Raw genomic sequence first — 144,179 nt, 5'->3', positions numbered from 1 at the left:
TCAGATTGCTGACCTGTGTTATTTGCGGTCATTGTCTTAGCTGTTGTTGTTACTTTTTAGTCCATTCTCTTAGGATGGTGGTGCTCCGTGTTGTGAATTATGATTTATAATCTCTTGTCTTCTATTTATGACCTTCTGCTTCTTTCCAACATGATTTATTGCTGACCTTGTTTTTGACATTTGGGCATGATGCTTTTGTATTTCAAAGCTGACCTCTGATCTTCGTGTGTTATATTCTGTTAATCTTGAGCAATGGATCTGGGGAATCACAGCTGAGCGGAGCTGAAAAAGGTCCCAGGAATGTAGGGGTAGCTGCTATGATTCACCAGCAGGGCCATGAGAGCTGATGTACAGCGCTGCTCAAATCCGGAACTTGTTTGGACCATAAATCTGAGTCACTCTCTGACCTAGTAATGCTCCAGCAGGGCCTCTGAGTCAAGGACAAGGATCACCGTTGACTTTGTAGTGAAAAACAATGTCTATTTTTCTGAAAGAATGAACAAACTTGTAAGGCCCTCTTATTTCCTTTTAATCATACGTGTTTCCCAGCAATATGCTAACTTCACAAACAAGTATCTGTGTATATCTCAGTGTCTCAGTAATGTTATTCATGTTCACGTTAGTGTGTTTAAATGTTGATAACTGTGTCGTTCTAGCCGTTTGGGTCTGCAAACAGATGTGTCCCCATGAGGACATACTCAGATGGTCTTCTCAAAGCTTTCAATTGGACTACATTTAAATTAATACTAAAGGAAGTAATTACATTATAAAATTATAGTTGCCCCGCAGGCTTTTGAGTCAAATCCCTGTTGTCCTTGAATCTGGCCATCATTGATCTTAGGTACACCTTAGACATGATAATTTTCATTAAGGTTAATTCTATTAATTGCTGGGTGGCCCATTCCTACATCTAATAACCCATTTTCTGAGATACCTTCTTTAAAAGTAACAGAACTTTCTACCAAAGCAATGTAAGACCAGTATTTTAAAAATTGTTATTGTTTTTGAGCAGTCCTCAGTAGAAGCAGAAAAAGGGACCATTTGTCTTCCTTCCTCCCTCCCTTTCGTCCTTCTCTTCTTACTTCCTCATTTGCCCTCTTTTTTAGAAAAATATTTATTTATTTTTGAGAGAGAAAGGGAATGAGCAGGGGAGGGGCAGAGAGAGGGGGACATAGAATCTGAAGCAGGCTCCAGGCTCCAAGCCGTCAGCCCAGAGCCTGACGTGGGGCTCGAACCCACAAACTGTGAGATCATGACCTGAGCCAAAGTCAGACATTTAACCGACTGAGCCACCCAGCCGCCCCAATTTTACACTCTTATAAAAAGGAAATATATCCCAGACATAAGCCATGTGGCTAGCAAGTCAGTATTCTATTACCAAAGCTTATCTCTTATATTTACCCGGTTGTAGACCCACCAAACTCTACAAGACAAGGACCACTGAAGAATAGTTTTTGGAAGAAGTATTAGCTTTGTATTTTGATACGTCTGCATCCAAATAGATCTTTTCCAACTAACCTGTTGTGTGACTTTGTAGGAGCTAACCTCAGTCTCAACATTTGTAAAAGTGAGAAAACAACAGCGAACCTGTAGAAAGGTGACAAGGATCAAATTGGATAAGAAACGTAAGAACCTAGGGGCGCCTGGGTGGCACAGACGGTTAAGCGTCCGACTTCAGCCAGGTCACGATCTCGCGGTCCGTGAGTTCGAGCCCCGCGTCGGGCTCTGGGCTGATGGCTCGGAGCCTGGAGCCTGTTTCCGATTCTGTGTCTCCCTCTCTCTCTGCCCCTCCCCCGTTCATGCTCTGTCTCTCTCTGTCCCAAAAATAAATAAACGTTGAAAAAAAAATTAAAAAAAAAAAAAGAGGCACTGAAAATTAAAAAAAAAAAAAAAGTGATTAATGCCGTTAAAGGAAATAGGAGTGGGGGCCAAAATAATGAGACTTCCCCGTTTTCCAAACGCTGCTTGTGTGTGTCATCTATTTCTCAGAGCAGCCCGGAAGGAGGGGAATCTCGCTTATTACCATTCTTTTATAGATGGAGAACCGAAGCTCAGTCACAGTTAAGTGACCTGCCCACAGTCACACAGCTAGTAAAGGACGGGGGCAGAACTCGAACACAGATCTCCAATCCTAGGCTCATTATAACCCTTCTCGAAAGGAACAGCAAATGTGGTGGTTTCCCTGAAAACTAATGACTCTGATTGGCTTTATTTATGATAGAAGACAAGTTATCTTTCTGAATATGTCTACCTGAATCGTTTGGGGAAAGGTTTAGAAGCCTTATCGTAGTCATCGTCTTTCAGGTTATCCTCAGTCTCTAAATGTCTCTTATGTTGACATACGATCTGAGGGATATATTACGTCCCAGAAGAGACTTCAGGCAAATACACCCATATTAATACCAATTAGGACTTGACCCCCCAATTCATATTGGGTTTCCTACCATCAGGGCCTCAGCCAGGCTACGTCTTCACCTCTGAGTAAATACACTTAGTAGAAAGGCAAATTGAAGATCACAGGGTTGACTATCACACTAAGGAACACACAGACGTGTATTGGTCATCTTGCAGGATATTAAAAAGATAAAAATTAACTGAAGTGTGATAACACTTATACGAAAATACACACACCTGACGTGTACAGCTTGATGAATTTTTGCATATGTGTACAACCATATAACCACTGCCATCGAGATACGGAACATTCTTGGCCCCTGCAGACCACTTCGGAGTATCTACAAAAATGAACTTCCCCACTCTAAACTGTCAATGGTAGGAAGATGACCTTTGTCTACAGACTTAATTGGGCAGGCACATTTAGGCAATTGTGGGTTGTTGTTTTTTAATGTTTATTTATTTATTTTGAGAGAGAGAGAGAGAGAGAGACAGGATGAGTGGGGGAGGGGCAGAGAGCGAGAGAGAGACAGAGCATTCCAAGCAGGCTCCGCGCTGGCGCCGTCAGGGCTCCATCTCCTTAACCGTGAGGTCAGGACCAGAGTCAAAATCGAGAGTCGGATGCTTAAGCAACTGAGCCACACTGGCCTTCCTCAAGCAATCCTTTTAAGACTTTAGGGAGTCTCGGCCACCTGGGTGGCTCTGTAAATTAAGCGTTGGATTCCTGATTTCGGCTCAGGTCAGGATCTCACGGTTAGGGAGATTGAGCCCCACACAGGACTCTGCGCTGACATCACGGAGTCTGCTTGGAATCTTCTGTCTCCCTCTCTCTCTTGCCCCTCCCCTGCTCACTTTCTGTCTCTCCTCAAAATAAAACAACAACAACAAAGACTTCAGGCGGTCCTTAAATACTCAGAGGGAGGTCCTAAGGTTAAGTATGAGGCTGGGTTAAGCCTGTTCCAGATACTGCTGGTTTGGGCTACTGCTCTGTGACCCCTCACCCCTGTTCAGCATTCCTAACTAGTTTCCCTCTGAGGAGCCGCTCACGCCTTCCCACCCCCACCCCCCACCCCCCGTTTGAGTCAGACTAATCCCGCCCCCAGCAGCTCCAGGGTTGGATGATGGGAATTAGGCCTAAGCCAATGAGCACGCTGCATTCCTTTGCCCACAACGATAGGCTGAGGGACAGGCATGTGACTCACTGGCAGCCAATGCAGTGCAGTCTGACTGCGGAGCCTGGGAGAGGCCGGCCCCCTCTTTCAGCTGGTGTGAAGCACTGGAAGAGGTGTGAAGGATCGTTTTACGACACTGAGCAAAAGGCGTCTGAGGGGGAGCCAGTAGCAGAGAGCCAACAGACTGAGAGAAGGAAAGCTGATCTGCTGACACAGCAGAGTCCCTTAGCCACCCATGCCTGAAATAAAGACCTAGCCCTCGATTTTTAAGTTATAAGACCCATAGAATGTCTTGCATAAACCAGTCTGAGTTAGGTTTTCTTTTGCATGCAGTCAAGATGACTTGACTCATAAGCATCTGAAACGGCTAAAGTATTTTCTTAAAGAGAATGAGGGGAATTTTTTCTTCTCTTAAAAAACAAAAATGGGCACCTAAGGGAGGAAGGAAGAAAGAGGGAGAGGCCATCAGATTGTTGCAGATAAGGAAGAAAGACTTGTTTTTTTGAGGACAAAGATGATAAATGTTGTAATCATGGTTTTGCATTCTGTGTTACATAACTTTCACCTTCCCAAAACTCTAGTAAGTTTGGCTACATGTAAGAATGCCTTGTGGGGGACTCTGTTAAGTGTCTGACTTAGGCTCAGGTCACGATCTCATGGTTTGTGAGTTCGAGCCCCACCTAGGCTCTGTGTGGACAGCTGGGAGCCCGGAGCCTGCTTCAATTCTGTGTCTCCCTCTCTCTCTGCCCCTCCCCAACTCTCTCTCTCTCTCTCTCAAAAATAAACATTAAAAAAAAAAGAATGCCTTGTGTGAATGGTGTGTGTGTGTGTGTCCATGTGTCTGTGTACCAAGAGAGAGGGAGGGTGGGTGAAAGACTGGGTTCTACATTGTATTCACATGGTACAGAATAAAGAAAGCAATAGTTTATGAAAAGACCATACCTAAACTCAACAACTTTAGCAGAATAGGAACTTGAGATCAAAGCTGACCAGGAGAATGTAAGCCCTCCAGAAATTCATAGAATCATTGAGGAATGCCTTAGACTTTCCACAAATCAGGGGCAGGAGGATTGAGGCTATCTCCTGTAGGTCTTAAGGGGGTACAGTGACCTCAACTATGACTCACATTATTTTTTTAATTTTTTTAAATCTTGATTTATTTTTGAAAGAGAGACAGAGTGTGAGCAGGGGAGGAAAAGAGAGAGAGGGAGACACAGAATCCGAAGCAGCTCAGAGCCTGACGCAGGGCTCAAACTCCCAAACTGCAAGTTCATGACCTGAGCTGAATTTGGACACTCAGCCGACTGAGCCACCCAGGCACCCCTCACATTATTTCTAAGTCTATTTGTTTAGGGGCGCATAGGTGACTCAGTCAGTTGAACATCTGACTCCTGATTTCAGCTCAGGTCATGATCAGGTGCATGAGATAGAGCCCAGCGCCCCTCCCCCACCCCCTTCTCTCAAAATAAATAAATAAATAAATAAGCCCAAATAATAATAATAATATAATGTACTTGTTTGACATTACTTGCTAGTGAGTTTTCTCAACCAATTCAAAATTTGGATCTGTTAAAGAAACAAAAAGGTCAACAAATAAAAATCCACAAGCAGAATTAAAAGAAAAACAACACAGTAATGGCAAGACATTTTCCAAAAATGTCTTCAAATAAGGAAGCTGACAATTAACCAACTATTTCACTTGACCGCTTTGCAAAAAGTCAGTTTTCCCATCCTCAAATATATCCAGAGGAAAACGAAATGCAGGCACTTTCCACTGTTCAACGTAGCTGCCTGTGCATAATGGTAGCCCAAGTGAACTTAACTCACTTGCTGTCTTCTGAAGTTACTAATTAGCCCCAGATAAAATATTTAGCATTTGTGAATAATAACACACACCACCCAGCCCCGCCGTGCAGCTTCTTCTGTTCAGTATTTATTATATCCTAACTGTACTAGATGTTCTGTGGGTATAGACTAGAAAGCAGGCACAGTCTATACTATCAGAAATTTCATGTGGAAACAGAATGCATATTCACTATATTCTCCAAAGGCTAGTTCCATTTGCAAGAACGCAATAGTATTTATTTTGAAAGTTTATTTATTTTGAGAGAGAGACAGCGCAAGCACAGGAGGGGCAGAGAGAGTGGGAGAGAGGATCCCAAGCAGGCTCCACACTCGAAGCGCAGAGCCTGACAGGGGGCTCAAACCCACCAAGTGCAAGACCGTGACCTGAGCTGAAACCAAGAGTCAGACGTTTAACAGGCTGAACCACCCGGGTGCCCCAGAACACAATAGCATTTAAAAGAGAAGAAAAAGGGGAAGCCAGAGATTGTACATTTGGATTCTCCGGGAAACTGACCCTGAGACGGAACTCGGCATGCACATAGTTTATAGGGAGTGCCCTTGGGATCAAAACCTATGATGGGAAGGGAAGGAGAGCAAGAAAGCAGGATGGGGAGAGGGGAGAAGAAGGGGTGTAAACCAAGGCCTGAGGTGACCCCACGAGGAGCGCTAAAGCTGGGGTGGGCCTTCTGCGTTGCTCTCAGTTGTGAAAGGGAAGCCTGGACCAATAATTGGAAGCTGGCTGCCCCAGGAAGTGCTGTGACATTGAGTAGAATAGCTCTGTGGACTGTCAGCTGAAGTTCTGCCCAGAAACAGCTGGGCGAATAGATCCTTCGGTCCCGAAAGAGGGACCTTCGCAGAATGGCAAACAGCAGCCACACCCCCGGAAATTATTTAAGGTTTTGGAATTTAATCTAGTGATGCTGTGGACATATTAAACCTCCCCATCCCCGGTCTTTGGGGAGTTCGGAGTGACTTTTCTGGACAGATTCTCCTTAAGCAGGGAACTTTGTTACACTTAGCCACCTTATGAGCCCATCTGACAAGACAGGTTTCCCGGACTGGGAAACGTGTTAGTCAGAAGATAACTACCATCACTTTACTTGGGATAGTAATGAAATTATTGATATTGGAACGAAGTGGTTCCAAATCGGTTCTGGAGTCAGACAGAATGCTAGTTCTTTCACTGGAGTGGTCTAGGTGCTTTGTAAACAGATTCACTTAGACCTTCGTGTGTATGGGGAGCACAGATCATTGACAGTGTCTGTCACGGGAAGGCAGCTGAGATGCTGTTCAATTCCTACTATTTGTAACTTAAACCTCTGCCATCAATAAAGAGAGCAAGTAGCCATGCTGGTGGAGATGCCTTGAGTTCAGAGCTATTAGCTACCCACTGCGACTTCACATTATTGTTAAGCACTTTACTAGGGCTCGGGGAGGGACACAGGACAATCAAATGAGGTCCTTCTTTGCTCTCAACAAAAAAGAAATAATAAAATTATCTTCCAAGAAATTGAGGATCCCGTCCTACCAAGAATGTTCCAAGAGAATCCCAAAGGTAAATTTCTTCTGTACTAAGCACTGTCCTATAATATGGAAGGAAAAGAAATCCAAAATCTTTCTTTCATTTTCCTGATAGGACTATGTGCACACACTCAAGCGACATGGGAATAACACTGCATCTACTTATCTCACGGATGTGGCTGGAACTTGCCCCACTTCAGGGTAACGGGAATGAGTTCAATGCATTATTGTTCAATTAATTAACATAATGGTCCCGACCAGATTGTAAAGCCCAGCACCTTGCAGATGATTGGCTTTGTGTAGCAGAAGCAGGTGAAAATAAGACTAGAGACAGTCTGGCCAGGCCCTGTGCTAATTTGATTCATAATCTCCTAAAAAGTAAGACACATAAGATGCTCTTAATTGGAAATTTTCTCTTCATTAGAGAAATATGTCTTGACATGTTTTCATCTGAGAACCACTATGGAGTTTGTACAGAGTTTGGGGATGGCTCCGTGCGAAGTTAATCATAGCCTGCTCAGTTGATTATAGGATGCATTCTGTTGGCTTGTCACGTGAGTAGAGGGAGTGTTAACTGCGTGACATAAAAGGACTGGACGTGCCAGAGAATTATGTATTGTGTTATTGGTTTAACTTTAGAAATGAGCCCAGCGCTTAAGGCTGAAGACCGCTAATCAGCACTGGATTGTTCAGACTCAAGAGTCCTGTTTACAACAATGGCAGATAGTAGGCTGCAGGTATCTTTCATTTGCAAGTAAAATGGGAATGTTGTCATTGAAAGCCCGTTAAAATTGCTACAGATAGAAGTTAGAAATTAATAACTTGATGAGGTTATTGAAAAAAATGGAAAAATATTTGTTAAAATTATCCAGCTGTTAGAACGTTCCCTGTCCCCGAGGAAACACTGGGATACTGATGCAAAGTGACTCGCCTTAATTTATTATATTCTTCAAAGTAACTGCTACGTAGCACCTGAGAAAAGAAGGTATTATAGCTGCCACACTCCTAACTGTAATAAGCCAAGGTAGAGTGAGAAAACACTCGCTTTTTCCCTGCAGTGCTTCATCCAATGTGGACAGAGTGCTCAGGAATTTTTGCATTTTGTTGTGGTAACAGGAACTACAGTTAAGTGTCGGTTTGAGAATAGTGCTTGAAAACTTTAAGGGCATCTCGCTTTGTTTTGTCTTGTTCATAACTGGGGTAGCCACTTTTCTTAATGGGGAGGGAGGTCTTATTATTACTTTTTCGGTAGATAATTTTTTTGTAGGCTTCATTTCTTAAAGCATTTTTAGGTTCACAGCAACATTGAGCAGAAAGTACAGAGATTTCCCATATAGCCTCAGCCCCCACACATACATATCCTCCCCCATTCCACCATCTCCCACCAGACTAGTACATTTGTAACAGTTGATGAACCTCCACTGATGCATCATTATCACCTAAAGTTCGTCATCTACGTGAAGGTTCGCCCTTGGTGTTGTCCATTCTGTGGGTTCAGACAAATGTGTAATGACATGTACCCACCCTCGTAGTATCACACAGAACAGTCTCACTGCCCTAGAAATCCTCTGTGCTCTGCCTTTAGATAATTATTTTTAGCATAATTAAAAAAACAGACAAGCACGGAAGACAGTTCTTAAAAACCAGCAGCCAAAAAGAAGTCTATTTGGCTCACAAGATTTGGATTTCCGCCTGTATTTACCATTGTTGTTGTATTTCGTCTCCTGAGCTATTGGCGTCTCTGACCGCAGCTCACCATATGTAGACCAAGGGTATCTTCCTGAAACAAATACATTCCCGGCTCACCGGAGGCAGTGGACGGACTTGATTTCCATGATGACGGTAAAGGGTGACGGGATGATACATTTTCATTAATCCTTTTCAAATATTCAGGCAAGAACCCCTGCTTGCTCTGCTTTGGTCTGCGGCTCAATTCTTCAGTTCAGTCTTTACTTCCCCTGGAGTTCCATCTCATTTGTTTAAATGAAACAGAAAGTAAATTAGGCAAAGCCCAAAATACTTTGACAAATTTAGGTCAATGAAAAAGCCTAAGGACTTTTTCTCTTCTCATTAGAAGATTGAATTCATTCATTTGTTCAGTTGGCCAATAACCAAGTATACGTCGCCAGCCCACAGATCCCAACCCGGTAAGCCCCCCAGGGAACGTAACAATGCTGAGGACATATCTTCTGACTTTGGGAACTGTAGAGAAGTCCCTGTCTCCTCTCTCCTCCTGTCCCCTCACCCTTTCTTCCCTTGCTTGTCCAATACACGTTTACTCAGGAACAGACCCATCTATCTATCTATTTACTGCCTAAGGCCCCGCTGTACATCATCTTAATAAGATCATTTTAAGGCCTCGAGTAGTAATGGCTTGGAAATATTTCTTAAATGTTTTTACGAAATCGAATTTTCCTCTGCCGGCACCTATTTCTGGATTTTATGTTACCTCACAGGCGACTGTAGTCAATTCATAAATAAAGAACCCGCTTTCTTTGGATCCGCGTCGCAATATGATATGTGCCCGTCCTATTAATCACTTAGTGATGGCGCGGGAGAAAATGAGCGGTGAAACGTGGAATATGAACCGGGGCATCACAAAGACCTGCGCTTATGTCTGGGCTCCATTACTCAGTTGCTCTGTGATCTTGGGCAAGCTATTTACCTCGCCTGACCGTGGTTTCCTATGCTGTAGAAGGAGCGCTACGACCTGCCTTGAACACGTCCAGTAAGAGTTAAAGGGGAGTCTACCCCAAGCTGCCCCAGGCCGCACCAGCCCAGAGACGTGAAATGGATCTTCTCTAGGAACAGTGTTCTGCTTTGCTAGGAATGCCGTAACAAAATACCGCAGGTTGGGTGGCTTAAACAATAAACATTTATTTTCTTACGGTTCTAAGGGCTGGGAGTCCAAGGTCAAGGTGCTGGCAGAGGCCTCTCTCCTCGCCTTGCAGATGGCTGCCCCGTGTGCGTGTGGGCGCCTGGTGTCTCTTCCTCTTCTGGTGAGGCCACCAGTCATGTGGGGTGCACTGTCTTACATTCATTTGCATGGTGCACAGCTCTGTAGGAATCCCAGAAGCTGCCTTGTGGGTGCCGGGGGCTTTCAGGTGCTTCTCCTCTCGCTCTGCCCAGGGAGCCGCCTCGGGGTCCTCCCGTGCCACCGCTCCTGCGTGGGCCCTCGGTGAGAACATGGACGTCTGCCCCCAGGGTGCTCTGCCCACCGCTGAGGCTGCCGTGGCACTGCGGCCCTCTTCAGCCTGCACCGCAACACAGGCAGGCCCGGCCAGTGGGGAGAACACCGCTCGCCCCGCTCTGTGTCACAGCCTGTCACTGGGCCCCCGGCAGGCGGCCTAGACCTCTGTGTCTCAGCATCCCTCATGAAAACAGCCGCCTCGTCATCTGTCTGCAGCCCCTGGCCCCAGAGGCCTCAGACGGTATAGAACCAAATGGCACGCTGTTTCCTACCCTCCCTTCTCTACATCAGGCACCAGGGCATGCCACCCCTCCCACTCAAGATTCAGCCAAACTCACTGACATTGACTTCCGGTGACCTTGCTACCAGGTCGTGCCCAGGCTCAGACACATCAGAATCCCCTTCCATTCGGGCCACGACTCCTTTACACATAAACCCTTGCACCTACCCAGCATGCTTCTTCAACAGGTGCCTTGAAGGGGACAGTGCCATTAGCTTCGGATACAGCTCTCTTCGCCACTTGACGTCTTGCAGTTGTTCAAAGGGTAGGCTGTGCAGCCAGCTTGCCTGGGCTCCAATCTTGTTCTGTGACCTTGGGCCCGATCTTTCTCTTCCTTAAGCTTCAGTTTACCTATCTGCAAAGTAGGTGTAAGAATAGTTCACACTTTGTGGAACTAATAATAAGAGAATAAGAGTTAGTGGTAATACATATAAAGAACTTATCCCCTTGCCAAGGACATCGTGGTTTTTGTCATTACCACCCAACCCGCTCCAAACGGGACCTCTTCTGGGTGTTTGTTTCAGGGATTAGCTCCTTTAATTCTCGAAGAATCCCATGAGGGAGGTGCCATCCTGATCTTGATTTTACAGACGAGGAAACGGTTAAGTCAGCGGCCCGAGAGGGCACTGTTAACAGGCCATACTGTCAGGATTCAGTCCAGTTCAGCGAGACTCTGCACAGACTGTGCTCTAAGCACTGTGCCCAGCAAAGGATGTTTATGATTATTATAGTCACGATCAATTAGTCAAGAGATTTTATATAGATGTGAAGTGCACCTGAGTCAGTGGAGTGAGAAACGCAGGGCCTTATAAGAAGCAGGGTTTTCTTTCAAGAACGTATAACCTCATTGGGATCTATAACATCACTGACCTATGTGTGTAAAAACAGAACTGAAACAACAAGGTGCTGTGTGCACATAGAAGTGGGGATAAAATACACTATGAGTTCTAAAAAGGGACAGGGAGCCCATGGCCAACCAGTGTGGTCAAGGAGGGCTTCAGGGAGAAGGTGGGCATGATGCCTGGAACAAAGGAGCTTTGAACCTGTTTGATGATTGAATAAATTCGGCAGGCACTGGAGGATAAGCAGAACTGGGAGAAATTAGGAGGAGGAGGGAAAGGCATTTCAGAAGATTGAGGTGACCAAATACATTGCTACATTAGAAGAAATACCAATATTGTTTAGATTAGTAACTTAGGGTGGTCCTAAATGCATGTATCTCCAGATGCATTCAAAGCAAAATCACTTTTGCCAAGCTCCCCAACCTCTTTAACTCCAGGGCACGTCGGCATAAAGGAATGAAGCTTCTAGAAAGTAGCAGCCAGTAGCCACAGAGCAGAGGCGACCCGGGCTCACCAGCTGCCCAAGAACTGAAAGAAATGAGAATCTTAGTTCCAAGAACTGTTCTAAACAGCTTTAAAAAATACTTGGGGAGCATAGAAGCGTACCAGTGTTTCTCAGTGTGGCTTTATGTAATTATAACGCCAAAGTGTCTAAAAGTGATAAGCTACATGTTACCAAAGCAAACAGAAATCGTGCAATTAATTTTGCATAAACCCAGTGATGAAGCTAGTCTGAAGGCTCAAAAATGAGATGCATGATGAATGAAAACAGATTAAGACTTAGTGGTTCTTGAGTTTAAACATTTGACCAGCAAAAGTCAAGCAATAATAATGACAATGAAAAGCAGCGTCGTGAGGTGATGTCTGGCCACACAGACAGGGGGACTGAGTTTTACTTATGAAATGCTTTATTAGCACAGTCTACCTGAAACAGCAGGACAGCACACGCATGGTCGCACATTTTGGGTGGCAGCACATCAGCTCCTGCCTCCCAGGCTATTTGAAAGAGAACATTCCATGCATTGTGCGTGATAAGAAAATTGGAGTGGGCATCAGGACACAGCGGTCTTACTTTTAGATCCAGGCAGGAGGGGTCCTGTCCCCGGATACATAATTTTGGGGGGTTCTGCTCTGGCCTTCCACAAACAACATCCCTCCTTATGGAGCAAGGAATACATGGGGTCAAAGGGATGCGGAACCCAGCAGTCCCTTCCCCACCTTGACCCAATGTCTCCATTTCTGAGGGCATCTGTAGACCTTGCCCTCAGGTCTGTCCTTTGAAGAGTAGACTGTACCACTGCCGTGATAACCTCCAGCCAGAAAGTGACCAAGGACCTGCTGCCCATGAGGTGTGGACAGAGTTCAACGGGGGCAGTCTGGGGTGTCCATACCCCTTGCATCAAAGCTCCTCATGATTGAGGACAGAGCTGGGGTGGGGAGGGTTGAGCAAATGGCGGCACCCAGCTCTCCCTATGCCACTGTGTTCCAACGTGGTACTTTTGGAGATTCTAATTTCAAAAACCTCTAGGTCGTTATCATGCATAAGTCGAGGTGTACCACTTATCAGATTGTCCACTTGGTTTATAACCTTTAAATAGTTAGACATAAGGTAGGTGGATCCCCTTGACATTGTTGCCCTCGGTCCCACAAATGTTTGTGGTGGGACCAGAACACAAAGAGTCTGAAAGAATGCAAAAAAGGACAAGGACATAGAAATCCCGAGTCTCCTCTTTTCTGAACCCTGGACAAGGGAGTCTGTGGCACAAACAGGGGTCTGTGAGTATTGTGTCCACCACCAACCCCATGTCTTTCTGTTCTCTTTCTTCTTTCTCTTCTTTTGCTTCCTTCTTCATGGCCTTATTTCTCCCTTGCAAATATTGGAAGGGCCAGCCAATGTCCACCTTGGGCATTGCTTAGGCGGTCACCCACAGGTACCTGAAGGTAAAACAAAGTTGTTCAGAATTACAAAAACATAAACTACCTACCCAACAGCACAGCCCCCCAAGGTCACAAGTGCCAAGCCCCACCTCACATTCTAAACCAACTCAGGTGTTCTCCTGGTTCGCTATTCCTAAAGCTGGCCATTTTTAGCCTTTTGGAGTAGAGTTGACTCAATTTCTTTACTTTAGTGGATGACCCGTGCTCTTCCTTGTATTCAGAACATATCTGCTACCTCAGTTAGTATTAACATCTCTGACTTTATTAGTCTTTTTACTTTGAGAGAGAGAGGGAGAGCACAAGCAGGGGAGGGACAGAGAGAGAGGGAGAGAGAGAATCCCAACAAGGCTCCGCACTGCCAGTGCACAGCCCAACACAGGGCTCGAACCCACGAACCATGAGATCATGACCTGAGCCGAATTCAAGAGTTGGATGCTCAACCAACTGAGCCACCCAGATGCTCCAATATTTCTTACTTTAAATAGATATGAAGCCAGAATCAGTGTTAAAAGTTCTTACACCTAAACATAGCTTTCTTTGTAGAGTGTCTGGAAGCAATTCCCATTCCTACCCTTCTTACGCTGATGCGTTTTGTAGCTTAGGCTAGAAAGGAAGGTGACTCAGGAAGTAGACTTTGGGTGCAATTTGTACCAGTGAGGTCAGTTACTGGTTTCACGAACCACTAAAAAGGATTCAGGAATTTACACAAATTTAAAGAAGAAAATATTCTACTTTCTAATATTCTAACTTCTATTTAGAAAATATTCTAAAGAAGAAAATAAGCCTACCTCTGCTTAATAACTATAATAAATTTCTTGACAGGCTGACTTTGGTCATGCTTTAGAAGGAACTAAAAAACCAAAGGTAGGTGATATTTTTCTTTTCTCAAGCCAAGTGAAAGAGGTGGCCTTTAGGAAAGGTCTTGAGATCTGAATACAGAAAATGTGACTTTGAATCCCAGCAGGGCCTTTCACCAGCTGTGCAACTTTGCATAGGTTCCTTACAGTCTCTGAATCTTAGCTTCCTCAATAAAACGGAAATAACATCTATGGATTGGATTGCCGATGGTCTCAAAAGACATTATGTCTTATAAAATGTTTTGTGAACTAAAAAGCGCTATAATTATGTTATTATTAAATGCTCATTACAAGGCCATTTGCTCTCAAGTGTCTGTAAGAAGAGGACAGAGAAGAATTTTCAGGAAAATGGCGAAAAATAAATGGGAAAAATGATAAAGATATACACTAAACCAGAAACCACATATTTAATATCACCCATTAGACCCTCTGTCCACAGTGGGTGCTGAATAAATATTACTGACAATGGACAAAACTGAATTCTTAATGAAACCTCCCCTAAGAGTCAGATGGAATTTTAAGTCAATATTTTTATTTCAGGACCCAGAGATTTGCTCATCATGTCTTGGTAAATATGTTAGCCTAGAAAATGCACACTTCCCTGAAGTATTTCTATATCCTATTAAATGAGCAAACAAAAAAGCCTAGTAACTATCGCCTCACACAAAAATGGAAGGTCCAACAGGACAGAGAATTTTGTCTGTTTTATTCACCGAAATATCCCCTGTGTGTAAACCCAGTGTCTGGTTGACAGAGCATATATATTTGTTGAGCAAAAGGAATTGATATGTATATCTAGATTACCACTGTAATTTGGGGGGCTAGTTTCCACAATCATTTACATTTAGGAGAATCACAAATGAGGCCCAGTGTTTCTGTTCCAAGAAGTCCTTTGTTAGTATAAGACTCTATGCATTAATGGCAAAGGTTTCTTACATTTAAATTTTGAGTGAATCTGGCCTCCCTCCATGGAAGGTAAGGCTGTGTAACTCACAGAGACTTTGCCCGTTGAGCACATGGTCTCCTACCAGCTGGAGGAGAGGTGCAAGACCGAGTGTTTCCCATGCTAAAAATAACTTACGTGTATGCAACTTAATTATTTTATAAAGGTTCTTTTATATATGATATCTCACTTGATTAGCTCAACCACACGGGGAAGTAGGTAAGTGATATCGCCTCTCCATCTTGTTAGAAGTTGGGTCCTTGAGTCCTTGTCTGCTGACCTACTTACCACCCCATAATGTAGGCATGTGGTCATAATTAGGAGATTGCTAATTTTGGGGGCTCCTGGGTGGCTCAATCGGTTAAGCGTCTGACTTTGGCTCAGGTCATGATCTCGCGGTCGGTGGGTTCAAGCCCCAGGTCGGGCTCTGTGCTGACAGCTCAGAGCCTGGAGACTGTTTCAGATTCTGTGTCTCCCTCTCTCTCTGACCCTCCCCCATTCATGCTCTGTCTCTCTCTGTCTTAAAAATAAATAAACGTTAAAAAAAAAGAGATTGCTAATTTTTTTATCAATGGAAAGATGCTTAAATGCAAAAAAAAAAAAGCCAATTTAAACAGCTGTTTGGAGTAAGTTAAATCACCTTCAATTGAACATAAATATCCCCAAGATGCTTTCAAACTGCGTTATTTTTGTCTCGGTTTTCTGGGTGGTTCCTCATCTTTACTTTACCTTGTAAGCTTGAACCCAGTTGGTTGTCTAACTTCCTTAAAGTACAGTGCTCTTTACCATTTACTTTCATTCTGTTGAGGAGAATGTTCTCTGACTTCTTGTTGTTTATGATCTAAAATTAAGTTTATTTTAAATCTTTCCTATTTCCTGCACCCTAAGCAAACTACGGAAGAGATAAATGTACAAAAAATAAAATCCATGGACCAAAAGCAAAAAGGATGTGGACTCTTAGCGGTGAAGGAACTTAATTTAAAAAGCATGACCCCCCCTGCTGGGGAAGTGGTGATATGACGTCTGGAAGTGAAAAAAATTAGAAAGGACGGTGCAATCATGTTGAAGGTCAAATCTGACACCCATAAGCCTTTATTATCATGTAAGGACCCCTAAAATTATAAGCCTTGCTGCCTGTTCAGATTAACTTCAATCACATACTCAGTCCAGAAAATTCAGAGTTCAAGAATAAGATAGCACACTATTGAGTTCTCTGAAGATATAAAATTCCATCTTAGACCAAGGGATTTTCTTTCACAAATTATTTATGAGGACACTTCAGAAGAAAATAGAAAATTTACTTCTTGAAAATTTTTAAATATAAATTTAGAAACAAAGCATACTAGTTGAGATATTGAAAAATATCATCTTCCTATATCTTTCCCCACAAAGCAACTCCAGAGACATTAAACAAAAGCTATAAAAATATATAAACGTTCTTCTTAAAACTGAATTTCACACCATATTTTAGAAAATTAAGTATTATTAGAACTAGAAAGTATCTGAGAGTTGATTAATTCAATTATATACCCTCCCCAAGATTTCCCTCCCACCTCCATTATATAGATGAAGAAACACAGTCTATCGAAATAGGATAACCACGCAAGTTCTCATGCCCAGGAATTAGCAAAATAAGGTTATTATCCGTGTCTTTTGATTCCAATCAGTGTTCTTACTGCTTCAACATAACCACTTCCTTTCTAATGATCCCACAATAGCACGTCCTGCCAAACTCTTCAGGGGTACCCAATTTCACGTCCTTGAACCTCCTCAAATTATATGCAAAATGTGTATGCATGTATTTTAATGTCTGCCTATATAAAAGAAGCCCTCACTCTGTAAACATTCATGCATGCATAATTCATGCATTCATTCAACAAATATTTATCAAAGACATTATGTGGAATCCTCAACAAAACACAGGCAAACTGAAACCAGCAGCATGTAAAAAGGATTATACATGATGGCTAAGTGTGATTTTTCCTAGGAATGCAAGATTGATTTGATATCTGAAAGTCCATCTTGTAACATACCATATTGATAAAATAAAGGGCAGAAAATAACATGATCCTCTTCTTGTCAACATTGATAAACCGATCTCAAAATTCATATGGATATTCAGGGGAGCCAGTAATCAAAACAATCTTGCAATAGAAGGACAAAGTTGAAGAACTCGGACTTTGTGGTTTCAAAACCTACCATGAAACTACAGTTATGAAGGCAGTATGGACCTCGCATAAGGGTTGACAGAAGGATAAATGGAGTGGGATTGAGAATCCAGAAATAAATGATCACATTTACTGTCAACTGATTTTTGACAAGGGGGCCAAGACAGTTCATTGGAGAGAGAATAATCTCTTCAACAAACAGTACTAGGACTATTGGATAACCACATGCAAAAGAATAAATTTGGACCACTTACTTTACACTGTATACAAAAATTAACTCAAAATGGATCCAAGACTGACATGAAGATGGTAAAACTATAAAACTTAGGGAAGAAGACACAGAAGTAAATCTCTGTGACCTTGGATTAGGCAATGGTTTCTTAGGTACAACACCAAAATCACAAGTAATAAAAGAAAAATAAGTAAACTGGACTTGATATAAATAAAAATTTGTGTGTGTTTCAAAGGACACCGTCAAAAACAATCCATAGAATAGGAGAGAATATTTGCAAATCATAAGGGACTTGTATCTAGAATATATCATAAAGGATTTGGATTTAGACTATATAAATACTTACAATTAAACAATAAGAACATGAATAACCAGACTTAAATGGGCAAGAGGTTTGAATAGGGATTTCTCCCAAAAAGGTATGCAAATGACCAATAAGAACATAAAAAGATATTCAACATCATTAGTTATTAAGGAAATACATATCAAAACCACAATGAGATACCACCTCACACCCCTAGGGTGTCTATACTAATAATAAAAGACAATATCAAGGGTTGGTGAAGATATGAAGAAATAAAGACTCTTGTACATTGCTGGTGGAAATGTAAAATGGTGCAGTTAGTTTGAAAATTAGTGTGGAAGTCAGGCAGGGGTTGAAAGAACTTTTTTCATGGCTCCTCGAGTAAATGGTTTAAACTTACAACTAGTTTGAGGGCTGTGCTAATGGATTGTGAGCTCTTTGAGGTAGGGTCTATGCTTTGGCAGCCTCCAGACTCGGACACAATGCCTGGTACTTAGTGAGTACTCGTTCAGTATTTGGGGAGTTGAATGCTAAGATACTCATTGAATGCGACTTAGCTAGAGCAAAGCTGAATCTCAGAAAAGACAGAGCTACCCCATTCCCCCATCTCTCCCAAGATGTTATGTGTACCTTGGGTTGATAAAGCCTTCTTTAACTCTCAGGGAGTTTGGGGGCACTCCTTAAAATACAGTCCTGCTTTGGGGCACCTGGTTGGCTCAGTTGGTCGGGCATCTGACTTCGGCTCAGGTCATGATCTCGCAGGTCGTGTGTTGGAGCCCCGCGTCAGGCTCTGTGCTGAGAGCTCAGAGCCTGAAGCCTGCTTCAGATTCTGTGTCTCCCTCTCTTTCTGCCCCTTCCCCGCTGGTGCTCTGTGTCTCTCTCTAAAAATAAATAAACATTAAAAAAATTTTTTTTTTAAATACAGCCCTACTTCAAGTAAGACCTGTCCTGTTCATTACTCTTCTAATCCTCCTTGCCCATCCAGCCCTCGAGGAGCCTACTTAAATATCCCTATTGGCTGAGGTCCAACTGTCCCATGGGAAGAAAGTGGATTTTCCCACAACTGAAGTTCAGACATGCATATGTAGCGGGAGGTTAAAATTCAAATTCTGATAGACTTCAAGATGTAATAGCAGTGAACATCCAATGTGAGGTGCCAAATCACCAAGCACAGAATTTTAAATGAAATGAATGAGAACTTCTTCAAAGATCCTTACAATCTCATGCCATTTTGAGAATACAAAGGGTATACAAAAGCCTCCAGGATAGTGGGGAAGGGATTAGGTGAAGAGGCTATCTTTGGAGGATGCTGGGCTATGAGCCCCATCTCCTTACAAATCTAGATTGGCAATGGATTCTTTAGAGGGAAATCTCAGAAGGTCTGAGATGCTTCTCCCGGGAGTTGAGGGGAGCTCTGGAATTGGGTCTGACGCCTGCCTGGGTCATTCAATGGGTGAGAGAAAAGTTGCATAACTGCTTTGATGGCCATGCTGGGAGAAGTCTGAAGCACTGGTTGGGAATGGCAAAAATTTTCAGTTTCTTGGACCAGTGGATAAATGGGTGCCTCCTGCAGACCAGAGGTGGACCACCCAGCACTCGGAGCTGGCAAAGGGTCATCTTGGGCTTCTCTGATTGGATGACCAGGGAGGCTAGAGGGTCCACAGCATCAGGAAGCTGGAGCAAATGCTGGGGGCAGAAGAAGTCATGAGTCATTTATGGAATAAAGCTGCATCTGCCCAGGCTCAGGGAACTCAGGAGAGGGACCCAGCAAAGACCTGGAAACAGCCTACAAACTACCCCCTCAAAGAAAAAGTTATCTGTAGCGTTGCCAGGTCTAGAAAACAGTGAGCCAGGTATCTACAGTGCTATAACTTTCCATTTCCTTTCCTTTTCTGATGTTCTTATCTTCCCAACCCTGAAAGCAACTGAAACTGGCTAGCAAGTTGCTGTGGTGGAACGGGAGAAGGGAGAGAAACTTGTTTTGCCATTTACCATTAGCATCACTCCTGCCCTTTTTCCCTCACTGAGACCCACAGATCTTCTTGCTAGGAGGCCCTGATTTGGGTTCTGCTGAGAGAGGCACAGGCATGGGGACTGGAAGGAGGGAGGGAGCTAATTTTTTCTTCTGCTGGCAGCTCCTTCTGGCAGTGAGTAACTGCAGCCTACAGCATTAAGTGTGAACTCGAGCACATTGGTGGTGACTTCAGCAGCTCCCAGGAGCACAGCTGCCCGGATTTCTACCTAACAGATCCGGTGAAGTGCCAACAGCAAGAACACTTCACACGTCTCTAGTGGCTGAGCTGTGTGTTTGGCTCTGGGCTCCAACAGACACCTTCTTCACTCCTTTCCCTCTTCTGCTCCTCAAGCTCTTCCCCTTTGAGAACAAGCTAAATCCCTCTCTGCTTGACATGTCTCGAGCAGTGCCCAATTCTCTGACCAGACGCTAACTGATACACTCTCTTGTCTAAGTTCCAGCCTGAAGCAGGTCCAGACCACATCTGGGGAGAAAACTCAAAGCTAAATCAAGTTCAATGCTTGAATTTCTACTTTGGGCTGGATATTCTAATTTCCGAATTAAGAGTAGGTTTGGTTTCTAAAGGAACCGTAGGCCTTAAAGTGAGCTGTGAAGTCATGAGCCTGTCAAGGTCTGAGGAATAATTTTACAGGGATGTAGGAGACTAAACTAATGTTGTGTTTTGATTGTGTCATGAGCTAGGCTTGTTCAGCATGTTTGCACATGTAGACCTGTATTGAAGAAGTCTGTCTTAATGACCAAAGGGAAACAGCAGAGTTTAAGGGTGTATGCTTACCAGCCTCCAAGATGGTCCCCAAATGGTCCCACCTCTTTGTATTCATGCCCTTGTGTCGTCCCCTCCCACATCAAATAGGACTGGCTTGGGTAACCAGTAGGATATTGTAGAAATGCCAGAGTATGATTTCTGAAACTAAGTCATGAAATATATTGTGGCTTCTGCCTTGCCTCCTCTTGGATCCCTGGCTCTGAGGAAAACCAGCGACCATGTCATGAAGACACTCAGCCTTATGGAGATGTCCATGTGGTGAGGAACTGAGGTCTCCTGCCAACAGTCATGAGTGTGAGCATCTTGAAAGTGGATCCCCCAGCCCCAGTCAGGACCATGACAGCCCCAGCACACATTCTGAAGATACCTTGAACTCAAATCACTCAGCTAGGCTGCTCTTGGATTTCCAGTTCACAGAAAGTATGTGAGATAACAAATGTTTCTTATTGTTTTAGGTCACTAAATTTTGAGCTAATTTGTTATGCAGAAGTAGCTAACAAGGGTAAGAAAGGACAGCAGTTCTGGGTACAGGAGAGATACCAGACAGCAGAGGGACCAAGTTCTCTCCCTGCCACATGGTGGCTGTTGATCGAGCCCACATCCAGAATGACTTATAAAGCGACCTTACCTGGGGGCGCCCCTGGGCAATGAGCTGTAAGCAGTAATGTTGAGTGGGGACCCTGATGAGCTCAAAGCAAAATAGAGAAGTACGTCGAGTTTGTTTCCAAAACTATGTTGAGAGTCTTCCTACTGCTTTATAATTCCTGTAAGACCTGCCTCCTGACATCTCAGCCTACCCTCCTGCTGCACTGCTGCTTCCCCCTCTTTCTTTATCCAGATTTATAAACCACTTCAAATCAACATATACTGAGAGCTGGCTCTCTGCAAAGCCCTCAAAAATGAACAATCTGCCAGCCCTTTCCTAATAGATACTTCCCTGTATAGACTCTCTTGTGTTAGAAACATATTTGACTGCCTCTAACTTCAATGGCAGATGTTAAATTGTGGTCTGATTCATCAGGTCTGAGATGGGGCCCCAGACTCTGCATTTCCAGAAAGCTCCCAGGTAATGTCATTGCTGCTGGTCCAGGAACCACGCTCGGAGTCCAAGGCTCTAAAAGATTCTTCAGGTGTAGAGACGGAAGAGGGTGCAGAATGCCCAACAAATGCGTGAACTCTCAGGGGGGCACCCACCGCCTGCAAATCAAACCACATGTACAACTCTGGTACCTTATGAAATGTGCAAGTTGGTCTGGTTTTGTGAATTTCTCCTGTGGTGACAGGAGCCAAAGGGTTCTATTCGTTCAGTTCGTCAGTCAAGACTTCTAGGACGGAAAGTCCTCTCCAGTCACTCAGCCTGTTGTTGAATCCCCTCCGTGTCATCCCTACCAAATTATGGCCTGAGCTATGTTTAGATACTTCCAGTGATAGCAAACTCACCACTCCCAAGGCAGTCTACTTCACCTTTAGGCAACTCTAATTTTAGAAAATTCTTTAGAAGGAACCAAAATATTTTGTCTCCAAGTTTCCAACCAGTCGCTAATCTTACTTACAAAGTCATTTAAAACAAATCTGCGTACATTCAGAGACGTCTCCCTGATCTGTGTCAAATTTTCACTTCTCCACATTAAACACGTTCAGTTTTTTCACTTAGTGCTTTTGGGCCATGCTGCTTGGTTTTAACTGATTCTTGGATGTTCCCTGAACACGCTCCAGTGTGTTTCCACTGGAAACAATGACAGAGTCCAGTTAAAATAATGAAAGAAGAGATTCTGGAAGAGGGAAGAAAAGCAAGAGTTGAAGACAATTTTCTAGCCATGATGAGTGATATGCTGTTGAACTCCGGATACTGAGTTGCAGAGGGCTGTGGTGACACTGTGTGAAAGCCGTTAGCAGAAACGCGATCACGCACAGAATAAAATGAGCACAGCAATCAGCTGGGGTCTGCACCCTAAACTCTCATGAAAGAAGTTTAGCCTGAGATCTTATTGCTTGGAATACTCAGGCCCAGGTTGCCTCTTCTGTCAGTGACAGAGCAGTGTTCTTATAACACCTGGATTAGAGCGACCTAAGGTACCTCTTTAAATGCTGATTCATGAGCCTTATCAAAAATGAAATCAACACTTTTGTGGCAGGAAGCTGTATTTTATTTTATTTTATTTTATTTTAAGTTTATTTATTTAAGTAAACTCTAAACCCAACATGGGGCTCAAACTCACAATCAAGAGTCACATGCCCTACCAACTGAGACAGCCAGGCGCCCTGGAAGCTGCATTTTAAACAAACTGTCCAGGTGATTCGGAGGAGGATGAAGTTTGAAAACCATTGTTCTAGGTCCTATCTTGATTGCTCTTTGTTGCACCCACTGACTAGAAGGAAAAAAGGGCAGCTCTACCAAGAGAAAGGTCAAACACGGCAGGACTTCTAAGAGAGAGAGAGAGACTGGGAGAGTCTGTGACAGAAGTCAAAACTTTAATTCCTTTTCTTCTTAGAGCCCAAGATCTCCTTGCCCTCAACTTACTGCTTAAACTTGACCCAGTACCAGCGCACCCTGTTGGTGTTGGCGTAAAAGGCCGTGGGCTCCCTCTAGAGGCCAACTATAATAAGGGCAGGGAGAACAGAGGTCATTGAAGGTGAGGAGGAAAGAGGGTGAAATGCTGGAGGGCTTCATAACTAACCCAGCTGGCACTCACCTACTCTATAGCCCCCTGGCACAGCAGTGGGGTCCAGGGACCCCAAGTGGGTCTACAAAGTCAAAACTCTTTTCATAATAGTACAAAAATGTTCCTCTTTTGTTCTCATTCTTGGGTGAGCGTACAGAGGGTTTCAGATGGCACATGACATGCTGGAATCACAACAGATTGCACGTAGATGCAGATATAAGAATCCTACTGTCTTTATTAAGCCAGACGTTAAAAATATTGGTAAATATATGTAAAGCGACTCCACTTTTCTTTCTTTTTTTAAAAAAAATTTGTTTTAATGGTTTATTTATTTTTGAGAGATAGAGAGAGTGCAAGTGGGGGAGGAGCGGAGAGAGAGAGAGACACAGAATCCGAAGCAGGCTCCAGGCTCCGAGCTGTCAGCACAGAGCCCGATGCGGGGCTTGAACTCATGAACCTCGAGATCATGACCTGAGCCAAAGTCGGATGCTTAATGACTGAACCACCCAGGCGCCTCCAATTCCACATTTCTAAGTTTTTTTTTTTTGAAAATATAGCTATTTTTCATAAAATTACTTATGTTAATATACAGTGAGCTTATTACCACTATTTTTAAGTGAATTAATAATTGTTTTGTTTTAATATCTAACATACTAAATATCTATAGATATAATCCATGTGAACAGAAACTCTTTGGGGTCCTCAACAATTTCAAAGAATGATAAGATTCTAAGGTTAAAACACTTGAGAACCATTGCTCTCAACCTTGGCTGCCCACTGGAATCAACCTAGGAAGCTTGAAACAAATATTGATGCCTGGGTTCTGTGCCTGGAGATTTTTATGCAATTAGTCTGGTGTGTAGCCAAGATATTGGGATTTTAAAAGCTCTCAGGCAATTCTAATGAACAGCCAAGGTTAAGACCCGCTGCTCTAGGCTGAAGGCTTTTATTGGAAGTCAAAACAAGCACAGCCATGGCCGGGTAGCAGGAAAGCAAATACAATCCTCAAATGCAAGTTGGGGGAGAAAAGCAGCAAACAGTAGAGCTACTGAGTTTTTCCCCCAAAAGTGCAACAGGAGGAGGGAGATATTGTAAGCCTCTACCAGTCGAAGAGTTTTTCTTTGGCCGAGGATGTTGGGTTTATTCATACATCACCACGTCACTGGATGGGACAAAGAATAGAGTAAAACATGACCCAGGTGAGGGTTAATATTTTTTTCATTAATATCTTTATTTCGAGCGAGACAGAGACAGCATGAGAGGGGGAGAGGCAGAGAGAGAGAGGGAGAGAGAGAGAATCCCAAGTAGGCTCCAGGTTCCCAGCACAGAGCCCAACCCAGGGCTCCAGCTCACAAAACTGCGAGATCATGACCCGAGCTGAAACCAAGAGTTGGACGCTCAACCGATGCCCCAGGTGAGGACTAGAGCAGGTTTTAGGGACATAAGGTAATCAAATCTATCCACAGAGCTGTCCCCAGAAAAAGGAATCAAGCCAAATCAAAGCAAACCAAACCGAATCAACAGGATGCTATTCCAATTCCAAAAAAGTCAGGTTACACCTGGGGGTGTGGGCGTGGGGAAGGGGGTTTAGGCCCATAAGGAAATGCATTCCCCACTGTGATGGACACAGGCAAGTTTTCACAAGCTCCAGCAGGTGATCATTACTTAGCATGACCAGGGCGATGCCAGGAGAAGAAGAAGGTATAGCTAAGCCTTCCGGGGCAGGGAGGGTTTAAACTACATGCAGAACTATGAATGCAGTGATAATCATACTTTACGGCTCTCAAGCTGACAGGGCTCTCAAGCTTTCAGGTAACCTGCTCCTTTTCAAAAACTTGCGTTTTGCAATCGGTTATTCAATTCAGACAGCAGCCTCAAGCTCTTTTGCTTGAGCTCTGTATGGCCAGTAATAATTATAAATTCATGTACAGCTGCTATGAAGATGGCCTACCACTGAGTAGAAGGAAGAAAAAGGAAGAAAGAAATTCATAATAGTGGTAATAACTAGCATTTATTGAGCATTTACTATATCAGGCAAAATATTAAGAACTTCATATGCATTATCTGGTTTAATATTCTCAACGACCCTATGAGATAGTCCTATACTTATTCCCATTGATAAAGAAAATAAGACTAAGTGGAAGTCAGCCCCCACATGATCCCCAAAAACCCTCTCTTCCTGGAACTCACCTCCTCATGTAGACCTTCCCACTTTGAACCAGGACTGGTCTGTGTACCAACAGCATAAAAAGAAAGAAACTGTGTGGGACATTCAAGGCTACACTACGAAGCATAGTACACATTTAATGTTGGCCTTATGGATCACTTGCTTCGGGGAAGCCAGCTGCCATGCTGTGAGGACATTCAAGCTGCCCTGTGGAGGGGTACATGAAGGGAGCCGAGGCCTAATGCCAAGACCCAGCACTAACTTGCCGCCTGGGACTAAGTCACCTTCGAGAAGGATCCTCCAGCCCTAGACTAGCCTTTGGATGACCACACTTCTACGTGACATCTGCTGGCAACCTTACGAAAGACCCCAAGCCAGAACCGCCCGGCCAAGCTCTTCCCAAATTCCTGAGCCACGGAAACTGTGTACTTTTCAGTATTCCCAGCAGGAATGAGCTCTTGGTCATAACCTTGATAGTCCACCCTTATATTGGCTTTTCTTCTTTCCCTGCCTCCCACTCCCACTCCTGGTTCCCTCACTCCTGCCTCCAGGGGTCACTTCCAATAAACTACCTGCACCCAAGTTCTTTTCTCAGGCTATATTTTTAGCGAGAACCCAAACTAACACAAACATCATGATGATTGGGCTTAGATTCAAATGATGTTCTATTAAAAACATACAAAGAAAGGAGTTTAAATTTAAAGAACAGTTTCATCCCACACCCCAAAAGTTCTTTGCTTGTTTGTTTGCTTTTCTGGTTCCCTCCCCCAAAAAAATAGATTTAGGAATTTCACCCAAATTGATGTGCAGGACTCGAACAGGGCTTTGAGTTTGGTTTCATTAGTGTTAGCAATTTTCAACCAAGAGTCTTTCCCACCTGCAGAGCTGCCCTTGAAATTTCATTGGTGACAAAACGTCCCCCAGGATTTCAAGGCCAGTTACCCATACAACCAGACTCTTGGCCAGTATGGTCTCACCAACCTGTGTGGAGTGCATTTGTACCTGTAACCAAAAATAATCAAATCTTTAATGAAAATTTTCTAAACAAAGACTCTAGCCATGTCTTGGCTCTTTCCTTGGGCCAGTATAAAATATTTCTTTGACTCAGCCAAGACACGAATATTCTCTTGATATCCTTGGTATCCCAGGTTTAGTCTCTACAGAATACTCCTGAACATTAAGACTTCTGGTGGAAGCTGTCAGAAAATCATATTAGCATACCTATGTCAGCCCTACTTAGAAGCCGATCGCATTGACTAGGTGAGTCAAATGCTTTCCAGCATGCTGTCTCCAAAGATTGTATTCACTAAGCTGACTAGAAATCAATTGTTTGGAGTGAAGAATATATTTTCCCACAAAGACAGTCATTCCTAAGGTAACCAACTCACCGTGGTTAGTAGGGACTTTTCCAGTTTTAGAACTGATAGTCCAACATCCCAAGAACACCCTCGGGCCTGGTAAACCAACAGTTCTGGCAAACCGGGACACCAGGTCACTCCACTTATCTCAGACGGTTATGTTTCCAGATTAGTTCATAGAAACCTGTTTAACCCTTATGGCTGAAATGGAGTCCCGATCATGAATAGGTTCTGAATGATGGACAAGAGAAGGCAAGGTCCTGTGGTGTGTGGGAGAATCTCAGGGCTTATATAGGAGAAGACAGGACCAGAAGATGGCAGTATTGTACAACATGCTCCCTGGGCAGTGCTGGGACGGGGTTGCTTGAGAGGGGACATCCCTCCCTGCTGGCGATCTTCCAGATACAGAGGTGAAGACCCACCACCTACAAGGGGAAGAGGGCCAGGGAACTCTGGCGGGGGGGGGGGGGAGGGGACTTGAAGAGGGGGCTGTGTGTCTAGGCAATGTCGCTCAGCAACAAGGAGGGGAGTCTCTGATTCACAGCAGCACGTTGGGGTCTTTTACGACGTGGAGTCTATCTTATGCACGGCTAGCTGTTGCTGGGTGAACTTTCACAAGGCTCTGGATTGCTAGAAATAGGCTTATTGGGGCTACATTTAAAGCAATTGGATGTGTAAGGATTCAAGGTTGTTGTTGGCGGGCTTTGGGCTAACGGTCCGATATACAGAGCTCATCTTTGCATACAGACTTCTAACCACGGGGATCAGAACACATGTCACTCACTCCCGGTGCAGCCTTGACCATGAGAACAAAAAGTTCCCCTGCAGATGGCCTTCTGCTTCCCCCTCTTCCCACTCTTACACTTCCTACTTCAAACACCAGTGATGAGTGGCTGTCGTGTCCTGGAGAGAAAGGTCCAACAGGAAAGGGAAGGAGAGGGTAGCGGTGGGGGGGGCAGGGGGGGCGCGAGGTAGAGTTACTGGTGGATTGGGGGTACTGAGCCAAAATAATAGGACAGGTGCGGACAGGATGTGAGGAGCACAAATGTTGTTCTGGGACATGAGAGTAACTAATGGGACCTAGAAGTCACATCTGCCTATACTGTAGGGATGAATCTTATAAACCATTTTGATCTTTATCCAGATTGTCCCGCCATCCAGCCCTTTTTTTAATTTGCAGAAACCCCCCACTCTGTGCGTCCGTGGGAAGTGGTACCCCCTCCTTCACTGAGGTCACTCGGGGCGAAGTCTCCCTACTTCATGTCCCTGACAAATATAGGGGCACGGGACGCAGGCTGGCCCAGCAGGTGGCCAGGCACCAAGAGCGGAAGTGCAGCTAGAACCGTTCGCCACGGTGGTGTTCTCCCATAGCACCGGCAGTGTCCACCAAAAGTGGAGTCAGCAGGGCCTAGAGCACCCTGTTCCTGTAGCCTGATTTTCACGGTGGTTCCAGCCAGTCAGCCTCACGGTGGATCCTGCCTGACTTCTAAGGCTGATTCTCCAGCCTCCGTGGTGACTCTGTAACCAGCTCTCCTTAGATTAACTGGGGTCATTTCCATTGTGTACCACAAAGAAACCTGATCAGTACAAACGCCACGGCCCCTTTTTGATCCAAAAGTTGTAAATTTCTATGTCCACCTCTGACCTCAGAGTCTTAAAACAGATCAAGTATGCTTTCCCCCACCCCCCCACTGAAAGACAAATTCTTCCCAAGATTATCAGTCCTCTAAACCTAATGAACAATTTCCATTACAGTAAGTAAATACTACCCGTATCAGACTCATCTCTGAACGGATAGAAAAAAAAATCATGAATTAGCAAATGTGAAAACATTTTTATTGACCTGAAGATACAGTAATTTTAGAAAAGCAGAAGAGTCGACATTGTTTTCAATTATTGTCACAGCAAGATGCCTGTAAAATTCATGTAATTGGATTGAGTGGCACTGTTAACGACTCTGGATATGTACAAATCTAGTCATACACTTCAAAATTTGCGGAGGCGAATCAATTTAATATGCTTTATTCACTTTCTGGGGTGGGCATTGGGTCATATCCCATTTGAACAAAACATCAGATGAGCTCTAATTTGCATTTTTGCCCACAACATACTTTCCAATTCTGCCTCATTCGCAATATTATTTAGTATTGTGATTGTGCCAGTCATTTGTTAGACGGGACATTAATCGCATTCATTATCAGCTGAATGATTCACTTCAAAGGGCAATAATAAATCACACTCAACTTAGTCGAATACCAAACTCTTCTGTGATCTACTTAGGTTGGCCAAAGGAAGGTTGGTCACAGCTACCCTAACGGCTCCTCCTTTCCAGGGAACACAATAGCAGAAGTGCTGTGAAGTGTGGCTCCACACTCTGTCTACTGTTCAATTAGTACATATCCAGGATTACATATGTATCTGATTTGGTAATAGCATATGGATGCTTTGTTCTCCCGGTGAACAGTTTGTATATGATCATAAAAACAAAAATCTACAGAAATGTGTCCCAGTGGCAAAAGCAAAGAGAGGCCTTGAAATTTAGGGTCAATTTAAAGCCCAAATCATAGGGTATTCACTGCTACCCACCAGGAGTTCAAACAATACAGAAGCATATAAAGTATGATACAGTGACCAACCCATCTTCCCTGCAACCCTCCTTCCTCGAAGTAAGAAAAGGTTTATATGTATATAACCACCTGGGACTCCTAGCCACACTGGCATTGCCTGAGATGAGAACTGGAGAAAATGTATGGTACCCAAATGTGGAGAAAGCTGTGTCCCACAGGCCTCTAGCAATCATCCAAGCAGTGGAAAGAAGTTGTTTTCCCCAACCTAGTCAAGAGCCCCCAGGAACCTTTCCTATTGGAAGGTCTTTCTAGGGCCCTCTACTGATGAAGCTTAGCATTGTGCCAGACAAAGGTAGAAGATTTGAAGGGTCTGGTTACATTTTCATAAGTAAGGCAATGAAGCATGAATTTGAAGTTAAGAGGCAATAAATTGATAACTGCCATAACACTGTGCATACTGCTCTGAGCATTTAAGTCTAACTCTTGGACTTGAAAAAAAAAAACTAAAATAGAGTAGCTTAAAATAACCACTGCATTATTTTCTCTCATGAGTCTGTGGTTAATGGGGCCAGCTGGGCAGTTCTCTTATTCCGTGTGATGACATTTGGGGCTGTGGTCATCGGGAGGCTCAACTGGGCTAGAATAGCTGAGGTTGTTTGCTTACATATATTGCATCATGCAGAAATGACTGGAAGGTTGGGCTCAGCTGAGGTGCTGGAAAAGCTGAGTCTCTCTCTCCATGCAATCTTAGGACTTCTTCATCTTTATGTGCCTTCTCTACGTGGTCATTCCACATGGTCTCTTTAATAGGTCTTTTTAGCTAGACTTCTTAAATTGTGGTCCAAGAATGGAAAGAGCTTTGGGACACAGCCTTGACCTCCCTATCACTCCCAGGGCTCAAACAAGCTTAAATATTCCTTGCTGGAGACATTAACGAAGAGATTCAAGCGTCAGCCAGCTGGCCAGACTAGATGATCTTTAAAATGTTCTTCCAAATCTGAAATTCAAGATTTCTAAGATTTGATTCGTAAGATCCTTCATGGGACTATGACACACCATCTTCCAAATTCCCCTACTCATGATTTCATTTGGCTGTCTAATACTGGCAAGGGGATAATGCCTGTTAATTGGTAATTGGTTTGGCATAAGCTAGAGCAAGGCTTATCATTTGGATCATGCATGTATGTGTAGTAATTGAAAATAATTGACCAACCTACAAGCAGTGTGGTTGAATTTTATATTTGGTGAATACGTAAAACAATTTGTCTTACATTCTTACTTTAAAAAAAACTGTTTATTTATTTTGAGAGAGAGAGAGAGCACTGAGAGGAGGGGAGGGGCAGAGAGAGGGGGACAGAGAGAGAATCCCAAGCAGGCTCTGCACTGTCAGTGCAAAGCCTGATACAGGGCCCAAATCCATGAAACACGAGATCATGACCTGAGCTGAAATCAAGAGTTGCATTTAACCAACTGAGCCACCCAGGCACCCCACATTCTTACTTCTTAAGACAAATTTAACACACCCATGGAAATTCATCATTTTGCAGTATGTCCACATGCAAGATTCCTTTCCAGTGGACACATCTTTGCCTTTTATCTTCAAGGAACTGAGACAACTTGAGCAAGCCATTCGAGATTTCACAATTTTGTTTCATTTTTTTTCCTTGTGAAATTGTCTTCACTAAGGACAGTGAGTAAATTATATTTGTTTGCATTGAGAATATAGTTGTTTTGTTTTGTTTTTATGTTTTGTCTGTTATAGAGTCTGGGTTCAACCTAAGAAATTATTTGATAATTTCTTTGTATAGGAAAAGAATATGTCCAGCTTCCTGCTAGAAAACTACTCTTCCAAATTTTCTTGTATTGTTTTAGTCTTTTATGAAAATTGTAAGCTTCCGCTCTGCTGGGTGTCAATATAAAATTAATTTGGCTCTGGGGCGCCTGGGTGGCGCAGTCGGTTAAGCGTCCGACTCCGGCCAGGTCACGATCTCGCGGTCCGTGAGTTCGAGCCCCGCGTCAGGCTCTGGGCTGATGGCTCAGAGCCTGGAGCCTGTTTCCGATTCTGTGTCTCCCTCTCTCTCTGCCCCTCCCCCATTCATGCTCTGTCTCTCTCTGTCCCAAAAATAAATAAACGTTGAAAAAAAATTTTTTTAAAAAAATAAAATTAATTTGGCTCTTTTCTCCCTCTGCAACTTGGCCGTTTTAGTTGTTCAACGTTGGTTGTTGCACAGAGCAGTCTGTTCAAGCTTTGGCCACTAGGTGGTGCACTCATGAAACATTATCTCCACCTCCCTGGATGCAAGCAATCTTGCTTTGTACTCCCAAAATGCCCATTTTAGATCTTGTACTAAAGAGCCAGTTTCATTTACTTTGAAATAATTATATTTATCTTAGGATTTAGCCCACTTTGAATTATATTTTCTTTCAATCTGATACATCATTTTCTTTTTTTAAGTTTATTTGTTTTGAAAGAGAGAGTGAGTGTGAGATGGGGAGGAGCAGAGAGAGCAAGGGGGAGAGAGAATCTCAAGCAGCCTCTGTGCTAACAGTGCGTGGGACTCAATCTCACAAACCATGACATCATGACCTGAGTCAAAATCGACAGTGGGATATTAACCAACTGTACCACCCAGATGCCCCTACATAATTTTCTAATTCATCTATGTTGTCATAGAATAAAATGAGCTGGTTAAAATGAGTTTCTCGTCAGTGGAGGTATGCAAGCAGAGGCTGGATAGCCGTTTGGTGGAGAGAGGATGGAAACAGGTTGATACTTTATCTCTAAATACTTTCAGGTGTGGCCACTGTCTGTGGCTGCTCTTGTGCTACAAAGACAGAGTTGAGTAGTCATGACAGAGACTTCTGAGGTACGCTCACTGCTGATCCGCAGAGCCCCAAATATATACTCTTTACATAGACAGTTTGCAGACCCCTGATGGAATCTGCAAATGTTATTCAAATCCTGCCAATGATCACACCAGTGTCCTTTACTGGGCTTTGAATCTAACCCTGTTCCTTAATTTCCACATGCCTCAGTCTCCCTCTTTGTGAAATTAAGATGATGGTGGCCCCTTCCTCTTAGTTTCTGTGAAGACTGAGTGGATTCAGTAAATGTCTTGGAACAATGTTTGGCATAAAGTAAGTACATACTAAGTATCAACTACTGTTTGTTATTACATCAATCTCAGTTTGGTTTTCATCTTTTATTTTTTTTAATCTTTTCTTAATGTTTTTATTTATTTTTGAGACAGAGAGAGAGAGAGACAGGGCATGAGCAGGGGAGGTGCAGAGAGAGAGGGAGACACAGAGTCCAAAGCAGGCTCCAGGCTCTGAGCTGTCAGCACAGAGCCTGACACAGGGCTTGAACTCACGGACTGTGAGATCATGACCTGAGCTGAAGTTGGATGTTTAACCGACTGAGCCACCCAGGCGCCCCCTAGTTTTCATCTTTTAAAGAAAAGTAAGAGAGGAAGTCAGGAAGTTCTGCTACTCTCCAGAATGGGGGGAGGGTACACCAGGTTGGGGTATCATCCCTCTGGGGAACAGGTGCCACCCTACTGAGGACTTCAGAGTCCTGCGTAACTCACGCATCTCCTCCTCTTATAAACTAAGTGCCGTTCAGCTTCTCTCCAGGTGCATCTGAGAAGCCCCCAAGCGGTGGCAGCTATTTTTTTTAATGTTTATTTATTTTTGATAGAGAGAGAGAGAAAGAATGCGAGCAGGGGAGGGTCAGAGAGAGAGAGGGAGACAGAGAATCTGGAGGAGGCTCCAGGCTCTGAGCTGTCAGCTCAAGCTAACAGGGCTCCACCGGAGGACAGTAAGATCATGACCTGAGATGAACGCTTAACCGGCTGAGCCACCCAGATGCCCCTAAGTGGAAGCTATTTAACTGCAGAGGATTGTTTCATGGGTATTAAGTGGGAGCCGAAAGAATTTCAATAGGGTGTCAGACCAACTGACTGCGGAAACAGGGGCTTATGTCACTTCACCAACGATGAATCATAACTCTAACCTGTGTTGTCAAAATGGCAGAAGATACCTCCCCTCCCCCCACTCACACACACACTCGTCCCTCCCCACCTCTGCCTCATGAAATCAGCTGCTTGCTTGCCGGGATAATAGCTGCCCCGGAAGGGATAACAGTGCTCCATTTCAATGGCAAGTAGGTAGGTCTTTATTTAAGAGTTGTAGGATTACAACAACAACAACAACAAAAAGAGGCTATAGAAGATTTAATACAATAATTCTTGCGGGACTTGCAACAAGGCAGAACACAGACCTTTTAGGAGTCTTGACTAAAGGAGGCAAAAACAAAAAACAAAGTTACCAAATGTTCAGCATAGCTTCTCGCCTTCCCTGGGACCACGTGGTCTCTTCTCTGCCTCTCAGCACAGGCCAACCGTGAGATCAAGACCTGAGTGGAAGTCCGATGCTCAACTGACTAAGCCACCCAGGTGTCCATGTTGTATTCTTTTTGTCTAATCTCAAGTTGCCATCATGTAACATTTTCTGGAAATCCCAGGCAAACTTACCATCTTTAGTGCAGTTTCAGAAATTTACCCCTTGTTTCATTCTCAAACATATGTTTCTGTTCCTTCAATTCCTGCACAGTCCCTTCTCGGAACTTTCCTAGTAGCTTCTTGGGAAAGCAGTTTCTGGCTTTCCCGGAAATGAGTGTTTCAGCCGGAGTATCCATAATTTCCCTTGGAAGTTGTTCTACATTCTTCTGAGATGCTTGTGAGACGTTTTTGGCATCGGTCACCAGGAGTGATGGGATTTTGATGCATTTCCTAGTGGTTTTGTCTGCCCTTGAAGTCCAGAGGTCAGCTTTCCATGAAATGAAAGTTTAGGGGCTTGCTGTTCTGTCCTTTTGGGACAAGGTCTACCCTGTCCTCACGTGAAGATGTGAGCCTGTTTGGTTATTTACTAACTGCTGCTTAAAGAGTGTTGGCTCTTTTCTAGAACAATGATCAGGGCTGCTTATACCAGAATCTCTCAGAGAGACCCAGGGAGACTTAGGCCTGGCTCAAGCATTCCTAGGCCACCACCAGAGCACTGAGCAGCGCCCCAGGACTGGCTGGGGAGATGTCATCCCAACTTTCAGACTCCAAAGCAACTGCTGCTTTGTCTCTGGCTGCCAGCATCTGTTTTCTTTTTTTAAAGGTTTATTTATGATTAGAGAGAGAGAGGGAGGGAGAGAGAAAATGAGTGGGGGAGGGGCAGAGCGAGATGGGAACAGAGGATCTGAAGCAGGCTCTGTGCAGAGACAGCAGAGACGGGGCTTGAACTCACCGACCGTGAGATCACGACCCGAGCCAAAGTCGGACTCTTAACCAACTGAGACGCCCAGGTGCCCCTGGCTGCCAGGATCCTGGGGCCACAACTGATCACAAGGAACCCCCTGCTAACCCAGACAGGTGCCTGGCAAACAGGAGGGGCCGTCAGTGGGCCGGGGGTCAGGTTCCATTAAACAACGTTCTCTAACTTGGGTCTGCTCATTGCACAAACAGGAAGCGATATTCTTTGTCCAGTCCATTTGCACGAGTGGAAAATGCTGACCGCAGCCAGAGGAGAGCAGCCATGAGCTCTGGCCGCTCTGGACCTGACCTGGCCCTGTACCCACAGCCCTGGGAGAAGAACATTCTCCTGAGTTCAAGTTTCCTTTGGCAGCAGGGAAGCCTGATGCTGCCTGCAGAGGTCACAGGGGTCTCCCCACCTGGCTTTTGTTTTGGTCTATCCAGGTGGGCGGGGACAGAGCCCCGGAAGGCCTCAGCAGAGGGCTGAATGAACAGTCCTGGATTTCAATATCAGAATGGCAGTGTTTTAGCCGGTCGTGAATTTGCAGTAGGGCCAGCCGGTCCCCTTTTAATCCATGTATTTCTGGATCAGGGAGACTCTGATGGTGACTTGGTGACCCAGGCTAATTGCATCATGTGACCCTACCATCTTCAGCTCACGGCTCCCAAGCTTGTCCTGCAATTTTGCAAGTTTTCTCCACTCCATGAAGTCACAGAAGTGTGGCTGCCTCTGCAGAGGGAACAGGTGCTTCTTTTAGCTAAACTTGCCACCATTTACTTCCTTAAATAGCGTCGGACTCTCCTCGTATCCTACCTGGAATTCTGCCATGGTGATGTGTCGCTAGTACCTTTATTGGATAGAAACTAGGGACCTGTTGGGGCGCCTGGGTGGCGCAGTCGGTTAAGCGTCCGACTTCAGCCAGGTCACGATCTCACGGTCCGTGAGTTCGAGCCCCGCGTCGGGCTCTGGGCTGATGGCTCAGAGCCTGGAGCCTGTTTCCGATTCTGTGTCTCCCTCTCTCTCTGCCCCTCCCCCGTTCATGCTCTGTCTCTCTCTGTCCCAAAAATAAATAAACGCTGAAAAAAAAATTAAAAAAAAAAAAAAAGAAACTAGGGACCTGTGAGTGGAGGCTGGCCTGGGGTCATGGAGGATGCCAGGTTCAGCTGCAGGTGCCGCTGTGGATGTGGAGAATAGAGCCTCTGGGCGTGCTTGGGGTGGGGGAGGCAGCCAGATGCCTGTGGTTTCTTTATCGTTCATTCATTTATTTACGAAGAAAATGGCTGTTTCACAATTTATAACCTGTTACTGAAGAATTTAGCCCTAGTGGGGCAGGGGAGAGATTAGAGGGATTTTAGGTGGGGATCTTTGATTTGCCAGAAACAAAGCTGGCAGGGGCTTAAGTCACCAGAGGATATTGAGGTAGCTCACGAAGTGGCAGGGCAGTAGGGAGCCACAGTGGCCCCGGGTCTCCAGTTGGATCAGGGCCTCACCTGTGCCGGAGCCCCTGCGTCTCCAGTTCCAGACTCAGGAAAATTCGACCTCTGGGTGTTTACGAGCAGGATTCATCTCTCCGGTTTCTCGTGGTGGCCGGGGCATACGTGGCTGGCAGCTTGTCTTTCCCCAGTAGCCGTGCACACGGTGTGCTAACAACACATTTGCCCCATGAACAGGTAAAGGACCCTGGTTGCACACGAGGCTCACAGTCCTGCACTCAGTGAATGACACACCTTCTCTCTTCACTATTCATGCCTCCTACCACACCTGGTCCTTGTCTTCACCAGGATGGTCCTCTTCGAAACATAGCGACCTGACCTCACCGAGGTCACAATACAGTTCATAAGCCCCAGTCCAGACCTGCTGAACCAGAGTCTCTAGGAAGAAGGGCCTGGAAGCCCTCATTTTGAATCAACACCCCTGGTGACCATTATGGTCACTGGGTTAGTCCATCTCAATCTTGGCTTACTTTTTTCAGAGGTCATGTTCTTTATGAGGACTGCTGTTGCTCATGCTGAATGCTCCTTTTGGAAGATTCTTTTGAGAACCTTCACATGGAAAAGAAATTCCTATTCTTCTTTACGGCTCAAGAATTGTGACACTTCTGTGTCACCTTCTTTTCTTCTGTGACACTGTCACCACTAGCCCTTGCCTCTGTTTTCCCTGCCCACCATGTACCCAACACACCCCAGCCTTCCCCTGTAAACACTCTATACATGTGTCATGAACTTCATATATTGACTTCTCTGCCTAGTTCTCTCACCAACCATCCTAGATCGAGTTCCTCAAAGAGATGAACATCGCTTTTATTTTTATTTTTTGTTTCTTGAAAGAGAGAGAGTGCACAAGCAAAAGAGGGAAAGAGGGAAAGATAAAGGTGGGGGGAGAGACAGAGAGAGAGAGAGAGAGAGAGAGAGAGAGAGAGAGAATCCTACGCAGGTTCCATGCTCAGCATGGAGCTTGATGTGGGGCTCAATCCCATAGCCCTTGGATCATGACCTGAGCCAAAATCGAGAATCGGACGCTCAACCAAGTGAGCCACCCAGGCACCTTGAACGTTATTTTTAACCCTTGAAACTGGGCCATGCCTGGTATCTCATGTGCATTTAATAAAATAACACTTAAATGAATATGGTTTAAAACTTACCAACTTTCACAATGAGTAAATAAAACATTACTTACCAGGCTGTAACTTATGCTTCCTGCAGGGATGGGTTTCTATCTACCTTTTTTAAAAGAAGCAATTCATTAATCTTAAGTACTCACTGCTACCAATGAGAAGCATGAGAACAGCCATGTGCATTTCAGTGCAATTTGATCGATTAACTGCGATTTCCTTTGGAAGCAATTGCGCCATGTTAAATGGTCTACAGTGTCACAAACCATGTGTAATGAAGACTTTTTATGCATTGATGTTGACTTCTTTCTTATTTTATCTGGGCAGTAATTTTATAAGGAACATGAGGAATTTGTACAAGTCTCTACAGACTGGGTTTTCTCTGCCCATGTGTTACAATAAATAGCCCACTTGCAAGAGATAGCACAGTTGTCCTGGACATCAAAAAAATCTGTCACCGAGCTTCACACGACAACAACCACAAACACCCTAAAGTCCACAATTTCTCTTTTACACCCGCACGACGGAGCCATTGCCATGGGGTTTTACTGGATGCGTTGCCTGCCCCTGCATCGTGCCAGGACATGTTTATGATGCCGAAGGGGTCCGTGGCACTTGCATAAATTAATCCAGAAGATGTAATTGGCTAAGTCTGATGCATCTTTCATAGTTCTGCCAGGAGAAAAATGTTCATGGATTAAAAGAAGCGTACACACTGCTTTCTCCTGAGGCTCTTAACTTCTCCTTTGAAATAACAAAAGCCTCTCATTTCCTCATCGGTTTAGAGGCTTCAGTGGAGATTTTCAAAGTGCTTGCCGAGCGCAAAGCAATCCTTGCACTGGTTGCCAAGTTCAGGTGACAGTGGACTCAACTTTTGCAGGAAGACAAAAAACAAAACAAAAACAAACAAACAAAAAAACCCACCAAAGCTGCTTAAAGTCTCTCCAGTGCTCCAGGAAGCAAATTTAGAAATTAAAAAACAAGAGTAAAACTCTTCCTAAGATTATTCAATTCAGATTTGTGGCTTTGTTTGAGAGAAGTAAAAACAAAAGTCTGATTTGGAGACCGTCCAAGATTGGGACAGAAATTAACTTCACAGTGGGACACCTGAGTGGTTCAGTCGGTTAAGTGACTGACTCTCGATTTCAGCTCAAGTCATGATCTCACAGTTTGTGAGATCGAGCCCCACATAAGGCTTTTCACCGACAGCATGGAGCCTGCTTAGGATTCTCTCTCTCCCTTTCTCTCTGCCCCTCCACTGCTGGCTTGCACGTGCACTCTCTCTCTCTCAAAATAAATCAACAAACATGTAAAAAAATTAATTTCCCAGTGAAGCTTCAAGGCACTTGAAGCTTCAAGTTTTCAAGCATGTTATGAGAACCTTTTGTTATCAGACTGAATGATAATATTTCTAGGGACTTTATTTCTTGTATGTTGCATTTTACGGCTATGACTTTGAGCTCTCTACAGATGCGGAATGAAGTTTGCTTAATTCCCTATAGGGGTGGGCACAGTCCAGGCGACTGAGGAGGGCTCAAGTGGCCTGTGAAACTCCATTTCATCTGTTCATATTTTCTTTGATCACTTTTTATGTATAGGCAAAAGAATGGTTTATTTGGGGGGCACCCGGCCAACTCAGTAGAGCATGTGATTCTTGATCTCGGGGTTGTAAGTTCGCGCTCCACATCGGGTGTAGAGGTCACTTAAAAATAAAATCTTTTTTTTTTTTCAACGTTTATTTATTTTTGGGACAGAGAGAGACAGAGCATGAACGGGGGAGGGGCAGAGAGAGAGGGAGACACAGAATCGGAAACAGGCTCCAGGCTCTGAGCCATCAGCCCAGAGCCCGACGTGGGGCTCGAACTCATGGACCGCGAGATCGTGACCTGGCTGAAGTCGGACGCTTAACCGACTGCGCCACCCAGGCGCCCCAAAAATAAAATCTTTTTTAAAAAACGTTTTATTTTTTTCTGAGTTACCACTGAAAGATTTCCCACTAAAGTCTTTCCCATGGAGAATACTTTTTTTAGCGATCTTTCTCTCTTGCCACCTCAAAATATAGACTCAACTCATACAGAAGCACGAAAAACCCAAGAAGTATAGCAAATTTAATGTCATTTTACAATGATGGTGTAGGCGGGCTTGATGGTAAAAGCAGATGAGTCTGAATTCTTAAAAAAAAATAATTACACTTTAAAATAATGTTCTATCACTTTAAAGAACAGAGACTAACTCCCTTTTTCCATTTCATTTTAATTTTTTCCTCTTATCCCATTTTAAAACAAGATTAAAAAACCCCAAAACTCCAAACCTGTTCCCGTTGGTTAATACTTAGGGGTCCTGTTCCTTTAACTGAGTGACCTCCCCGTGGAGTTTTCAAACACCCTACCACAGGTTCGATTTTGCTACTAGCAAGTATTTTTATACCTAAACCTTATTTTATTGAAATCCCTAATTTAGTACCATGCAATAATTTGCACGTCTGTTAATTAACTATTACAGAACTCTGTGCCCACGGTTGCAAATTAGGCACACGTTATCGCTAGCTTACGTGCCTGAGAATTCTCTTCTGGGTATTTTCACTAAGTTGTTCTTCAGGAGGAAGAAAAGATGCTTCGTGGCTTGCTCAGAAAATTGAGGGTGAATTTAAAGACCAAATCTTCTACCACTTTCTTATGCTTCGTGTTATAAAGAAAAAATGAACATCATAGCGCCGGGGGGGAGAAATCAGATTTAATCCTTACAGAATATTTTTATGCGCAGAGAGATCCTTAACATCACTTGATTTAGATTCTAAAAAATAAACTGATAAAAATACAGTTCAAATTATTTTTATTTCTGTTCAGTCTGTATTCATTTTAAAAATAATAACTACCACATGGTGAGCCCTCACTTGGTCTCAGATGCTCTCCAGGGAGCTGGCCATGTATTATTCTATTTAATCCTCACTACTCTGAGGCAGGTACTTAGGTCAGGCCCCAATCACAGAATGGGGTCATGGAGACTTAAACAGCTCAAAAGACACTAGAAATTCCACTTCCACACTGCAGCTGCCAGCCCACCAGGACCAAGAAACCAACCTGCGAAATCACTATCAGCATAAAAAAAACTTAGAAGAAAATATCATAGAACAGAACACAAAAGGATGGAACAGAGTAATAGTGCCGAAAGTAGCCCGGGGCATCACAGTTACGGAGAGTATTATTTTGTGAGAGTTTTGTTTTAAATCCACATGCACATATGTTAGGTATGAACTAATTCTTGATACTCAAGTGCATTTCTGACTCTGGGTTGTGACTTTGGAAAATAGGAAATTTAACTGTGCAGAAATCAAAAGCGATCGCAATCTGATTCTGAAGGGCTGACATTATAGCTTAATTTTTTAAAGTTATGTATATTATCTGTCATAAAATGTCATGATACATGTTGGTCCACAGCTAAATAGTCTGTTTTTAAAACTTCACGTTAAAAGGAGGAAAGCATTGTAAGATTAATCTCCCTTCTGTCAGAATGATAGAACTCACAACAACAAAAAAATGTAAACACAAAATCTCATTTATTTTTGTCTGAAGCACAAAGGAGTTCACTCAGCACATGAACAGTAAGCAAATCACACAAATACTGAGTAAAAATGTCCCCATGAATACACACATATATATTCTTAAAAGCAGCAATCAGGAGCTTAACAACCATGGAAGGTGGTTTTCGATAGAGAATGCTTTCTGACAGGCTCTTGAGTAGGAAGTGGACAGGTAAGTCAATGCCATGTAATATCTGTGACTCAAGTCACTTGAACCCCGTGGACTCTGAAAGCCATCTTGGAATTTATACTGACGTCCATCACTGGCCTGTTCAACTTCTGCATTTCAGTAAATTCGGATCAGATTTACAAACTAACCCCTCAGCCCTCAATCTCTCACCTTTGGGGCTGTGGGAGGGAAAGGACGGGTGTGAAAACATGCATGGGGACCAATGCTAGGGCTTGCCAACAGTGTCCCTTCCTTCATCTTTGCACTTGTTTCCACACTTTTCCTTTAGAGACACTGAAAAGGGTTGGGGTCCAAAATCATACCTAAAGGGGCTAGGTAGACCTGAAGTTGCAAATATCTCTTCTAAAATTCATAACAATCCATGTAATCTGAAAATTATTTCAAGACGTTGCCATGACACAATTCTTCGTCTAACTTATAAAATTCCGAACACTCCTTTCAGACATGTGAATGTGTCCAGAAGCATCATCAACTTTAAAAAAATGGACAAAAATGAAAAGATGTCCCGGAGGCTACTTACTACACAAGCCTCCACTTCTGGAGATCTTTTAGGTATAGCACAAGGTAGAACTGATCCAACGTGCCTTCCAGCTTGCCTTGAAAGCCTTCCATATGTCTAGTTCTGAGGTGAAAAGATTAAAAATAGGAAGAGTCTGGAAGGGAGTGAAGATTCAAAATACATTGCTGGATCTCACATCCATTATGTTTCCTCTCTGACATCTCAGCTTTAGTTGCCAACAGGGATTTCAAGGGCACAGTTCAAAATCAGCTGAGCGTAACAGGAGTGTTTCCAACTACTTTCCTCCCTTCACCATGCAGACTTCTCACGGAAGTGAAAAAGAGATTCAGTGGGCTTCAATTTTCACAATAATAACTCAGAAAGATCTCCTCCTGCCATGAAGGGAGCTAGTTCAAGATACTCTCTTGGATTCTAGAGCCCTTGACAATTAAATCAGAGAAGGAGCTTATGAAGGGAGCAGGGTCTCAGTCTCAGGTTATGATTATGAGGACAACCTCTCGGGCCCTAGTCCCATGTTTCATTCCCTTTTGGAAATTCAGTGCACCTTAGCTGCTCGGCCTGCTTTTGTGTTCTGTTGTAAAAAGTACCTTTGAAATGTGTGCTAGTCACCACTATTGAATCAGTTTTTACCTGCTAATGTGTATGCCACTAAAAGTACCATAAAACCTGAGGCAAACGGTGCCGGGTGAGGTGAGGGGGCTGATAAGAAGTCTCAACTAATTCTTTCTTTCCTGTCAGAGAGCAAAATATTCAAACATAAAGTGACAAACCGTGTTGGGTTGAAATACCGCCTGTCCACAATTCAGAAAGTTAAGCCGCATGAGGCAAAGCCAAGGTTTCAAAGTGTAGAGCATTTGGCCACATGTATGGCCAATGCCTGTAGCGCTGCGAAAAGCATATGCGACGCTCGGAACACGGCACTTGGAGAAACCAAACACGTAAGTTGTAAGTGATGCAGGGAGATCAAACTACATGTAAACATGTCAACACATTCTATTTTTACTAGAAAAGATAGTAGGGTCTTAACATCCTACTGGGCTACATTTAATGTTCGACAAATCGGTGGTATAGATCCATTCTACTTGTCGCTGATGCTGCGCTTACTTATATACACCGTGTATGAATCCTTAGTCTAAATGAAAACTGATGGTCAACGTCAAAATGTACATCTTTAAGGAAGGTACAAGCGTAGGATCTTGCAAACGCTGGGGATAGCCGCTGCCTATTAGTGGATTTTGCGTGTCTCATCCAAATTCTTAAGCCCGCCCCTGTGGGTTAGACACCAGGTAATCATGTTCCTTTGGCAGAGACTAGGAGGCAGAGCAGGAAACACTCAGTCAACACTACAGAGAAACGGGGAGAAAACTGGCGGGGCCTTGTTGACATAGCTCGGGAATTAGGAATTCTGGAAATACAGAGGTTGACACCGGAAACTGAATTTACTGAGTTACTTTATATCCCACAACACAAACTCTGTCATTGTTGTTGTTTTAAAATAAGATCAAATTGTGAGTCGACGGTACTCAAATAGGAAAAGTTGTTAAAAAGAATAAAAATAAGATCAGTAGGTGTTGTGTACACAAAATCAATTATAAAAGTGTTTCCACCGGGAAAACAAAAACAAAAAACAAAAAGGAGGCAAATCAAATTACTGCTGATCTAGCATAACTATGTGAGAACAAAGTATAGTACAAGAGGAATTTGGTCTTAGTTCGGTAAATATGGAGTTAGCTATATGATATCACATAAAGTTCTCTCTCTAAAGTAAATAATAAAGAGTCACACTTAAGCTCTAGGCATGAGTGTTACGATATATTAAGAAAATCTATTCCTTTTCCACATTGGTTTATAGTATTTGGAATTAAACGAGAAAAATGTAGTATTTAAGTGACATTCACATCAATACTTCTTAAGCGTTTATCATAAAGTCAATTTGTTTTTAATTATAGGGTATGGGAAACCACACTGTAAGAGTTGGGAGGCATAACAATACTTTTTGCTTTGTTTCATGTTCCTAGATGTCTAGTACAGATTAAGTCCTATTAATATAACTATCACGTGGGACATCTACATAGTTTTCATTATCCTAAAATTCTGATGTCCTGAAAATTATTTGAAGTAAAAAGTCAATAGGACAAAATTGAAACACAGAGTACTTTCGATAAGCAGGATTTAAAGATTTGTAACAATATTTTTAGTTGAATTTGTCCTTCATTTCAAAGTTCTAACAGATTGATATCCGAGTATGAAATTTTCAGCAACTGTGGCATTACTCTTGGAGAGAATACGTCATTGCAGTGGAACCCTTCCTTTTAGTACTGACGGATCCTTGACATCCAGCACTTACCCCAGTTTAGGAAGACCAGTGTACACAACAGTGTGGAGTATGGAATGCGTTTCTCTTCTAATCACACGGAAGCAATAATAGCATCACATAGTTATACTTTAACGTGATTCTGAAGTACACAAAAATATCACTATTTATGCCATATAGTTATATGAATAATATTCCTAAGAGACTTTAAATCTTTAATACCCAACCTCTGTCGAACACTTTGAAGCACAGAACTGTATTAAGAAAGCATGTGGCATCCAGTTTCTGACATTTCATGCCCAAAGAAGGCAAAGCACAACAATAACATCTCTGAAATGCAAATTCCATTAAGTGCAAATTTCCAGAACACAAGGTCAATCTAGAAACACATTTTAAAATTCAACAAGTTCTCTTCTGAAATTAATATGCTCAGCATTTAATTTTCAAACATAATCTGAATTGATTTTCCAATGTTTGCTCATAGTCTAACTTTTTCTCCCTCATAAAAATATATCCACTGTTTCATTCTCCATTTCTGATTTTCACATTTATTAGCTCAAAGTATCTAACCTTATAGGAGTATCTTTTCTCTCCACATTTCCAAATATGGAGTGATTCCACTTAAATCTCATAGTAAGAACACCATCAGGAAGAACATTCCCTTATGTTTGAGCTTAAAGTAAATCCGAACAGCTCAAAAGGGAGAAATTTTGAATCCTCCCAAACAGAGTTGAGAACGCAACTTCCTTCAAATGATTTGTCAAGTGAATACTGTAACTAGACACAGAAAGAGATAGTCATCCCAAGAACAAGATACTATTTTTTGACTTTCTAACTCCGCCCGGGCACAAGGGAGACGCAGAACCATGTGATCCCAGAGCTGGTAGAGGCCAAGGGTCTTACACTGAGCTTGAAAAGGGTACCACCTGCTTTCCACCCACGTAAACTTCTTCAATATTTCGGTCGTCTCCTGAAAGAAAAATGAGAGAATCACTCATCAAGGGCTTTTATGTCTGGAGTATTCTAATTGCCACCAGGCGGGTTTTAGAAACAAATACCACTTCTATGAGAGAAAACGCACAAAGGTGCCTTTTTTCTCTCAGATTGTTTCTTATCTGGACAAGGGGACATGGCCAAGGGAAGGTGTTGCCTCGAATTTGAGGATTAGGGTTGGAATTCTGCATCTAAGGCAGAAATCACAGAAAGTTGGGTCCGCTCCCTTTCAGCTGGAGTGGTTTGCATTTCCAGCACCAACTGTAAAGGAAATACTATCTTTACACCTCAGAATCATGCTCTGGGTGGTGAGGTGGAAGGCCTGCAGGAAGTGAGCTCAAGAAATAGCACCTGCGTCTCTCCCATCTCAGGTTTATGCAGGACTCAGAGCTCAGTGGACCAAGTGGAGGCAGGGTAGAGCCTTCGGTACTCTTTATTTCTCTCTCTCAGTGAACGGAATGGAATGTGAGTACATTAAAACAAAACAAAACAAAACACAAAAAACCACACGCAGTGAGACTCCACCACAAACATCACAAATACGACATGGTAGGGTAGCCTTGGCGGGGGGGGGGGGGGGGGCGGGGGGGCGGACAGAGCAAACGTAGGAGGAAGAGACAGGATGGCCCCTCCCCTGGGCCTGCCTGCCATTCCTCAGCTTTGGGTTTATCTCGCAAAGAGGCATGTGCATTTCAAATAGTGCCTTTAAATAGTGTGCCCTAAATGGGCTTGATGCTGAGAAATGTTAAAATAAAATAATAAACCAAATAAAATGGTCACGCATAGGGTTTAGCCTGTGGTGCCACAAATATAGGGAGCCATACCCAAGAAAGAGACAAGCAAAGATTTTATTTCCCACAGAGACATATATCCACCTACCTACATAGAGGAACTTCTGGATAACAGCCTAAAATACAAAATAGAATAATAATAAGAAAAAAAATTCTGTGCATTTAGGAAAGTAAATTCATAGCCAATAGCGGTTGGCAAAGCACAGACATAGAAATGTATTTCTCAATGGCAAAATCTACTCTATTAGTGAAAAAGAAATGGTCTTTTGCTTACAAAATAATCCTGGCTATTAACAAATGTTTATCCATTATGTAAAAGTTCTTGGCATGTGATATTGAAATCTTCAGAGAAAAGTGTTACATAAATTAAAGAAATTAATTTAATAAAATAATTCAAATATTTTAAGAGACGTATAAGAAAAGTGGGTGAATGGGACTCAGCCCTATTCCCACAAATTTACTTTAATGAAGGAGTAAAAGAATAAATAAGTAATATAAAAATAACAAATGGTACCACCTTCAAGCAATCTGGCATCTTTCTTCTAAAAACCTTGACAAGTTATATATAATGTCCTGTTTACTCTCACCAGTGTATCGATTTATAAGTAGTAGTGATGAGGAGAACAAATGCAAAAGAAATGTAGACAAAGTTAAATTTCCCTAGAACTTGCAGCCCATTGACAAATACTTGAGACAGGCAGAGTAGGACATTCCCCAAGGAACTCAAAACTGCTTTGATGTTAACACTTTGCTAGAGGTAAAATGCAACCTTCCTTGACAATAGCCACGACTTCCAGGATCCTATGAGTCTTCTTTAACATGTGAAAATACCTTCTAGAAACACCCTTGCCCACCACCACCACTTAAAAGTATATAATCAATTGTTCCTCACAATTCCAGAGCAGCTCTTCCTGCCCAAGGGTCCTGTCTCCGTGCTTAAATAAAAACATCTTTTTGCACCAAAAACATCTCAAGAATTCTTTCCTGATCATTCGCTCCCAGCCCTCATCACATCAGTAATGGTTAATTACTTTCTAGAAAAACTCAGTTTTATAAAGAGTTGTTAGGAAGAACCAGTTTAGACATAGAAAAAATATTTTAAAATAAGAGGAACAAGGTAATAAAACTCATTTTCTTATAAAGTTAAGAAAATCAAGGTAGCATTGTGGTCAAGAGGCCAGACTCTGGAAGTCAGAAAGTCCTGGGCTGGAATCCAAACTGTATCTACTAACTACTAATTACCAGCCAGGAGTCCTTAGGTAAATCACTTAACTTCCATTAGGCCTCACTGCCCATGTGAGCAACGAGAGATATTAATAGCATTTGCGTGTCATTAAGAGTCATTCTAATGGTTAATCAAAAAGGATGCATGGAAGTACTTAATCCCATACTACCTAGCACATAGCAAGTGATCAATAAGGAATGGTATATTGTGGCTCCTTGTAGTCAAATACATTCAAATATACAAATATCTTCAAGATACCAATTTCTGTCAGTACCATTATTCACATTGCATTGGCAAATGATAAACAGTTGAAAAGGATCTAGCGTCCCTTTTAAGATCCTCCTGCATTCCATGAAAAGTTTCAGTTTCTATCCTTTTTTCTATAGGGAAGATATTGTGACTACTTCATGAAATCTATGCCTTCTGATGAAATTTATTTTACTTACTTCCGACGGATCACCAAAAAAATCCCCAGAAAACAAGTCAATGGGAGAGTCAGACGCTTTGGGGTTGATCAGGAGGGCATCAAATTCCTTGCCCACTTCAAAGTTTCCAATCTCTTTTTCCAGCCCCAGGGCTACAGGTTGGAATAAATTAATAAACAGTCAGTCTTTGGAGCCATCAGGTGGTGAAAATGTCCCAGTTTGCAAGGACAGAATCTGCCAACATATCACTAGAAAAAGTTAGTATCTTAGTGTGAAGCAGAAAAGCTCTCTCATTCCAAGCGGTCCTAAAACTTTGACATACAGAAAGCAGAATAAGGACAGAGAAAGCAAAATCTAAGAATCAAGACAGTTCCCCTCATCACCACGATCTATGATTCGGATGGTGTCGGTCTATCTCAGCTCTGTCAGTGCATTTCACAGTCCAGCTGGTCTATGATTTCCATTCATCCCTCAAACAAACATGACAATTGACATAATATCTTTCTTCTTCTTCCCTCTCCTTCTCCCCTCACATTCCAGCTCTTTTCCTTGCCCTTTTTGTTCCATGAAACAGCTGACTGGATCTATTTTCATGGCAGTGAAATGAACCTCGAGTCAATAAAAAAATAAGTATCCTTTTACATATTTGCGAATGCAGGCATATCCATCATAAGTTCCTCGGTTTACATCCTGTGACTGGAGAAAATTCGCTTCTGAAAGTAAATAGATCCCCATAACTCAAGAGTCCCAACACTTTTGAAAGCAGACTGATTTCTCTGTACCCTCAAGGGCTTTCTGGTTGCCAGGGAAGAATGGTTTTCTAAAATAGGCATGGGTCAATAACATCTATTGACTTGATCCATCGCAAAGCTAGAATTCACGTTCCATGAATACTGGATGTCAAGGAAGAACATCTGTCACTTATGATTTAGTTTCAGAAGATGGGAGTGGTTGGCTTTCCTAGTCAATAAAGGTATTAAGTCTAAAGCTCCTTAAAGGCTGTAATTTAAGTGTGCACTGAGGTGCCAAATGGAAGCATGCGTAAAAGGAAGGCCAACTGGAGGGCAGCGTTATTTACTTGAATGTTTACATGTGTTGGTTGTATTCTGTCACAGGCAGGACAGAGTCCAATGTGAAAATACTGGATTACGTATCTCTGTCAGACAATATCTGGTACATTATATTTCTACATATGGATATCCAGTAGTCTTTTGGCAATTGTCTAAGTACCGATGTAGAAATCCTACTTGTTCTTAAAAGATTATTTAAAGGGCAATTCCTTTATTCTCAGAAAAGAAAAAGAGTGTGTAGCTAAAGAATTCTCTTAGGAAGACAGGGGTGTAAAAAGAATTAGAAAAGGTTAAAGGCAGTTAGGTGACTTCTACTAATTACGTGGGGAAGGACCAAATGTAATAGAAAATCAGCGGAAATTCTCTCCTCCTTTACCAATGACAGTCTACTTCTTTTTGCCTTTGACAAAGAAGTATAACAAATATGAGTTTTTAATGACCGTATTCAACATAAAATGGTTGTGTGTTTAATAGGCCAGAGAACCGGCTTCATTTGCCAGTGTAATGGTATATATAAACTAACTGAGCTAATCATTAGAAGCTGGAAAGTCAGGCACGAACTAACCAAAAAAGACACGATTGCTTTCGTAAATTTGTAAATTGGTCTAAATTCAGATTATTGCAGAGAGGCCCAGCAGGGCTGGTAAGCAATTCAGATACGTTTCAGGAAATGCAGTTTTGCAGCCTTGGAGCAAACGTCTCTGCGAGGGTGATGTATGCACATCCTGATCTTGAGAGTGAATGTAAAGGCTGTGGCAAGCTGGGAAGACGCCACAGTTTAAACAGGGAACTGTTCATCTCATTTCCCTCATAGTGTCATAGAGGCACAAGCTAAGGAGAAGAAATTTCATCACAGGAAGATCAGTGGCCCAGAAAATAGATTTAAACGCTATAGAGCCAAGACAGAAAAGGATTTGGTAAGCACCCCATACCAGCTTGATCACATACAGGATCCTGATGAAGCACCTCACAGAGAGTCTAGGATAAAAAAAGCACCATTTAAGTACAATCCATTCGCACCCCGAAAATAAGATGGTAGGCCAGCTACTCAAACTCAGATGCACAAACGGACTGGGGGTCGGGGTGGGGAGCGTCACACCTGTTTTTAAAAATGGGCGATTTAAAACCTGGAACCTTAGAAAACGAAATCATCAGGAAAATGCCAAGAGCATGACCTCTACTTGTGTTTTGTTTTTTTCAGTGTTCTTTATGGCGTTCATCATAGCCCCAAACATTCAAAGAAGAGCCAGGAAGTTCTCTTCCCAGGACACTCTCAGCTACTATCATCCTGCATTTCTAAGACTTGTAGAGGAAGGTATCACAGTGCGAGGGTAAGAACCTGCGCTCTGGCATCAGACGATCTGGATTCAAACCATGGCGCTCTGTACCTTGATGGTTGTGTGTGCCTCATTCGGGTATCTCACTGGTAAGGTGGAATTCGTCGCAGTGGTTATAAGGATTGAGGAACGACATAGTAAAGCATGCTGCATACTGCCTGTCATCTGTGAGAGTTCAGTAGCTCTTGGCTATTATTTTTACTATTATTGTTATCATCACTCAGGCCAACAGAGAGCATGTTACTTGACTCTGGAAAAAAAACTGCTTATTTTAAAGAACTCACATGTGACCATTGCAAATATCCAGCAAAGCAAAATTAATATAATTGTGTGCCGAGCATGTCTTCTGTCAGAGACAGGGGGCTTGCTGAAGAAATGACATCTCCGCCACATATCTGAACCTTAAGTCGCTAAATTTGGGATATGTAATATGAGATACGACAGTCATGAGTATGGGATGCCTGCTGATGCGACCCTCCTGTGCCTTCACGTTGCTTGCAAGGGCACACATCGGCATGGTTGTATACTGTTCAAGAAAGAAAGAAAATGGTCATTACCTTGACTGCCTCCAAGAGTAGCTAGTCTGAAGGCCTCTTTGAGGCTGAGGCTTTTCTCATTTATCTTATTAATTAAAAGTATATTGGAAACCATCACTGCTCTTCTGATTGCATCAAGCATGGAAGATGAATAACCACCGGCCACATCTACGGTAGACAAAATAAAGCCAAAGCAGTCACTTCATGAGATAAATGGAATATGAGGTATATGGAGTACGAGGTATATGAGGTTGGGTTTTTGGTTTTAGTGACTGATATTCAGTCTGCAATATACTTCAAAGAAAAGATCTTACCTAAACACAGAATAGGTATACAGTAACATTTAAAATCATTGAAAACCTGCAATTAGCATCAAACGGATACCTGTATTCCTTTCTTAGGGTTGCCACAACAAATTACCACAAATGTGGTGGCTTGAAGTAGCAGACGTGTATTCTCTCAGAGTTTTGGAGGGCAGAAGTCTTCAATCAAACTGTCGGCGGGGCCACGATCCCTACAGAGGTTCTAGGGGAGAATCTCTCTTTGCTGCTTCAGTTTCTGGTGTCTCCTGCCGTTCCATGGCTTGTGGCAATATAGCTACAATATGTGCCTCTGCCTTCAAATGGCCTACTTCCCTCTGTCTTTACATGTTGCTCGTTTTCTCTTATAAGAACATTCATCATTGGATTTGGGGCCCACCTTAACTCAGAATGACTTCATCTTGGGATCCTTACCTTAATTACATCTGCAAAGACCTTTTTCCAAACAAGGTCACATTTACATGTTCCAGTAGACATCTTTTTCGGGGGGGGGGGGCGGGCAGGAACGCACAATTCAACCCAGTACAATGCTCAAATGGTTAATAAAGTTAAGGGAAGAAACTCTTATCTCTGAATATTCCCTGAAGCCTCACAGAAGTATGCCTGCATAGTTACGAAGGTAATTTGGGTAACATGAGATTTAAAACAAACTCATGCTCTTATGCCCTAAAAATCTCATCCTAAGTCTATTCTAATCCAGATGAGAACTTTGGGCATTAAAAAGCTACCTCTTTATGATAATTTTTCAGGGATAGCTTTTAAAATGAACTTAGACATTCTGGAAAATTAGTGTAATAAACGAACAGTGCTGATGTAAACAGCTTTATATGTTGGTTGGCATCATCATCAGGTGAGGAATGTGATTTTTAGTGATTTAAATAAAGTCTCTAACCATAATTAAGTTGAAATACTACGTTTGACAAGAACAAATGCAGAAGTTATTAAATGCATTTGCATAAATAAATGCCAAGTAAATAAATTAGCATGTTTTATTAAAGGAAAAGTACATCTATAACTAATAAAATACCTTTTATATTTTAAGGGTTCCTTCTGCATTTCCAGGGAGACAAACTTAATTCTCAGTGCCTTCATATACTTCAAAAGTGGAAAGTAATAGCCTATTAAGTAATAATCTCTAGTCTGCAGTTCATTTCTATGTGCAACTGTCTTCTATGTCCTTAGATAACATGTATAGAATTGTTTTCAGAAATTTTTTTCTTTTAGCAGATGAATACTACCAGAAGATCATCCACTTCTTTGGCAAGTTTTATTACATCTACCTAAGTTATTAGTTCATTTTAATGAAGAAGATATGATATATATGTGTGTATATATATATGTGTGTGTGTGTGTGTGTGTGTGTATATACATATACATTTATGTATATACATATACATTTATGTAAATACATATATGTATTTATGTATATATTATATATATATAATATGTATATATGTAATATATATGTGTGTGTGTGTATATATATACATATACATTTATATATATATATACACACACACACACACATATATACATTACACAGGCATATTACACAGGAATATTATTCAGCCATAAAAAATAATGAAATCTTGCCGCTTGCAACAACATGGATGGAGCTAAACAGTATTATGCTAAGCGAAATAAGTCAGTCAGAGAAAGACAAATACCATATGATTTCACTCACATGTAGAATTTAAGAAACAAAACAAGCAAAGTGAAAAAAATAAGAAAAAGAGAGACAAACCAAGAAACAGACTCTTAATTATACAGGACAAACAGATGGCTGTTAGAGGGGAGAGGGGTGAAGGCATGGGTTAAATAGGTGATGGGGATTAAGGAGTATACTTGTCATGATGAGCACGGGGTGATGTATGGGAGTGTTGAATTATTCTACTGCACACCTGAAACGAATATAACACTGTTAACTAACTGGAATTAAAATAAAAACTTAAATTTAAGAAAAGTTATTTGTCCATTTTAGTAACAATCCATTAAATCTTCATTTTACCATAGCTTCAAACTGAAAAATTTCAGATAAGATTCAGAAATAACGTACTTTTAACTTTGAAAAACATTGTCTGCTTACTTTTTATTGCTAGAACCAAGCAAACGTTAAGTGTAAATGCAGAATAAAAATGCTATCACCATAAGGTATGGAAACATGTAAAGACTGAATATATATTTCAAAATGCAGCTGACCTTTGAACAACACGTGATATGTTGATTTTTTAAATAGAGTACAGTATCGTAAATACATTTTCTCTTCCTTACGATTTTCTTAGTAACATTTTCTATTCTCTAGCTTACTTTAGTATAAGAATACAGTATACAATGCATATAACATACAAAATATGTGCCAACTGACTGTTTATGTTTTGGGCAAGGCTTCCAGTCAACAGTAGGCTATTAACAGTTAAGTTTTGGGAGAGTCAAACTATACACGGATTTATGCATGGGGTCAGCATCCCCAACCCCCACATTGTTTAAGGGTCAACTGTATGTGGACAAAGACTGAAAGGAACAAAAACAAAAACAACGCCATTAGGATGGTATTAACAGGGAAGATTTGACTAATGCAGTTAAAAAAAAACAGGTTTTATGAAATATGACAAAGTAGTATTTTCTTCAATATCTAATAAAAGCTAACAATATAGAAAGAATAAGGGCAGATTAGAAAACAGTGCTATGCAATTCACTGAGAAAATTTTGAGAGCTGTCTTATTATGTTGCTGAGGATCCTATATTCTTCAGTTGTTATGTTAGTAAAGTACCAATAGGAACCATACTGTGCCGAAGAAAGAATGAATGGACCCTGGTATTTAGTCTGGACTATTGGTGTAAGAGTCAAGCTTTTCTTCTGGGAATTTCTGTCCAGAGTAACTAACTTCCTGATCCCTAAGATACCCAGTGAGCTCAATGGTTTCCCCCTGCCCCCCAACACCTCCCCGCAACACATTTAATGAAGGTAAAATCCCTATTTTATCATATCACAAGAGGCAGCGTGACGGGGTGGAGAGAGAAAGAATGAGCTTTACATTTTACTGACCTGGTTTTAAACCGTAGATCTGGGGCTTCATTGTTTTATAGACCTTTGGTCGGTACCTTATGAACCTCAGTTTTCTCAGAAAATTAAAATAACATAACCTACCTTAACAGGTGCTGAGAAAATCCAATTAAATAGCATAAGTGCAAAGAAATAAGGACTAAAGGATGGAAACTACATGGGGGAACTGGAGGGGGCAAAAAGAATGCATTTTTGCAGAAAATGGATTCCCAAACCCCCAAGTCCCTCTACCATCACAATAAGGAACAACGCTATCATTTGCCAGTCAACACAAAGGACATTATTTACAAGAAGACACTGAAGAAACCATACAAGAGTAAAAACTTGAGCCAAAGGGCAATGGGAAGGTAAAAGCACATGATTAGATATGTGCGTGTGCATTTTGTTTCATTCATTCATTTATTGACCGTCACTTACTGAGCACCTTCTATGTGCTTGATCTATTTAAGCACTCATAAGTAAAAGTTATGGGCTCCACATGAGCCAACTACCTGGTGAAGGAGAAGGAAAAGAGACACATGAACAAACAAATATTAAGTATAGATAACATTCAGCTAATAATAAAGAAAATGGACAGGGAAAACCCATTTAGCCAGGACGGTCAAGAAAAGACCTCTTTAAGGCAATGATATTTAGACTAGGACAGGAGTGAGAACTCAGCCATATAAAGAGTGACATAAAGGGCATTCCAGGCAGAGGAACAGAATGCACAAGTTCTTTTGGTAGAAGGGAGTGTGACTTCGTAGAGTGGTTTAAAACATAGCCAGTGTAGGGAACGGGGAGAAGTGAGAGACAAGGCTGGGAGCTGGACGGGTGTCAAACCATGCAGACAGAGCTTTGTGTGCCTTGGCATGAGGTTTCCCTATTCAAAACCCCACTGAAGGGTGTAAGCAGGAGGAGGTAAAATGGTCTGATTTTCACTGTAATTCTTTTGAAAAGAGAAGACTGAATTAGAAGGGCCCGGGATGAATGGGAGACCAATTAGGAAGCTAGTGCAGGAGTTTAGGCAAGAAACCATGGCAACCTCAGGTGGCCGTGGCTGATTTGGGGAAAGGGGGTGGACTCGGCAGATATTAGAGTCGTGGGTTGGATGAGTACAGTGTAGATTACAGAATACACCTCACTCAGGGTGTGTTTGTTTGGCTGCAGCGAGAGGAAGAAGAGAAAACTCAGACGCAGGAAAGTGTGTACGTGGGGACATTTGGTGTGAGGAAGAGGAGGGAAGGATTTCTGATTGTTTCTATTTTCTCAATGACATGAGAGAAGGGTAAAGAAGTCAGGAGGGTAAGAGTTGGAGTAGAAAGTTTAGGGCAAACAAATAAGAAAAGGCCGTCTTGGAATACGGGGATGCATGTGTATTTAGAGCAACGTGATTGTTTGGGTAGTGCTGAGGGCCATTTGGAATTTGAGAGCAAAATTTAAAATGAAACCCCACCGGAGAATTTTTTTCCCAGCAACTTCCAGATGCTCAGCTGCAGATGCTGAGAAGGGGAATCGTTGGGAGAACCAAGGAGGTTCACGTTTTGCTGAGTACAAAGAAAATGAAAAGGACACGAGAGTTTCCAAGGAAATGATTATAGCAATGTATTCTGGCATCTAAGCTGGGTAAATTAGGAGTGGAAAATGGATTTGAGAAAGCACGGAATCAGTGGCTTGGCGTTTACAAGTTGGTCAAAGAACTATTGCTTTGGGAGTAATGCAACAAGTAAGATAGAAAGTCAGGAGATTGTCATTAGGAGGTGGGACCCTGGGGGCGCCCAGGTGGCTCAGTCGGTTAAGCCTCCGACTTCAGCTCAGGTCATGACCTCGCAGTTCGCCAATTCAAGCATCATGTCGGGCTCTGTGCTGACAGCTCAGAGCCTGGAGCCTGCTTCACATTCTGGGTCTCTCTCTCTCTCTGCCGCCCCCCCCACACTCTCTCTCTCTCTCAAAAATAAACATTAAAAAAAAAAAAGAAAATAAGTAGGACCCTGGTTCCATGTATGTTGTTTGTTTTAATGAAGTAGTAGGTCTTGTTGACATAAACCTTGTTCCATATTTTTTTCCCTTCAGATTACTGTTTTTTTTTTTTTACTATGTCCCTTTATTCTGAGATTTGAAATTTTTACATACTTAGAATTTTGTTCCCACTTGCCAAATACATCATTCTGTTAACCTTACACAGAAACCGCAATTTCTTGGTTTCTGTTAACAAAATCAGAAAATAGAAGAAATTTTAGTATTTGGAAAGTTTTTTCTTGCAGAGCATGTACCGCTTTCAAAGTTTGTGACGAAAGATTAAAGATGTTCAAATGACGTAAGGGATATATAATACCAAACCTCAAGGACCTGGCACTCAGTATCAAAAGTAAAATATTCAGGTCCCAGGAACCTCTTCCCAACCAGATGGAGACTCTTCTTGATTTACTGATTTGCCATTTTAATTTTTTTAATGTTTATATTTGTTGCCGTTGTTTACTGACTTTATTTTTTAGAGCAGTTTAAGGTTCACAGCCTGATAACTTTTTTTTTAATTTTTTTTCAATGTTTATATTTATTTTTGACAGAGAGAGACAGAGCATGAACGGGGGAGGGGCAGAGAGAGAGGGAGACACAGAATCGGAAACAGGCTCCAGGCTCCGAGCCATCAGCCCAGAGCCTGACGCGGGGCTCGAACTCATGGACCGCGAGATCGTGACCTGGCTGAAGTCGGACGCTTAACCGACTGCGCCACCCAGGCGCCCCAGCCTGATAACTTTTTTATAAGATATTACTTTTCACACTGTGCACATTCTATTAAGATACACTTTTGATTTTTGCTTTTGTTTTTTAAACTCTTTTACAATTTTTTAAATCTTATTTCTGTTTTAACTGACTTAGCCTTCGCTGATATCCTATTATAGTATCACTTCCTTGATCCTGGCCCTTTATTTCGCCTCATAACTCATTTAATCCTGTAGATTTTCAAGTAGTTTTTCCAAAGCGTTCATGGGGAGAATATTTTCCAAAACTTTGTACATCTGAGAATTCTGTTGCCTTCACAAGAGAATCTCGTCCAATATAATATTCTTGAGTAACAACTATTTGGCTCCAAACTCTTTCTTTCTCTTGGTATTTTTCATGCCAAACTGGTTTTTAATTGTTTTAGTGACAACTGACTTTTTTTCCCCTGCCTCACTGTTTTAAGACTTTTTTGTTTCCTTTTTCTTCGCGACTCCAATATTTTGCCACAATGTGTTCAGTTATGATTAGCCTGGAACAGGGTAAGTTCTTTGAATATGATACACAGTTCTTCCTTAAGCTTAAGGAGAAGACTTAGCCTTCAAAACTTCTATTATATTTGTTCTGGATCCTGCTGTGCTGGTGCAATGCTGTCCTGCGTTCCACGTGGATCATCCTCAAACACCCCCTTTGATCTTTGGCCAACTTTGCTCTTGACATCACTGATTTAATTTTCTGCAACAATAGTTCTACTTCGCATAGCTTCCTACATGGTTAGTTTCTTTGCTATTTTTAAACTGAAGTATAATTAAGATATCATAAAATGCACAGAAGGCAGGTGTCCAGTTCGATGAATGCTGACGACTGTACATGGCCACTGAAGTACCTTTCAGAAAAACAAGATATTAAACATTTCCATTGCTCCGGCAAGCTCTCTCGCCGCCCTTTCCAGTCAATTTCTGCCTCCGGCCCCAACCCTTGGCAACCGCTTTCTGATTTTTATCAACACCAGGTAAGCTCTACTGGTCCCTAGGTTTCATGCATATGGGGACATGCAGTGTGTGCTCTTCTGTGTCTGGCTTTTTTCATTTAACAAAATATTTTTTAGATTGACCCTTGTTTTGCATACATCGGTGGGTCGTTCTTTCCTGAATGCTGAGTAGCACTCCATTGTAGGAATATGCTTCAGTTGGCTTATCCATTCTCCTGTCGGCAGGTGTCTGGATTGTTTCCAGTGTGGGGCTGTTATAAACACAGCTGGTATACACGTCCGTGTACTCCTCTTTCCATAAACACACATGTTCATTTCTCTAGGGTAAATACCCCAAAATGGAATTACCAGGTCATATGCAGATGCATATTTAACTTTATAAGCAACTGCCAGTTTGCCAGTTTTCCAAAGTGGTTGTAAAACTTACTGTCCCTCCAGCCGCAGGCGATTGTCTAGTGCGTCTCATTCTTCCCGCCCTCCCCCCCACCTCCGGTTTTCTTCTTTCATTTAAACACGTTCCCTTTCCATCACAACTTGTGGTCTTTTCAAAGCACCATGTCTTCTTGTACTCCAAGGATGACGGCAATTTTCTGAAACTTTCTTCTGGATCCTGAAGTAGGTCATTTTCTGAGATAAGCTCATCTTCTCATCCTTTGGAATACTACTTTCTCTTGGTTTGCAATGTTTTTGTTAAGCTTCATGTGAGTTTCTCCTATCTCATAGGTGAACAAGCCCAGATCTGTCTCCACTGATGATAGACAGGGTGAACAAAGTACTTTTGGACCTGCTATCTCTCTACAGTATGAGGTTAAATGACGTTCTGGAGCCTCCCGGGGACAGGCAGGTTGTTATATAAAGGGCATATTCAGAAAAGGGTGGAATGTAGAGGGGATATTTCAACAGAAACTATGTAAAATGCAATAGCATTCTCCAAATGCATAAATGAATATATCATATTTAATCAAATCTTTGGTCAATACACCAACATTGATTTTTCCTTTAAACCAGTCTTTGTTGACTGGTGCAATGTGCCAAGAATGTGCTAAGCACTTCGCATGCATTTTTTTTTTAATTTAAGCTTCAAAACAAGCTTATAAGGTACACATAGCTATAACTGTTATCGTAATTACAAAATGAAGTCTTAGAAAATTCAGGTAATTTGCTCAAAGTCTTACAGCTAATAAGTGACAGTTTTACCTAAAGGCTTTATGCATTGTTATACAACCCAAAGTCAAGAACTAGAAGTCATGTGATGAATTTTTTAAAGTTTTTATTTATTTATTTTGAGAACGAGAGAGAGAGAGTGCGTGCACACAAGTAGGGTATGGGCAGAGAGAGGGAGACAGAATCCCAAGCAAGCTCCACACTGTCAGTGCAGAGTCCGAGGGGGAGCTCAAACACTTGAGCCGTGAGATCATGACCTGAGCGGAGATCAAGAGTCGGACAATTAACCAACCGAACACCCCAGGCACCCCTGAAAGTCATATGACGAATTTAAATCATGGAGACCAAAATCCTAGAAAATTGGAAAGCAACACTTACCTGATTTTTGGCTGTCTACAAAATTTGTCATTAACTGACTAGCGTGTAACAAAAATTCTTGGCCATGTTTTTCTTATTCATTAAAGCTCTTCTGTGAAGGTAAAATCACCACCTTAACACCTGTGACTCTACCCAAGTATTGCCACAGTCTCAGTGATTGAAGCCTTAAATTAGAATAAAAAAAAAATCTTAATTCTTTTGATTCATGTAAAATTGGGGGAGAAAATCTAACATAGCACACATCTTTAAAAATATTAATAATTCATTTTGTATTATTGTATATCTTACCAACATTGCTGGTATGAAATTGACTGAAACAGCGGTGCCTGGTTGGCTCAGTCGGTTAAGCGTCCGACTCTTTTTTCAGCTCAGGTCATGATCTCAAGGTTGGTGGGATCGAGCCCTGCCTCAGGCTCTGTGCTGACAGTGCAGGGCCTGCTTGGGATTCTCCCTCTGTTTCTCCTCTCTCTACCCCTCCCCCCACTCACGCTCATTCACATGCTCTCTCAAAAATAAATAAATAAGCATTAAAAAAAAAAAAGGAATGGAAAATAAATCCTTGTGCCCCACACCCATTTAAAAATTTTTTTAGTTTATTCACACACAGTAATAAAAGGTTCACGGCAGATATGCCTAGACATTCGGCCTGTCTCATATTTCCAAAGTGAGAAGCACTGCACATACTCAGGAAAAACAATTAAAATGTGCTGCGAACAAAAAAAGATATCTCTAATTCCTCAGACACCTGGACTGTCCTTCAACACAGCCAACGACAGACTACCTGCGGGAAGTGGAATCTCATTTTGTGAAACACTGCTTAAAAGCAAAACAAGTTCTCAACATACCACCGAGTTCACAATGCTGGCCTTGATAGAATCTGAGCTTACTATGTGGCAAGGTCAAATAATTTTCTGTTGAGACAGTATTTGCGATGACATAGTTATTAAAAACTGAAACCGTACAAACCCAAACCATCAAAACCTAGCCAGAAGGACAAAACAAAAGGGGAAGAAAAATCAAGGAGCTTTAAAAAAAACAACAACAAAAAACCTTTAAAACACCTTAGAAGGACTTACCCTTTATCACCCAATCTCTGAACAGGAAGAAAGGATAATGGCCTTCAGGAGGTTAGTATCATCAAAACCCCTTCTTACTGCTTCCAACCTTACCATTTTATCAGCTCGAGACAGTACTAGCAGATAATAAAACTATTTTTTAATACTTTTTTTAATGTTTATTTTATTTACTTTTGAGACAGAGAGCAAGACGGAGCGTGAGCAGGGGAGGGGCAGGGAGAGAGGGAGACACAGAATCCGAAGCAGGCTCCAGGCTCTGAGCTGTCAGCACAGAACCCCACGTGGGGCTCAAACTCATGAACTGCGAGATCATGACCTGAGCAGAAATCAGACGCTTAATTGACTGAGCCACCCAGGCATCCCATAAAACTTTTTTTTTTTTTCTTAACATAGAACTGTTACCTGAAAATTAGTCACATCAGAAAGTTACGCACTTACTCAACCACTTTGCTTAGGTCCAAATAGCGAACTACTGACCTGTACCGAGCCCTATTTTCACTTTGTGTTTCATGACTTCAAGGACATTGAGAAAGCCGCTGCTGAGCCTGTAGAGAGAGGAGACAAGGTCAGGACAAGGAGACCCACATGCTTTCAACAAAGAAAGGACACCAACCGTGCTGATGGTGATTTCACTACACTTGGTTCCTGTCACGTCGGCTCTCATGTTGGTACAAACTCATTAGCCACATCATATCACCTGAGTCCCGGAGGAACACACAATCATAAAGGATCTTTAATCCTTGGGTTGAGGCTAATCTCAGGAGGGTACAAAGCAGCAAGAAGCAGAAGGGAAAGCAGGGGAATCATTTGTAAGGAGAAATAAATGAAGCAATTCGACCTTGCAGTTAGTGCAAAAGTCTTACTGGTCTTCAGTGTTTTTTGTTTGTTTGTTTTGCTTTGTTTTTAACCAACTCGTCCTTCTATGTGAAGACGCACAAATTATAAAGCATCACCTCTCTTCTCCGTCTGGAAAAATTTGTTGCCCTGAATGAGTCGGGACTTGCAAGGCCAGAGAAAGGGGATACCGCCGGGAAAGGGGGTGCAGGCTGATGCGTCGGGGCCTGGCAGTTCACAGGCTGCCGCTGAGAACCGCAGAAACTAGGAGAGAAGGGTCTAGGATGAATTCCAGACGTGATGCATTGCGCAGACTCAGAAATTTTAAAAGACGCTGTGTTCTTCGCGTGCATACTCCGCACAAAGTGTCCTCTTTCGAGTGTCCTTTCTGTCCCCTAAGGCTCGGGGGAATGTCTGTGTGCCTCCCTGGTCCCTGTCCCAATCAGATAGGCCTCTAGAAGAGGGACACTAAAGACATGACTGAGGAAACGGAGGTCTTTGGGCTGCTAACTCACACCCCAAATGCTCACCAGCTACCGACCGATTACCGCCTACTTACGATAGGTTAGAATTGGGGCAGTGTGAGAGCGCCGCTCCCCGCTCCCTGAACACCTTGAGTTCCTCGGCGGAAAGGTAGCAGCCGTGCGCCATCACTGTCTGGAGAGAAGAGTACCCCACGTGGAGTTTACCACTTAACAATGTTTGGTGAGTCTTCACTCACAGCAAGACGTTACAGGTACACGCAGCTGCTGCGGCTGGCCTCGTCCCCACAAGAACATTTATGATCACTCATATGGATAAAATCCCTGTGTACCAGGTACCCCCTCAAAAGAGGCCCGTATGAACATGGGATCACACGAGGCTCAGCAAGTTTTGTGGCTCTTACCGTTGTCTCTTTTTCATCTGGAAAATAACGAGGGTCCAGGTTACCAGCAGTATAGGATACCCACCCCGCCCAAAGATACTATGATGGCTTCATCGCCACCCTAAGAAAACAGCCACGTTATTTTATTTCCTAACTCTACGTGGGGAGCAACTGGTGGGGCCGTGCTTGTTCCCATCCTGATCAGAACTTTCTAGAAGTGAGCTTTCCTTTGCCAGCACATGGAAGCTGTGGGGGTAATCCTGGAAACCGTCGTTCTTTATTTCTGCTCCTAGTAAAACATACGCACGACGCTCTTGACACATAAAACCATATAATCTTTGTTCATCTATTTGTCTTTTTTTTTTTTCAATTTTTTTTCAACGTTTATTTATTTTTTTGGGGACAGAGAGAGACAGAGCATGAACGGGGGAGGGGCAGAGAGAGAGGGAGACACAGAATGGGAAACAGGCTCCAGACTCCGAGCCATCAGCCCAGAGCCCGACGCGGGGCTCGAACTCATGGACCGCGAGATCGCGACCTGGCTGAAGTCGGACGCTTAGCCGACTGCGCCACCCAGGCGCCCCTTCTTTTTTTTTTTAATTGAAGTATAGTTTACACGACCAAATAAGCTTTGTTTTATCACCCATATTCACATTTTCACAAAAATTAGGAAACGTGATGTCTTATAAGCGTTAACGTGGAAGGTAAAATGGATCAAAGAAGGTGGGCGGTGTGCACACAGGAGAATTTTCTGTTCAGTCCTGGTAATAATTTGTGGGTTTTCCTGAATGAGACTTGCCTCTTTCTTATGGCATATATCCATACAGACACATAGAATGGAATATTACTCAGCTATAACAAAGGATGAGATCATGCCATCTGTGACACCATGGATGGACTTAGAGAGTATTATGCAAAGTGAAATATGCCAGACAGAGAAAGACAAATACCAGAGGATTTCACTCATGTGTGGAATCTAAAACAAAGAAAAATGAATAAGCAAACAAACAGAAGCAGAAGCAGACCTGCAAACACAGGAAACGAACGGAGGGTTGCCAGAGAGGAAGGTAGGCGGGGAGGGAGAGAATGGGTGAAGGGGAGTGGGAGACACAGGCTTCCAGTTCTGGAAGAAGTCATGGAAATAAAAGGCACAGCACAGGGCATATAGTCAATATATATAGGTACTATAACGGCATTGTGTGGTGACAGGGGGTAGCGACATTTGTGGTGAGCACAACACAACATAGAGCAAAGTTGAATCACTACATTGTATACCTGAAATTAATGTAACATTGGGTGTCGACTATACTCAAATTTTTAAAAATTAAAATTAAAAAAAAAAAACGGCTTTACTCGTTCAAAATTCTTTTCCCCTCAGTACAAAACCCGTTTTCAAACAGCTTTCTCTTTGGGGAGGCACGGTTCCGTGACCACAGAAGTAATAAAATAAAATTTTCCCAAGCTCTATGCAAATAAAATTAATATGCAGCTAGAAGGTTAATTTACTAATCACATGGAAATAGATGTAGAGAAGGATGAAAATTACAGTGTAGCATTTAAAGCCCTATGTAAAGGATTAATCTTTCAGATTAGTCATATTCAGCCCTCTGTTCACATAAGTCCAGAAGAACTGATTTGCTGCAGTACTTAAACTCTCCATGCACTTTGCACAATTCATTGAAGGCCAAGGCTAAAGGGTATACTGTGGAATGAAGTCTCTCCTCACTATATTAATCTAAATTAATGTAAAATTATTTAATTATGAAAGTAATATCACTCATTTTTTTAAAGCAATAGCAGAGTGTTTAAAAACAAAGAGTAAAAAGTCCTTCTGCCTTCTCCCTCAGGAGGATCACTTTTAACATTCAATGTTTGTATTCCAGATAATTTCTTTCTAACTGAGCATGCAACCCACACAACATCAAGCAATACTGTACAAACATTCTTCCTTGTAAGCCTGGATACATCATTCTTGTGAATGTTGGATAAAATTTTAATTATGAATGTTCTATAATCTAAACAATCCCCCACTGATAGATATTTTCTAACTTTCACATTAATTAACATTCCTATTCATATCCCGTACAGAATGGATCCTTAAAAACGTATCTGCTAACTCAAGGAAATGCGTATTTATATTCTAATGGATACTGACAAAATGTCCTTAGGCCAAACGACCTACCCTCCTTCTAAGAAGCCTTTAGATTTCTTTACTGGGATGAAACTTCAGTTCATTTTTAACTATCTACCCACATATGTGCATGCTCTAGTTTGGGAAATGCACATAGGTTGGAGAAGTCTGGAGATTACTATTGAGATTTTATTTTATTATTATTATTTTTATTTGAGAGAGACAGAGAGAGAGAGAGAGAGAGAGAGAGAGAGAGAGAATCTTAAGCAGGCTCCATGCTCAACACAAAGCCCAACATGGGGCTCGATCCCACAACCCCAGGATCATGACCTGAGCCAAAATCAAGAGTCAGAGGCTCAACTGACTGAACCACGTAGGTGCCCCTGAGATCTTAAAATGTAGATAAATATGCCCTGCTGTATACAGGTTATGTCACGATATGCAATGTACCTTATTTGTCAGAAGATTGTTCCTATCATACACATCTGTGTAGTTTTTATAATCGGGAAATAAGTTCTTCACAGCTGCTACTTCACTGGTGTTCTCACTTATGTGGCTCTACAAGAAAAGAAATAATAGTTTCAATTTTCTAATGTCAAATACCATCAGAAATTATACTTCTTCCCCAAAAGGATAAGGATGGATTCTACTTGCCTATGTAAGACCACGAAGAATGTACAAGTGTTCTATTGAAAGCAATGATACATATCATATATAACAGCTGCATGAAAATTTAACTATGACTATGTCATTACATGAGCATGTAATGTTCTAACCCTAACCCTAAGCCAATGTTATGTTCTTCCAATGAAGTCTTTCCAAGTCCCATACTATGTTAGGAACAAATGAAAGTAAAAAGTAGTTGAAAAGGGTCAAGAGCCTAGCTATTGGTGGCAATTTGCTTCTGGGGTTAGCCGTTTAAGATAAGAGTTTAAGGGCCACAAAGGGACAGACAGCATGGTTCCCTCATAAGAAAACTAGAATTTGAACAAGGAGAGCTAAATGTTAGCTCAAGTTCTGAGCCTAATTGTGTGTCTTAGGGTGAGTCAGCTACTTCCTTTGGCCTCCACATTCTCAGCTCTCAAATATGAGGGTTGTGCTAAGTGAGGGATTTTCCAAAAATTCATATAAAAATTCATAGACATCCAATATGTAAAAGGCATCAACAAGTTGCCTTTCAGGAAGAAGCAGGGTTGGGATTTTGGAACCCTGTCGTCATTCTGTCCCCTTTGTCACCTTCCAGAATGAGCTCCTGTGCAGAAAACAGTTTGACAATAACTGAGCTAGACAATCTTGAAGTCACCAAAAAAGAGCCCATAAGAATCCACACGCAATCAAAACAAATGAATCCTGGCCCCCACACCTGCAGAACATCACAAACCCCAAGAGGGCAGAAAGTGTTTTTGAGACACAACACTTGGGTGTAACCACCTCACTCCCTAGCCTAAAACAAAAATCACCCCAGACCAACTGGTGATGAGTACATATAATGGGGGGAAAAAAAAACCTCATGAGCAAGTTACCATTTTCAAGAATGGCAATACCATTTCCCTTCTCCGTGAAGTAGAGTGTCAGTCAAATAAATAGAAGAACAAAAGAGCCATGTTCTAAAAATAGAGTATTCCACCTAGAGGCTGAGTTTTATCCTGTCCTTGAGGAAACTTAGACCACTGAAGAAATGCCTGGGCATCTGAAGGGAAAAAAGGACAACCAGATGATTCATGTCATTGTAATAAATTTGAGGAGATGTTAAATGCACACGCACACATACATACATCCCCAGCAAGGACACGCTTGATTTGGCTGTGTCTTCATGGAGCTCAGGACAGACTACCCCCAACTATGGCACTGTGGCATATTGTATTATTTTAAGCCAAAGGAAAATAGCTGAAGTGGGAAGGTCACTCTGACCTTCCTCCACCCTTCTTCCCTGAAACAGGGAAATAAAATAAAACTCTTGTGTGAGGGGTGCCCACCCTATACTTGGAGGGAAGAAGCATCCTTATCTCTGAAGACAAAAGGATGCCTAGAAGAATCCAAACCAAAGATCATATTCCTCCATGACTGTGCTCTCGTCACCCAACCTAGCCTAGAAATGCTCTGGGCTCTTTCTTTGGGTTTTCATTTCCTTATTAAGTCTCCTGTATCATGTAAAGCTGAGATTAAATACCTTTGTATGCTTTTCCCTTTTTAATCTGTCTTTGTCAATTTAGTTTTCAGATGTGGCCAGGGACTCTAAGAAGGTTAAGGAAAACTTTTTCCTCCCCTACAATTATGTGGGATTGAATAAAAAATACAAATATCACAGTCCACAAAAAACGGGGGGTAATGAGAAGAGTTGAGAAGCCCTAACAAAATAAATCTTATTAAAACAAAACAGAACACCTTCCACTCTGATATAGAATCAATGTGTTGTCTCTCTCTTCCCTTGCCCATTGTGATAAGATAGTCAACTCTTAAGAGGGAAAATTGGAGTGCAGTACATGATGAAGCCCGGAGGATGTGTGAAGGGGAGCTTGCAACCCCCAATTTTAACCTAGCTGGAAGCTTTAGAAGGGTTTTGTTCCTAAACTGCAACCATTTAATGACAAAGTAAGATATGCTTTTTTTGTTCCTGATTTCAAATTAAGAAACTCAGAACAAAAGGGCTTTTAAATGCATTTTTGCAAGTAGAAATTAGGTTCTTTTTGCTTTTCAAATAATGGGCGGTTCCTCCAAAAATCAAGGACTAGAACACTGACAAAAAGTATCAAATAAAAGAGAGAAGTAGGAAAGAAATGCCTGAAATTTATCCTACAGAGAACAGGTAACCGGTGTGTCGTCGGTCTGGCTTGGTTACTCATGATGTCCTTGTCTCTCCAAAGCCTGATCAGAGAAGACCAAGGGTAAAAGGAGCTTCAGGTTTCTTACCTGAGAAATGAAAGGAGTGGATTTAGGTGACGTCTGTAAGAGCCCTTCCTGTGCTGTGATGCTATTACTCTAGATCTCAGGAGAAGAATTGGAGATTTACTGCAAGAATTTAGGGTACTGAGAAGTCTTGCCGGTTTGGACAGAGGCAGAACTAGGGGGAAAACACCCACCTGAATGTGCAAATTATGGGTCTTCGCGAGGTTTCCCAGTTTACCCAACAAAGTCTCAGAGCAGGAAAGGGAAAAACGTGGTGTCACTATGGGCTTCACTCTAGAATACTGGAAATAATATAAAGAGCAATTAGTCAGGAAACCATGGATATCATGAATGTGTAGCAGACCCTAACATGCGTATCATACACATATAACTATGTTTTCATTTTGGGGGACAGTCTCCCATTCTAACAGCGGGTGGAAGTTTTGGGTTTCATGGAAATGGCTCATGACTGAGGACAATGGAGACAAGATTCTACAGCACCAAGTTCAATGGAAGAAGATTCTGGCCTAAATGACAGACACCTCGAGTCACACATTCACATGAAGGCTCAGACAAGGCCTTGACTGGGTGGCCTTCATGAAGAGAAACGGGAAACAGAAGAACATCCGAAGGAGGCCACTGGGGAGACTAAAAGTGAGCTGGAGGCCTATTCACCACCTACATCTTGGGGAGGTGTGCTGGCCGTGGCCTCCCTCGGGACGTTTAGTGGCAGCATTGGCTCTGATGTGACCCAGGGTAAAGGCTGAACAGGAGAGAAGGGCTCGGAGAGCAGTAGTGAAGATGAGGACCCAGGAGGCTGCAGGTAGGTCTCCCGAGATTAGATTGAAAATAATGGATTCCTTAGATTTTCAATCAGACCTCAAAAGGTGGTAAAGGAAGGGGCTGGCTTGCACAGTGGAGCTAAGAACCAGCATGCTGGGGTCGGGAAAGGAAACAGCACTGCCTCCAAGGCTCACCGACACTAGGGCATTGCAAAGAGGAGTGTCTGAATGCCTGCAGGCCATGTGATATACCACACATTAGGCACCAAGGCAGCCAACGGCTGGGGCATCAGGGTGGACACTATCTGTGCTTCAGACCAGATCAGGGAGTACAAGAGGCCAGAGCCAACGTTGAGGTAGCCAACTTCCAGTTTTTACCAATCTTTCCACATCCGTGAAGCCCCCTCCTACCTCCCCAGGGACCAGTCCTGTGAGATGAAAAGGTTCTAGAGAAGAGGAAGGGAAAACCACAGAGAAGACAAAAAAAGCCTGACCTCACAGAGCTGAGTTGATGGGTCCACTGTAGGAACAATTTAAGGCTCTGGGAAAATATTTCTGCATGCATGGAGTAAGCCAAACACACGCAGACTAATCTTTACCAAACAACTTAATAACGCATCCTGCAAACAGCACAAAGGCAATCCAAAAACAAGCTGGGAACAAGCTTACTTACGTTCTTTTGGAGCATTCTCGACACAAATCTGAAATACAGCAACAAATGGGAAAATAGAAAAATTTGGCATTTAAAAATACGTTTTTAAAAAGGGTGAAAACATGATCCTCACAGGTCCTAACTTCCAGACAAACATTTCCAACGCTGTACATGTTTTACCACCAGCAGTTAAAGATTAACAAGTAGTAATTATTCTGCTTTTTCACGTGCGGCCAGGGAGATAAAGTGCGAAATCACAGGGAACTGAAGTTTTATCATCTAACATCAGCTGGGCTGTTCGTAAGTATCCCCACTGCACAGAAGCCATTCTGCTGGCTTAGGCTCTATTTGGGGGAATATTGTAGGGTGTTACGCTCCTTGGATATTAGAATCATGGAATCCTATGCACCTGGAGGTGTTCAGAAGCCATAGGACTCTCTCCTCCTAATTTTCCTTTATAGAGCGAAAGCTACTTTCTCACACAACATCATCATTCATTTCCAAAGGCCAGGTGCTCCTGGGCACAGACGATGGAGTAAGGCAGAAGGAATAGGCCAGAGGTGGCTGTGAATTGGGGGCAGGGGGCACCAGATGGGACCGGGTGACAATCTTACCCATTGTATCTGCAGGGACGGTAGTATCCGTAGGGCCTATGAGATACCTATTTGTGCCCTGGCCGAATATATTTACTAGCTAGCTTCCTGCCTACTGGTAGACCTTTGTTTTGGATCAAAACGCAGATTAAGGTTTACTACGATCACAAACACAGATCCACAGATCCATCAGCAAATGGCCGATGATAAAAGGCGTGTTTCATTCTTTCTGGGAGCAGGTGACAGTTCCTAAGCCACCCTTTTCAGAGGACACATTTAAGGTGAAGGAAGTTTGGAACTGGAGAAAAGTTGGGCTTCTAAAACTTGCATCAGGATAGGTTAGGTCTTGGGGGAGATTTGAATCTAGAGAATGTTCTTTTGGATCTCTTGCATGTTGAGAGTCATACAACACAATTCCTTGTCAAATCAGATCCTAAAGGGACTATGGAAAAGCCATTAAAGAAGTGTAGATAGAGTATTTTGGGGATCCATAGAGTATCCCAAGGTCATCTTAAAAGAACAGAACAAAAACCCGTGATCTCAGGCAAGAGGATGACCCACAACCAAAAGTAATCTAATGAGCACACCACATATATTTAAAGCAAGTTCAATTTACAAAAGCCTCCATCTATACTAAAGGAGAGGGGAGTGGTAAATCATTAACTTTTAAAAAGAATCTTTCATTTCACAAAGGGGTTCACCCTAGGACTCCTATAACGAGTTCACAGAGGCTCCCAAACAGTATTGACATGCAATATTTTCTTTAGGACCAGACCAACCGCATAAAGTGGGGCAAACCCACACAGTGACATATGTGTATATCCGCCTGGTTCACAGAGGTTGCCTCCATCAGTGCTGCAAAGGGACTGCCCACAAGACAAATCAAGATGAATATACCTCTCTGTCTCCTCGATTGACACCTCAGTGGTCTCCTTGTATTCGGGAACAGTAACATTCAAATCCATGCAGACTTTGCCCACAAATGCCCGCTGCCCGAATTTATCTGTGAGGCACACACAAACGGAATCTGAAGTCATTCTTTTTCTCCCAAATGGTGTCTTTCCTAATCTTTCAATTAAAATCATTATGAAAACGTAAGTGAGAATGTATCATAAGTGGGGAATTTGACTTAGTTCTACCAGCAGCTCTCAGCCCTAAGGAACCTAGTCCTCATTAGAGGTGCTGGAGAAATTTTATTTTAGCTAGAAAGTTGAAGCTATGTGGGGTAATATTCATTTTTTTTTTTTACAATGTCTGTGCCTCTGTCATAAGAGTCTTGCAAAAGCCTTTTTGCCTCTTTCCCCTGTAATTCGTTTTAATACCTGGCCATTATATTATTCTTCCCTAAAACCCCACCTTCATCAGATACCTCATCTGGCTTAAAATCTGAGTGTCTGATGCACATACGAATCTGTCCATAGTCTGAACTGTCCCATCTCCCCCACCTCCTCCCCCACCCCACCCAGCAATGAATCCTGTCCTCCAGTTTAGCTACTCTGTTCCCCGCTTCCTGGATCTACTATGGATGTTCCTGCTCCCACGCCTCTGTCCATGTCATTTCCCCTGTTGGGAAGACATTTTCCTTTCTCCCCATTTTACGTCCCTTTGAACCCCGTTTAACAGTCCCTTCCGTGAATTCTTTGCAGATGATCCAATTCTGAGTTTTCTCCGTCTCCTCCCAAAATAGCAATATATATTTTCAGTGCTACCCTTCAGGCCTCTGGCATAAACTACCTTAGCCAGCAAGCAGAAGCATCAGTGCATCAGCCAGAGGAGCCCGAGGTATTTACTGAGCATGTGCCATGTTCTGGGCACTGTGCAAGGTGCAAATTTTGGAATCGCTCATCTAAATCCAGTCTCCTTTCTGCTTACTAGCTGTATGACTTGGGCATGTTCCGTCCTCTGAGCACCAGTTTATGCATCTGTAACACGAGGACATTGACGACTACTTCCAAAGGCTGTTTGCAACTGAGCGGCAATAACCCACACCGAGTGCTCCATGTAAAGCCGGGCGTCTAGCAAGAGCACAGCAGCTGTTACTACAGTTATTAATTAATGTGTGTAGCTATTAGTCAGTTAATCCTGTCTGGCTCCTCAAGGGCAGAGACGATTTTCTATTTCATTGTATTCCCAGCACCTCGCACCGTCTCCTAAGTGTAGCCAGCAGCCAGCACAACATCTGCGGATCATAATAAACTGTTGCCACAGTGACAATGAGTAAACCTGTTCCAAAATGCTCTGAATTAATACAAAAACCTCAGACCCGTATACACCATTCTGAAACCAAAACCATAGGTAAATAATCACATTACTTAAACAACAAAAAACATCCAAGGGCCATACACAAACACCTAATTACTCGCAAGAAAGGCGGTGCTCAAACTCCAGCAATTAAAAGGCAGGACTGCTCACAACTAGAAGTCATTGCCGGACACGGTCTGACTGTCTTGGATGGATGTGCCCATACATCATGCTTTCATTTCCTCACCTGTAATTTCTGCAAGGAGCAGGGATGAGTCAGTGTGAATTGTTCCAAAGTAACAAGCCGTGGTTGTTCCATTCTTTAGTGTTCTCCTCTAAAAATAAATCACAAAACCATGAATCGCGTGTGCCCAGAAAAGTCACATGGCAGATGAAGACGAAAATAGAATTCTAGTTTTTAATTTTAAAATGTTTTTATTTAAAGGTATGCCATCTTGATGTGAAGTACAGTTAAGGTAAATGGCAAAAGTATTTATATTCCAAAAGTGTGAACTGGAGGAGAAGCTGGTACTTTTGATTTCCTAGATTCACACAGTTTGGTGTTGCAGAATTCACAAAATGCAATACTAATTAATTCCTTGTTTTTTTAGGATTATTTAAGGATACCCAAACTTTATTGCACCAAGGGGTGTAAATGAGATTTTTCTATCTATAAGAGGGCAAAATTATGCAGCCAGATTTCTAGTTCAACCTGGCAGATTGGTCACATGTATTTATCTCCCTTCCTTAGCAAGTTTCCACTAAACTAACAGTAAAATTTATTAACACACAAGAAAGAGACATGAGCAGAGGAAACATTTCTATATCTTCTTAGACAAAAAAGAAAAAAAAAAAAACAAGGATGAGAACGTGGAGGTGACTTTGGAAGGAGAGAAAGAAGCATGGAGCTGTTAAGAGAGAATTGGCCGATAGTCTGTATACAAAAGATTAAACCCTGGCAGGACCCTTCTCCCCACTTGTTGAAATCAGCCACCCACCCAACCTGATCCTGCAGGAGATATTTACTCTTGCAGAAACTGTGTAGTATTTGAAGACTAGACATCCAATACTGCAAAGTATGGCCGACTGAAGAGTTTTAAGTGGATAATCTGGCTGACCCAAGGATCATGGGATCCTTGGTCATCACCCCCCAAAACGTCACATATGCAACTCCCATCACTCCTGGCAGGACTGATGACTCTTTCCTAGAGAAGATGAATGGTTCTAGAAAGAAGATATCCTTGGGCATTTGGCATTTGGGGCCCACAGTTGGAAGGGCCATTCATTGCCTTCACTGTCCATCCTAGAATAAAGTTCACCAGTCAACAAGTGCTACTTCCCATCCAGACTCCCAATCAGCGTCTTTGAGTGTCACACTTAAATATGGAATATATGTTTGAGGTTCAATAGATACTTGAGGAAAACTACTCTAAAAAAAGAGAAGAAAGAGCAAAGAATCTGGGAAAAAAATCTCAGAGAAAAGAGGCAATTTATAAGGTCAGAATAAAGTTTGATTTAAAAAAAAAATCTGGGGTGCCTGGATGGCTCAATCCATTGAGCATCTGACTCTTGATTTCGGCTCAAGTCATGATCTCACGGTTGGTGATATGGAGCCCCATGCTGGGCTCTGTGCTGACAGCATAAACCCTGCTTGGGATTCTCTCTCTCTCCCTCTCTCTGACCCACCCCCTCCACTCACACACTCCCTCTCTCTCTCAAAATAAATAAATAAACTTTAAAAAAAATAAATAAGGAGCGTCTGGGTGGCTCAGTCAGTTAAGCGTACAACTTGGCTCAGGTCATGAGTTCAAGCCCTCTGAGGACAGCTCATATCTAGGAACCTGCTTCAGAGTCTGTCTTCTGCTCTCTCTGCCCCTCCCCTACTCGTGCACTCTCTCTCTCAAAAAAAAAAACTAAAATTAAATAAGTAAATAAATAAATATCTATGATTAACATTCTCAATGAAATAAAAGAATATATTGCATCCACAAAACAAGAACAGAATGCTATGAAAATGAGAGAACAAGGGCTCTCCAACACTAAAGATTTTATAAATGAAATTTGAAAGTCAATAAAAGGGTTGTAGGATAAATTAAAAAAGAATCTCTCAGGGGGAAAAATATTTTGCACTTAAGATAATAGGGAAGAATATGCCATATTTTAACAGCCTCTACTCAGCTTCAGCCAAATGTTGAAAAAAAACAAGTGAGAGCCCAGTGACATCAGTTAGTCCCAAAAGTTGAGAGAATTGGGAAATCTGGATTTTTACATCAATCTTTTCAAATTAAGACACTTTGCATATGAAATAAAATGTGTTTGACTGCCAGAGATGTTTAGAGCCTGTCAGCTACAGATAAGGATTAACTCTCTATCAGATTCACAAATCCAGGAGAAAGGGTAGTATCTTGACAGAGACATTGAATTCAATCTCTAGCAACCAGAAAAGCGCCTGAATTTGAGTGTGTGCTCATTAAATGTTTGTTGAATGAATACCTGAGGTAGCAGAATTACTAAGCAACAAGAGACATAAAGTGAACTAAAATCAGCATCCTTAGACGGATAGGAGAGGACATTTTACCCTTGAAAGAGAAATGGACCATTAGAATGGTCAGAGTGAATTAATGATTTGCAAACTTGGGCCACAGCATTCTCTATGAACATAGCACAAAAGAGACATGAAAGTATATGAAGATATTTCATTATTTTTCTAACAGGGCTCATCACAAGCTAAGTGTAGACTGGAGGGAAGTATATATGGGGGGAAGAGAGGGGAGAGGTGGGGGCGGGGGGGGGGGGGGAGAAATTTCCCAGAATGGAAGAGAGACAGGAGTTCTCATATTGAAAGAACTACATATTAAAGAGAATGAACTGAAAAAGAGATCCGTAAGTGAGATCTCAGAACATCAAGAATGAAAAGAAAATCTTGAAGGCCAGCAAATTAGCCAGAAAGGAATACAGGTCAGATTGACACCAGCCCATTAGATGCTGGTGGGAAAATCATTTTAAATAGAATTTTCTCCACAGCTAAAGTGCATCATTCAAGAGTCATAACAAAGTAAAACCATTTTTAGTAATTCAAGGATTTGGAAGGCTTATCACCCACTTTACTGGAAATGATTATCAGAAGTTAATTCTTCAAGAAAATGAAACACGAATACAAAAGGAAGCCAGGGATCCAAGAAGCACAAGAAAAAGCAAGCACACTGGTAAATTAAGTACAGATGTTGAAAAATAAAGTGGAATTAAATTTTAAAATATTAAATTTAAAAGCTGAAGCTTATTTAAAAAATTTCTTTAATGTTCATTTATTTTTGAGAGAGAGACAGATCATGAGCAGGAGAGGAGCAGAGAGAGGGAGAGACAGAATCTGAACCAGGCTTCAGGCTCCGAGCTGTCAGCACAGAGCGCACCACGGGGCTCGAACCCCCGAACTGTGAGATCGTGACCTGAGCTGAAGTCAGATGCTTAGCCGACTGAGCCACCCAGCCACCCTGTAAGCTAAAGCTTATTTTAAATTAAGTGTAGATAGTGGAAAAAAACTGAAATCAAAACCTCAGATGATAGAACATAAGATGTGGGGGGAGGGGGGAGACGAAGAAGGGACAGTACATACAATATTCTTGACTTCTGATATGGAAGAATATATTGAAAAATGATAGAAGACTTGTCTAACACTCTTAACAACTCAATCTTACAAAGACGTTAAAATGTCATATTGACAGAGAACCCACACTCTTAAAAAATGGGCAGGGGGCGCCTGGATGGCTCAGTCAGTTAACTGTCTTTGACTTGGGTCGTGACCTCACAGTTTGTGAGTTCAGGCCCTGTGTCAGGCTCCTTGCTGACAGTATGGAGCCTGCTTGGGATTCTCTTTCTCTCTCTCTCTGCCCCTCCTTCACTCTCTCTCTCTTTCTCTCCCTCCCTCTCTCTCTCTCTCAGAATAAATAAACTTTAAAAAATAAAATAAAATAAAAAATGGGCAGAATAATCATAAAAAAAAATTGACCTTTTGTTGGGTCATAAAATAAAGTGAACTAATTCCTGAGAAAAATAATCACATGAGTTGCACACCCTAACCAGAATAAAATGAAACTCAAAACGAAAACAGAAGTGTAATCTAACATTTTCTAAATTCTCAAAATTTCTCACCCTTTTCTAAAAATTTGGCGTGAAGATGAAATCAAAATTGTTGGCTCATTAGCAAGAAGGACGATGGAAGCACCGCACAGGCGCCGACAAGTCCTTCCTCTGACTCGGGGGTGGGGGTGGGGGGGATGGGGGGGAAGCTTTCACTGGGTGAGAAACTGCAGTTTCAAATTGGACTGGATCAAACTGGAATGTTCAAGAATCTGCCCGAATTATAGTTAAGGAACAGGACAGGGAGAGTCCGCAAAGGAAAATAAGAAAAGGCAGGAGGGAAGAGGACGGTGCAAAGACCGCCCACGCTACTACTCCTGCCGGTTCCCACGGAGTCCAGCCCATTGAACAAAGGAGCCACATGGGCGTGGCTTATGTAATTGAAAGAAATAAGAATTCGGCTTTAAAACTTACTGAAGAGGCCCTCTAAAATACAGCTGCTTTCCTTCTTCATTTGTTCTAGATTTGGGCATCCCAGACTCCATTCCGCCCTGGTTCCTCATAAGCTTTTTCAAGGGGGCTCTTCCATTAGTGACGAGTTTGTATTTTTCCCATTTACAAGACTCTATCAAGAATAACATCAGACTGTGGCCTGTGTTTTCAGTCTTTCCTCAGCCTTACAGTTCTTGAGGCTAAGATTTTTGAGCTCAACACAGACTCCAAACTTAGGATGACTACCAACTTCAAGGCTTGTAGCAATGGCCTCTTAACAGATTAGATGATTTGCATTTCCAGTGTGCTGAAATAGGGGGGAAGAATGACCCGTTCCCTTTCTTTCCACCTTGTACTTTAATGATTTGATACCACTTTGGAATTGTTTGGATTCATTAGCTGAATCTTGGACAAACCCAAAGAGTAAGCATATTCTTTCTATTATCCACAATATTTGCAACTAGTTTATCGTCGTCCATTTACCAAGGCTCTCACCTCCAATCCCTTGACTACAGGCTGTATAATATATAGATTACTGAACTCTTTCTAGTCTTTTTAGTTCATTCCAGTCCAATTTAAAACTGTAATCTTTCACCCAGGTTGCAGTGGTTAAAGGTAGAAAATCTAGGCTTGCTTTACTGGGATTTTTTTTCCGTATAATCTCAGGAGAGGCTTGCTAATATATACTTTTTAAATCATTTGCGGATTGGAGCGCCTGGGTGAGCGCCAATTTCAGCTCAGGTCACGATCTATAGTTTGTGAGTTCGAGCGAGCTCTGCGTTGGGCTCTGTGCTGAGCCTGCTTCAGATTCTGTGTCTCCCTCTTTCTGCCCCTCCACCGCTTGGGCTCTGTCTCTCTCTCTCAAAAATAAAATAAACGTTAAAAAAATGTTTTTTAATTATTTGCAGATGAAATGAAATGAAATTTGCACCACTGTCATCTATGGTGCAAAACTCTGGGGTCTGGATTGCCCATTCGTTGATGTATAGATCTAGGTTTTCTGAGGGAGAAAATAACACAAACAAACAAAAATGGCTTCCCTCTATTCGTAAGTACTGCCTTAGCATCCCTTTGCACTGCCATGGGCAGTCTTCAGCCTAGGGACAGGTTCTACTCTTAACACATCTCAACTTAAACAGATTTCAATCATACCATCAGCTCATCCAACTGTTAAAGTGTGTGGGCCTGCTTGCTCCTAATCAGAAACATAGGACATATGCAATGCAAATATTTGTCAAGAATAAAATCTATTTTGAAGTCACTGACATCAAATACTTAAGTCTCTGATATAAGAAATAATATTTATAGAATACTGTCTGAAGGATATATGGTTCTAGATACTCTGTCTAAAACATAAAACACAGATGTGTCTTTTTTTATACTATAGCACCTTAATAATATATATTTTGACAACACAGCATGTATTTATATTAAAGATTATTGGAATTAATTTTTAAGGAAATCAGTATAAGGAATAGACATGCTTTACCTTAAGAAATGTTTTATTTTTTATCCTATACACTGTGTAAATTACATAACTGATTTCCCTCTCTGGATCAGCTGTTAGAAACTTAGAGTATTCAGCTTCAAGTCAAGTCATTGAACTAACTGAGCTAACTCATTCAGCTTTAAGTTAAATTCATTGTGATAAATTCTAAAGAGTGCGTGGATCCCCCTCCCCCACCCCCTGGCCATGGCATACATTTAACTCTCGGTTTTATTTTTTTTTTCTTTCTCTCTCTTTTTCCTTTGCCATGCTCTTGTGACTCATTTGCTTCCATTGTACATTATGTTATTTTAAGATATCTCAAACCCTTTCTAGAACAATGGGAAGTATAAATAAAATTTGAGGATAAAAAGGTTTGGTGTGGTTAACATGATTCATTAACACAATGCAATGGCAACTTCATGCACAGTGTTAGTCCTTCTCAGTTTTTCTGGTGTCATGTGGATGCTAGCTGAATATATAAGACCCACAATTACACTGAATTTATAATTAAGCAAGTCAAGTGTATAAAGGATAGCACTTGCTTTTACTCCTCAAGGCTTGAATGACGCAAGACCAAGGAAAATGGCAAAATGGCTGGGTAACCGCATAACGCTTATAATATTGTCGCCATCACATAGTCGTCACTTTAGAGGAAAAACCATCGACGGGTCCAACAAAAATGCAGGAATGTTCAGGCTAAGTGTGTTGAATGATAAGAGGTAGTGGTCAGATAAGATGGGATCTGGAGAAGGTATTCTCAACTGCAGAAGCTATTTCTGGCTGCTGAGTGAATTTGGCATAGGGCTGGAATAAGAAGAAGGGAACTGACTTCTTTGAAAGAGTGGAAGGAAGGACATTTTCAGAGCCTCCAATATATGGCGGGTATACACCACAGGCGCTGCTCAATGACTGAACTAGCTCCATATTTCCCTCTAGTGGTGTTAATGCTCATCATGTTCCCACATGCCCTGCTATGGGGGGGGCACCCGATTTCTCCCAATTTGGAAGCTACTAAAATAATGTGATATTCTTCTAACTGTAACTTGAAATTTTAATTTTAAACTTCCTTGGGTATTTAAAGCAAACATATAGAGTGTTTACCATGTGTCAGGCACTATCCTAAGAACCTCAGGAACACTAACTTACCATAACAATCCTATGAAATAGTTACTATCACTATCTCTATTTTACAGATGGGGAAAATGAGTCACGGAACTTTCCAAAGGTTACACAGCTATTCCATATGGTCCCCAGAACACACTGTGGATTGGCAGGAGTAAGGGAACACACATATGCATTAAACTCAAATTTAGTAATGCAAAAACACAAGAAGTAACAGAGTAAAGAGAGGCCACCCAATCAGGGATTTGGGAATTTGGAGTTCAAGTTGTCTCTCTGCTAGGGGTTAGCTTGTGTAGATGAGGTGGTCACAAACTCCTTGGGCTGTAAAAAAACCTTAAAAAGTCTCAACAGTCCATGCTAGCCTTAACTGCTAATTTTATAATTAAAATTTGCCCCCAAGATGGGGCACCTGGATGGCTCAGCCGGTTGAGCGTCCGACTTCGGCTCAGGTCATGATCTCACGGTTCGTGAATTCAAGCCCTGCGTTGGACTCTGTGCTGACAGCTCGGAGCCTGGAGCCCACTTTGAAATCTGTGTCTCCCTCTCTGCCCCTCCACCACTTGCATTCTCTCTCTCTCTCTCTCTCTTTCAAAAATGAATACACATTAAAAAAAATTTGCCCCCCAAAATGGACCCTTCTACAGGTGATTCAGTCATAACACACCACTACTCACAAGCAAGATACTTACGACAACTCTGGTATATATTTCTTCCGCAAAATCGAGGTTCTGGAATTTGTGTTCTACAGGAAACGTGTACTTGGTCAGCCAGTCCAAAAGTGGCAGGTCTACATTACTCCCAGCAAAAGAATACTGAGCGGCATGGATGTGCGTATCAACCAGCCCAGGCATGAAAAACTCACTGGAAATTAATACGAGAGGAAAAGAACTTTAACACCATCTTCAGTCATTTTCCATATCTTTAAATCACATCTTCTGTCAACAATGATTTAATTGTTCACCCCACACAGGTTTAGAGCTGATGCAACCAGAGGGCTGTAAATTCCCCTGTTATCTAGAGATCAAGAAACAACAGTAAGGCTCTGCTGGGAGAGACACGGCTCCTCTGTTAAAACGGCTGGTGTGAGGTTAACCAAAGATGACAAAGGGGAAAAAGCACAGCACGGAGTAGAAGCAAAGCAGTCGTGGACCAAGACACCTCACGACTTTGTTCTCACGACTGGAAGGGTATCGATGGCGAGCAAAGATGAGAAAGAAGGTCTTGAAAACATCTAGAGCCCTGCTGAGGAATTACTCCCAAGTCACTAAGGATGACTGATGATGACACACACACAGTGGCCACAATTTTAGACCCAGTGGTCACCTGACCTTGGCTGACTGAAAGAAATCTAGTCTTTTCCCATGTGATGTAGGGGCTGAGTTCTGAAATAGAAGCAGCAATGCACACTGAGGCTGGTTAGGGGCAGGCAATCTTAGGAGACGAGACTATCAACCCTTCCCCAGGTGCTGCTGATCTCTCTTGCTGTTACCTTGGCCCTCCAACTGATTTTCACATGTCTACTGATTCTTACAACAGAAACTTCTGGAAAGATGTTTTTTTAAAGAGTTTTCAGAGGCATTCCCCACAAAATCGAGACAAACCAAAACTAACGGCTTTTCTAAAGAACGAATCCAGTTCACTGGTGTCTATTAAGTGTCTAAACATATCCCAACAGATATTTGTTAGAAGACAGTATGCGCCACCACCCTGAGAAAATACTAATTACATTTTAATGTACATAAAGAACTTGAGCTCAAAACTTGACATAACAAAGAATTCCTTATTCTACCAATTCAAATGTATACCACCTAGGTGGAAGACAAAACCAGGGCCGCCTATAAAATGCTTTAGTTTCAGGGGCGCCTGGGTGGCTCAGTGGGTTAAGCATGTGACTTCAGCGCAGGTCATGATCTTGCAGTTCGTGGGTTCAAGCCCCACATCAGGTTCTGTGCTGACAGCTCAGAGCCTCGAGCGTGCTTCCGATTCTGGGTCTCCCTCTCTCTCTGCCCCTTCCCTGCTCGCGCTCTGTGTCTCTGTCTCTTTCAAAACTAAATGAACATCTTTAAATGCCTCATTTTTAGAGCAGTGGGAACTAGGAATGGGTAGTGCTACTGCTGACAGTGGTAGCAGCAGGGAATTTTCTTGACAAGGTGCATGTACTGGGCACTGGGCACCGCACCTACATGCATCATCCTACTTGTGGAAGGCGGCTGATTATAGGGATTCGATATATACATTCTTGACTCAGCCTGCTTGATTTTGAATGCAGACCCTGCCATAAATCAGCAGTGGGATAATCGATGTGTTTTGTGAATCAGTTTCCCCTTATGTAAAAGGGAGACAGCAGTAGCACCATAGGGTTGACGTGAGGATTGTTAGCATGTGCTAAAACGGTGCCTAGATAATAAAAAGCATTCAAAAAGAAAAAAAGCAGTAGTTGTTATGATGATGTAATGCTCACAACAAACTTACGAAGTAGTGTTGTTATCTTCATTTACACAAGAGAAAACTGAAGCTCGGGAAACATGAGTAGCTTGGAAAAAAAGCAATCATTCAACTAGTCTAGGAAGTTTGGTCTGCAGACTCACTACTCTTGGTCACTACCCTCCACATGACTGAACTCTTAATGCACTCTGGCAATGGAGAGCAGTGACCAGCTAGCATGGCAAGAAGGCAGCAGGAAGCGAGTCTACAATGTGGGGCATGAAGAGAGGGAGGATGAACTAGGGATTCCTCTCAGGCCTGAGTCACTGACCTCTCAGGATAACCCAGTCCTTGGGACCTTTACTGTCTCCACTACCACACAGTGAAATGGTGGTATGATTTCTTTATGTAGTTGAATCGTTCAATCAAATAATATTTCCCAAGTATGTGATACGTTTAAAAAAAAACTCTCCTAAGCCTTCTGGAAAGTCCAAAAAGAAATAAGGCATCTTGTCTCCAAACAGATTATAACCTGGTTGAGCAGATTAGGGGTGAGTGAGGATATCTCTGTGTGTGGTGTGTGTGTGTGTGGGGGGATGTTGTGAGAGAGCTAGAGAGAAAAAAAGAAGTAAATGTGGTCATAATATAAAAGATCTTAGTGAACAATTTCACTCCTAGTGATTTACCCAAGTGAAATAAAACATATGCTTACAAAAACAAAAACAGGGTACAAAAATATTTATAGCAGCATTATGTGTACTAGCCTCAAATTGGAAACAATCCAAATATCACAGGAAAACAAAGAAACAAACTGCTGTATATTGACACAATGGAATGCTATTTGGCAATGAAAAAGAAAGAACTACTGATATAAACAATAATATGGATGCATCTCAATACATTATGATGGATGGAAGAATCCAGACACAAGACTTCTTGGTTTATTCCATCCATACGACATTCAAAAACAAGCAGAAGTGATCTATGTGATAGAAAAAAAATTAAACAGTGGATGAGGGGGTGGAGAGTGACTGGAAAGGACACAAAGGAACTTTCTAGGCTGATAGGAATATTTTATATCTTTCTTGGTGTGTTGGTTACATATGTAGACATGCTTATCAAAATTTATCAATTCACATCCCTAAGATCTATGCACTTTACTACATAAAAAATGTTTCAAAAACAACAACAGTCAAAAAAAAGTGTCTTTAAAAAGAGTCTTGAAGAGTCAATTAAGTGAATTAATTGGTATTGGTTATTCTGGGGTGCCTGGGTGGCTGAGTTGGTTAAGCATCTGACTCTTGACATCAGCTCAGGTCATGATCTCACAGTTCGTGAGTTAGAGCCCCACATCAGTCTCTGCACTAACAGTGCAGAGCCTTCTTGGGATTCTCTCTCTCCCCTCTCTCTCTGACTCTACCCCACGTACTCTCTTTCTCTGAGAATAAATAAACTTAAAAACATTTTGTATTGGTTATTCTGTACCCAAGAGAGAGGGGATTGAGATGGTATTTGTTACATTTTTTTTCCTTCTCTTTTGCAGAACTGTGACATATTGAACCACAGGTTTAGGACAGAAATCGGGTGGTGCCAGGCATGTGTTGGGAGATTCCTTCCATCTCCCAACCGTCACATTTCTAAATAAAGATTATGGTGATAGGAACAAAAGGAAAAGATGAATACAAAAGAAAAACCTTGACATTTTATCAGGTCCGGGAAGCAAAGGAGAGGAATGAGTTCAAGAGAGAGTTTTTGAGCATGTGATGCTGAACATATGATACAAAGGGCAGAGAATGTAGGAGGAAACTCCACATTGAGGGAGGGGCGATGTTACGAAGCCTAGGGTCCAAGTGTAACCTCCAAAGCATCAGAAACGTGGGTTAAGAGGTCACAGAAGATGTACAGATGGGATTCAGATTGGAGAGTCTGCCCTGAGCTGCTAACCCTAGAAGCCGGTGGTGCCAGAGACTTCTGTGGAAAAAGAACAAAACTGAATCTTGAGCAGCAGCATCCACTTAAGGAGTAAGAATGAGGAAGAGAAGGCCATGCTCCCTCTGGGCAGATTTGTCAGGAGGACAGAGGGAGACCCAGGAAAGAGGTATGAAGGGCACCAAAGAAAGGAAAGGAGTTCAGGACAGGGAATGGTGTTAAAACTGCAAGGGCGAGTGGTTTCAGGAAAGACTGAGTGCTCTCATTTCGATGCAGTGGTTGGGGGAGACACCCAACTTCACATGGCTTCAGTCCCTCGTTATACCTAGAATGGTTTAGTTACTGTCCTAGGTGCTGAAAAGACACACAGGAACATTGGAAGACGAATGTTAGAGAAAGTACTGGGCGGAGGGAGAGCTCTCTTTAAAAATATTTGGTAGTGAAAGAACGGTAGTGTAGGAGGAGAGGGAAAGTCACGTTTTGTTGAGCACGTTTTTAAGAAAGCAGAGACGAGAGAAGCAAAAGAGATAATTTAGGGTACAACAAATTCAGAGGTGACAGAAGAGCAGGGATTTACTGCATCCTACATGTGACTTTCATCCAGAAGAGCTAACGATTCTTTTGGGGAAACAGGAAGCACTTTCTACTAATGCTTATTAGTAGAAATATTGACATGAGCAATATTCACATATTGCTTATATATGTATCGTGTATGTATCACAGGTATTGATGCATGTGTGAGTGTGGACTGTGAGAGCTGCTCATGAGATCAGAGGTCACTGAGCCCAACTAATCATTTTATAGAGAGAGCAAAAGGAAACTTGGGCACAACACGCTTGTTTTCAGACATGCATCTTGTTAGTGGTGGCCTGGTCGGGATTAGAACTCGGTTCTCCACCGAAGACCTCACTTGCAGCTAAATCATAACTAATGAAAGTCAAGCCGCAGACACAGCAGAGACGAGGCTTTCAAGTGGAAACAGAAAAAGGTGAAACAGCTCTCCTTCCTTCTGCTTTTCAGCTTTCCTCTTTCCAATTTTACTTACTATCTTAATTCCCTTAGAAAAGCTCGGCGTCTCCCCCCTCCCCAGATAAAAACCAATCGACTTCATCTTCCAAACCTGTGGTGCTGGCCAGCCTGTATTAGACTCTGAGGACAAAAAACAAAGTTTGCCCCGATATACACTTGCCAGAACATCCACCCATGTTCTAACCAAGTGGAAAACGTTAATAAAAGCTCAACAGTCAAAACACATGACTGTCTAGAAGGGTCTGAGTTGCCCAATCTGTTTGTACATCATTGTCAACCTTCATTAACCTGCCCTGCAGGGGGTGTGATGGTCCCATGGGCCTGGGGAGCCCAGGCCATTTGAAAATGACTGTTTCTTGCACAACAACACAGGCATATAAAACTATCAACAACATTCTGTCTTCATTTAAAATTTTGGTATTTTGTTCATCATGGATTCTTTGCATTAATTTTGATTTTTCAAAATACTGCACCAAACTATTACTTATCTTGATTACTGACTTTTTTTTTTTGCCCTCCCCACCACCCTTAAATTCCTTGCCCAAGGTGAACACCTCACTTGCCTCACCCTAATCTTGGCCCTGCCAATGTCTCTATGGTCCCATAGCCACAATCTGATCCACTTCTATGAAAGCACCACTCAGAGTGTTCCAGATAGTATTTGCATTTAAAAAATCCACATCGTGCTGAGGTAGACCTGTAGGCACAGGAAGTCTGATAAACACGCTGTCAGAGACATCATCTTCTGTGGCATTTAAATTGCTACTTAAAGAAATTCAACTGCACGTATCTCGTGTGTTTGATATAAGAATTACTTTGTATTTTGGAGCACCTGGGTGGCTCAGTCAGTTAAGCATCTGACTCTTGGTTTCAGCTCAGATGGTGATTTCACAGTTGGTGGAATTAAGCCCTGCCTTGGGCTCTGCGCTGACAGCAAGGAGCCTGCTTAGGATTCTCGCTCTCCCTCTCCCTCTCCCTCTGCCCCTCCCCTGCTAGCTCTCTCTCTCTCTCTCTCTCTCTGCCTCTCTCTCTCTCTCTCTCTCTCAAAATAAATAAACACTTTAAAAATAGGATTACCTTGCATTTTAAATATTATTTTTCTGGGGTGCCTGGGTGGCTCAATCATTTGAGTGCCAGACTTTGGCTCAGGTCATGATGGCACAGTTTGTGAGTTCAAGCCCACATCAGGCTCACTGCTGTCAGCAAATAGCTTGCTTTGGATCCTCTGCTCCCCTCTCTCTCTCTGCCCTTCCCCTTCTCATGCCCTTCCTCATGCTCTCTCTCAAAAATAAACATTTAAAAATAAATAAATAAATAAATAAATAAATATTCTTTTTCTTCAAAGACTTCAGTCTTCCACCAAAGTTTACATTTTGTCTTACCTTACCACTTCTCTGTGTGTGGTGCTTACAGGTCCACCAGAATCTACATTTGTTTAATGGACTTACCTCCAAAAGCAGCCTCATAAAGAGGGACAAAAGAATATAAGAGGCCACAGAAGTATTTGCCCTTCCCCCCACCCTCCCACTGCTGAACCACTTGCTTATGGCCTCCCGACTTCCCTCTCTCCCTCTTGTGCACTCCCACCGTTTCTGACCCCATATCCCAAAGGCACACAGGCAGGAATCTTAATGTCCTCAACATTCCTCAACATATATTCTCAAGAAAATCTAGAAAGAGGAAACAGGCAATAACACAGAAGTGGCTGGAATTAGGTCTTCCCTAACCGTGCTGTCAGTAACTGATCCCCAAACCTCCATCCCCTTCCTCCTGGTGGTTTATCTCGCTTCCTCTTTATTTCCTTCACAAAAGGTATCACAACCTATCGCTGGTGTGCTTCTCGTGGGCTGTAAACCCCGCAAGGGCAAAGACTTTATAGACCATTTTCTGCTCCAGATCCTAGTTCTTGCACACAGTTAGCTCAACAAAGGGTTGCTAAAGGAATGAATGAATGATGGCAGACTCCTGTTCTCAAAGTTTCCACCCTACAGCTCCCTGTTCTCTAGTCCCCTCTCAACTCACCCCAGAGGGAAAAAAAAACAAAGCCTCTCTGTCTCCAGGCAGGTGTCTAATTGTCTGAGACTAGTTGACATCACTAGTTGACAGCAAAGGGAAGAAGTTGGCTATGACTTACTGGTTGCTCAGTTCTCTTACTTCGCATGGCCGGAAGCACCACTCTTTGGCCAGCTTTTCCTGTTGAGATGCTTCTTCTAAAAACACTATCTTTAAAAGAAAGAAAGAAAAGAATCGGAAATTAATAAGCCATTGGCATTTGTTGTTGTTAAATGTCTAAATCTTTTAAAAAGAGACTAAACTGTAGCTGAATTGATTTTTAAAGGTGTTCCATACCAAATGGGATAGCGTTCAGAGACAAAAAGACAGGGTTTTGCCTCCGCTTGTCCAAGGAAGTAAGGAAGTTTTTCCTTTTCTGCCTTTCTGTAGGCATAAGTAAGACTTCAAAATTCTAATTTGAAGATATAGGGTATTAAAAATCATTCATTGATATCTATTTCTCCCCCACCCCAGAATGATTGAAGGAAACAATTGTTTATAGAAAGTGTACCTCACTGCAGGTGAATAAAAAATTTTTGTTAGGCTTTTATAGGAAACCCGCATCTAGAGTAGGGTAGTAGTGTATCATGCGGAAGGTTATTGACACAATATGATTGCACATAATAATTGCCCAGTAATCAAATCTTAGCATGACTTATGTTGATGCTCTGGTGCTGGACATCGACCATAAAAAGGGAGGTCTGCTATATTTTTCTAGTACTGTGGATGAGATGCTAATAGAGTGATCTCTCACGCAGGCTTGGGAGCCCTAGGCAACTGCTGGGGAAGCTTGGATGGGCCTCTTCCTCTCTCTTTGTCTGGTTTCCCCATCGCAAACTGGGGGTAACATCAGAGCATACTTCACAGGGCTACTGTAGAAAGTAAATATCATAATTTTGGAAAAGAAATTAGCACATCTCTAGAACATAATAAATGCTAGACACATTATATCTATTGCTGATTTTTTTTAAATACAGTGTTATTGTCTTCTCTATAAAAATGGATTGCAAAGCAAGAAAAAACAAGGAACAATGGAATATATATATACAGGAAATATCCTGCATTTCATTTATAAATGTAATATTGTGAGAATACATGTTTCGTGGAACATAAAATACTGAAAAAACACTGGTAGGTAAAATGTATCTAATTAATTAGAAGCAAGGCAATATAGTGTGGGAAAAATAGTTTGTGGAACTGAAAGTAAAGTAAAATATATGTTGATTTCTCTATTCATTGATGATATGCTTTTTTAAAAATTGGGATTTTTATCAGAAGAGGAAAATAAAAATGTAATTCCTACAAATAAGAAAAAGTAATTTGATGAGTCTAAAAAACATATTTGAATTCATAAGTAAATCAAAACAGATCCATAATTAACTTAAAAAACACAAAAACAGTATTTATCTATAAAACTCAGAGCTGACTCACCATTAAAGACATAAATACATACACATACAAAAACTATACAAAGCACTATATTCACACATTTGAATATATATTTCAAATAAACGTGTTTTTTTAAACATTTATTTATTTTGAGAGGGAGAGAGAGCGCATGGGGAAGGGGCAGAGAGGGAGAGAAGGAATCCCAAGAAGGCTCCGTGCTTTCAGTGGAGAACCAGACGCAGGGCTCAATCTCACGAACCCGTGAGATCATGACCTGAGCTGAAATGAAGAGTTGAAAGCTTAACCGACTGACTCACCCAGGCACCCCTGAAAGAAATCGTTTTTGAAAATATGAACAATCAAAATTTATTCTGGGAAACTGAAGGAACTAGTAACTCTAGAAGAAACTGAGGAAGTTTTTCTAACCCATTAGGGAAGCTCGCGGTTCAGAACCATGATACCTGTCACAAACACAAGTTTCTCCCTCCTAATAATTGGGGCTCTACCCTGAGGACACGATTGTCTCTGTGTTTCTCATGCATCCCGGTCAGGCAATGAGTTTGGTTTCTTCCATACCAACCATGGCCATCTCTAAACCATTTTTCCTTCAGCTCCTTGTAAACTAAATTTCTTTAACACTCACCCCTTCCAGCTTTCAAGACCACCTTTCCTCTCTTTGTTGTTCTCCTTTACCAACCTTTCTCTCATTGTCTACATTTGTCAATGCTTGCCTCACATTCTTTCTCTCCACTCCAAGCCCTGCCTTCATTCCTTAAAAAATCATCATGGATCCTTTCGACACCATGACCACCTATTTCCACGAACCCATCTTCAGTGATTTGCTCGTAAACAAGTGAACAAATGAAGCTCATGAACTTCACACCGTGGTCACACCTTGGACATGTTCATGACTCATAACTGTTCCACCTCCAAAACTCCTGAGTCATACATCTGACAAAAATTACCTCTCTTTCCTGTTTGCCATTTCGACTCCTCCAACCAGTCTTCCACCTGAATTTCCCTTTATCTTCTCCTTTCTACTTTTCCCCAGTCCATCAGTGCTCTTCTTCCACACTGTCCTTGTCTAGCTTAGATTCTACCACCTATTATTTCATATTTCTTACGTCTTAGTCAATACATACCAGGTAGAAGTTTAGCCTTAGCTGAATCCAACTCTCCCCTTCTCTGGGCCGCAGCACATGACATGGTTGATGGAATATCCATAATCTTCAAGGTCCAAAGTGTTCCTATCAACTCCTATCAACTCCTGGCACCCTAAGACATTTCTCTAGCACCGTGGTCTTTACTTTTAGTAAAACTTACAGAAAACGTAATTGCATATCCACCAACAGATCATTAAAAGTGCTTTTTCACTGATATATTAATAGTAATTTTTATCAAATAACTCAGAAGGAATTGAAAAAATTGAGAGATACTGCTATAACAAAGCCCTTCTCAATCCCACCCACTTGATCCATGTGAAAATATTTCTCAGCACTTATATGCATAAAAATGGAAAATAAGGGGCCGCCTGGGTGGCTCAGTTGATTAAGCATCTGACTCTTGATTTCAGCTCAGGTCATGATCTCATGATTTGCAGGATCAGGCTCTGCACTGATGGCTTGACCCTGCTTGGGATTCTCGCTTTCTCCCCCTCTCTCTGCCCCTCTTCAGCCCGTGCACTCTCTCTCTCTCTCTCTCTCTCTCTCTCTCTCTCTCTCTCACTTTCTCTCTCTCAAAATAAATAAATATTTTTTAAAAAGGAAAATAAAAAATAATTGATGCTACTCCTATTTCATTCAACCGACAAGTTAACACTCATCCAGAGATATATTATCTACTTGGAGGGGAAAAAAAGCTTTTTTATTTTACATCTAACAAATTATCTTATAGCCCCAGGGAATTTTAAATACTTTTATGCACAAAAATCTAACTGCAGTGGTTGATCAATAAAAGACTTTCAAATGTAAAATTATATTGCATTAGCATAGACTCTGTAAGGAAAGTAGAATAGAGTTAGTAATTCAAGAAGAAAAGGGGACTATACAGCATTTCAGATCATTAAGAAGAAGAGAGCTCATGATTTTTTTTAAAAAGTAGATTAAGATAGATATCAAATCACTGTATTTTTATTCTGTTAGATACATTTTAAAAGTAATGTCACAGTTCAATTTTAACACATATATGTTTACAATCTGCAAAAAATTACGGGCTTTTTATGTATTTAAGTTATTTTTGAGAGAAAGGGAGCAAGCACATGCACACATGTGCAGGAGTGGGAGAGGGGCAGAAGGAGAGAGAGAGAGAGAGAGAGAGAGAGAGAGAGAGAGAGAGAATCTTAAGCAGGCTCCACACCGAGCGTGGAGACCAACATGGGGCTGGAGCCCACGACCCTGGGGTCATGACCTGAGCCAAAATCAAGAGTCAGAGGCTCAACCGACTGAGCCACTCAGACGCCCCTGTTCTTTAAATACCATTGGAGGGGTGCCTGGGTGGCTCAGTTGGTTGAGTGTCCTACTTCAGCTCAGGTCATGATCTTGTGGTTTGTGAGTTTCAAGCCTGCATCAGGCTCACTGCTCTCAATGCAGAGCCCTCTTCAGATCCTCTGTCCCTCTCTCTCTCTCTCTGCCTCTCCCTGCTTGTACTCTCTAAATAAAAAAATAAATAAATAAATAGGACATTTAAATACCATTGGAAACCTGGGTTGGAGACAGCTTTAATTCACAAATCAAGTACTTAATTAATAGATTGCTTTCTTGTTCTTATTCATGTATTCACTCAACAATTATTGCCTGCATGTAAATAAATTGATAGGTGAATATCAGATATATTGCATAGATTAGTGAGTGCTGTGATGAAAAATAAATCAAGGTAAATGGATGAGATAAAAAGTGGGGTGTGATGGATGTCTCTGAGAAATGATGTTTGGGCACAGATTTACATGAAGGGAGGGAGTAAAACACTTGATATTCTGGGAGGAGCATTCCAGGCAGAGGGAACAAATCAGCACAAAGGCTCTGATATGTTATTCAAATTTAATTTAAATTGGATGCTTGGCAAGTTTTGAAACATCAGGGATACCAGTGGGGATACACGACAAGGACCAGAAGAGTAGAGATGGTAGCCGGGGCTTTGTAGATCATGGTACAGGCTTGAGATTTATTTTTAAGAAGCATCTAAAAGTATTTTGGAAAATGAATGTGGCAAAGTTATCAAATATCACTGAGATTCTCTTTATGGGACAATGCTCTTTCATCCTGAGTTTTTCTGGGCGTATGTGGCCATTCAACCACGTCTTCAATCTTTCACCATTTAATGAGTGCCTGTTATAACCCACGCACTTCCTCCACAAGCCACGGATTAGGTGGGCTGTCTGGCACATACAGAAATCAATAAAAACCAAGTTTCATAAAATCATAGATGGTGCCAGCTCACTGCAACCTTCTCATCTGACCTCCTTGTTTTCCAGATGAGGAAATTGAGTCCCTTCTGTTAAGCAAACAATTCCAATTCTCTTATTTGAAACTGTGACTATTTAGGATGGGCAATAACAAGAATGTCAGCAATACTAAAGCCAAAAGTAGATGAGTAATGGCTGTTAGCTAGTGAAAAAAATCTTTGCAAGATAGAGGCTTCAAACACCAGATGGTAAATTTGGGCAAGATGTTTGTTGCTATGAACAGAGTAAACTGCTCTTCAGGCCATTGTGAAATAGCTTGCCCATCCAACTAAATAAGGTAACATATATTGCAACCCATTACATAAAATCCACCCTTAGGCCCTGTAATGGGAAATAAGATCAGATCAAAAACATGAGGTTTCAAAGATTTCTGAATCTTTTGGACGGAGATGAAAATCACCATATTAGCTCAATTCACCACAAACAGATTAATGGAAAAGAAAGACAAAGTGTGATTACCTTAAAAAGGCAAAACAAACAAAAACTTGTCAGCTTATAGAGGTAGAACTGAACAAACTCATGTTACAAAGGCACCAAATGGCGGCGTGGGGAACTTACACATTCAGATCTGATATTCTCATGTCACAGGTGAGGAAACGGACCAGGCTATATAACTTGTTGAAGGTCACGAGGCAAGCCAGGAGTATCTGCTTGACTCGACCCGTCTTATGGATTCTCCCAGACCTTTTATGATTGTTTCTGCAATAGTATTAACTAAGGGTCAGCAAACGTTCTATGAAGGGCCATATAGTAAATATGGACCACATTGTCTATGTGGTAAGTACGCAGCTCTGTCATGTAGCACAAAAGCAGTCCTGGATAATAGATAGGCCTGGCTATTTTGCAATGAAACCTTATGTATAGAAAAAAATTTGCATTTTATATAATTTTTACTTGTCATGAAAATTTCTTCTTTTCCAATCATTTAAAATGTAAAAATTATATTAGCTCACTGGCCATATATAATCAGTCAGTGGGCTGTATTTGACCTGTGGGTCGCAGTTTGCCAAGCTTTGCTGCAGACTCCTAAAAAGACTCATGGATGTTATAATCATATAATTTGAAAACCATCTCAGTGGCTTACACTAACATTTTCAAAAAAAGCTTTATCTCAATTTATGATTGGTTTTTCAATTGGCAATAACTTTTACCAATTATTCCTTTAACTTTAGCGTTTGATAAAATACTCTTGGAAAAGTATACTTTCTGGCTACCTTATAAAACCTGATTTTGCTATAGAAATACAGATATTTTTCAATAGATTAAAAAAGTAACTTCAGTAATTCTTGTGATCTAATGGCATTGTAAATGATTCGTTGGCACTTAGTAACTTTTTAGTACAAAAATAAAACATTCTAAAATTATGGGACATCTGATAATAAAAATATTCTTATTAAATGTGCTTACCATGTACGACACTGTCCTACACACTTTACCTGTGTTAACTCATTTTAACTTCACAAGAACCCTATGAGGTAGGTACTATTATTAACCTCATTTCACAGATGAGAAAAGTCAGGCATAGGTATGTTAACTATTTTACCCAAGATTACACAGCTGGTAGGTATCTAAAATTTGAACTATAGTCCCTGTCCAGGCTGAGGGCTATTAAGCACCATGCTATACATTTTTTTAAAAATTTTTTTTTTCAACGTTTATTTATTTTTGGGACAGAGAGAGACAGAGCATGAACAGGGGAGGGGCAGAGAGAGAGGGAGACACAGAATCGGAAACAGGCTCCAGGCTCCGAGCCATCAGCCCAGAGCCTGACGCGGGGCTCGAACTCCCGGACCGCGAGATCGCCACCTAGCTGAAGTCGGACGCTTAACGGACTGCGCCACCCAGGCGCCCCAACATTTTTAAAATTGTCTTTCACACAAAATTTTGTTAAAAGCCCTCCCCTTTAATTTCTCTCTCTCTCTTTTTGTTTTGTTGTTTTGTTTTGTTTTTTACAAAATATTTCTTTGTGCTTTTCCATTTCCTTCCCTTCCCTTAATACGTCCCAGACTGTGGGCCTGGTGGGACCAGGAACACAAAGGCAGTCAGGGCTAAAGATGTCATCAGGGCTAAGAAGGCTAACAGGGCCAGAAGAGCTGGGGATGAAGAAGTATAGAGTCAATAAGGCAGGTTAAGAGGACAGGGATGGCTGAGGAGACAGCTACCAGGATCAAGAGATTGATTACACACAGGTAACCAGCAAGTAGGTAAACATACTGTGGTTAATGATAGTATTCTCAGAGGGGAGTTACAAATATAGAAAGGGAAGGCTAGCATATGGTGGTACTGGATTTGAATTGGAGGTACTGGTGTCAACCATGGTTTTTCATTTAGACAGGTCAATAATAAATAAATGGATACATACATACATACATACATACATATACATACATACATAAGTCCTTCCTAAGTCTGTGTGCTGACAGGACTTAGGAACAATGATACTCTGTAGCAATCAGCACCCATAATGCTCAGATCTTGGTTTCTATATACCATTCTCCATTAGAAAGAATCAGATTGACTGCAGCAACGGCTGCAGCAGAGAAAGTACATGACAAATCTGGAATGTAATTTTGTACCAAAAAGGAAGCACTAAAAATATAGTTGAAGAGTGTTAAAAAGTCCACAGGAGCCACTTTGAGGAAGCTCCAGCTAGCCAAATATGGGCCAGTTTTAGCATCTAATAATAGTAATAATAATAGTAATAATAAATTAAATCCCAATGAATAAAATAGGAATCCCTGAGTCCACACAAATGAAGGAAGGAAGGAAGGGAGGGAGGGAGGGAGGGAGGGAGGGAGGAAGGGGAGTTTTTTCTTACAGTAGAACACCAACTAACCCATGTGGAAAGAATAATAGAATTAGAAAATGAGCATTTGGCAGCCATCATTGTAATAAATGACTCATGCAAAAATCATCAATGAATGTTAAAACTAGTGGGTGAAAATTTTGTTGCAGAACAAGATATTTATATAAATCCAAAATATCTCCCCACAAAATTTATTTTACAGAGAAAAATAGTAACTATATGGTAGAAAAGCTTGGTAAATACTACTTTAACTGAACAAAGTTAACATTAAGAATAATGGGATAAATCAACATTGTGTGCCTCCTGCTATGATGCACCAAGAAGAACACAGCTCCATTTCTGTGGTATTCCTGCCAAAAAGTGCATAATCTTACTCTAATCATAAGGAAACACCAGGTAAACCTAAACAGGAAGACATTCTAAAATAAAACAAACAAATTGTCCTGTATTCTTGAAACTTATCCAGGACAAGAAAGACTTGAAGACCTGTTTCAAGTGGAAGACAACTAAAAAATCATGACAAGAACGTGCAACCTGTGATTCTAGTGGGGATCCTGACCCAGAAGAGAGAGAAAGCTATCAAGGACATTGCTGGGTCAATGGACAAGGTTTGAATGGATCTGTGGATAACAGGGCAGAATTAGATCTATGTTAATTTTCTGATCTAGATGATTGTACAAGATTATGTAAGATAGCATCCTTGTTTTTTTCTTTTTAGGAAATATATGATGAAGTATTTAGACTAGAAGAGCATGTCTGTAACTTACTCTCAATTAGTTAAAAATGTGTGTGTGTGTGTGTGTGTGTGTTTGCATATGTATACCTACATATATCTAGAGAAAGTGGGAAAGAACCATGAAGCAAATATGGTTAACATTATAATGTTAACAGTGGGGGACCTGGGTGAAGGCTATATGAGAGTTGTTCATAGTGTTCTTGTAACTTTTTAAAACAATTTGCAGTAACTTAAATATTTAAAAAGTCTTAACTACCAAGCAAACAGTATATTTCTTAGAATTACATATATTTAAGGGCGCCTAGGTGGCTTAGTCAGTTGAGCTTCCAACTCTTGATTTCAGGTCAGGTCATGATGCCAGGGTCATGGAGTCAAGCCCCACATTGGGCCCTGCACTGAACACGGAGCCTGCTTGGGAGTCTTTCCCTCTGCCCTTCTCCCCAGCTCTCATGCTCTCTCTCTAAACTAAATTAAACCAAACTAAATAAAATAAAATAAAATGAAATAAATTAAAATAAAATAAAATAATATAAGAAATACAAATATTCAAATGAAAGTATAAGGACAAGTAAGGACATGATAAACATAAAATTCAGGATAATGGCTCCCTCAGAGGAGGAAGGGAAGGAAAGGGGATGGAAGGGGCATCTGGGAGGCTTTGATTAAAAACAACGGTTCATCATGTCTTCATCTATTACAACCACACAGGCATTATAGCTGTTCTTTTTTATGTGAGCAAATATATGAACAAAAACAAATTATATGCTCATAATAAATGTTAGTTTTTAACTTCAAAATCATATTATATAAAATGCTTACACTGATAATCTGTGGAACACCCAAATGACCAACAAGAAAAACTAAGAGTGGGGTGTAAGCAGCGGGAAAACAGAATGACACGGATCTAACGTTGATAGCACCCAACACCAGCAATCTGAAGTGAGGTCATGTATGTTCCTTCTTTTAGTTATGTGCCCAACCACCTCTACATGCACCAGAGTTTGCAAAAGGCTTTGGGATACAAATTATTATGCCCTAATGTTTTTTATTTCTTAAATTCAAAATCCCCTGATGCCTTAACCAATTTGTGAAATAGGGAAACTGCTAAAATGGTTACAATTATCACAAAACATTGAATCAACTTCACTCCAAATCTCAAAACCAAGGTTAAATGACACATTTGAATCATGAAATCATTAAACAAGCTAACAATTTCAGCTGCTGTCTCACAAAAGACATCTTCAGAAACTAAATTCAGCAAGTGGACAACTGAGTATGAATTTAGGAAAAACACTCATTCTTCTTTTGAGAACCGAAAGGTGATGTCAACTCTCCCCAAAGTTTATCTCAACAGACTGCGGCAGATACATAGCTACTGATAAGAAAATGCAGGTATACACAAAAGTACGGTCTACACAAGTCTATTCCTTTGGGTTTTTTTAAACATGAAATCTGCCTTAGAGACCTGTTATAGGTTGAACTGAGGATCCCTCAAATCCATACACTGAAGTCCTAAACGCCCAGCACCTCAGAATGCGACTGTATTTGAAAATATGGTCTTTACAGACATGATCAAGTTAAAGTGAAGTCAATAGGATGGGCCCTAATCCAACAGGACTGCTGTCCTCATGAAAAGGGGAAATGTGGGAAGTTGATATGACAAAACACAGGGAGAAGATGCCATCCACAAGCCATAGGAAAAGGCCTAGAACAGATGCTTCCCTCACAGCCCTCAGAAAGAACCAACTCTGCTGATACTTTGATCTCAGACTTGCGGCCTCCAGAACTGAGAGACAATAAATTTCTGTTGTTCAAACCACCTGGCTTGTGGTACTTCGTTCTAGTACTCCTAGAAAACTAATAGAAGTCTCTGTAGGAGGAAAGATTGGAAGACTATTCTAGCAAATAAGCAAAGGAAAAACACTGCAGAAACTCTCTTCCTTTGTTTTCTGTAGGCACCTCGTCTGAGAAGCTTGAAGTGGTTAAAGAAAACCAAAACACTAAACTCACTGAAGAACCAAGATTCTGCTATTTAGCAGTTCTGTGAACACAGGCTAATCCTGTACTTTTTCTGACTTACGGTTCTTAAAACCGTGCTGATAACATGTGCCACACTTTTCAATCTTATAAAGGCAAACTATTTTCAAATGGAGATATGTAAAAACAGTCCATGAAGTGTAAAAGCTCTCTGTAAACATAGGTATTATCAATAGTGTTAATATTTGATATGGTAGGAGACGACTGCCATTGCAGTGTGCTTTGATTTCGGAATGGCATCGGATGGCCCCGGAGAGTTAACTTTGTTGGATAAGCTAGAGAAAGGCAAGCTGGGTGACAAAAGAGTTGGAGAATTCATATTAGTTTATATATTCCTACTCAAAGGGTTGATGAATACAATGAGGGACACACGTCTGGAGATGGGGAGAAAGATCAGTAAGCTCCACCCCAGCCTCTTCTTATTAACAGCTTTTAGATATGAAAAAGGTAACAATTTGGAAGGGATAGTTTATTCCCTAGATAGCAACATCAAGTTTTAAAAAGACATCCATGGGCTAAGACTACCAGAGAAAGCTTAACCAGAATGTAAGTAAAACCTGACATTTTCTATTTAAGAAAAATCAAATGCACAAGGTAAAGATGTGTGAGACTTGATAACCACAAGGACCATGAGCTCAAACAAGCTGTGTGGAATAATTGCCCATAAAAACAGATCTAACTAAGGTCAAATGTGTAGAAACACAGGCAACACCTGCTTTGCATGGTTCTGATACTTATCAATTTCAGATACCACGGTTTAGTTGAACAACAACAGTGCCCCAATGGCATGGTTCAAGGTTACCATGTCTACCAGTTACCATGGTCTACTATCTGTTACTGAGTTCGCACACCGACAGCAAAGCATGTAGTTGTGTTACCTCCTTGTCTCCCAGAAATAAACTCACGTGGCATATTATAAAAATAGATCATTGAAAGAATGAATTGCTTAACAACGATGAAAGTACAGCAGAGAAGTGAAAAGCCATAGCACAAGAAGTGCTTAGCATAGCACAAGAATCTAACATAAAGGGAGTTATACAAGAAATAGCTGACCATGGGAACGTTGACATTGCCACCATTGGAGAAATTCTAGATCTACAGCCAGAGGAACTTAGCGGAGGTAGACTTATCAACATAAATGAGGATAGTGATTAAAGATGTCTCAGAAGGCATGGCACCAGCAGTAGCTTCCCATTGAAGGAACTCTCAGAGAAGTAGCTCAAGAGAGATTTCACTACATCGAAGTTCAAGACGTAAAATCTTAGAAGTTGATCCAGAAGGCAATTTGCCAAGGCGAACAAAAGATGTCTGCTCTGTATAATTATTATATAATGAGAAGAGAAAGGCAAGCACTGTCCAAACTACTCTTGCTGTGTTTTTTAATAAAGAAACAAAACACTGTGATTCTCTGTTTCTAATGGTTTAAGGTATCCTAAATGAACACTATTTTTATGGTTTCTTTTCATCTTCCCATGCATTCAGATCAGAAGGAAAATTTTTAGTATTTTAACAAAAGTGTTTAATGATCTCAATAATCATAATTTTCTCATTGATTATTTTTTCTTAGGTTTATTTATTTATTCTGAGTGGGGGAGGGGAAGAGAGAGAGGGAGAGAGGGAATCCCAAACTGTCAGTGTAGAGCCCAACTCGGGGCTTGAAATCTTGAACCAGGAGATTATGACTTAGGCCCATCAAGAGTTGGATGCTTAAACCAACTGAGCTACCCAGGCACCCCTCTCATTGATTCTTAAGATTACTTTGCATGATTTCAGTTTTCACAGTGGTTTTTTTCAGTCTTTCCCTATTGTGCCAAGTGAGGACTGCCTTGTCCTGTCCTTCTAAATTTAGCTTAGGGTACAGAACTAGTTGTTGGTTTGCAGTTGTGGAGGGATGAACTCAATTGAGATGTTTTCAGGAAGGTGACCAGAAGGTGAAAAAACCCTGAAATCAAAACGTGAGGGGAAATTCTGAGTGGAGCTGACAGTATTTTCTCTGAAGAAGAAAGAAATCAAGAAGATTACCCTGGTTGCAGATAATGGACACACCATCACATAAATGTGCCACTCTAGAGAAGCAGAAGTAGTTTCAATATTGGAATGTTCAGCAGAAGAGTTGTCAATTTCATGAATAGAATAAACTTCTAACGATTGAAAGTGGGTATAAATGGAATTCACTGACTCATAACGTAGTGAACTTCTCATAGCTGGAAGTGCTAAGCAGAGGCTGACTGACCATCTGTTAGGTTTGTTGTAGCAGAAATTAATTTCTACACAAGGTGAGAGGGGGAGCTCCCTCCACAACTCAGATTCCGAACATCCATGTGGTGGCTCTAAAACATGTCCACAGATTCTTCAGTGCTCCTCTCTGTCAAAAGGTGGAGTCTAGTTCCCTTCCCCAATCTTGTAGTGGACCAAACTTAGTGATGTGCTTGGAATGAAGCACTCATGATGCTATGTGACTTCTAACGCCAGCTCAGAAAAGAATAGCTTCCACCTGGCTCTCTCACTCTTGCATTATTACTCTGGGGGAAGCCTCCCATCATGCCTTGAGGATACTCAAGCAGTCCTGGGAAAAGCACTTGTGGGGAAATACCACAGGTTGCTGCCAACCACTGTAAGCACCAGCTTATAGTAATGCAAATAAACTTGAAACTTGGAAGTGGATCCTTCAGCCCCAGTCAAGCCTTCAGTCATGGCCAACATCTTCACTGAAGCTCCATGAGAGATGCTTAGCCTGAGCCTCTCAGCTAAACTTCTCCTGAACCCCTGAGGCAAAGGAACTGTGAGGATAGTAAGTTGTTTTAAGCCTCTACATTTGAGGTAATTTGTTACACAGCAATAGTCACCCAATACAATCCATTTTGATCTGAACACTAAGGGTACAATGCAGTCTTGAGAAGCCTACTCACACAGCCTTTTTTTATGCCACTTTCTTTTAATAGATCCAAACCACAACTTCCAAAAATTAGCTCTTATCATTGAAAGATAAGCGATTATACAATGGTAATCTGTTGTAAAAGTACACAGCAGAGAAAGATTCTAAAATGAATTCCTCCCACTCTCCTTGATTATTACCCTACATTCAAATCTGCTGTAAAAGACTAATGCAGACCTCAACCAATAGGCCTTAAAGTTCTCTTTAATAAGCATGAAGTCCTTCAACAAGTTCATCTCTCGGTTGCAAATGGTCAGTGAAACAAGTCCTGAGCCTTTCAATTTTTCATATATAAAGGGACCATCTCTTTTAATATGGCACCATCTGCTCAACCAAACTTAAAGTTCCAACCCAGACTTCTACAAACTCCAGACCCATATATTTGACATTTCCCTTGATATCTCATGAGTATTTCTCACAAAGCACTTCAAAGTCAACATGTTCAAACTGGAATCCATAATCTTATTCCCAAACTTCGTTAGTCCCCTTCCAGGATTCCTGTTCTGGAGAACAAGACCTCATCAATTCACGGTACATTGTAGAAAGTTTTGCCACATCTCTCTCTTATCCTTTGCTTAAAACCTCAATGGCTTCCCACTGCATTTAAGATTGAGAAAAGATTATAACGTGATCTACAGGGCCCTGAGTGGTTTGCACCTATGTGCCTTCCTAGCCTAATCCAATTTCAGCTTAATCCCATGTCTTGCTCCTCACTTCCCTTGCCCTCTCTGCTCCACCATATTGATCCCATTTAGATCCTGTAGGCACCCTACTCTCGCCACCATGGGGCCTTTACACATGACCTTCCTTCTGCATAAACACCTTACTCTATTTTTGCCCAATTAACCCTACTCATATTTCCTATTTAAGTTTAGCTGTCTTTCCTTAGGATGCCTTTCCAGACTACCTCAAATTCCTCATCCCCATCCCCAATGAATGATTCTCAAAGCACCAGGCACCTTCTCTTTGTGGAAAAACATTGTGGTTAAATGTACAAAATCTAGAACCAGGCTGCCTGACCTAAACTCTCTGTGCCTCTTTTCTCATCTATAAAGTGGGGATAATAGGGGCACCTGGGTGGCTCAGTCGGTTGGGTGTCCAACTGTCAATTTTAGCTCAGGTCGGGATTTCGAGGTTTATGAGATGGAGCCTTGTGTTGGGCTCTGCACTGACAGTGTGGGGCCTGCTTGGGATGCTCTCTCTCCCCCTCTCTCTCTCCCTCTATCCATGCTGGTGTGCGTGCGCTCTCTCTCTCTCTCTCTCTCTTTCTCAGAATAAATAAATAAACATTAAAAAAATAAAGTGGGGGGGCACTTGGGTGGCTCAGTCAGTTAAGTGTCCGCCTTCAGTTCAGGTCATGATCTCATAGTTTGTGAGTTCGAGCCCCGCATCAGGCTCTGTGCTGACAGCTTGGAGCCTGGAGCCTGCTTCGGATTCTGTGTCTCCTTCTCTCTCTGCCCATCCCCTACTTGTGCTCTGTCTCTCTCTATCAAAAATAAATAAATGCAAAAAAAAATTAAAAAAAATAAAGTGGGGATAATAGTTGTAAACACTTTGTGACAACTAAATAAGACAATATACATAAATGGTCAGTATGGTGGCTGACACATCACAGACATTATATAAGTCTGAGCTACTATTTGATTACAGTTGCAATTTCACAATCTCACATGTATTCATAACTAATGTTTTATTTATATCTGTCTTTATCATTAAATGGCAATCTCACAAGGGTGGAGATGTTCATTTTTACTCATTGTCATACTTCCATTTCTGGCCATAGTCTTAGTACATCAGAGGTGTTTAATGGACACTGGATGAATAAATACATGCCCTAGACTCTGGAGAACCTTAAAATGTCATATTAAAGAGTTTAGACTTTATTCTCTGGAAGTTTTTTTTTAACAAGAGTCAGGTGAAAATTAATGGAACAATGATTGTAAGGTAAATTGGGAGGACAGTTTAGTAACAGGAAGAAGCTTTCATCACCCATTTGAATGGTTCATTTTGGTGAAGGCAATGGCCAGTGCAGAGAGTAGCAGAATGTGGGCAGAATGTTAAGGAAGGACCCTCACAACTTGGTAGTATACTGGATGTGGAAGGAATGGTTGAAGATATGTATACATATATATGTGTGTGTGTGTGTGTGTGTGTGTATGTGTGTGTGTGTGTATACACATACATATATGTATACACACACACACACATACACACACATCTCTGAATGAGAGAATGAGGAAAGAAGGATAGAACTATGGAAGGCCATGAGGAGATAAGAGTTTGTGAGTGGAAAGGAGAGATGAGGTGGGGGGGCAGGACTTGTAGACAGAGCTGTCCAATAGCAGGTGTGGACACAGGACTGAAGTTCTGGAGATAGCCAGGTCTGGAGACAGGGACCAGAGTCATCTGTGCGGAGGTGAGTGTGAACTCCACACAAGAGGATGACATATCTAGGAAAGAGCCATATCTGGATGAAAAGGCTGATGGAGGAAGCCTAGGGTTTGCAGCTGATTTGATCAGTCCAGAAGGGTGAGAGGAGCCAGGAAAACAATTGTAAGAGGTAAAGCCAGAGAGACAGAACTGGGGAGTAATGACATGGAAGCTCGTTCCCACCCACTCTTCAGGAATTCAGCTGAAGGGCCAACCACTAACTCGGTGACCTATGCCCTCAGGTTAAACAGGGCATTCCTTTGGCACTGGTTGCATGCGTCTGCTGACAGCACTGTGGTAGGCTCAATGAAGAGCTCAAGGATTCGAGGTGAGGCCATGCTGGTGGCTGCAGCAGATGGCTGGGATTGGACAGGTGGAAGATGTAGGAGATCACGTTGCCCACATCCCCTGACCCCAGGAGGGGAGAGGGGCTGGAGGTGAAAAAAAAAACAAAACACACAAACACACACACCGGTGGCTGATGATTTAATTAACCCTGCCTACATAATGGAGCCTCCACAAAACCTCACAAGGATGAGGTTCAGAAAACTGTAAGACTGGGGAACAGGTGGACACGTGGGGAAAGCTCCATGACATTTCCCATGCCTTGTCCTATATATCTCTTCCTTCTGGCTGTTCCTGAGTTGTATCCTCTTATAATACACCAGTTATCTAGTAAGTGAATAAATAAGTAAGTAAGTAGGTAAGTAAGTAAGTTTCCATTTCCTTCCTTGTTTCCAGAACAGAGAAAACACCTCAGCAGAAAGCAAAAAAGAAGGTTGGCAAGAAGTAGGCAATCGGGAGTCACACGCCCTGAGTTCACACTCAAGCAAAACAGATAAAATCGTTTACATGCTCATCTACATAGAATGCTTAAGAACATCCTGGCCAATGCCTACAATGCAAAATTATGGACGACTAAGATGTGCTAGTTTATGTGCTAATAGGAAAGGACATCCAAGACAAAGGGTTAAACAGTACATTTAGTTACTACCATTTGCCAGGGAAAAACGACTACATGTAAATATTTTCAAGTGTAAGCTATGTACATTCGTTTGTATGTGTTCTACACTACCTCCAGAAAAGTATGTAAGACATTGGTAACAGACATTGGTTGCCTGTTGGAAGGGGTGATACCATGTCTAGGCTACAGGAACAAGGAAGGGAACTTACCAGCAACTACATCTCCTTTTGTGCACTGAGAACTTCCTATCATGTGCATGGATTTATTTTAGGTAGATATTTTTTTAATCCCAGTTCCAACATTCATCAGCTGTGCGACGTTGGCAACTCATTACTTAATCCCACTAGACCTCTGTTTCCTCACTCATAAAATGAGAATAAAACGACTACCTTCCTCATAAAGTGGCTGTAGGCATGAGCTGAGATAGCACATGTGCAAATGCTCGAAAGAATGCCTGAGGGCGCCTGGATGGCTGAGTCGGTTCGGCGCCTGACTTCAGCTCAGGTCATGATCTCACAGTTCGTGGGTTCGGGCCCCATGTCAGGCTCGGTGTGAACAGCTCGAGTCTGGAGCCTGCTTTGGATGCTGTGTCTCCCTCTCTTTCTGCCCCTCCCTTGCTCACGCTCTCTCTCTCTCTCAAAAATAAAATAAACATTAAAAAAAAATTTTTTTAAAGAATGCCTGGCATAAAGTTAGCATTCAGTAACATCTACGATACCTGTTTCCATAAATATGGCAGGCAAGATACTGTAAAGAGACTTCAATTACAAAATAATGATATGCTGCACAAGACTTCTTAGGTAGAACTTTCAGGACACAGGGAAAGCATCGACGCTTTTCAAAAGGAGGCTCTAGGCAGAAAGAGGAGCAGTGAGCAGTGAGCATTGAGCTCAGACGAAATGCACAGTAGTCCCTGTAGTCCCTAGCTCGCAAAAGAAGAAAATAAAAATCCTTTCTGGAAGACCACATCCTGGAACCATTTCACAGAAAAGGAAGAAAGACCCACAATGAGTGCTGACTAGCCCATGATCACACGATCCTTTGAATAACAGAATCCCTTCTCTAGTTCAGGTATGCCAACTTCCAGACTAATACATTTTCCCAGAAGATTTACTTTATAAAATCCCTTTTACACACAGCTCCACAATGATACAGTTATTAAGGTCTGGAAAAGATCTGCACTGGATGAAGGCAATGATGAGCTTTATTTTTCTCTCAGTTTTTATATATATTCCTCGCCGCTTGCTGCATACGTTATGTAGTTCTAGGAGAGTCACTTTTTGCCAACTAGAATTCTGTCTTTACAATTATTATGTGCAAATCCCCTCCCCCACTCCTGAGCTCCTGCAACCAGTTCGCTCTAAGAGCTCAGGGAAAATTGTGTGTTTTCATGAACACCGCATCATTAGTCAAACCTGTGGGTCTAATCCAAGTTTCCTGTTGTATTTTTATGGCAGCCATAGAATGGTATTTGATGCCATATTCCCTAAGTTTAAAGGGGCAAAGGCTTTATGCTTGATTTACAATTCTCTCCTCATCCCATTTGGTCACTGGATGGGACACAGGTGTAAGAAATACCAGAGAGCGCCCCCTCCTGGAGGCTCAGATGTAGGGCACCATCACCTGCTCTCAGAGCCGGAGGATACGTTTATTTATTTATTTATTTATTTATTTTTTTAATTTTTTTTTTCAACGTTTATTTTTGGGACAGAGAGAGACAGAGCATGAACGGGGGAGGGGCAGAGAGAGAGGGAGACACAGAATCGGAAACAGGTTCCAGGCTCTGAGCCGTCAGCACAGAGCCCGACGCGGGGCTCGAACTCACGGACGGCGAGATCGTGACCTGGCTGAAGTCGGACGCTTAACCGACTGCGCCACCCAGGCGCCCCAAGGATACGTTTTTTTTAAAGGACTCTTTTTTTCTACCCCAAATGGCAAAATTGATAACGTATTTTTGTCGGTTTTCCATTTGTCACGTTAATTACAAAGCCTTTCCCAGTTCCCCTGGAAAACCAAATGTTTTTCAATTTCTAGCCTTTTTGGTTGTTGTTGTTTACTGTTGGTTTGTTAATCAGATTGACTGCATATTGAAACTTGGATGAGAACAGAAAGGCAAAATTTTGGTTGGTTGTTTCTGCCAAGACTTCCTACAGCTATTCCAAGGTTTGATTTATAAAGCCCACTTACAAAGTCTATATAAATGTGTAACAAAATCATGGTGGCCATCCAGGCAGCATGCATTCACAGCTGCTAACTTAAGTCAAATCAGGGCTCTATTTCCAAAAGAGTAGATTTAAAAAGATAAAATCTGAGTCTGACAAGAAGCATTTCATGTGACTTAATATTCTCTCCCTCCCTGCTTGTCTGTGTTCTCTTCATAGTATCTCTAAATGCACTTGACATTAGATTTCACACAACCAACATGGGAACTGCCTGCTTAACTCCACAAACTTAACTCCTGAAACTGATAAAAGAAACTCAGAACAGGCCCAGCTATTGGTTTTACAAATTCCTCTCCTGTGTGAAGATGTATGCCAGCCATGAACTGTTACTAGGTTACTTTTCACCACTGCCAAAGCCAACCTAGAAGGTCCTAAAGCTCTAACATGTAACAACATAATAGTGTTATTGAAAACCTGATTAAGAATTAGAAAATTGTTGATCTTGGAAAGGACACATAATTGCTTCAGGTTTACTGACAAATTGTCAGAATGCCTTAGGAGTTTTGTGTTGCAAGACAAAAAGACAAAAGCAAACAAAAATTTTATAACAGTAACTGACGACTATATCCTAAGGCTTCCATATACCCCCAAACATCTGAGTAACAATAAAGCGTTTAACTTCTCCCATGCCAGAGCTGCTAAAGGTATAGACTTTAGAACTAGACCATGTGGCTTTAAATCCTGACTCCACTAGTTAGTTACCAGCTATGTGACCTTGAACAAAGCACTTAAATTGTTGATGACTCAAGTTTCCTCATCTGCAAAATGGAGACACAATGGTACTTAATTCACAGTGTTGTTGCAATGATTGAGTTAGTATACATAAAAGACTTAGACCAGTGGCTGAAACATAAGATGTTTCACCCAGGGGCTCCTGGGTGGCTTAGTCGGTTAAGTGTCCGACTCTTGATCTCAGCTCAGGTCTTGATCTCAGGGTCTTGAGTTCAAGCCCTGCATTGGGCTCCCTGCTGGTCTACTTAAAAAACAAAAAAAGTGCTATGCAATCTTTTGCCTGTATTAGAAATAATCACTTTCTTATTTATTCATTCCTCAAATATTTGCCGAGAACTACTTTGATAGCACATCTTCATTTGCCCATCCACATTCTCAAGAACATTATACCATTTTATTAAAAATGCCAAGTTTGGGTTGTTTTTCAACTACTTCTTGAGAGTTACCGCATATATAACAAGGATGAGAAATCGCGCTGAGGCACCGGTGCGGGCGAACCGGTTGGGCTTGTGGGCTTACCAAGTGATACTGACCAACATGCTGACATCAGCTTCTGGGATTCGGTCCTAAACCCCAACAAAATGAGATGCAGCCATCTGTGAAAGTCACACCTGTGCACGTCAAGAGCTTGTGACGGGGTACATGCCAATCAAATCATGGAACACAGAGGTTGGGGGAAGCTGCTCAAAATATTTTTCTTGGCCTACCTTTTGTCGTGTTCGGTAATGCATTTCAACTGATAACAATTCAAGGCAGCACATACTGTTGAAATGTACCTCATATGCCCATCAAACTGCTAAGGATATATACATCAGATATATACATATCAGATATACGTAGAAGAAATAATCCTCACCTTTCAAGAGTTCATATTCTAGGGGCACCTAGTTGGTTAAGTGTCCCACTCTTGGTTCCAGGTCAGGTCATGAACTCACGGCTTGTGAGTTTGAGCCCCACATCCAGCTCTGTGCTGACAGCTCAGAGCCTGAAGCCTGCTTTGGATTCTGTCTCTCTCTCTCTCTCTCTCTCTGCCCCTCCCCTGCTCATGCTCTCTCTCTCTCAAAAAGTAAGTTAACATCAAAAGAACAAAAAAAAAAGTTTATATTCTAGCTGGGGAAATAAAATTTAAGTGCATATAGGAAACTGAAAACCATGCACGGTGGCATATTTGTAAAGTCCAAACTGGCATTACAGACTGAGCTGAGAAAACTCAAGAGAAGGGAGAAATCAGTGAGGACTAGAGAAATGAGTTTGCTTTTTGGAGGAGGTGATGGATAAGGTATACATACATATGGGAGAATGAGAGGTAAGGGTATTTGGGGTGTGGACAAAACGATGGTGAAGCCCAAAGGCATGACTAAATGTAAACTGATGTGGGTTTATATTACTATTTGTCACTTCCTTTTAGTTCCATATCCTTTCATCTTACTGTCTTCTTACTCTACCTGCCCAATGGTTTGGCATTTTGGAAGCGTCCAATCCTTTCTAGGTTACATGTGTAATTCTCCTTATTCTAATTTCAATTGACATAAATCTAGCATAAGCCTTCTTGTTTTTCTCCTGCTTCCTACTTGATTATCTGGACAGAGAAAGAAAAAAAAAACAGAATGATTATACAAGCCTGTGTTCAAACATGTATGGATTGCAATTCTCCTTAATATGAGTCATTCAGGAGTTGTTTTTCTCAGCTGGATTAAATCTCCTTTTCAAAGTCATCCACCAGGAGGGATGGAAGGGGAGAGGTTTTTCTCGGTTCCCTTAGAGAAAGTCCAAAAATGCTTTCCTGCAAACTGACTGCATTTTTAAATAAAGGAAACATCTGGCTTTATGGTCTCTTCTAGTTTTATTTATTTATTTTTGTTTTAATTTCAAAAAAAAAATCTCAAACTCAAGGAAAAATTATGCCTTTCCTGTTAGATCTTAATAAAATGAAAACAGTTTCGCTGCTGGCATCCTGTACTATAAAACAAAAATACTGACCGAATACCAGGAATTCTGGTGACGCCGAGACGCTAAGTTACATTTCTGAGATAAGAGTGTAAAATGATTATTAAGGAGGCTGCAACCACGTCTAAGCGCTGGCACATACGTGTTTGCACATGTCTTGATATCCACTCAAACACTGGCAAGCGGGAGATACCAACATGCTTATATCATGTTACAAGTGGCGCATTTGTATGAAAAGTCCTCAGGTAACCTAAGAATTGGGAGAATAAAACATATAATTTATTTGTATTTTATTACTATTAAAGGCACTACCTTATTTTTCTCAGAGGATAAACAAAAGTATTGCACGTTTATCATCTCAAAAGAGTGGTCTATGACCACTGTCTTCATTTTCTTATCTTCCACCCATTCCAAAACCCAAATGAAGCTGATTGTCATCTTCTCTATAGCCAAATAAGTTTTCTTTCTTTCTTTTTTCTTTTTTGTTTATTGATTTTGAGAGACACAGAGACCGCCCAAGTCGGGGAGGAGCAGAGAGAGAGAGAATCCCAAGCAGGCTCTGAGCTGCCAGCACAGAGCCAGATGCGGGACTCGAACTCATGAAACCGCAAGATCGTGACCTGAGCTGAAACCAAGAGTCGGATGCTTGACTGACCGAGTCACCCAGGCGCCCCCCTCCCCAAATAAGTCTTCTTAAGGTCGCCAATAACCTCAGGTTGCTAAATCCATTGGACATGTTCCCAGTGTTATTCCTCTTCCTCCTACCATTCAATGACATGTACCATCTGTTCTATTCCCTCCTTCTTTTTTTCTTTTAATGTTTATTTGTTTTTGAGAGAGAGACAGACAGACAGACAGACCACAGGCAGGGGAGGGGCAGAGAGAGAGGGAGTCACAGAATCCGAAGCAGGCTCCAGACTCAGAGCTGTCAGCACAGAGCCTGACATGGGACTCGAACCCACGGACCGTGAGATGGTGACCTGAGCCCAAGTCCAACGCTTAACCAACTGAGCCACCCAGGCACCCCCCTCCTTCTTGAAGTTGTCCCCCCATCCTTTGTTTCCTATGACATCACATTCCCGGGGTTATCCTCTGAACTTTGGGTTGCCCTTCTCACCTCACTCAGTCTCTTTTACTCCAAACTCAACCACCGGGGTTAATATAGTTCCTGTTCTTTTCTCAAACTTTATTCCACATTTTATATCTCCCACTCAGATCTCTCCTCTGATATTCAGACCTGCCAGCCACCCCCTACTTGGCATCTCCACATGGATGTCACAAGGGGGCCTCAACTCAGCATGACCAGAAAAGACCTCTGAATCTGCCCTCCCCAGGTGGATCTCTTCTTCTGTTCCCTCAACCAGTGATGGCCAACACATCCATTCAGTTGTAGAACCCTGAAATACAGGGGAAGCTTGTTCCTAGCCCTCTTTAGCCAAACGGTCACCAAATCTCATTGATGTCTGCCTCCCTATTGTCTCACACATCTGCTCATTTCTCTCCAACTCTATCACCACCTACGTGTCTGTTTCCAGGTCCACTGCCATTATCTTCCAACTCATCTCCTCTAGCGACTAACTATTCTTGCCCTGTTCCACAGTCCAGTCTGTTTTCCTATAATTATTACTCTGCAATTATTGTTTATATATTTTTTTAAATGCAAATCTGATCTGCCTTCCTCTCTGTAACATTCTTCACTGGTTTCCCATTATACTGCCTTTGGGATAAACAAAAAAGCCTATTATTGCCTGACACGTATCTCCCTGGCTTCATCTATTTCCACCAACCCCTGCCCCCCACCTCCACCCTCCACGACATCAGTTTCTAGTTGTTTCCCCCTACTGGGTCTTTGCATAGGCCTTTCCTCTTTCTCTGACGAATTACCTCCCATGCAACCTTCAAACTCAACTCAAATGTTGCTTCCTTAGAGTTGCATTCTTGAAGCCTCTCTTCACAATAAGCCAAGTCCTCTGGTTTCACACCTCCTTAGTGCTCTGCATTTTTCTTTCTTAGAAATTATATACTTTTCCATGCTCATGTGGTTATTGACTCTGAACGCAAATAAGGCAGAACCTGCATCTGTTTTGCTCATTGTTTTGTCCCTAACCCCTTGAAGCCTTTGTTCTTTCTTCTTCAGCTACCAATTCTTATGAGCTCCAAGCATCCTAGCTACACAGGACTGTGAGTCCACACCAGGCTGGATCTTGAGGAGATTCATGTGCTCACACTGACCCGAGGACCTAGAGTGGCTTCTCTCTGTGTTTTATACTTAAAACAAAAACAAAAACAAACAAACAAAAACAACAGGTTAAGGCATACATGAGACCCTTCTACACATGGCAGGGGAAAAACAACCTCTAGGTTAAATAGTATGGAGGAGGGGCGCCTGGGTGCCTCAGTTGGTTAAGTATCCTACTTCGGCTCAGGTCGTGATCTCACGGTTTATGGGTTCAAGCCCCGTGATGGGCTCTGTGCTAACAGCTTGGAGCCTGAAGCCTGCTTCAGATTCTGTGTGTCCCTCTCTCTCTCTGCCCCTCACCCCCTCTCAAAACAAAACAAAACAAAACAAAACATTAAAAGAAATAAATAAATAGTATGGATGAAAAACTTTGCCCCATCTATGCATCCCCCCCAAATAGCGTAGAGAGCATAGCAGACCATTCTGTCCTTTCACTCAGAAGCATTTACTGAGTGGCGATTTTGTGCTAAAGCAGTAAGTACTATGAGGGCAGGAGACGGATAATAAGTTATTATTCATGGAGGGCCTAGCATGTTCCAGGACTGTAAATTGTAAGTGGCAATTTAAAGGCAATATTTCCAGTAAATTACCATTTTATGAAGACGTGAACACTTAACAAACCGTAATATAAAACCAAAGGGAATAAGCAGTCCTATATAATCTACATTATTCCGAATCCTTCACATGGTTCGAGCTAAAGGCATTTGAGAATTTTATGAGGTCTCAGAGTTCCAATTAAACTCTACTTTTCCAGGTTCTTAATTATTCACTAGGACATGAAACTAATTACAACCCCCAGTGGCCAAATATGTTGTATCAAGCATCTAGGTTAGAAAAACCCAGAGTTCTTGTTCAAACAATTGGTTGTTTGGAAGATATTTTTAGCTAGCTGTACATTTTGCTGACTCCTCAAGTGAACTTTTCCATCCTGGTTATCATGTGGTGAAAAAATCCAAACACCATTTATTTATCCAACAAATAGTCATCTGAGTGCTTCCCATATGCTAACAGCTGTGGATACAAAAGTGAAAAAGTTGAAAGAAAGAAAGAAAGAAAGAAAGAAAGAAAGAAAGAAAGAGAAATGGGAAGGGAAGGGAAGGGGAGGGGAGGGAAGGGAAGGGAAGGGAAGGAAAAGAAAGGGAAGGAAAGGAAAGGGAAGGGAAGGGTAGGGAAGGGAAGGGAAGGAAAGGAAAGGGAAGGGAAGGGAAGGAAAGGAAAGGGGAGGAAAGGAAAGGGAAGGGAAGGAAAGGAAAGGGAAGGAAAGGAAAGGGAAGGAAAGGGGAGGGAAGGGAAGGAAAAGAAAGGGAAGGGAAGGGAAGGGAAGGAAAGGGGAAGGGAAGGGAAGGGAAGGGAAGGGAAGGGAAGGGAAGGGAAGGGAAAGAAAGGGAAGGAAAGGGAAGGGAAGGAAAAGAAAGGGAAGGAAAGGGAAGGGAAGGGAAGGGAAGGGAAGGGAAGGGAAGGAAAGGGGAGGAAAGGGGAGGAAAGGAAAGGGAAGGGAAGGAAAGGAAAGGGAAGGAAAGGAAAGGGAAGGAAAGGGGAGGGAAGGGAAGGAAAAGAAAGGGAAGGGAAGGGAAGGGAAGGGAAGGGAAGGGAAGGGAAGGGAAGGGAAGGGAAGGGAAAGAAAGGGAAGGAAAGGGAAGGGAAGGAAAAGAAAGGGAAGGAAAGGAAAGGGAAGGGAAGGAAAGGGAAGGGAAGGGAAGGGAAGGGAAGGGAAGGGAAGGAAAGGAAAGGGAAGGGAAGGAAAGGGAAGGAAAAGAAAGGGAAGGGAAGGAAAAGAAAGGGAAGGGAAGGGAAGGAAAGAGAAGGGAAAGAAAGGAAAGGAAAGGAGGAAGAAAGAAAGAAAGAAAGAAAGAAAGAAAGAAAGAAAGAAAGAAAGAAAGACAGTCATAGTCCCTGCCTTCAAGGTGAGGTTATAGGGGAGATTCAAGAAAAAAAGTAAGAGATGTAAGGAGGTGCCAAACAAAAAGGGGGACAAAATGGGCTTAGCTATTCCTGAGAACAGGAGGACTAGAGTGATAACCAACAAAATGGGTAAACTTTGGAAACATTAAGCTAAGTGAAAAAAGTCAGGCACAAAAGGTCACATACTGTATTGTGCATTTATTTGAAGCATCCGGGATATGCAAATCTAGAGAGAGAAAGCAAATTAGTGGTTGCTGAGGCGGGGAGGGGAAGAATAGGGGGTGGCTGCTACATGGTTCATGCTCCAAACATATTCTGGAACTAGGCAATGGTAATGGTTGTACTGTGACTGTAATAAAGGACACTGAAGTGCACACGTTAAAATGGTAAATATTATATTAAATTATAAAAGTAAAATGAAAACAAAAAACTAACACTGTGAAAAGCTAGAATGTGCAACATAAAAATTCTCCTCCACGTCCCTAACTCTCCGCTCCTACTCTACAAAAGTAAATATTATTTTTGGTTCTCAATTTTATATATTTTTAACGTTTATTTATTTATTTTTAAGAGAGAGAGAGAGTGCGTGTGTGCTTGTGGATGAGGGGAGGAGAGAAAAGGAGACAGGAAACTCCAAGCGGGCTCCGCATCCCCGATGCGGGGCTCGATCCTGGAAACTGTGAGATCACGATCTGAGCTGAAATCAAGAGTTGGACACTTGGGGCTCCTGGTGGCTCAGTCAGTTAAGCGTCCAACTTCGGCTCAGGTCTTGATCTCACAGTTTGTGAGTTTGAGCCCCACATCGGGCTCTGAGCTGACAACTCGAGGCCTGGGGCCTGCTTCAGATCCTGCGTCTGCCTCTCTCTTTTTCTCTCTTTCATTTGAAAATAAATAAACATTAAAAAAAAAAAAAAAAAAAGAGTCGGTCACTTAACAGATGGAGCCACCCAGGTGCCCCATTTTGGTTCTTAATTTTAATATTACCTTCCAGAAATGTGTTTTATAAGTGTGTTTATAAGGGTATAGGTGCATGGAGAGGTTGTACGATCACGTGATACACTTTTTCTGCCCACATAAGCCTTTGGGGAACAGCAGGCCTTTAAAATTCCTAGGAAGCCTAGAAGAACTTACTTGTAATTAGAACTACAGTATCATTGCTTTAGCCTTCAAAGATTTTTTTTAACTCGATAAACTGAGATCCGTGCAATCGAGTTTTCAAGTGGGGTTTTAACTGAGAAAGGTTCATTCAGTCAAAATAATTCTTCAAAACCCAGTAATAGGCTGGGAAGAGCAAGAGGTCTGTGGCTGTAGGAACCGGTGTTCTGCGGGTGCCAACCTGAGCGGGGACAATAGGGAAAGAAAAGATGTAAAGGGTGTTTGTTGTGAAATGATCTCAGGTAACAGTGCATGAATAACTTATTCATGGGAGGAAAAACATCTGCATTTCACAAGCAGAAGCACTGAACACAACGGTCAAAAGATTTTGAAAACTGGATCTCAATTAGAAGTTAAATTTGAAGTTAATGTAGCTTATCTTTTAGAATTAATAAAGTAGTATAATAAAGTCAACTAAAAAAAAGTCTTCACAAAGGAAAAGAGTATGGCTTTTTAGACAGTAGGAAACAATGTCAGTCAGAATCATGCATGAGGTAAGAGATGATCAACCTTGGAAAATGATTGCAGAGAAATTCCATGAACAGAAAACACTACAGAACCAGAGAGTGGCGAACTCCAGTCACACCCAGCAGCGTTGCTTCAAAGCCTCAAAGAAGAAGTCCAATTGTGCTTTCAAAAAATCTCTCCAGAGCCACATCAGTTAAGCATCCGACTTCGGCTCAGGTCAGGTCATGATCTCACGGCTCGTGAGTTTGAGCTCCGTGTTGGGCTCTGTGCTGACAGCTCAGAGACTGGAGCCTACTTTGGATTCTGTGTCTCCCTCTCTCTCTGCCCCTCCCCTGCTCACACTCTGTCTCTGTCTCTCAAAAATAAATAAACATTAAAAAAAATCTCTCTGGGATATAGTCTTACAGTTGTTAGAATGGCTGGAGACAAAAAGACAAGAAATAATAAGTGTTGGCAAGGATATGGAGAAAAAGGAAGCTCATGCACTGTTGGTAGGAATGTAAACTGATGCAGCCACTGTGAAAGACAGTATGGAGGTTCTTCAAAAAATTAAAAATAGAACTACCATATGACCCAGTAATTCTACTACTGGGTATTTACCCAAAGAAAAGAAAAACACTCATTTGAAAAAGATGCCTGCACCCCTATGTTTACTGCAGCATTATTCACAATAGCCAAGATAGGGAAGCAACCCGCGTATCCATCGATAGATGAATGGATAAACACACACACAAAGGAATATTACTCAGCCATAAAAAGAGAATGAGATCTTGCTGTTTGTGACAACATGGATGGACCTAGAGGGTATTATGTTAAGTGAAATGAGTCAGAAAAAGACAAATGCCATATGATTTCACTTGTACATGGAACCTAAAAAAACCAAAATGAATGAATAAAAAAAAAAAGCAGAAATGGACACATAAATACAGAGAACAAATTGATGGTCGCCAGAGGGCAGGAGGTAGGGGAATGCACAAAATGGGTGAAGGGGGGTGGGAGATGCAGGCTTCCAGTTATGGAATGAGTAAGTCATGGAGATAGAAGGTACAATATAGGGAACAGAGTCAATAGTATTATAATAGCATCGTATGGTGAGTGTTGGTGAGCATAACACAAAGTATAGGGTCACGGAATCACTATGCTGTACACCTGAAATTAATGTAACACTGAGTATCAACTATCCTTTAATTTGAAAAAAAAATCTCTCTGGAACTATAAACGTCTTTTTCACTCATCACGCATGACTGTCTTTGTATTACACACCACATTCAACACATTTTACACACACACTACACAACACATTCAACAGACCTCATTTGCATTCAAACGATAAGTCAATGTTGAGGGGCCCTAAGGACAATAGGGTTTCAGCCCTTCTCATGACAGGAGGCAGGAGGGACTCCTTGAAAGAGCACAGACCTTGAAATCAGTCATGGGTGTGAATCTCGGCTTTGCCACTAACTTGCTGTGGCCGCAGCTGAGACAGACAACCCTCTGAGCCTCCCTTCTTCATTTGTAAAGCAGGGATGATGAAGCAAAAAAAGGACGATGATGATGCGGTCTCATCTCAGAATTGCTAACGTACAAAGAATCTGCCAGAGTCTGACAAAAAGTATGACTTAAGAAATGTTACCTTCTCTCCAGTTCACCTCCCATTTGTAAAAGAAGTTCACACTAGCCCAGTGAGTGAGGACGTTCTATAAAGCTAAGCATAATGAAAGGCAAAAATGAAATAATTACTTTACCGAAAGAAAAGAACAGAACAGTGGCCAATATTTATTGTGCAATTGCTATGTGCCAAGTGCTTTACACACTCTGTCTTATCTGCCTCACCACTCCTTCAGGGTGCTATTACTGTCCACAATTTATACATGAGGTGCCAAGGCTTAGATATGTTAGAAAATTCATCCAGGTAAGAGGCAGAGTTGGGGTCTGAATCCACACAGTTTGACTCCAGAAGCCATGCTCCTCACCACCAGAAAAACACTGGTGTCAGTATATATGCCAACTTTTGTGGGAGAACAAAGGGTAATTTATTGCAACTGAAGGAGGATGGCCAGGGCAACTTTGGAGAAGAAGAAGAAGACATCAGAACTGGGCCTTGAAGGAAGAGCAAGATTTTATTTTGACAGAGGTGGAGTGAAGAGGGGGATATAAAAAGGAGGACTATTCCGGGCTGTGAGATTGGCACCCACAAAGGAGGCATAAAAGAACACGATGTGCTGGGGAACAGTGAGAAGTTGGCAGGGATAGACATCCCTGAGCTCATGGATACCTCGTGGTGTAAACGAGTCATGCAAATCCCCCTCCCATTTGCCAGAGAGAAACACGGAGCAGGAGGAAGTATTTGTTAGAAAAGCAGGGTGGGGTCAAACAATGTCATCCCTAGAATGTCGATCAGGAACGTTTGGATCTCAGAGACAACACAGAGCCGACGGTAGTGGTATGAGAAGCGATACGTGATGCTAGCCATGCTCTAAGAAGTAGCCTTCGGGGATGTGGAGAGCATTGATGAGAGAAACGGGCAAACCTTGCCCTGCCCTTGTGAAATTAATAACCTGGTGGGTACACTGACATGACCCATCAGAACTTGAACTAATCAGGGGGTGGAGAGAAGGCTTCCCTTAGTGTCAAGTGACCTTTAAATTGTGATCTAAAGGAGGAGTAGGCATTAAATAGACATCGGAATGCAGAAGAGCAAACAGCTAGGAGGCTCCTGTATTAGTTTCGCAAGAGAAAGTGAAAGGCTGGACAAGGTCAATGATAATGGACAGGGGCACATACAAAGATTCCCCAGAGGAAAACAAGCTGGTCTGGACTAACGATCTGGGTGCCTGGAAAGACACTGACATTTTGGGCCAACAAGGAGAAGACAGAAATGGGGGAAAGGAAAAGGCAGTGAGCAGTCCTTTGAAATAATATGATTTTTTGGAAAAAAAAGCAGTGCCGTATTTAGAGGTGCCCTGGGCTGCAATTAACAGATGTGTAGACCAAAAAAAGCCATTTCATTATCCCGCAGAAGTCTGAGGGCAGTAGGCGGAGGGCAGTTCCCGGGACAGTTAACTATCCAATGATGTTATTCATGTATGTATTCGATGATGTTCAAAGACAGACCAGGTAAGTGTCTCTGAAATCCTCTAAAGCTCTTCCTCATCGTCTCAAACAAGGGCAGCAGGTCCACTCTTCACATGAGAACATCCAAAAAAGGAAGAACTCTTCCCACATTTACGAGGGAGAAAAATATTTCCCAGAAGCCTCTTAGCCAATTTCTTGCATGTCAGAATGTCAACACTGGCCACCCTTCAACACCAGGAAACTGGAAAAGTAAGTATCGCACCATACCTTTTAATAGAGTCACACATATCTCTCTAACCGTATCATCAAATCCATTTGACCTGACCTAAGTTGACACCAATCCTGTCCACCTCTCTCCACCTCCACTGCTGATAACCGCTGATGTTTACTGGGCATGTGCTACGTCCAAGGCGGTATTCTATGCACTTGACAATTAGTAATTCACGTAAGCCCTCCAACAACCGTATGGGGGGGGGGGGGTTACACGAGTTATTTTATACATGAGGAAACTGGAAAGTAGAAATGTTCAGTAACTTCATCAGATGCACATAGTTAGGTACTCTTAACAGTTCATCTCTTACCAGAAACTAATGTAACATTGTGTATCAACTATACTCATATCTTTTTTTTTTAATTTTTTTAATGTTTATTTTTTTGAGAGAGAGATTGGCAGAGCATGAGCATGGGAGGGGCAGAGAGAGAGAGAGAGGAAGACACAGAATCTGAAGCAGGCTCCAGGTGTTCATATCTTTTTTTTCTTTTTTCTTTTTTTAATTATTTTTTTTTCAACGTTTATTTATTTTTTGGGACAGAGAGAGACAGAGCATGAACGGGGGAGGGGCAGAGAGAGAGGGAGACACAGAATCGGAAACAGGCTCCAGGCTCTGAGCCATCAGCCCAGAGCCCGACGCGGGACTCGAACTCACGGACCGCGAGATCGTGACCTGGCTGAAGTCGGACGCTTAACTGACTGCGCCACCCAGGCGCCCCCAGGTGTTCATATCTTAATTGACACAATGCACTGCCTCTCTCTTCTGAACCACATCCATTTCACCTAAACTACTTCAACAGGCTCCTATCTGATCCCCTTGCCTGCACTTGACTCCTCTCCAATGCATTCTCTTTTTTTTATATTTATTTATTTTGAAAAAAGTGAAAGAGAGTGAGCTGGGGAGGGTCAGAGAGAGAGAGAGAACCCCAAGCAGGCTTTGCTCTGTCAGCACAGAGCCCGACATGGGGCTCGAACTCACAAACCGTGAGATCATGACCTGCGTTGAAATCAAGAGTCAGACACTTAACCGACTGAGCCACCCAGATGCCCCTCTCTAATGCATTCTTTAACTTGAAGCTAAAATGACCTTTAAAAAGTGCACAGTTTGGGGTGCCTGGGTGGCTCAGTCAGTTGAGCGTCCGACTTCGGCTCAGGTCATGATCTCTCAGTTTGTGAGTTCGAGCCCCATGTCGGGCTCTGTGCTGACAGCTCAGAGCCTGGAGCCTGCTTCAGATTCTGTGTCGCCTCCTCTCTCTGCCCCTCCCATGCTCATGCTCTGTCTCTCTCTGTCTCTGAATAATAAATAAATGTTAAGAAGAAAAAAAAAATTAAAAAGTGTACAATTTGACGATGGCAAATCTGTGTCCCTGCCCTCCAACTCCCTATGCACTCCGAGACCTTGCCCTGCCTATCTCTCCTGCCTTATCTTGAGTTATCCTTCTCCTAGAACTTTGGACTCTAACCACATCGATGCATTCATTCTTTTCTACCCCAGGGTCTTTGCACAGGCTGCTCCCTCCCTATCTCCAATGCCTCCTGCCCTACCTATTTAATTTCTACTCATCCTTTAGATCACAATTTAAATGTCACTTGACACTAAGGAAAGCCTTCTCTCCACTCCCTGATTAGTTCAAGTTCTGATAGGTCATAGCAGTCTGTTAATGTATCACTATGTTATCAATTTCACAAGGGCAGGGCAAGGTTTGCATGTCTCTCTCATCAACGTGTCGTCAGCAACGAGTCCAGTCTTTGGTTTAGAAGTCAGTCCACTTTTATTACAGGTACACGTCTAAGCTTTCTTGCTTAAAAGTGCAAGTCCTTTGAGGCTAAGGACTATGCCTCACAGAGGCGGCTTGCTCTAGTGAAGAGAATATGGCTTTGGCCCTGCTAATTCAAAATCCAGCTACGCCACCATCTCTGAAAGCATGATTTCTCAAGTCTCAACTTCCTCACCTGTAATGGGAATAATGACACAGTGAGATACTAAATACAATGTGCTAGCACACCTGGCGACAAATGCCATGTAGATCTTTCTTCCCAGGTGCATCTTTGTGTCCCAGTGGGCCAAGGACATGAGCTGGGATGCTGCACAGTGGAAATGTGGTGACCTCCCCACGTCCCACATAGTGCATCACAGGCCATGGCTTTCTTCTCCACCTGCTGGTCTGCACGATGCCATCAAGTGGAAATGTGCAAAAACGCTACAGTGAACCAGAGGTTAAGGGTTTGCTAGGAGCAGAGGGAAAGAAGGTAACAGAATGAACATGGCATGTGTTAAGTATCCACTAAGCACCAGGCATGTTCATATATTATCTCATTTAATACTCAGTAAAAGAATCCCTGAGTCTACAAGTGAGGAAATTGAGGCTCAGACAGATTAAGTGTCTCCTTCATGTGTCTCCTTCATGGTCTCAGAGCAAGCAGGTGGTGGAGACCGAACTTGAACCCAAGTCTGGTTTCTCCATAGGACTTGCTCCCAGGGTAGTACCTCCAAAATGATTCTCTTCCTTGCTCTTGCTTCCAGGTAAGTGTGCATTAAAAAGGCCCCGGGCATCTTTTCGCTACATTTAAAGTCAACCCGCCCCTGTTCTATGTGGGAAGAATCAGATAATTTGGTACAACTGGAGCACACAGCATCTCAAGATTAACTGAATATCTGCAAATAAATTATACATGCAGGAGTCTTTCTTTTAAAAAGCTACATGTCACTTGAGTTAACTCTGAATTCAAAATGCCCAATACTAAGATGTTGACAAGAGATTTTTTAAATTAATGTAATTTTCAATGAGCTTTACTTAATGAATTAAAAGTAGTTAGTCATTACCATGCTCTAAGTCCTAAATGAAGTTACAGGAAATGAGAGATGAGGTCTAGAAGGGAGAGAGAGAAGGAGAGGAAGTCATGTCCCCTCTCTCTGACAAGCTACCCCAGACCTGGGCTTGAAATGGAGAACTAGGTCCCAAGACCCTATACAACTGGTCCCATCACACACCCTATACCCTTGTTTACCCCAAATCCACCCACAACCTGCATCCGAATGCCCTGGGACCTTTGCTGGAATGCCATTTCCTGGGGGCCCCTCCAGATTCACCTTCTCTGGAGTGAGAATGACCCCCAGGAACCAGCACTTAAACACCCCTACATGTTTCCGATCATCCCCAGGTTTGTGAACAGCTTTAGGAGCTCAGTAAAAATGTAAACATCACCATGACACCACATATTTATTTTACGGGGAGATAATCTTGTGGAAGAACCTTGACATTTTTTAAATGAACATTATCCCAGCAGCTACAAAGGCAAAGCAGCCCCATTTTCAAAATGGAGGAAGTCAAATCTTGGAATATATATGGCACATTCTTCCCTTACACGCAGTCTGCAGTCAACTGCCTTACAGCTAGAAGAGCAATCAACAGTTACCAGTTCGGACATTGCATAAGGCACTCGATTAACTCACCTTTGTATTCAATTCCTAGCTATTTTATTTTGTGGAGGAATGGCATTTTTCTAAATTTATAACTTCAGTATGCTCTCACTGAGGAATAGACTTCCTGACTGAACTGCTAATTGCATGTTCGGGACACTCTTTTCTTCTTCTTCTCTACAACCCCCAGAAAAGGTAATTTTTTTTTTTTTAGGTGAATTACTTCCTTTTCTTACTACGCGCTACCCGGTGAAGGCAGTCTTCAAACCCACCCTCTTGTCTGCTATCTTCCCAAGTAAAATTCTAGATATGGGAAGTTGATTTTTAAATAGAAACCCAAGAGATGAACAGCTCCTGGTGATTAGGGAAACACCTCTGATCTCTCCCCAGAGTAGTGGTCACTGTTGCTTTACTTCTTGGGACTAGCCCCAAGTCTAAGGGTTCCCTGAAACTTGAGGGTCAAATACACCAGGCAATAATGTATCACTCTTGGTGGGGGGGGGGACATTATTAAAGCCTCCCCATTTGGGGGAGCTCTGCGAGTTCCATCACCTTGGAAACACAACAGCAGTCTCCCTGAATACACACAGAGAGAATATTTTTTAAGCATCATAAGAAAACAGGGTTCAGTTATCCCCAAACGTAAGAGTCACGATTCAAAACTGTCACTGACTCGGAAGCGTCTCAAGTCCAGGAATGGTATCTTCAAGCTGACAAGTCACAAATAGGTGTACTTTTGCTAACCAGACTGGTAGTTGAGGAAAAGCCCACCCTCGTCTTTATTTTTTTTCTGCCAAAAATGGAATGGCTTCCACTTACCAAACTAGCCAAGCCACTGCTGATGCAGTCACCACCCCCAGCCCGGTGCGTCCAGCCCGGTGCGTATGAACAGTAAATATCAGACATCAAAGTTACCTAGGTCGTTTGTAGAAATCCCGATTTGGGGAAAAGAAGTACAGAAGACACACTCATAGAGGACATTTTGAGCCTTAAAACGCAACTGCTTGCTTTGATGCAAATGGCTATGAGGTGGGGGGCAGGGTAGGGAGGACGTGGTTAATTTCGCTCTGACTACCTTTCTAGCATTATAAGTCATCTCGCTGGCATCGTTGGTATATTGTCTGTTGAGCAATCAAGTGAATGAAATCAGTTGTTTGCTTATTCTATGCACTGAAAGGGCTAAACAACACTAACCAAGTGACTCCCCCGTCTGTTATTTCTTTCACAATAAATTCAATGAAATGTACGGAGCGCCTAGCCTGTGCGAGGCAGTATGCCAGGCGCCAAAGACACAAAGATGAATGAAGCAAGGTTCAGGTTTATTAGTGATTTCTTAATACTTGCGAGGGCACAGCCTCGCTCCCCCTTCCACCACAGCCTGGACGGCTGTCTAACCAATCGTGGGTGTGAGTACTCCACAGCTCCCAGCTTCTGGGAACGTGTTACTCCCAGGCCAGCCCACGAACCTAGCCCCAGGGCTCTTGTGGCGTTCCCCAAGAGTCAAACAGTCAAGTTCAACTCTGGAGCCGAGGCTCTCGCTCCGCAGCGCAAGGCGCCAGACTCTTTCCACCTGTCCGCGCGCGCGCCCGTCGGGGTTCGCCAGACCCCGCGCCCGCTTACTTTGCCGCTGTCGCTCACGCCGAGGAGGTGGTCCCGTAGCACCTCCATGGGGTTAGTCCAGGTGGAGTGGATGAATGTCCCTCGGAAGATGTGCGCCAGGGGCGGCATCGGGGCGGCGCACATGTCAGCGGCAGAGCGCAGCGCGGGGTTCGCGAGCCGAGGAGGGCGCACCGGGCGGAGGTGCCAGGAGGGGTCCCTGCAACTGCGGGTGGCTGCCGAGTGCACCTGCTTGGGCCTCCTCCTGCCCCCGCTTTCCTGGGCGATCGCCTGCCCCCTGCAGGCCGCGCCCAGGGGCGGGCTCCGTGCCTCCTCGATGCCAATAGGATTTTCCTCCTGTGACTTGGCTCCGCGCTCCCTTGGGGTGTGGTCTTTCTCTCCTCCCCTGTGTTAGTTTTTGATCTGTTAACTCTTTGAGTTTCCAAATTCACAGCCTACAACGCAGTTCTTTCAACCTGGGGTGGCTGAGTCACCAACCCAGGTGGGGAGGGAAAGAAAGGAAGGGGCAGAAGGAGCGGACGTTTCCAGCCTTGCACCTCCGTCGGTCGCTAAATTCGCCACTGCTCCGCGTCCCCCAGCCTCCTCCACCTGTCTTTTTTGGCACACTTCGCGTTGCGCCTGCCTGCTCTCTCTGCCCTTTAAACTTCGGGCTGCTTGTGACCCAACCCTGTACCTCTTCAACCTGTAGCACTTTCAAAGTCTGAACAGTCCCAAGTTCAGGAACAGGTGGAAAGGTCCGCTAGAACTGCCTGCCTTACGGATCAGTTTTGTTTTCAGTTTCTGGGGATGCAGTATTTGTCCTAACCTGGTGCTCCGGAAGCATCCCTCAACAGAATTGCTGGGGGCCCCGCCAACAAAGGTTGATCTGTATCCCCAAATCCCTCTCTTTTTCCTTGAGTCCAGTGTTTTGGCGCTTGTGACCATCCACAAACAATTCCAGTTCCAGTCTTTCTCACACCTAAAACAAATGCATTTCTTTGATTTAATTCCAGTTGTACGGCGTGGGGGGAGGGGGGGGTTGGGATTAAGTTCTCAGGCCAAGTGGCTAGGAATGGCACTGTGGCATAGCTTGATGGAAAGAGCACTGGACTAGGAATCAAGAGACGATGGTCAAGGCAGTGAGCCTCGGCCTCTTTATCTTCATTTGTGAAAACTGAACTCGGAAGGGGTGCTTGCTAAGACCGCCTCCGGGTCCGCATTCCTTCCTTGCAATGCGTTCACAGAATCATTTACTCAATTCCTCCAGGGAGACCAACTGGTTTCCACTCAGGGCCACACACACTCTGCTCCTTCTGCCCTTAAGGCCGCCTTCGGATCTTCACCGTGACCGACCCTTCTCATCACTGGTTCTTCACCGTGACCGACCCTTCTCATCACTGGTTTGCCTCAAATGTAGCTCCAGAGTAATCTTCCCAGCCGGCGAAGGAGCAGCAGCGCCCCACCCCCAAAGTTTCTATTCCATTCACCTTATTTCTGCCATTGCATTGATCATATCCATCCTCATTTATTGCCTGTTTTTCACTGATTTCTGCTCCTCTCCCTGCAAAACACACACAGAGTAATGGAAGCACCACAGGACCAAGGCTCACTCTCTCTCTCTTTTTTTTTTTTAATGTTTATTTATTTGGGGGGTGGGGAGGAGCAGAGAGAGAGAGAATCCTAAGCAGGCTCCACACTGCCAGTGCACAGCTCATCACAGAGCTCATTCCCACCAACCCGTGAGATCATGACCTGAGCTGAAATCAAGGGTCCCACACCTAACCGACTGAGCCACCCAGGCCAACCAGAGACCAGGGCTCTTATGCCTAGAACGGTGCCTGGGGTTTCTTACATGTTTACTGAATAAATATATGCATGTTTTTTGGGGGGAGCAGAGCAATAACCTGAGATAAATATCTATTGTGGCTCTTACCTAAAGGATAAGGGTTTCTCATTTCAGCGTACGACCAGGCTTTCTCTGAGTTGCTGCTATTATGATGCGGGGCCAGTTTACATAAATGATTTGTTCCCCTCTCAGGTCCTTCACCCTGAGGAAACTGTGGTCACGGGAACACTGAGGTGGCTGGTCACCCTACCAGGGACTCAGAATTAGGAAGCCCTGAAGCTGAGAGCATCGCGCTTGCCTCTTAAGGTTGCCACGTTAGCCCTTTGTCCCTGTCATTTTGTCCTGATTCTGCAGACTCGCACACCTTCCCTGTAGGTCCAACAGCCAGCACAGTGAAAACATCCTCTTGACTCAGGCTTGGATACATATGAACCTCAGAAGGAAAAGTGAAGAAAATGTCTGGATTGTCATGTAAAAAAGGAGTCCATTCAATGTTTCCAGAAGAGGTACTGGATCCCTAAAACAGATACGGCTAATATGTTATTTGTAATGAAAGCAACCTGAGTGACCAACAGTAGAGACAGGTTTAGTGGAATATTATGCAGTTATTAAAAAGCAGGGAAATATTTAAAACAGCCACATGGCAATTACATAGAAGATGGTAAGTTTTTTAAAATATCATTTATGGGGTGCCTGGGTGGCTCTGTCATTTGAGCGTCTGACTCTTGACTTCAGCTCAAGTCATGATTGTCAGGGTCATGAGATGGAGCCCCGAGAGTAGCTCGGTGCTGGGCATGAAGCCTACTTAAGACTCTTTCTCTCCCTTTCCTTCAGCTCTTCCCCCACTTGATCTCTCCTCTCTCTCTCCCTCTCTCTCAAAATAAAATAAAATAAAAATGTCATTCATGCTATGGTTACAGTCATGAAAAGCCTATAGGCGTATATGCTAGAATTTAAAAGGTATACCAAAACAATGGATATCATTCTGTGGAGGTAATGGAATTGCTAGGGAATTTTGTTTTGATGTTTGTTGACATTGTTATGTGTGGCTTCTGGAATGAGTAATGATTGTGTAGCTTTAAATACAGTTAATCTTAAATAGAAGGAATGGGGTGGGGGGGCACCTGGGTGGCTCAGTGAGTTAAACTGCTGACTTTGGCTAAGTCATGATCTCATGGTTTGTGAGTTCGAGCCCCGCGTCGAGCTCTGTGCTCACAGCTCAGAGCCTGGATCCTGCTTCGGATTCTTTGTCTCCCTCTCTCTCTGTGCCTCCCCTGCTCGCACTCTGTCTCTCTGTCTCTCTCTAAAAAATAAATACACATTTAAGAACATTTTTTTAAATAGAAGGAGTGGACCAGCACTCCTCAGGGATTAGGTCTTCCAAGCAGTACCGACTTCTCCTCCAATTCCCAGCCAAGCTGTAGGCCCTGTGCTTGGGATCCAGTACCCTCAGCTCAGCCAGGTTCGGGAAGTTTTGGCTTCCCAACTAATCTCATCTGTTCTCCATCCTCATCTTTTATGCTGCTGGTTCCCCTGCAGTTTTGACTCTCATCTCGGTGTCCCCATGAAAATGTTCTCAAGGCCACTGAAGTTTGAAGGAAGAAAGGAGCACAGAACTTTCATATTCACCTTTGAAACGTAGACTAAGCCCATCACAAGACAGCTTCTGGTTAATATGACTATTGCCTGGCCAGGCAAAGCATGTGACCGATGGTATTTATTGTGCTTCCAAAGACTCAAGGAAATAGCAGGTTTTTTCTTCAGTTCTTTCGATAGCCCACATTCATATTCATGCAGTATTAGAACTGAAGTTATTATTCATGTACATTTCACTGCTATTTTCTAGTATCACTATTCAGTTCCTCAAAAAGAAATCCAACAATGGTGTGCACTTTCAGAGTCCTACCCTCACATATCATTTCTTTCCAAAGAAAGGAGATGCTCCTTGGTATGGAGGCTTCCTGAAGCCCTCGCTGCTTCTTTGGGCTCTTCTCCTTCCGTATCCCACATACTCTGCGTCTACTTTGCTCACTATCTCTGCCTGAAGTGCCCTTAATGCCACATTACACCGCACTTGCCTTATTCCACTGCCCACTCTCCCCTGGCTAAATCCTTCAGCTTAATCGCCCCTTCCCAACTCCCTCTAGAAAGCCTTTACACCTCCTCTCTGTCTCAAGTACTAAGTGCTCCTTCTCTGAGTTCGCAGGGTGTTATCGTTATTCTTTTATCAGTCTATCTTCAGTAGAAGATTGTGTTCTCCTTAAGGACCGTATCTTCTTCCTTTCTTTCTCTGTATCCCCTTAACACAGTGTGTGGCCAGTAGGAAGTACTCAATAGCCTTATATAAATGTTGAATTTCAAGTGATGGCTCTATTGCTTACATTTTAGTGATTAAAAAAAATCTATAGAGGGCGTGTGCTAATGGCAATCAGTTCATTGGGAGTAAAGGTTAAGAAAGAGCTTTATTTTACTTCTTTAGTTTTCCAACATTTCATATGAAAATTTTCAAACACACAGAAAAGTTGAACAGCTTCCTTTCTTAAGATCACACTTCTTCTATCTCAGATGGAGCCAAGTGGTCTCAAAACTCCACAATCACTGAGAGGGACCAGTATATTCTAAACCTCTAACTGCCTGAGGCAAAGGATGGGACCATAGCACAATCACTATTGGTCACTTTATTAGTATCATCATACCCGCAGCTACTCAATCTCTCCTGCTAGATAGAACTTGACTGCTGAAAAAGGCTTTCTCTTCTACTTGCTTATTCTGAGCCTCACAACAAATCTATAGAGTAGGAAGTCTAAGCATTTAGGTATGGAGAAACCGAGGTTGGTGTGCCTGTCTAGTTAGTATAGGATGGACGTGGGTCTCCACACCAGTTGTTCTCATACATTGCTTCCATACAGTAAACTGCAAAGAATTTTCCATTCAGTTTTGTCGTGACAACGTCACTGCATTGTGGGTTGTCATTTACAACTGTCACATTGTACATGATTTCCCAACAGTTGCCAGTGACACACAGATCTACCCTGAAGTGAAGCCAATGGACCTTGAGAAGAACAGTCCAATCATCACAGGTCAGTAAAAACGACGCAGTGCGAATAACTCATGTTTTCATGAGGCACAGTGAAGGACAGGCGGGTTAAATGAGAAGTCACTTTCCTCTTCCAGGCAGGAGAGAAGTTGTCATTGCACAGTGAAATAGATGCCTGCCTATTTTATTTATTCTTCTTTTGTAGCTAAATCTATCAGTTTCCATGGTGCCCCATGTTCACCATGGAAACTCTGACAAGCTTGTTATGCTTCAGAGAAGAAAAAAAAAAAAGCACACCAAAAATCCGAGATGGGATAAATGCAGTCCTTTTAAAATTGTGTTCTTCTAAGTAGGAAGACTTGAAAGATAGCAAATCATAATGATCTCGATTTTCCAGTTCTTAAGTCAGAAGGCAGGTTTGCATTCCCATCAAAGGAGCATCCTTGGCCCCCCAACTATTTTATCTGTGTAGCAGTAGTTATGTCTGTGACTGTCTCACTTCTGCATTTCCTGGCAACAGAGAGGTGGTTCAGTCCTCATTTCACTGATTTTTAGGAGAATATTGCGGTAGTCCCCATATATTTGTCCCGTTTGTCCATTCAGCATTTTTTGGAAATCTGTATTAGGACAGATGCTATGCTAAGCACCGTTGATAGGACAATATATGAAACAGATTTGTCCTGCCTATATGCAACTTACACAATTCTTTCTTGAATAAGGTTTTAGGCCAGGCTCATGCAGGAAGATTTTTTTTTTCCTGGATAGAAGGCTTTCAGTATCATGTAAGTGGTTATCTCCATCACCGACTCATACTGTTGATTGATCCTCAAAATCAGGTAGTACCTTAGCAGAGTTTAGTTTATGCACTTTCCCTCCATGACAGCAAGCTCAAAGCACATACTAATGACCTGCTGTTACTCTGTCTACATTTCTGCCCCAACATGGATTATATTATCCAACATTTAATATCAAGGGATAAGCGCTAGATAGAATCACTATCTCTAGGTTCCTATCCAGCACAGCCACTAGCCAATGATGTCTTGGAAAGTCATTCCACCTCTTCTGGCCTTGGTTTCTTCTTGTGCAATATAGATAGAAGGCCACATCATACCACTGGTTCCATATTTCTTTATTCTCAAGGACTCATTTTTTTTTTATTTCTCCTACTCAAACCTTAAGTTTTAAAACTTTCATCAAGACGAGATAGACACTTGATACAAGTAACTATTGAATGAATCATTTCCCCATTTTTCATGAATTAAAGACCAAATTGATTACCAATCAGAACTTGTCATCAATATGAACTGTCTAGTATCATCACGTTGATAATTAATTTAAACCCAATGCAGATGTAACATGGTATTTAGCCCATGCAACCTATCTCAAGTTGGACGAATTCTGTTAGGCTTTGTGAATTGTTAACAATAGCTTAAGGAACACAGTTTTGAATGTGTAGAATAATCCACCTGAGTATCCTGGTCCTGCAGGTTGATAAAAACCCAAGTATGGCAGAGACTCATTGACATGATTTCACATGTATTTTGGGAACTAGTCGTCCATTTTTCTGCCTTAAACTAGAGGAGTTTACACACATCTAATGTGCCGCACGAACAGCTAAGACCCAGAGGATGAAATGAATCCTATTTAGGTGTTAATTCTTGAGACCAAAGAGGAGGGTTGGTTCTCCTCAAAGATATCGATGAGCAGCTCAAGTGGTCCAAGCGGGCATGGGTTCCAGAGTTGGGAAGACACTGGCTGCCACTAGTAACATGATAGTGGATGTACTGAGCACTGTTGAATGCATGGGGAGGCCATGGGAGCCATGCCAAATGTGAGCTCTACTCTAGCAGAAAGCCAAATATTATCATCCTTAGAGGAGCTACACAATTAGTGCCCTCAATCTCACCTGGAAATGAAAGACTAACTGAAACCCAACTTAAATGACAAAGAAATGGTGTTTTTAAAGAAAAAAATAAGTTCTGAGGTATTCTTTTTTTTTATTTAAAAAATTTTTAATGTTTATGTATTTTTGAGAGAGAGAGAGAGCAGGGGAGGGGCAGAGAGAGAGACACACACACACAGAATCCGAAGCAGGCTCCAGGCTCCAAGCTGTCAGCACAGAGCCCGACGCGGGGCTCAAACTCACGAACCGTGAGGTCATGACCTAGCCGAAGCTGGACGCTCAACTGACTGAGCCACCCAGGCACCCCTGAGGAATTCTTATGGTGTTATTTAAATACATAAAATTAAACATATTTCAGAAACTATAACAGCCAAAAATTCCTTTCTCTATGCTTATTTCTAAAGGGATGATTTTTAATATCACACATAAATGAAAGAATTTGTCATTTATGGAATATTCTTCCATATGACATGCAAAAGCCACTAATTATATTTGTGACAAAAAGCTAGCCCTCATGGGAGGGGGAGAAGCAATTTTTGCTGTTGCTTTTATAAGTTTGGTTTGTGTTTTCAGAATCCTTTGTGCAATGGAACATAATGACTCAGTAAATATTAAAGGAATTAATGTTACATTATATACATTAACCCCCCCCCCAATGCAGACCCATTCAGTTTTCCCTCTGGAGCATTAAAATTGCTGTAGTGTACATAATACTAGAATATTCCATGAAATGAAGAAAATGAAAAAATGTATGAGACTATGGGCTGAAAGTGGTAGAAGATGAGGTCAAATGGATTAAGCCAAGAGAGAATATACAGCCTCACACAATCAAAAAAATCCATGGTCACACTACCTTGTGGCACAGCTTGGTTGCAGGTTAATCAATGCCAAAGCACCCAGTGGTGCTCCCCTCCTGTCTCTCTCTCTCTCTCTCTCTGTATGTGTCTCCATCTCTCTTTTGCTCGTTCTCCCTCCTTCCATTCGCTGGCATCTTTCTCCTCGTGGCTTCAAGATGGCAGCAACCACTGTAGACTTTATACTCTCTCAAATTCAAGTAAGGGCAAAACCAAGCAACATGTTTCCCAAATTCCAGAAAAACCCAACACAAAAACTCATATTTTTCCTTATGTACCCCAATTAAGCCAATGTCTTTTCCTCAAACCATCAGTGGAACAGACCAACATAAAATGCGATGTCATGACCTGAGTCACAAGCTCCATCAAGCACAGGAGCTGAATGTGGGGAAGGGGGTAGTTATTTAGACAAATTGAGATAAAGTGTCCTAAAGAAGGCAAATGGATTCTGGGTGGCAAAAGCAGCAGATTTTATTAAGGTGTGATGAGTACTAGTTTCTCTACTCAAAGTTATTAATTTAACTCAGTGAAATGATAAGTGCGGACATAATTAGCAATATAACAGGCATATGGTGCATCTGGGTGGCTCAGTTGGTTAAGCATCCGACTTCAACTCAGGTCATGATCTCAGGGTTCATGATTTCAAGTCTTGCATCAGGCTCTGTGCCGACAGCTCAGAGCCTGGAGCCTGCTTCAGATTCTGTGTCTCCCTCTCTCTGCCCCCTCCCTTCTCTCTCTCTCAAAAATAAATAAAAACACTAAAAAAAGAAAAAAAGAAATATAAGAGGCATAAATATTGCAAAAGCATAATGGAATACATGATGCACTTGAAATAATTATAACATGTTTTATCTTCCCTGAACAAACTTTGTGCTTACCACAGGGAAGATAATGTGCCATGTGTTGTACAGGATATAAAAATAAGTATGGTATGGTCCCTGTCCTCACACTAAGAACAACAAGTGTAAGGGACCTTTTAAAAGTAAAGTGCATAGGCAGGCACCTGGCTGACTCCGTTGGAAAAGCACGCAACTCTTGATCTTGGAGTTGTAAGTTCAAGCCCCATGCTGGGTGTGGAGATTACATAAAAATAAAATCTCAAAAAAAAATTTAAATTAAATTCAAGTACATAGTAGAACTACTCTTAATTTTTATTTACGGACTGCCCTTACCTTAGAAGGACATGAAGACACAGATCTGAGTCACAGTTCAGCTCCCATGACTTAGAAAAAAAGCCATTTATGATTTGTGATACCAATAGGAATTTCTCCATTTGCCATGTACTTTACATTATGGAAATTATAGTCATTTCTAGATATGGAATATATTGATATAGTTATTTCAGTGGCCTAAAATACATAGCATGACAATGTCAATCTGATCATTAATCTTCACTGTCTTTACCTATCCTTCACGCCAACCTGAAGTTGGTAATAAAATCTAGTAAAGCTGCAAAATTTTGGTTCAAATGAGCCACCACAAGAAGCCCTGCTTTGATCATTTCTGAGGGTCAAATTTTTACTTCTTAATCTTTTTCTAATTAAAAAATATTTATTCATTCATTTATTTATTTATTTATTTATTTATTTATTTATTTACTTTGAGAGACAGGGCGCACACACATGCGCTAGCCGGGGAGGAGCAGAGGGAGAGGGAGGGAGAGAATCCCAAGCAGGCTCTGATGCAGGGCTCAGTCCCACAAACCGTGAGATCACGATCTGAGCTGAAATCATGAGTCAGATGCTTATCCGATTGAGCCTCCCAGGCAATCCTTTACTTATTAATCTTAAGACAAAGTGCTAGGAAGAGGAATGGCAGGCTATGGGTGGTTTGCATTTTTTTTTTTCATATACCTCGGGGTATTAGGATAGGGGGCTATGCTCATAAAAACAACATATGATGAAACTCATGGAAAGGTGCCGTGATATCAGTGTTTCATAAGACCTAAAAAGACTTAACTCTATAAATTATCCTCCTTCCTCAGTAATTAAATATGGTTGATTTTGCTGTTGTTGTTGTTCAATGAGCTGGGTAAGTTGCCACTTCCCACCCTTAGCCAATGCCCTACACTCTCATTCATTTAGTCAGCAAACATTTGTTGAGCCCCTACTATATTCTAGGCCTTCAGTTGGGCACTGGGAATCAAAAGAGTAAAAAGACATGGTTCTCACCCTTAAGAAGTTCACAAGATAGTGGTGTAAATAGGCAGATGTGTTAGCACTGCTAAACCATACATAGGGCTGCCTCTTCTCCCCTCAACCCCTGCAACCCCATCCACCCACCACAGAGCTCTGAGGACTGGGTCTGTCTCCTTTACCACTGTGGCCACAGGGCTTAACACAGCATCTGGCATATTGTAGATACTCAATAGATGTTTATTAGATGCATCCAGTACACTGGTAAAAATAAACATGAGATATAAATATTTTCAAAACTTCATATTGATTCCTGTCTCAGAAGAGTAGATATACATGGAGAGAAGTGGGTCTGGCTCAGTGATCCTCAATCAAGAGTAGTCTGCTCCCTAGGGGGCATTTGGCAGTGTCTCATGACATTTTTGGCTGTCACAGTGAGAGGTTCTGCAAACATCTAGTGGGTAGAGACCTGGTAGGCTGCTAAACACCCTACAATGCACAGGACAGCCCCCACCACAAAGAGTTATCCATCCAAAGTGTCACTAGGTCTGAGGTTGGAAATCTTTGTCTAGAATAAAATCTTCAGCCATAGGATCTTAAATGTCTAGTGATCTTTAAGCTACTGGAAGTTACATCTCAAAGTAAACTTCGAGCTGGAGGCTGCATTTCAAAATGTCACATAATTTGTCGTAGTTAGACTTTCTTGATTAAGAAAAAAGAAATCACTTCTATCCCACGTGTCAGCCCTCCAGGATTTGAAAATGGTGGTGATTGTCCTAGCCTTTTTTCCCTACCATGTTCATCATTCCATTATTCCTCAAGGCAATTAAGAATTGTAAATAAAGAGTATATTAAAAAATACAGGATATTAGCAATGGGTGGAACATAAGATGTGTTTAGATGATGGGTCATGAGATGATTTTAGCTATCTCACAGACACTGCATAAACAGCATTAAATTATATATAATTATAGTGAGAAAATTACTTCTATTTGAATTTTTCAATCCTTCCTAAGTCAAGAAGACCTTCTCAGGATGGTACTAAAAGGTTTAGTAACCCCCCAGGTTTCCCCTTTTTAACAAAGAGAGAGACTGCAGAGTTAGAACCTTCTAAAGGCAACAGTATCTAGGTAGAATCCAACATTATTTTGTTTATAATGTATTTATGTTTATGGTTTCTTCTTGTTTATGGCAAGGGGTGCTGGCTTTTCTTTTATAGATTTGGCTGGTTTCTCACTTATGGTTTTGTACACAGTTCTCTAGTTAAAGTTTTAAAAAGTGAGACTTCCTGAAAATTTAAGTAAATTACAAAACAGATACACAAATTGGGCAAAATCAATATAGATGCCATGTGTAGTATCTAAAGTTGGGGAAATTATGGCAAACTACAGTCCTCGAATCAAACAAAAGAGTAGCCTGATCTTGACTCTACTACTTCTGCATTAGATGCTCTTGAGTGAGATATTTAGCCCTCTGAACCTCAGTTTTCTCACACTGAAATGGAGATGTGATAATCCCTAGTTCATTGAGTTATTGTATTAATTGAGGCAATGGATGTAAAATGTCTAGATAATAGTAGATGCCTAATAAATGTTAATTTATTTCTCTACTCTTACCCATATCAGCTCATTCCCACCCACATATTGTTCCCTTCTGTGAGTAGTGCCCTCTAAGAGCCTGATGTAGTAGTGTGGATATGAGCTTTGGAATTACATCAATCTGAGATCAAATCTCAGCTTTACTGCAAACAACTTATGAATCTCTCTGACGTTCATTTGCTGACGTTTTCTTTAAAAGGGCTTCACTGGGATATTGTCGGTTTGGATGACACCTAGCACCTTATCTCGTGTGGGGGATAAGCTTAGGAATCCCCCGGGCTTGCACCAATGGGTTAACAAGGCATAAAAAAATACAAAGTCATAAAATGCTAACACCCGAGTTTGGGTAAACCAGATTGGCACTCCAAGAATAGGGGTGTCCAAAGGCACCTCAAGAATAGGGAGGTGAGAAGGTGCCAGGAATAGGGAGGTGCAAAGGCACCCCAAAACAGAGAGGAGGTACAGAGCCCCCCAGAATAGAGAGAGGCCAAGGCCTAAATAGGAATGGTGCAAAGGTGCCCAATACACAGGTGTATGAAATAAACAAGATTAGGGGCGCCTGGGTGGCGCAGTCGGTTAAGCGTCCGACTTCAGCCAGGTCACGATCTCGCGGTCCGTGAGTTCGAGCCCCGCGTCAGGCTCTGGGCTGATGGCTCAGAGCCTGGAGCCTGTTTCCGATTCTGTGTCTCCCTCTCTCTCTGCCCCTCCCCCGTTCATGCTCTGTCTCTCTCTGTCCCAAAAATAAATAAACGTTGAAAAAAAAAATTAAAAAAAAACAAACAAAAAAAACAAAAAAACAAAAAAAAACAAGATTAGATATTCAGGGTGGAAGCACCCCCAATTTAGTATAGTTTAGCAGAAAAGCTGCTTTCACAGGAGGATAGGGCCAGGTTAGGTAAATTGGTGAATTGGACTATGGACCACTGGGCTGCAGGCAAAGCAGCCCAGAGGGGAGACGGTTAACAAAAGAAGAGGTGCCTTGTCAACCCTGAGGTTACTCCCCTACCTGTCTCATCCCCTAGGCTAGCTAAGATAGACAGAGATGCTGCCTCACATCTGCCATTAACAACCATCTGCCCATCTGCCCAGCGCCAGGATTTTGTTTTATGTTGACCCAAACCCCAAACACTGTATATCTTCAAAACCCCCTTTTGACTCACGTCCCCAAGTTACTGTTAGCAGTTTCTTTGTCTCCTTGTACACGCCCATCATGTTTGTAAGCCTTCTGATCTGAATAAATATGGGGCAAGGACCCTTATTTGGGGCTCTTGTCTTTTCCTGGACACCAGTCATCTCTTGCTTTAATCCTGCGTCTGCTCTTTTTGCTGGCCAAAAGAGAACTTTAGACTTAGGGTCTACGACAGATGGTGATCCCAACGTGACTGAAGGGAAGGGGACTATAGGCCAATGTGGGCAGAGAGCCGACGTTGCTAGGAGGTGCGACACCTCGACTGCAGGACACCGCGGAACAGTAAAGGAGCTCCAAGAAAAAAAAAAGAAAGAAAAACGCACTGGGTACAGTCTCTACCTGACGAGGTAAGGGATAAAGGGAAATTATATTAGGATTCGCTACCGCGGAACTTTTTGAGAGATCTCCCATGGGAAACTCCCTGGCTCCCTCCCCAGCCCCTGACTCCCTACAAAAGTGCTATATTCTAATTCTTCAGTCCCTAGGAAAGACAGCAGGGGCTATTCTAAATTATAAGGCTCTCCTTAGATTATTGGCTGTCCAACAAAATTGCCCTTGGTTGCCAGAACAAGGAACTTATGATCTTGAAGTGTGAGAACGAGTAGAAAAAACAATGAAGGCCAGGTATTCTAAAGGGGCTAATGTCCCCCCTAAAGTAATCCTCACCTGGTCCATTGTCTGCACTGCCCTTCCCCTCTTGAGCTTGGACAGTGCATACAAAGATGCAGAGTTATCTAAAAAGGAGGAAAAAACCTCACTCCCCTATACTCAGATTGTGCCTCTGGCTCCTTTACAACGAGAAGATACTCCCCCTCTCCCAAAAGGGTGGGACGATATTGATATCGAGCCTCTGAAAACCTCATCAACAGGCTCTGATAAGGTCCTTACCCCAATACAAAAGTGCCTTTAAAAAGCCCATAAGCAATGAGAAAGAATGAAATATGGCCTTTTGTAGCAACGTGGATGGAGCTAGAGAGTGTTATGCTAAGTGAAATAAGTCACACAGAGAAAGACAGATACCATATGTTTTCACTCTTATGTGGATCCTGAGAAACTTAACAGAAGACCATGGGGGAGGGGAAGGGGAAAAAAAAAAGAGGGAGGGAGTCAAACCATAAGAGACTTAAAAACAGAGAATAAACTGAGGGTTGATGGGGGGTGGGAGGGAGGGGAAAGTGGGTGATGGGCATTGAGGAGGGCACCTGTTGGCTTGAGCACTGGGTGTTGTATGGAAACCAATTTGACAATAAATTTCATATTTAAAAAAAAATAATGGAATAAAATAAAAAGCCCATAAGGCCGGTAAATTACAGCTGTTTCCTGTTGTCAAGCAAAATGGACAATATGTCCATGAAGGCCTGCCCTTCCAAATGGTAAAGGAATTACAAAAAGCAGCTCAGCTATATGGCCTTCATAGCCCTTTTACAATCGGTATTTTAGAAAATATTCATGGCACTCATTCTATGTGTGCCTGGGACTGGGGGTCTCTTATGAACATCATTCGGAGCCCAGCCCAGTATGCTGTCTGTGCCCAAGAGTTTCATGATGTTTGCATGACTAGTGCTATGCAGAACTTTGCCGCTGCTATTCCGGTGTCTTTTAAACAACTGTCTGACACAGGGCAGGATTCCCAACCAAGGCAGTGAGCCCAGGTTCCAATCATTGTCAGCAAAGCAACACCATGAAATAGTGCGGTGGATTTTACAGAGGGCATCCCTAATATCGGGGACTCTAACTCTCTCTCTCTCACTGTTTCTTCCTATACACTCTGGTTACTCTAACTATACATGAGGGCTTCTCCCTCATTTATTCCCTGGATTAAGTACTATGATGCTTAGAGTCTATCTCGGGATAGAGATTTTAAGGAATATTCCCAAGCAGCTGCCGAAACTCCTTTTGTTTGGGGGAACTTCCCTGTCTTCTCAGGCCCGACATGGACCGCCTAATTCACTAGTGGAAAACCAAACCAAAACAAAACAAAACAAATAATACAACACAAAACAAAAATCGGGATCTGCTCATCTACCTGAGCTGACAGACTTTAGGACCACGTGAACTCTTTTCTCTGCTCTCTGGGCCTCTGTCTGCCTCCGGGCCTCTAGGCTGTGGGGCCACCTCACCTCAGCTGCCTTCTCTCCCCCTCCTCCCGCTTCTGCACCTGGGGTGCGGCCTGCACATCTGACTCTTCAAAGCCTAAGACAGCACTCCTCCTCCCCACCCAGTCAAAAGGCAAAAAACAAACAAACAAACAAACAACAACAACAACAAACTGAAACTCCTTAAACTTTAAATTTCCTCACTGGTGCCACGGGGAAAATTAACAGTGGTAGATTTTTAAGGGGACACAGGTAGAACATTACTAAGATAGGCATGTCTTTTAAATTATAAAACTTTATTCTACTAAAGTGGAGATGAATAAAATTCTAAATGTACACTGGTATAAGGTTAAAATTCTGCTTTTAAAAGCATTTCTCTCTGTTCAAAAAGCAAAGTTTTCTTGGACTGTTCTGCTTTTGATCAGACAATGTAAACAAAGGGTTTTGTCTCTCTTGTCTGCGGAAAAGCCAAAGCTTTAGGTTTCATCTTTATCAGGTCTTTAATTGCTTAGTTAAAACTTCTCAATGTTAAAGGTGCTAAGTTTCGCTAACAACTATATAACGCTATACATTTGCCTTTAGGATCTTTTATTGCCATGTTGGTTAAATAAATTTTTAAGATTTGTAATGATTTGTAATCCCATTTAGGATGTGCTTTGTAATAACTTCATAAGGTTTTAACAAACTTCCCAGGATTTAAATGATAAGTGAAACATACTTGGCGTTAACTAATTTAAGTTTGTTGGGTCTGTCTTTAAAGTTATCAGCATTAAATATAAAACTTTATTCTACTAAGGTTTACTAACGGTCAAATAAGTTCATGTTATCTCTGTTCCAATCTGTTAACAAAAGGTTGCCTTAAAGTAATGGTTAACTTTGTTTGCCTCATAGTTTTCTCGAGTAATTGTTAAGATAGCTTTCAGGGTCTTTGGTAACCTAAGATGTTAAAGTTTTGCTTGCATGATAAATTGAAATAAATTCGTTGGATATCTAACACGGTGAAAAGCTAAAACGCTAATTACTAGATATGGGTCTGTGCTTTTGACTTGCTGCAAAACAAAAACAAAAACAACTAAGGATTTTTGGAACTGTTAAATCCATACTTTATGCTTAATGGATTCATAAGTGTACCACCTAAAAAAATTTTCTAATATAACAGACAATTCACAATTGGTTACTACCTACTTTTTTCACTGGAGACTAAGGTTTCTAAGAGTTAAAGTTCTGCTACTGAAAGGGCGGGCCTACGCCGGCCGACTCCATCTTGTTCTGTGTCCTTCACCTTGACCACACCTCCTCCCCTTGGGTAACCACCCCCCCTCACCTGCCTTACAGGACTCGGACCCTTCCCCAGCCAATCGGCTGAGGCCACAGCCATTACCTCACCAACTGCCCCTAGGCCCCAATAAAACCTTTGTCCTTTTGAAACTCGCTCTCTCTCCCCGGTATCTCACCGCTGCGTCGGTGCAGGTAGGGGATTGAGCTCGAGCTAGCTAGCTCGAATAAAGGCTCTTTTGATTTTGCATCGGACTCGGCTCCCTGGTGGTCTTTGGGGATCACGAATTCTGGGCATAACACTACATGTAGTTAAAACATAAAATAACAAAAGAAACTCTGTATGTAGGAAAGTAGGAGATATAAAAGAAAAATATAAGAAATGGTAAGATATTTTTGTTGAAGGTAAAAGAAAGTAATTTTGTCCTAAACGAGACTGCTTATTTGGAGAAAAATGGCTTGGGACAAAATCTGAATGCAAAGAAAAGTTGTAGAAGGTTCGTGAAGGAAAATCTTTAAAAAGGAATTTTATGTGTGGTCAAATGGACCAAGTTTAAAATAAATGGATTTTAAAAGTACACAGGGTTAAGATTAAAATTCTTCCTCCTTTGGTCCAGAGGCTGGGAAAATGATGGCAATACTCTTGGTGCCAGCCTCCAAATCCTCCACCTTTCTGTTGTTCTGTTTGGCAAAAGAATGGATGCCTCTGCCATATGAGGGATGGATAATATATAAAGGGCTTTTACTAAGATACATGGAAGCCATTTTACTAAACTTAGCCCATTGTATCTCAAATGGATATACACATGGCTAAAACATATTTATATGAACATTACTGAAAAAGGGGAATAAATAGACCTTGAGTTTGGCCCTTCAGCTCCCTCCCTCAACGGCCAATGATCAATATGTATGTTACTGATGAGCAAAAATAAAATGAATGCATCCTACAACAACCACAGAAAAAATACATTTTTATTAATGGTAATAAATAAATAAATAAATGAATAAATAAATGGAATTTTAACAAAACGGGTAAAACAACAGGACAACATGCCCTTTTAAATTGTTTTACGTAAGCCTTGGTTGGAATTACCCATTCTTTATAATCCACAAGGCCAAACAATTGTATAATGAGCATATATTACTCTTAAAAACATGTGAAAAAACAAAAAGGGGGAGATACCCCTGGTTGTCTGCATTGCAACCTCAGCTCCTTCTTGATCGTGCTAGGATTACTCTTAACTTTTTAAATCCCAACACTCAAGGACTAACTGCAGCTAAGTTACATTCTTCCAAGTCAGATAAACCCTCTCACCCCATGGTGCTATGCAAAACCTGTGAAGGGGGGCCCACACCGACTGCACCCACTCAACTTCTCACCTGGGGTCGAGGATATGCTTGTGTTCTTTCAGATTCCGGACTTCTGTGGATTCCCTCACTTTTGGTAAAGCCTTACCATGGCAACATGGAGACCCCCAGAATATCTTACAGTGAACCAAGACTGCCAGACCATGAACCATGACTCTGAGTGAGCGGCTACTGGCCCCTCTCTTCAACATGGAAGAAGCCTCTTCGTGGACTCCTCATCCTGAAGCCACTCTACAAACACAAGTCCTTGTCCCTGATAGAATATGGGGAAGCCTTAAATGCCCGTCTAACCAGGTCAGCATCCTCTTAAAACACAATGATATTGCGTATACCCCTAATTCACATCTGATGGCTATAGTTTCTGCCATTAACAAAAATTCAATATGTGTAAGCCTAATTCTACTCCTTGCCCTCATTTGTCCAGGCCAAGCTCAGTATTCATATTGGGCTCATCTCCTTAACCCACCTCTATTTGATAGCTTCACACTCAAGCCTGGGATATTCCTATTAGCAATAATGACAGAGTTCATGGAAGGAGCCAGTCTTAACCCGCCCTTCCAAATGGAACAAGAGCATTGGCTTTATGTGCCAAGACCTCAATGGTGGCTTCCTCCAGCACCTCCTGTGTGTGTTACTAAACTCAACAACTTATATGCTTGCCTTAAAATAAAAATCAACTGGTTTTTACATATACAGCCCAAAACCTCTCCAAGGCCAGACAATCTTACCTTTTTCTCAGCTACAAGCTTTGATATACCTCAAAAAAACAAGTATATCTCACACTCGTAATGTTGTGGCTTGCTCCAGTCTCAAATATTCAGACCACCCCTGGAACATCATTCCCTGGACAACCTGTTATGGAGAGATGGAGCATAATCTTCACTGGGGTAATTGGACTATTATTGACAGCGGTCCTAGAGGACATGGTGAAACAAATACTCTAATAAGACCATACCCTTTGGCCAGCCTAGTAGGCTGCACATATAGGGAAATAATTTCTATAATTTCTGCACATAAAGGGAAAGTAAAAGGACCTTGGCTTGTTAATATTTGGAAGCTGGGTCTTCCCTTCTTCACTCGTATTATTAGCCACGGCGAAATTTCCGTAAAACGACATATTAACCTCCTAATTGGGGCCTCCCTGCACAATAGACAATTTACACGGACCACTATTTGCACCCATTCTCCCTACGTTCTCTTTGCTACCTCCACCTTACAGATCCAACAACTAGGAAATAATCATCATATCTCTATCTCTCAGGGCTGGTTTATGTCCTGTGTAAGTCATAATAACATCACCCAATTAAACATCTCCTCTTTATTAGTACTTAGCGCGTCTTAGCCTGGGTTCCTGTTAATAGCTCTGAACCCTATATGCATCGATCAGGACTAGGTGCGCCTTCCAAGCTTGTGTGACACTGGCACTCTGCTGCAAGGTGGAAAAGATTTGTTGGCCTGTTAATCAGCGGCATCCTAGCAGCAGTAGGCATTATCGCCTCTGCCACTGTAGCTGGAATCAGCCTGCATCATACTATCCAGACAGCCCATGTCCTTAATAAATTGATGGCCAACGCAACCAAAGAATTTGTAAGCCAAACTTCCATCGGTAGACAAGTTTTGGCCCGCCTTGAAGCTCTTGAGGCTGCAGTGGAATTTACTGGAAAGAGACAAGAGGCCTTGTTCCTCCACTCTAAACTGCCCTGGGACCCTAACTACCAGCATATCTGCATGACTAGCATTCCTTATAACCACTCCCAAGTTTGGGATGGTGTCCAGACACACCTTCGCAGTGTCTTTTCTTCCCACCTCTCTGACAATATAGAAGATTTAGATATGACATTGTGCCAACAGCTACAATATGCAGAGGATCAGCTTAAAAACGAATGAGCTGATTCCTGGGAAATGTGGCACGACCTAAATCCTTTCTCACTTACGGCTAGCACCCATCTCAAATTCTGGATAACTCTGGGGAGCAGAATCCTCCTACTGTGCCTCTTTTTATGTCTTTGTAGAATCACCCTCCAAGCCATCCAAAAGCAAAAGAAGGACCAGGAGCTCGTCATGACGGTCCTCGAACACGAAGCTAAAAGAACCAAGAAAACGAAAAAGGGGAACCAGGGAGAATAAGCTTAGGAATCCCCTGGGCTTGCACCATTGGGTTAACAAGGCATACAGAAATACAAAGTCATAAAATGCTCACACCCAAGTTTGGGTAAACCAGATTGGCACTCCAAGAATAGGAAGGTGTGAAGGTGCCAGGGATAGGGAGGTGCAAGGGCACCCCAAAATAGACAGGGGGTGCAGAGCCCCCAGAATAGAGAGAGGCCAAGGCCTAAAATAGGAATGGCGCAAAGGTGCCCAATACACAGGTGTATGAAATAAACAAGATTAGATATCCAGGGTGGAAGCACCCCCAATTTAGTACAGTTTAGCAGAAAAGCTGCTTTCACAGGAGGATAGGGCCAGGTTAGGTAAATTGGTGAATTGGACTATGACCACTGGGCTGCAGGCAAAGCAGCCCAGAGGGGAGATGGTTAACAAAAGAAAAGGTGACTTGTCAACCCTGAGGTTACTCCCCTACCTGTCTCATCCCCTAGGCTAGCTAAGATAGACAGAGGTGCTGCCTCACTTCTGCCATTAACCACCATCTGCCCATCTGCCCGGTGCCAGGATTTTGTTTTCTGTTGACCCAAACCCCAAACACTGTATATCTTCAAAACCCCCTTTTTCACTCACGTCCCCAAGTTACTGTTAGCAGTTTCTTTGTCTCCTTGTACACGCCCATCATGTTTGTAAGCCTTCTGATCTGAATAAATATGGGGCAAGGACCCTTATTTGGGGCTCTTGTCCTTTCCCGGACATCAGCCATCTCTGGCTTTAATCCTGCATCTGCTCTTTTTGCTGGCCAAAAGAGAAGTTTAGGCTTACAGTCTATGACAATCTGGTACATACTAGGTCCTCAACAAATGTTGTCTCTGTTGCCTCTTACAGCCTGGTCAATATCTCATTTAAAAGAAAACCCCTGGAGCTGTTGTAATATTTTTTTAAAGTACAACTGATGCTGAATACCCTGAAACTTATCTTCCTTGATCTGAACAGGACACTTCTATTAATACAGTCTAAGGTTACATCTGCGCTACTAGGAGCCATATTCTTTTATTGGGGTAGACCATACATTTAAATCCTTTCTGTGCTGGGGGCGCCTGGGTGGCTCAGTCAGTTAAGTGTCCAACTTCCGCTCAGGTCATGACCTCACAGTTTGTGAGTTCGAGCCCCACTTCAGGCTCTGTGCTGACAGCTCAGAGCCTGGAGCTTGCTTCAGATTCTGTGTCTCCCTGTCTCTGCCCCTCCCTTGCTCACATTCTGTCTATCTCTCTCAAAAATAAATAAAGATTTTTTAAAATCTTTTCTGGGCTGTGATTAGTATGAATTGTAATTGACTTCCTGAACCTAAATCCAAGGCTTTACATTATCTTTAATGATGATCACCTTGTTTAGTTTTAATACAATGCATCAGTAATTTGCCAATATCTTATGCCATTCACAGATTTGTTATGTGCTAAACAAATCAATGATCCAAGGCATTGTTAAGAGAGATGAATAGGTCAGGGCAATGACAGAGCCCAGCAGCTTATCCCTACAACCCCACTCCACCTTGACCTTGACCATTAGTAAATACATTTTAATATGGGGGCTCAATCCATTCTGAATTCTCCATACTATACCGCCATTCACATTATATTTCTACAACTCTCCTTCAAAGATTTTATGAAACATTGCTTGATACCTTACTGAAGCTGAGATATACCACATATTCTGTTATCACTTTTATTGCTTAAAAATGGATGTAGTACTAAGTGAAATAAGTCACTCAGAGAAAAAGACAAATGCCATGTGATTTCAGTCATATGTGGAATTTAAGAAATAAATCAAATGAGCAAAAGGGGGGAAAAGAGAGAGAGAGACAAACCAAGAAACAGACTCTTAACCCTAGAGAACAAACTGATAGTTTGGGTGGGGGATGGGTAAAATAGGTAAAGGTAATTAAGAGCACACTTATCACGATGGGCACTGAGTAATGTATCGAATTGCTGAATCACCATATTGTACACCTGAAATTAATATAACACTGCATGGTAGCTCTACTGGAATTAAAATTAAAAACATCAAAAAGGAATGATTTAGATTTCCCAATGTAAAAAACTAAAGGGAATATTTCCCCCTCAATTTGTAAAAACGTTTTATTTCTATGAAAAACTATTATGGTAATCATTCGTTTCAGTCATGTGGGCCTCTCAGTAATAGCTTTTATAATATTCATCCAAACATTGTATGGGGCTTGATGAGGACAGATACTACTCCATTCGTCTTGCCATCCCCAGTACACAGCACACCTTCCTCACTGTAGGTGCCCTTAGGTGCAGATAGGAGAGCAAAGGGATCAAGTTCCTGAATTTGGAATCAAAGATGGATCAGAATCCTGGATGTGCCACTATGGTGATGCAATCTTGTGCACGTGGTTTCATCTTAAATTTCACTTTCTTAAGGTAGAGATGCAAACACTCTCAGTTTCACTATTAAAATTTAGTGAAATAGTAGACATATAATTCTTAGCATAGTAGTTGGAATAAAGAAGGTGCTCAAATATTACCGCTATTTTTTTTTATTATTTGATCATGCGATTACTTGCGTTGATTAAAATTGAAAACACATAGCAAAAAGCGTTAGTCATAATGTCCAGGACTATACCTTAATTCTTTCTTGGGTAAATATATATTTATTCAAAAGACGATGTAAAAATGTGCCAATCTTGCTAATGAACAGCTAATTGTGGACGTTGATGTGGAAGAAAACAAAAGGAATCGAGTAGGAGCTCTGAATTCAGCTGACCTTGTCTTGTCTGAATTGTAGAATCTTGTGTTTCCAGAGAAGCGTTGCTCAACAGGGAAGTAACCAGCAAGAAACCCAAACTGTTGCAAATCATAGACTGATGTCATCTGGACCGACCACCTTCTTTTGCCAGTAAGTAAGCCGACTGGGATATCCTCATTTCTGTTAGAGCAGTGTCAGGATTGCTATCGGGCAGAATTGTCGAGCAGAAGTTCCTCTACTTGATACGTCTCACAAATATTAATTCAGTTCTATGTACTTTTTTTTTTTTCAACGTTTATTTATTTTTGGGACAGAGAGAGACAGAGCATGAACGGGGGAGGGGCAGAGAGAGAGGGAGACACAGAATCGGAAACAGGCTCCAGGCTCTGAGCCATCAGCCCAGAGCCTGACGCGGGGCTCGAACTCCCGCACCGCGAGATCGTGACCTGGCTGAAGTCGGACGCTTAACCGACTGCGCCACCCAGGCACCCCTCTATGTACTTTTTTGTACCCAACTTCTTTCCCAATAGGTTTGGAGGCACAATTTATGCACGCTTATAAATCCATGACAAAGGTCAAATGCCTTCCTGGAGTATTGTCTGCTCATTGAGAGTCTTCAAAAACATAAATGGGGGTCTCACAATCAGTAAGGGAGGTAGGCAGGGCAAGCATAGTGCTGTTAACCTCAAAAATAAAACTGTCAGTTACTTTAATGAGTTTATTCTGGAATAACAGAGAATAACAACTCAGGCATGCAGGGTACGACAAAACCATGGGTGAGTCTGGAGGACAAAGGAG

General features: G+C 42.1%; 1 protein-coding gene across 1 annotated transcript; it reads right to left on the bottom strand.

Annotated features, from left to right (window-relative positions):
• Positions 1–44,654: 44,654 nt before the first annotated feature.
• GDA (guanine deaminase) lies at positions 44,655–121,355 on the bottom strand. The gene is made up of 14 exons (XM_047097469.1): positions 121,233–121,355; positions 85,506–85,594; positions 78,679–78,850; positions 71,057–71,144; positions 69,466–69,571; positions 67,997–68,024; positions 66,736–66,843; positions 64,106–64,213; positions 61,219–61,316; positions 60,303–60,370; positions 50,154–50,300; positions 47,211–47,341; positions 45,628–45,655; positions 44,655–44,725 (listed from the first exon to the last, which is right to left on the bottom strand). The coding sequence occupies exons 1-14, from the start codon at positions 121,353–121,355 to the stop codon at positions 44,655–44,657; spliced, it is 1,365 nt and encodes a 454-aa protein (XP_046953425.1).
• Between the last annotated feature and the right edge of the window lie 22,824 nt (positions 121,356–144,179).

Source organism: Lynx rufus, unplaced genomic scaffold (genome assembly GCF_022079265.1).
Source record: "Lynx rufus isolate CCGP_SWC_20201006 ecotype Redwood Valley unplaced genomic scaffold, mLynRuf1.p SCAF_10, whole genome shotgun sequence".
Taxonomy (NCBI): Eukaryota; Metazoa; Chordata; class Mammalia; order Carnivora; family Felidae; genus Lynx; species Lynx rufus.
This window is presented reverse-complemented; position numbering and strand designations above follow the sequence as displayed.

Excerpts from the sequence above, each read along its gene's own strand:
- GDA (XM_047097469.1), bottom strand. The coding sequence starts at position 121,355 with ATGTGCGCCGCCCCGATGCCGCCCCTGGCGCACATCTTCCGAGGGACA. Across the intron at positions 68,025-69,465 it reads TCAATCGAGGAGACAGAGAG|ATTTGTGTCGAGAATGCTCC; the intron begins GTATATTCATCT and ends GCTGTATTTCAG. Across the intron at positions 50,301-60,302 it reads GAAAATAGGGCTCGGTACAG|ATGTGGCCGGTGGTTATTCA; the intron begins GTCAGTAGTTCG and ends TGTCTACCGTAG.